The sequence below is a fragment of the Podarcis bocagei genome, assembly GCF_964188305.1.
Source record: "Podarcis bocagei genome assembly, chromosome: 1".
In the NCBI taxonomy this organism is placed as follows: domain Eukaryota; kingdom Metazoa; phylum Chordata; class Lepidosauria; order Squamata; family Lacertidae; genus Podarcis; species Podarcis bocagei.
In genome coordinates, this window is record NC_138125.1 from 31,431,958 (window position 1) to 31,576,136 (window position 144,179).

Genomic DNA, 144,179 nt, shown 5'->3' on the forward strand with positions numbered 1-144,179 from the left:
TTTGGAAGCTGGTTAACTTTGTTAATCATGGAGAAGAAACTGTTCTTTAGTATGTTTAGCATTGTCGTACAGTGGTGCCTCGCAAGACGAAAAGAATCTGTTCTGTGATTCTCTTCGTCTAGTGGTTTTTTTGTCTTGCGAAGCAAGCCCATTGACGGATTAGCAGATTAGCGCTATTAGCGGCTTATCGGTTTATCGGATCAGCTGATAAGCGGCTTAGCGGCTTAGAAAAAGGGGGGGAGGGGAAAAAACCAGCAGGAACTTGCAAGACATTGTCGTCTTGCGAAGCAAGCCCATAGGAGATTCGTTTTGCGAAGCACCTCCAAAACGGAAAACTCTTTCGTCTAGTGAGTTTTCCGTCTTGCGAGGCATTCGTCTTGCGGGGCACCACTGCATTATGATTCCAATGTATTCTGAGGTAGTAAAATATCTCCCCCAAAAGCCATGTGCGCTTAAGGAAGTTTTTACACTGCGCTGTGTTGTAGGGTTTGGAAATCAAACCAGACTGATTTGCCCTGTGCTAAATCTCCTTTGGAGATTTCCTGCTCAACGACTGAGGGGACTAGAGTAACTCCCTACAGACTTAATTATCTGTTCTTCTTTGCAATTTTCAATCTGAGTCTTTGTTGCATCTTGGCAACAGTGTTATGCTCTTGGGCCCATTGGTAGTGGTGTCTGTGGGGAAGATGTTTGTTCCCCACAGGCATGATTCGGTAGGACTTAGCCATGTCGCTGGGTTGGATACTGGAATCCACTTCTAGTTCTGAGGTGGCCATGTTGTAATGGGAACGAACCGGGGCTTCCGAGCAGCTTAGGTTGGGCTCAGAGTAGAATTTCACTTCCAGGCTGGAGGCTGGCATGCCCCTTGAGGCAGAATGTGGTTCGCTCTGGGAGAGAGGGTTGCTGGAAGAGGGCGCTTGGCCAGCAGAATGTTGGCTGCTGGTGGACACTCCTGCCGCCGCCGCCGGGTAATACCATGAGCTCAGAGGGGTGGCTGAGGAACGGGTGGGCGGAGGGCTATCAGGCTCCGGCTGCGCCACTGACTTCTGGCTCGGAGAGATCACCATCGAGCTGTGCGGCGTGGCCACTTCCACGGCACTCCTGAATGTCTGCAGCACACGTTCATTCTTGTTCTTCTCCTTCTTCTTCTGCGACTCCTCCAGCCTGAGCTGACGCCGCTGGTCACGCACCATCTGATTCCGCGTGTCCACCAGGCCTCTGTGAAGCAACAGGGAGGATAGGTAGGGGAGGATTAAAAAAAAAGCAGGGATGAGGGAGCTGAAGAAGAAGAGTTTGGATTTGATAAACCGCTTTATCACTCCCCTTCAGGAGTCTCAAAGCGGCTAACAATCTCCTTTCCCTTCCTCCCCCACAACAAACACTCTGTGAGGTGAGTGGGGCTGAGAGACTTCAGAGAAGTGTGACTGGCCCAAGGTCACCCAGTGGCATTTTGGGATCAAAATCATTTACCTTTCTCTACCGGTACAGTGATTTCCATACATTGCAGGGATGGACAGAAGGTTGTACTGGCAGATAAGCCTTTGGGTCATATGCGAGCATCGGCAAAGATTTCTGACTCCTCCCATTTGTTTATCAATAGCAACAACAAAGTAACACACACACCAATTACACTGCTGAAAGGAAAAAAGCTGTAAAGCAGGGAAGAGGAATTTTAATTGATCCGAGGGCCAGCCTGAGTTGGATACACACCACAATCACAGCTCAATGATCTATTCCACCCAGGCAAAAGTACCGGAGGATGTGGGTCAGGACCCCAGTAAGGGGTGTGGCAAGGGCCAGAGAGGGAAGCCTGGAGAGCTGCTTGAGGTTCCTCATTTCTGATACAGAGGGTGGAATAACCGGAGGTATTTTGTGTGTGTGGAAAGAATGTACAATCAGTTCAGTTTTGGTAAAGGTAAAGAGTAAAGGGACCCCTGACCATTAGGTCCAGTCATGGCTGACTCTGGGGTTGCGGCGCTCATCTCGCTTTATTGGCCGAGGGAGCTGGCGTACAGCTTCCGGGTCATGTGGCCAGCATGACTAAGCCGCTTCTGGCGAACCAGAGCAGTGCACGGAAACGCCATTTACCTTCCCGTCGGAGCGGTACCTATTTATCTACTTGCACTTTGACGTGCTTTTGAGCTGCTAGGTTGGCAGGAGCAGGGACTGAGCAACAGGAGCTCACCCCGTCGCGGGGATTCAAGCCACTGACCTTCTGATTGGCAAATCCTAGGCTCTGTGGTTTAACCCACAGCGCCACCCGTGTCCCTTCAGTTTTGGTACTTGGACCAAATTCCTGGGCTCAGAATTATTTTATTCTAATTGTCTGTCTTTCATAGTGGCTCCAGTTGGTGGACCTCAACCTTCCAGTAAAAAAGAAAGCAGGTCCTGCAAGTCTTCCCGTTTCTGTTATACAGAGGAGCCTTGTGTGAGTGAGCTGCAAGGCTGGGTGGATGCCCAGGCAAAGGGCGCTTCCAGGTGAGAAGTCCACCCACTGGTGCACTCAGCAGTGTAGCAGAACCTTGAAGGCCCTGCCTTAGTACGCAGCATGTAGCATTGCTTTGTCCTGTTGCATGGGTTTCTTCTCTTTTATCGCTTCCTTGAGGGTGCTTTGATCATCACTGTGCTTCAAGTGCTTCTCTTCTGCAGTTACCAAACCTGTCTAGTATTTCTACTAGGATACTGTTTTGCAGTTGGAGGGTTAGTCTGGATGAGTTCACTCCCAGTCCTGTCTATAATTGCAAAGCTAAGGTTTGCTCAGGAGAGTGATGATAGAACCAGCAGGACTGCTGGAGATCATCCTGATGGCACTGGCAAAGTAGTCAACCATGCAACTGTTGCGAAGAATATTTCTATCGATAGATGGGGCCTTCTGGAAGCAGAGAGTCATCTGGTAATCAGGTGTTCACATCCCACCTCCCTGGGAAAAGTGGTATCATTGGTGTGTAAGACTGCAATAGACTGGCAGTCCTGGAAATGAGTGTGAAACAGACACATCATTCGTCCAGGGGACATGTTTATTCAGCATTCTTCTTGATTTGCTTATGTAGCAGCTGGATGATGTGCACTCTTTACTGAACATTTGTTATGATTTGGTTATGGGGTGGTTACATAACAAGGAACATTCATTCTGATTTGCTTGTGGTGTGTCTACACGCCCTCCCTAGAAATGGGAAGGCCTGGGAAAAACCCGGAAAAATGGGGGGGGGTATTTCCCCCCATTTTTTTTCCAAAGCTGTTTTTTCCAGAAAAATTGAAAAAGACCAGTTTGATATAGTTTGAATATTCCACACACACACCCCATTTTCCTGGGGAAAAATCAGCTTTGGAAAAACCTGGACTTTTCCAAATTTTCCCGGGTTTTTCCCAGGCCTTCCCATCTCTAGCCCTCCCATCAATCATTTGTTCATCTGACACTTTTCAATGCATTTCCCTGTCTCTTTCCAAACTGCAAAAAGTCTGTGTGTTGTTTTTAAAGTAGATTTGTTGCACTCAGGCAACAGGGTGTTTTGATGCACTTTAACTGTGCAAACCTAAAATACTAGTATGTACTTGAATCTGGAGGGCACAAACAGAGACCTGACTTTCTGTCCTAGCTGGTGGACACCCCTGCTGCTGCTGCTGCTGCTGCTGCGTAAGAACTCTAACTTGGTTGCCTAAGCTTGCATTCCCCTCTTCCCTCCCCATTTATTTTTCTTTAAGTGTGTCATCTCTTTCAGACTGTAAGCCTGAGGGCAGGGTAGGGACTGTCTCCCTACTGAGCTTCTAAGCAGCTCTGAGACCCCTTTTGGCCAAAGTGAAAGCTTTTAGAGAATGCTTTTACAAGTGCAAACAAACAGGATGCCAGGCACTGTACAGAACAGAGGAATAATCCAGTCTGCTGCACATAACATTTCGTATTAGGATTTTAAAAGAAGTTCGGTTTCCCAGGAGAGTTAGCCAATGCATCAATTTTATTCTGTTCCTGCCCTTCTTTCTCTCCATCTACAGAGGCTGGATAAAGCCTTTAAAGAAAGAACAGGCCTTTGATTGGATCGTCATCCTTGAACCCGGGAAACCAAGAGCCAATTCAGATGTTTGAAATAAGTACAAAATACAGTCCTCCTGGGCTCGCTTTGTTCTCTGCGATTAAGAAGCCAACCTGCAAATGGAACAGCAACTTCTTTTATAACTGTGGAAACTTATTATCTAGTCCTGAAAAAGCATTTTTCATCCTCTAGCCAAAGTCAGCATGCTATTTTGGTGTGTATTTTCTTATATGCCCAAGCTTACGTTGCATTTGCTTCCCCCCAACCCGCTGAATAAAAATATTTTCAATGATTTAAGACTCTTCTTTTGCCTTAGCTTACTCAAAGACTGTGAACTATCAGTGTGCCACATTTCTTATTATAAAACTTGTATAATATCATATTATCATATTCCTGAAGAGGGGCAATGGTGAGATTCAAAGTACCCTGTATTAAGAAAGAAATGGTTGCACAAATTTCATAGAATCACAGAATCATATATCTGTTACAGATCTGCCTTTTTCTGGATTAACTACTGCTATGGAACTTGGTCATTCTGTCAAGAATTACCATATTTTCCCGTGTATAACACGCCCCCGTGTACAAGACGACCCCCATTTTGGGGGGCTCCAAATTAAGAAAATGGGGGGATTGCCCAGAGTTCTTCAGGTTTTTTTGTGTGTGGGGGGGGGGTGCTTGCCAAAAACCACTCACCCAATTGCCACAGCGGCAGCCAATCATCAACAGGCCTTGCCACAGCCACCAATCACCCGCCCACTTGCCGCAGCAGCAGCCAATCGACAGCAGCCCTTGCCACAGCCACCAATCACCCACCCACTTGCCGCAGCAGCAGCCAACCGACAGCAGCCCTTGCCTCAGCCACCAATCACCCACCAAATTGCCACTGACAATCTCCTGCTCGTGGCTGCAACCAATCGCCCGGCCCCTCTCTGCACTATACGTGTATAAGGCAACCCCCAATTTTTAACATTATTTTATAACAATAAAAATCATCTCATACACAGAAAATTATGGTAAATCTCATCTAAAGGCTAGATCTGCACAAGAAGCATTTTGGGCTCCTCTAAAACAGCCTCACTTGAACTCAGTTTACTCACCTTTAACTTTTGACATGGTGACATGGTGACCCTGCTGCTCAACGGTTCTCTGTATCTCTAGCTAAGGGCTCATCCAGATGACCTGTTTATGCAGCATTTCATCCTGATTTGCTTACACAAAGGTGTAAGGTGGTTAGACTATGTTTGGTCTTTATTGCACATTTCCTCTGCTTTGTTTACAGGGTGGTTATATGACAATGAGCATTCATTCTGCATTCATCCTAATACTGTTGTGGAGTGTTTGCACATCTTGTAATGAGCCATTCATTCATTTCAGAGTTTTCCATGTATTTCTCTGTTTCTTTCAAAACTACAAGAAGTCGGTGGTGTGGTTTTTTTAAAAAAGAGGGGAATTTGTTGCACTTTAACAGAGCACTTTAATCCGCTTTATTTGTGCAAACATAACATTATGATAATTCCTCCTGCAAAATACTGAGAAGGGAGGCACTGCAGATCACACAGCCCAGTGTTGCTACTTTGCAAAACAACAGTGCCTTGCAATTCGCAATACAGCTAATCTCCTTTGTCATGCAGTGAAGCAAGAAAAGGATCTCAGTTCTTGAATAAGAGCAAAATTCCTTAGGAAGCCTCAGCTGTTTTGAGAAATTTGTCCAGATCCTGCAGGCATGCCTCAAAATGTGCTGACTGGAGTAATATGAAGCACAGAAAGAAAACCTCCAAATCCCTACTTCTGCCTATCCTGTGTCTAGAAAGCATGGTTCTGAGTATGGGTTTTGCCTTTGCCTCACCACTTCCCACCAGAAACTCACTCTCTAGTGCTAAATCGGAACAAAGTATGGGTTTTTCCAGGGGAAAGTGGTGGGACAAACAGAAGTGTGGATGAGCCCATAGTCATGTAGGAGAGGAAATTTATGCAGGTAAAGCAAGTATTGTACCTGCTAAAATTCACTCTTCTGAAAGAAACAGGAACTCAGTGTGCAAGGAAGGCAGACTGATTGGAACTTTTACGCTTACTCTTCATCCTTAAATCACAGCAATTTGAAGTATCTTAATGTTTTCGCTTTTAGGATACAATTATGCATACTATCTTAATGAATACAAATATTTAGGAGCATAAGTACCTCAGTATCTGCCTTATGCCAAGTCAGACTATTTGTCTACCAAGCTCTGAGGCCTCAGCTATATTGTAAAGTGCAATGTACAAATGTGACACTAGATGGTGATGGTGAGCTATGGCAAATTCAATATATTTTTCAAAACATTTTTTTAAAAAACAACCACCACAGCAGTTTTTTTATGTGTGTCGATTCCATTTGACTGTCAATATGGATATGCTTCCACATCAGAGCTGTATGGCAGAAAAGTGCATGGCTGCTGAAGGGTTGAAGCACAAACAAATCACACAATGGGAGAAGTGTGTGTGTGTTAGTCATCACTTGCTGGACTAATTTTTAAAAGAGCTTGCTTTAGAAACAGCAAAAATGTGTCTCTGTTTCCAGCAGAGATGGGGGAACCAGTTCACTCCCTATGGACTACAACTCCCACCATCTCTGACCATTGACAATGCTGGCTGGGGCTGATGGGAACTGGAGTCCGTCAACACCTGGAGGCTCTTCATCTCCTGATCTAGAAAGCACTAAAACTGCTTCTGCCACACTATAAGTATAAAGCATATTAGATGATGATGTATGAAACGAAAAGGATTTCGCAAAATGGCATGATCCTAGGTGGGAGAATCATGTTGTTTGTCACTAGTAACATGACAGGAATGTCTGACTGGTGACCATGACACACACAGTTCCACATGGGAATGTAAAGATAACAATAGTAATAGTAATAATAATAATAATAATAATAATAATAATAATAATAATAATAATCCTATATACCTGAAGGAGCGTCTCCACCCCCATCTTTCAGCCCGGACACTGAGATCCAGCACCGAGGGCCTTCTGGCGGTTCCCTCATTGCGAGAAGTGAGGTTACAGGGAACCAGACAGAGGGCCTTCTCAGTAGTGGCACCCACCCTGTGGAACGCCCTCCCATCAGATGTCAAAGAAATAAACTATCTGACATTGAAGTCCTCCTCCGAGGGTCTTCTGCTGGTTCCCTCACTGCAAGATGCCAAGTTACAGGGAACCAGACAGAGGGCCTTCTCAGTAGTGGCGCCCACCCTGTGGAACACCCTCCCTTCAGATGTGAAGGAAATAAGCAGCTATCCTATCTTTAAAAGACATCTGAAGGCTGCCTTGTTTAGGGAAGTTTTTAATATTTAACGTTGTACTGTTTTTAACACTTGATTGGAAGCTGCCGAGAGTGGCTGGGGAAACTCAGCCAGATGGCTGGGGTATAAATAATAAATTATTATTATTATTATTATTATTATTATTATTATTATTATTGCACTGCCTGGGGGTTGTACTGTGTTTTCCCTAGAATATTTTAGATTCTGTATTTCTTTCTTTTGGAAATCAGTTGATATTTCAGTATATTTTACGATCTAAAGTCAAGACTTTTGATCATTTCCCCACTTCCATTACCCACAGGACATGTTTCTTAGCTTCCTGACACAACTTATCCTTCCATCTTTCACTGGCTGACCTCACGCCTGGACCTGATCAGCCTTCTTCCTCTTCCACCTCCTCAGGCTTCTTTTCTGGCTCCTCAACTTTATAATTACTAATTTGAAAGGCGAAGGGAAAAAAAACAGTGAGGATTTGTTTTTTGAAAAAAGAAAGTTTGCTGAGAGTTCTATCCAGTGTTGCACAAGCAGAAGTTTGCACAATGGATCTTTCCTTTCCCTTCCACTCTCCCCCCCCCCACCCCATGCTGCTCCCTTTACCCCCTGAAAAGCATCTCAGGAGGCCTGGGGGCCTACCAAACATGGTGAGCTATGTCATATAGGGCTGCAGTGGGAGGGAGAAATTGCCCCAAATTGGAGAACAGAGCCTTGTACAAGCTGCCCTTCACTCATGCAATATGGGATGCATACCTGAATTTTTCTCCCTCATCCCCCAACAGACCTTTGAAAAGAACTTAGCGCTGGGCACAGAACAGCCAAAGAAAGAGTATTTTTGCATGTGCTGCTTTCAAACCCACACTCACACATATCCACCACATCACATGTAGAAATCGGCTTTGGGCACATAATTACCCCATGTGGGGCTACGTGCCGAAGGCTCAGTCCTGCACATGAAACTGAAGGCACATAACCAGCCTGCCAGAGGCTGGGAAGCAATATGCGCTGGCCATTAAGTTGAGAGCTGTCCGAACAATAAACCCGATAGCAGGGTTCTCCAGCTGTTTTTGGACTACAACTCCTATCATCCCTAGCTAGCAGGACCACTGGTCAGGAATGATGGGAACTGTAGTCCAAAAACAGCTAGAGGCCCAAGTTTGGGAAAACCTGGCATATAGCATTATCACTAAAGCAGTTCTATTATTGCTTTAGAAATGAATCTAGGCTCTTAGGAAGTGTTGAGGCCAAAGGCAGTATTTTAACTGTTTTTAATTCTGACATTTAAAATTGTTGTAACCCATCCTAGGACCTGCTACTGAAGGGAAGGTAATAATTTCAACAACAACAACGAGGAGACTGAGTTTACAAAGGAAAGAACAAGGAAGAAGCATACAAGATTGCCCACCCCTTAAAGTTAAAGGTAAAGAGACCCCTGACCATAGATCCAGTCGTGACCGACTCTGGGGTTGCGGCGCTCATCTCGCTTTATTGGCCGAGGGAGTTGGCGTACAGTTTCCGGGTCCTGTGGCCAGCATGACTAAGCCACTTCTGGCGGACCAGAGCAGTGCATGGAAACGCCGTTTACCTTCCCACTGGAGTGGTACCTATTTATCTACTTGCACTTTGTGCTTTCGAACTGCTAGGTCGGCAGGAGCAGGGACCGAGCAATGGGAGCTCACCCTGTCACGGGGATTCGAACCGCCGACCTTCTGATTGGCAAGTCCTAGGCTCTGTGGTTTAACCCACAGCGCCACCTGCATCCCACCCCTTAGAGACCATCAAAGTCCAAGCCTTAGCACCTTTAGGCCTCCCCAGTGGCTGCTCCCAGACTTTGGAATTCCCTCCCTAGAGAAGCTAGACTGGCTCCCTCCTTGTTGTCCAGACAGAGCCTGCTGATTCCTCCTAACTCAAAAGAATGCCATGGAGGTCGGTGGTGTGACCCATTTCCGAGCAGATTTGTAAAAGGGGAACAATTTTGGCAGTCATGCCATAGGAAAATGCAGACCTGTGGCCTGGTTGAGAGATCTATTTGATCTCTTGACGGAAAACCAGAAACCGAGAAGAGAATAGAGTAACAGGCCAAATCTGCCTACCGTTTACTCACCTGTAGTCCACGTACCCCGTCCTGCTTTGGTCTAGCTTGCGCACCAGTTCCACAACCTGTACCCGGTCCAAAGGGATCTTTTTTTGCTTGTGATACAAGAAGAATAACATTATTGAAATGGAGTACAGTTACATATTCCAGAGATGGGGAACCTGTGACCCTTCAGATGCGGATGGACTGCAACTGCCATCACACCTGGCCACTGGCTGTGCAGAGCTGGAGTTCAGTAACATCTGGAGGGACAGAAGTTCCACCCTCCTGATATATTCCTTCCTCTGTTGGGTGGCTGTAAGGTAATAGTGCCCACCTCCCTCTCTCCCCTATCTTATCTGCTGAGAAAGGTACCATGCAACAGACAGACCCTGCTGACTCCTCCTAACTCAACTTCTCTAAACACATCCTGTTTATAATAATACACTTCAAACTGCCTGAAACATAAGTGCCAACTCCCTGGGCCCCTGGGTGCCCGAGCACCCACAAAATTCCCCATGAAGGGGCTGAGAACCCACAAATTTTGGTGCCATGGCCATGCACACTGCATGGCACCCACGGCCCCGGGGGCCAAGCTGGCATCCCTGGCCTGAAACACAAGGTGGAAAACCCTCATGACCCTCGCTCACCACTTCCAATATCTATGCCCATGACCAATTCTGAATTTTAATTTCAGCACCCACCCCTGCCCATTGCCAATCTCACATCTAGACTTTGGCCAATAATGTTTCAGCGCATCCACACTGATTTGTTTGAGTTATGTGCTCAGATGGCTCAATCTCTGCAACTCGTCTCGTTCTCTAAACAGCCACGACCCTGCCAACAAATGTCACTGCTTTTCCTGACTGTTTGATGAGCCAATTGTCTCTCTTCCCATCTGCTTCTCTGTACCAGCAATACTTACGGGGATGAAAATGAAATATTGTAACAATAAAACATAGGGTTTGTGGTAGGTACTTGGAGTAGCTAGAGATGTACCAATGTGAGAAAATGAGTCTTGTTTTCATCTGTCTACACTAAACGTTTAAATTGCTTCCATACTTGCTTGACTGTTTCACTTTCCAACCATGGAAAACATTGGAACTGCAGTTCTGGGAAAGGGCTGAAGTCCTCCCAGCCAATATTGCCGACACCCCAGTGAACTTGCAAGACCCAGGGGTCTTTGAGAGAATCCACAATAATTTAAACCAATCAAATCTCTTTGAAATTCTAGTATAGTCGGCCTCTGGGACATACCAGCATCATGGTTCTTCGAAACTCCGCCACGGGAATCTTCATGTTGCCATATTTGTCCATATTCCTAAAGAAGTCCCAGAGCCTCAACTTGTGTTCATCTAAATAGTTCTAGGAATAGAAAATGGAAGAAACCTACGTGAGACCACAATTCCGATCCCTCTCCCATGGATAGCATTTACTGTTTTTCTTATATATTCAGATTATATCTACAGTGGTGCCTCGCAAGACGAAAAGAATTCGTTCCGCGAGTCTTTTCGTCTTGCGATGTTTTTCGTCTTGCGAAGCACGGCCCGTCGCAACTGCGCCTCTTCAAGCGGCTTTTAAAAAAAGCGAAAGACGTTTTCGTCTTGCAATGCAAGCCCATAGGGAAATTCGTCTAGCGAAGCAACGCAAAAACGGAAAACCCTTTCGTCTAGCGAGTTTTTCGTCTTGCGAGGCATTCGTCTGGCGGGGCACCACTGTACATCTTGGACTTCTGGTGCAGAGGCTACATTTTCTGTTGCTCAAAACCACTAGATAGAACCACTCTTGAAGCGATTCTGCTTATTCTTTTGCTTCCTTCCTGTTTATCTTTAAGCATTTACAATACAAATGTGTTATTGGGTGCTCTTTATTAACTGAAAATATCATTCTTTTGCCAGGATACTTCTATTTCTCTTTCCAGATTGATATCCATTTATTTAAACCTGCCCATTGCAAGAATATTCAAGGCATTAAACATTATTTAGGAAGGTACAGATGGGCCCTAAGATTATTCTTAGTTGATTCTTAGCAGATGATTCTTAGTTGTGGCATTCACTTAAAGAAATACCCTCCCCAGAGACGTTCATCAGGCCAGCTCTATTTTCTCTTTTAAGCAGTTAAGAACAGTGTTGATTTTTATAAATATGTCAGTGCTGAGGAAAAAATTAAGATTATTTTCGTGCTGTTTTATTCTCTTGGATTATTTTATCACCATGGGATTTTTTATTGAAATGTTTGCTATGGATTCAAAAGGCCTGGTAATAAACTGCAAAATCAAAAGATACTGGAAAAGGTCTCTTGCAATTTGATACACTGCAGCTTGCAATTTCATAGAATCATAGAATCATAGAATCATAGAATCATAGAATCATAGAGTTGGAAGAGACCACAAGGGCCATCGAGTCCAACCCCCTGCCAAGCAGGAAACACCATCAGAGCACTCCTGACATATGGTTGTCAAGCCTCTGCTTAAAGACCTCCAAAGTAGGAGACTCCACCACACTCCTTGGCAGCAAATTCCACTGTCGAACAGCTCTTACTGTCAGGAAGTTCTTCCTAATGTTTAGGTGGAATCTTCTTTCTTGTAGTTTGGATCCATTGCTCCGTGTCCGCTTCTCTGGAGCAGCAGAAAACAACCTTTCTCCCTCCTCTATGTGACATCCTTTTATATATTTGAACATGGCTATCATATCACCCCTTAACCTCCTCTTCTCCAGGCTAAACATGCCCAGCTCCCTTAGCCGTTCCTCATAAGGCATCGTTTCTAGGCCTTTGACCATTTTGGTTGCCCTCCTCTGGACACGTTCCAGTTTGTCAGTGTCCTTCTTGAATTGTGGTGCCCAGAACTGGACACAGTACTCCAGGTGTGGTCTGACCAGAGCAGAATACAGTGGCACTATTACTTCCCTTGATCTAGATGCTATACTCCTATTGATGCAGCCCAGAATTGCATTGGCTTTTTTAGCTGCCGCGTCACACTGTTGGCTCATGTCAAGTTTGTGGTCAACCAAGACTCCTAGATCCTTTTCACATGTACTGCTCTCAAGCCAGGTGTCACCCATCTTGTATTTGTGCCTCTCATTTTTTTTGCCCAAGTGCAATACTTTACATTTCTCCCTGTTAAAATTCATTTTGTTTGTTTTTGCCCAGTTCTCTAATCTGTCAAGGTCGTTTTGAAGTGTGATCCTGTCCTCTGGGGTGTTAGCCACCCCTCCCAGTTTGGTGTCATCTGCAAATTTGATCAGGATGCCCTTGAGTCCATCATCCAAGTCGTTGATAAAGATGTTAAATAAGACCGGGCCCAAGACAGAACCCTGTGGCACCCCACTAGTCACTCTTCTCCAGGATGAAGAGGAACCATTGATGAGCACCCTTTGGGTTCGGTCAGTCAGCCAGTTACAAATCCACTGAGTGGTAGCAGAGTCAAGACCGCATTTTACCAGCTTCTTTACAAGAATATCATGGGGCACCTTGTCACCTTTAGCTGCAGTCCATTACACATTTACTTGGGAGCAAGCACTATCGAAGACAATGCAACTAAGTTGTGAGTAATCTAGTCAAATTTTAGGGTGCTTATATTTCAGAATTGTGGAAAGAAGATTTGGGCTGACCTCAGGCCTGGATCTTTGTGTTGCTAGGTGGGGAGACTCTTATATTGGCTCCTGTGAACTTCTGACTCAGCACAACAGTTTATGCCCTCAAAATGTAGGGCAGGGATAGCCAATGTGGTGCCCTCCCAAAGCTGATGGACTCCCATCAGGCTCAGCCAGTGTGGTCAATGATCAGGGATGATGGGAGTTGTAGTCCCTAACACCTGGAGTATGCCACCCTTACGGATTAGGTCAGGTTGGAGAGTAATTGCTTTCTCTCCAGAAGTACTGTAATGTTATTTTCCCATTCAATAGCACCATCTACCGAGACTTGTAGAGAATGCTTGCTTTCGAAAACAGGAGTCGACTAGGAAGCTGGTTTATGTGTAGCATGGCCAGATTATTATTAAAGGACTCTTGTACCTTTAATAATAGTATTTTTATTATTTGCACCCCACCCATCTGACTGGGTTACTGCAGCCACTCTGGGCAGTGAAGGGTTATGTCGACAAGGCATTTTGGTTTTAAACTCTTCTAAACCAAGGCTAGTGTAAGTGTGCTGTTTTCTGACATTTTTCAATATTTTAGTGCTAATTCTCTTTCTTTTTTTTCTTTTCTTTTTTGGAGACAATAAGCCGAATCCTTTTTTGATGCATCTCTGTTGTCTGTTCATTTTTGGGGTGCCCAGCTCTTGAGTACATCCAGGATCCAACATCAAAAATTCCCTAGAACTGAAAGTCAGGTTGCATGTGAGAACTGCAGGCTTGCATGCAAACTACACACTTCATAACACTGCTCCAGAGGAGAGATGAGGGAAGCAAGCTCGGGGTGACAGCAGCTGCAGCTTGCACTCGTGCCAAAAACAAATGAAAAGCCCCATACATTTCCTTTAAAATGTAAAAATTTCCCATGGATGAGCATGTTGGCCCTCCAAAAGAGAACATGTCCGGGATTTACCAGATGTATGCCAACCCTAAGTAACCTCATTTTGATGGGCAGCAAAAGCATGGCTTTTAAGGGGTGTGCTCTCCCCAGTAATGCAGTGTTTCTGTAGCACAAGTGCAGCCTTGAGATAAGTCTGTGGTTTGCAAATAACCGTGGTGGATGCACTGTTTGAAAAGCCTGACTATGCAGCAAGGCCACTAAGAAAGGAATGGGAAACCTGTGGCCTGTCAGTTACTGAACTCCATCTGATGGGAGCCTAATCACTGCTGGAATGCCACGGGTTCTCCACTGCTACCCAAAGAGAAGCAAACTCTCTCTTTGACATGACAAAAATGCGAGAAGAGGACCTCACCTGAATCAGCTTCATTGCATCTGGCCGTGGTGGAATCTTATGGGCAACGTGGCCTCCAACCCCTCCATAGACGACATCTAGTTCAGGCCGTATGTCACAGACTACATCCAGCAACCTGATGAAGCCTTCATTCACCAGCACATTCTAAAGCAGAGCAGATTGGATTTAGAGCAGACAGGCTGGATCCCGTTTCCATATACAGTGGAACCTCGGAAGCCAAATGTCTTGGAAGCCAAACGTTTTGGCTCCCAAACTCCAACAAACCAGAAGTAAATGGTTCCATTTTTGAATGTGCCTCGGAAGCCAAATGGCTTCTCTTTTTTCTTTTTTCTCAATGGGGCTTGCCGACTGCCCCATTGAGCCTCGGTTTTCAAATGTTTCAGAAGCCAAACGGGCTTCCAGAAGGCGTTACGTTTGACAACCGAGGTTCCACTGTAATCGGTTACAATTGGATGACAACCCTGGAGCCTCTCTGGTTGGTTTCAATGTCCAGGGGTTGGCTGAGTGTACCTTGTGCAATCCATCTCAATCAAAATTTGGGGCCCAGGCAAGCCAAAAATTGAATTATATGAATAGAACAAATGCTCTCATTTTGCATAATTGATTCTGCCCCCTTCTAACTTTTTGTTTACTTTGCTATTTACACACACACACACACACACACACACACACACACACACTCTGCTATTTATCCAAAAAAGGCTTGCAGTGTGATTTGCCAATCACTAAAAACAGCCCCTGTCCTCAGGTTTATAATCTAAACAGATGCAACACAAATGGAAAATGGATTGAACCCAGGACAACACCCTGCCACTTCTCATTTGTCACTTTTCCAGGATGACAAAGAACCTTAGTGAGCACTCTTTGGGTTTGGTCAGCCAACCAGTTACAAATCCATCTAACAGTTATCTCATCCAACCAACATTTTACCAACTTTCCCACAAGAATATCATGGGGGACTTGGTTAAATGCCTTACTGAAATCAAGATACACTATGTCCACAGCATTCCCTTGATCCATTAAGTTGGTAATTCTATCAAAAAAGAAATGAGATTTGTCTATCATGACTTGTTTTTGAGAAAGCCATGCTGGGTGTTCGTAATCACTGCATCCTTTTTCTAAGTGCTCACAGACTGACTGTTTAATTATCTGTTCCAAGACCTTTCCTGGTATTGATGTCAAGCTCACTTGTTGGTAGTCACCTGGGTCTTCTTTCCCCTCCTTTTTGAAGATGGGGACATTTACCTGCCTCCAGTCTACAGTGACCTCACCTGTTCTCCAAGAATTCTCAAAGATTATAGACAGGGGCTCTGAGATTACATCCGCAAGCTCCTTTGGTACTTTTGGGTGAAGCTCACCAGGCCCTGGAAATCTGAATTCATTTAAAGTAGCTAGGTGTTCCCTTACTACCTCTTTTCCTATATTGGGCTGCTGCTGCCTCCTTGCCTTGTTTATTCTGTTATCACCAGATTGGGCACTTTCCTCTTGGGTGAAGATAGAGGCAAAGTACCGTAGGTGGTGAGTAGTTCCACCTACTCTCTGTCACCTCCTAGCATTTCTCCGTCTTCTCCATGCAGAGGACCTACTACTTGCTTACTCTTCCTCTTGCTTCAAACAGCTGAATAAACCTTTTAAAATTATTTTTAACCACTCTTGCAAGCCTGAGTTCATTCTGAGCTTTGGCCCACCTGATTGTTTCCCTGCAACTGTTGGCTACTCGTGTATACTCCTCCTTCATGATTTCCCCTTTCTTCCATTTTTTAATAGATGCCCTTCTTAAACCCCAGCTCATCTGTAAGCTCCTTATGCAACCACACCAGTTTCTTCAGATGCCTCACGCTTTTCTCTCTTGCTGGAATTGTCTACATTTGTGCCTAGGCAGGATTTCAGCATTATGAATTATGAGGGCTGCTGAACTCTCCCTTAGTATCCTCTTACCGAAATATTGATTTCTTCCATTTTGGTGCTTGTGTTCTTTCTGACACATGAGACGAGAGCAATGGCGCCTTCTACTGTAATGGGATTGTGGGACATCTATAAGGAAAAGAAATCAGAGATGATCTGAAGATAGGAAATATTTCACTTGCTAGAAAGGAATGCACCATCAGTAGTCCTAAGGTTAAAGAACTGAGTTGAAAGGTCTGGGATGGTTCCAGTTCTGAGATGGATATTGTGTGGCAATATATAAACGCTTTACCTCAGTTCTTGATCTGAGAAATGGGAATTATAGTGACTGGACTAAGAGCAGTGGAACGCACTGCTTATCTATTGCTATCCATGGTGTGCTGACTGGGAGGTGGGAGCAGCAGGGACACATTGGGCTGCCTGAAAATTTTAACAAATCAGTATGTACTGTATTTAAATTTATTGATGTTTTTATAGATGTTTTTGTTGATTTTATTCTTACATTTTGCACTTTGCTATATATTTTTATGAAAGTGCATTCATAAATAAATAAATTGTCCCGATTATATCTACTACATCATAACAGTAAATATAAACAGATCTTTAAAGTGAACAATAATAATTTAGTCAGGGCAAATCCCAATCACTACCATTATAACGTGTGTGGCAGGGGGTGTACGGCTTGGTTCTTCAGCCACACTTTCTGTGGAGGAAGAGAGAATTCAAAAGCAACAGAAGACATTTGGAAGTTTCTCAGATAAGTTGTGAACTCCCTTTGGCATCTTCATCATATGTTTGTCTCTACGTTTCTCACTTAATCAACAATCAGTCACTTAATGTAAGTTATAACATAAGTTTTATCAGTGGCGTAGCGTGGGTTGTCAGCACCCGGGGCAAGGCAAGTAATTTGCGCCCCCTAACCCGTGGATTTGCGCCCCCTAACCCTAACCCCCAGATGTTGCGCCCGGTGCGGCCGGCCCCCCCTGCACCCCCCACGCTACGCCACTGAGTTTTATGTGGCATCTTGCCCTTCTTAATGGTGTGTGATTTATTAATCATGATATTTCTTCTTTACTTTTTCCACGGAGTTTCTCATTTTTTATTTCATGTCCGCCTGATCAGAGAACTGTAGATGTAGACATAGCCTTTCAGCTAACAAACAAAAAAACCCCTTTCAGTTTAGCACGTTCCTCCACTTTGGAATGCCCTTCCTTCAGCTATACCTGAAACATCATCAATTATTTGCTCCCAACATCTTGTAAAGACGTATCTTGCTCTGCTGGCTTTCTCTGATCAATAGGCTGGACTTTGCACCATTTGACTTCTGCTTTTATGATATTGTTCTAGCTTCTTTAAGTTCACTTGTAGGGTTGTTGAACACTTAGAGTTTTTTTAAAAAAATTAAGTGGTTTAGAAATACTCTTGAATAAACAATTTACAAAAACAAAACATCCTTCATATACCATATGCTCCAAACCAGCTCAGAAAATAAAATCCTACCTTCAGGATTCTAAGGGTACCATTAACTTCTAACCCCTTGCACAACTTTAATATCCCTTCGTTGTTGATATGGTTGCTGCTGATGTCCAGCTCATTTAGCACATTGTTGACCTTGAGGGCTTCCCCAAGGGCCAGAGCACCCTCATTCCCAAAACCGTTCCACGAAAGGTTCAGTACCTTCAATGCTCCATTGGCCTCCAGAAAGAGAAAGAGAGAGGAGAAATTAACATTTATTTGTGGTTTCGTGTATATGTTCTTTTTAACCCTGTAAATCACCCTGGAACCAGTTCTGGAGACATAATAGAAATAATAAAAATAGAACTCTTCAGGAGGAGCACAGAGACAAGAAACGCCAAGGGAGCACAAACAGACACCTTCATCTGCCCAGCTGCAACAAACCATGTCTCTCCCATATCACTACCTACAGCCATAGCAGGTGCTGTAACTCCCAAAGGTTTGACTTTACACTCCCCTCCCCCTGCAAGGCACACTCCTCCATTGTCTCCCAAGACAGATGGGTACCAACTGAGGGGCTTACTTCCAAGAAGACATGCTGAGGATAGCACTGTAAAGCTCTCTGATGGTTAAAGTCCAGTTTATTACAATGTGAATGGCTCTTCCATAATTCCTTTAGGATCAGCTGCAAGTCACAAAATCCTGTCTGCTCCTTCAGTGCCAGTTTTCACATAATGGTATCTAACTTGTACCCTTAATAGCACCACCAAACAACAAACTCGATTTCCTCTTGGTGCCTGTCCAAACACCAGTGATTTTATTATTATTTTTAATCCTTTTAGCGGTGCCAGGCAATTGTGCCAGCTTATAACCCACCAGCCAAATTTTTCCTCACAGGGCTAGTTTATATTCCCAGCTCGTGGGTTGTGGTTTTAGTTATGCTTTTTAAAAAAATCACTCCTGTACATTGCTTTGAAATCTTCTAAAATATAAACTGGTGGGGTATAAAAGTGTTTGAAAATAATAAATAATAGTGCCCAATTTGGACTTTGGAATGTGGGTTGACTTGGAGGGGCCTCACCTGGAGTGGGCAGCAAGGTAGGTATGGCATACCCACGGAGTGTCCCGGGGGGGAAAGGAGGGGATCCTGTTTTTTCAAGTGAGACCACAGTGGCCCTTTTGGGTGCCATGATATCACACGCTACCTTGTCCCTCCCAAAAAAAGCTTTTTTGGGGTGAGATAGTGGCACAGGTCACGTAACTTGCCCAGGAGCACGTCCTGAATGTCGCTCATCCCAGTTTTTTATCTGAAAAAGTTGGATGGTGTGGGTGTGGGTATGGTACGGCTTTACCAGGTGCTTTCCCCCCCTTAAAAAAAAATGTTTAAGGGTACTCTCATTTTGACTCAAGTGAATTGCTATTTTATAGTTCAAACCGGGGGAAATAAATACAGTAAATGGACAAAAGTACGAAGAACATGCATTGTCTCGTATTACACAGCTGACAGCTCACAGTGGTTTTCCGACTCGTATTGAAATACTGCCCCTCAATGAGGCCAAACTTTCATCAGTAAAACAACAGACATCCACATTCCACACTGCTTCACACATTAAACGCTCACTTCCGTCTGTGACTCAGGAAACACCGGGAAAAGAAATGAGGCCGCCATCGGAGGTGGTAACAACAAAACTGACCAATCAACGTGCTATTCAACGGAACTGACGATTCACCGTGCTAGAGAATAAACTAATTTTTTTAAAATTTTGAGTTTCTTCTCCCATTAGATTCACAAAATGTTTAGGGGTATGCGTACCCCTGCGTCCCCCCAGGAAAAAAAGCACATGTGCCAACTCCCAATGCATGCCCATTTTGCTGCCACACTGAGCATAAGACAAGCCTGCTGGACTCCAGCACCCTATTCTCACAGCGGTTAAGCAGATGCCCATGCAAACCAGAAAGAGGGACCTGAGTGCAACAGCACTCTCCCCGCCACCCCAACCATCTATGAGATGGGGCAGTAAAAGGTACTTTGAGCAGCAAGGGCACCCTGTTTGCTGCTCTCAATCACCACAGGCCTCTTTCCACCATTGCCTCTTCATCCCCACACGCCGGTCCTGTTCAGGCATTATTCCTGAATTGGTCTCCAGCCTCGCCTTGCTCCCGGGATCCTCTCCCCAGGATCCGCAAAGGCGAGACCCAACGAAGTCTTACCCTGAGGCCTGCACACAGGGCTACAGCCCCCTTCATGCGCAGGTGATTCCAACTCAGGTTCAGAACCTCCAGCGATTCATTGTTGGCTGAGGAGAAAGAAGAAAAGAAAAGAAAAGAAAAGAACTTGCTGAGGATGAAAAAGATTGGGGTGGGTGAAAATAAATGGCTCTTTGGAGGAGAGTCTGTGATGATCCCAGACTCGCATTGACATAATTAGGACGGCCCTGGGATTTTTGGACGTTTCAGGGGTGGGGGGTGGGGGTTCATATTTGGGGGCAGGTCGGTTCTTGCCATTAAATATGAAGTGGCTGAGGCTTTTTCTTTGCTTTTCGCAAGAAAGCCTTCCTGCCCCTTCAAACTTCTGCCTTCCCCACTCCCTGCAAATGCCTCAGCAGCAATGATACAGTCATGACATACAGTTGTATATACTGTACACACACACACACACACATACACTGAAACATCAGTCAAGAGTTTCTAAGGTGATTTCAATTCTGGGACCCAATCGTGCCTCTGCGGAGCTGTGGTGGAAAGAGATCTGAGAAAACAGTTGGATTCCTATACATTCCCAGAAGCTTTCCCTCTTGGTTCATGGAAGTCGCCAATTTGGTGTCCCTCAGATGTTGCTGGATTACAACTCCCACCGTAGGGAGTTGGAATTCAGCAACATGTGGAGGGCACCACATCGCAGCTGCTGGGATGGCGCATCCTTTTTTTAGAAGCAAGCCTTCGTTTCCAAGCCAGATTTTGACGGAGGCATAATCATATCAAGCTATCTATCCACCACCCCCCTTGGCTATCATCATAATGATGGATTTATCTGCCTCTTGCAGGCATCCGCTGGCCTTCATGCTGGATTAATAACATTAACAATGCTGAATTGGTTCTGTGAAAATGCTATTTCTGCTAAGGGGGTAAGCTCCAGACTAATTTCAAGGAAACTCTTATCTGGTTAGAAATCACATATCTGATATTCATTTTAACACCAAAAAAATGTGTGTTGTTTGTGTGTAATGGAAATGCTCTAAAAGTTTGGGGTGTTATTCCCAGGAAGCTTATTTGTCCAATAAGTGAAAAATCAAAATAATGTTGTACAATGGTATCTCGGGTTAAGAACTTAATTCATTCTGGAGGTCCAATCATAACCTGAAACTGTTCTTAACCTGAGGTACTACTTTAGCTAAGGGGCCTCCCACTGCCGCTGCATGATTTCTGTTCTCATCCTGAAGTAAAGTTCTTAACCCGGGGTACTATTTCTGGGTTAGCGGAGTCTGTAACCTGAAGCATCTGTAACCCGAGGTACCACTGTATATCTGATAGAAAGAAGACTAAAGCAAGTTGACAGGGCCACCCTTGGTAACTACTGCTTGAATTTTTCTTGGTAAGGCCAGCCTTCTTTTCCTTCCACAATAGGGAAGGGCAAAGCTACCCACTATTCCAGAAGTAAACTGAATGCCTCAGAGGCACTGACTTGGGCCCCAGGTTATGATGTCACGTTGGGTTGGCAGGTCAGCGACTCTTCTGAGGCCTCAGAAATTACATCCGAGACCTTGCAAGACCTCCAAAAGCAACTTCCGGTTTCCACCAGAAGTCTCATCAGAGGTCTCAGGAGGCCTCAGGTAACTGGAAGTCGCGTCAGAGCCCTGCATTGTGGGCGCTAGACTTGGTGCCTATGGAATGCCTCCTGGCCACAACATGGTCTCAAATCCATGAAATGATGAGGCTGCTTATTTATTTTGCATTTCTGCCTCCAGAGCAGGAGTTAGCAGACTTCAAGTTTGTCAGACACACTCCAAATTTTTTAAAATTAGAACTCAAAGATTTATCAACCTGAGCCAGTTAACAAATGATGCAGAATGCCTCTGAGCACATTATGAGCCGAAAAAATTGTTTTCAGTACAAGAACTGAAGTGAGCTCGCAGTCTTTACACAAGAACCTCCTTCTGATTAGCTTTCTTTGTTTTGGCAGTCTGCCATACATCTAAAGCACTGAAAGCACCTGGCTTCCCCCAAGGAATCCTGGAAACTGTAATTTGTTATGGGTGTTGGGAACTACGGTAGTTTTGCAAGGGTGAAACTAGGATTACACAGTCAAGGGATATTCTAAATTGTCAGGAATCATACTGTATTTGGAAGGCAGAGTACCAACATTAAAATACATGCATGGTATATTAGCTTTCCCAAAGTCTTCTTTAATTATTACATTTTAAACAAATGGTTATGATAAATTTACCAATGCACTGCTTCAGACGGAGCCATTGCACAATAGGCTTCTTGCAGAATAAATGATGAATGGGTTAGTGGATCTGCTGCCTGCTAGGAATGCTTAAGGTGCTAGTTTCCACCTGTGCTATATTTATACATTTGCAAATAACCCAACTGTTACAAAAGCAGCAGAAGACTCCAGCGATCTCTCCATACCCTCTAACATTTCTCCAATGAAAATAGGGACATCCCATTATATAATGATAATTTTACTATTTATACCCCACGCATTTTACTGGGTTGCCCCAGCACTCTGGGCAGCTTCCAACATATGTAAAAACATAACAAAACATTTAAAAAAAACCTTCCCTATACAGAATTGCCTTGGGGGTCGCAAAACCCCATACCCTCCAACATTTCTCCAATGAAAAAAGGGACATCCTCAGGAAAGGCGGGACATTCCGGGATCAAATCAGAAACCGGGACGGCTTCTGTAAATCAGGGACGTCCCTGGAAAATAGGGACACTTGGAGGATCTGTCTCTCCTCCAAAAGGAAACCAAGCAGGTAGTGTTGCCCCTTGGAACTTCTTCCTGCTTGTGGAAGCAGGGAGCACGTAACTCTTTGGTCCCACTGGTAGCCATAAGAAGGTTACCCAGCATCTGTCCCAGCTGCTCTCCTCCCTTGTCAGCAAACTCATTGTGGCTGAGGTCCAGCTCTATCACTCTGTAATTGACCTGTGGAGAGAAATGGTGCACAGACCTATGAGCTCAGTTGCAGCCTTCAGACCAAGCACTGGACTTAGACATCCCATTTGCCTATTTCGTAGTATCTAATGATCATTGTTGGGACGCGGGTGGCACTGTGGGTAAAACCTCAGCACCTAGGACTTGCCGATCGCATGGTCGGCGGTTCGAATCCCCGTGGCGGGGTGAGCTCCCGTCTTTCTGCCCACCTAGCAGTTCGAAAGCACCCTTAAGTGCAAGTAGATAAATAGGTACCGCTTTATAGCGGGAAGGTAAACGGCGTTCCGTGTGCTGCTCTGGTGCCGGTTTGCCAGAGCAGCTTCGTCACGCTGGCCACGTGACCCGGAAGTGTCAGCGGACAGCGCTGGCTCCCGGCCTCTAGAGTGAGATGAGCGCAGAACCCTAGAGTCTGTCAAGACTGGCCTGTACAGGCAGGGGTACCTTTACCTTTACCTTAATGATCATTGCTTGCCGTGCACATAAACACCCATTTGTGGTGTGCATCAACCTAGTCCACCAAGATACTGACAGTGATGACAAAAGAACATAAATAAGAGCCTGATGGATCATGCCACCCATATAGTTCAGCACCCTGTTCTCAGATGCTTGTGGGAAACTCACAAGAAGGATTTGTGCGCAAGAACAATCCCCTCCTGCGGTTTCAAGCAACTGGTATTCTGAAGCATCACTGCAGGTATTTTTATAAGGTGGCATACTCTCAGTGTCTGGTTCAATGCACACCTTACCCCAAAGTTCTGCCTCTGATTGAGATTTCAACATTTCAAATTTCAATACAGTGACCCATAAAGAAACCCAACCCAAAAAAACCCAGAAAGTTCAGCAGCAATAATATTTCACCCAAGAGGCTGTCAACAGGCACAAAGGAATTCATTCCCTGTAGTGGAGCATTGGGGACGGGGAGGATGAAACAAATTGTGCTCAACACAGTGTGCTGCTATTTCTTCCTTTTTACTCACAGTACTGAGCACATTTACTTGAGAAGAACATTCTCAGTATAGCATGAAAGAAAATATTCCCCGTCCTCTTTTCTTCTGGTCTCTTATTCTCCGATTCCCTGATACTCCCTCCCCAGTCCTCCAGTGCATGGAATATAATGGTACCTCTTACCACAGCACCTCCCTGGCAACCCACATTTCCTCTTAGGGCTAAATTAAACATGAGAAGCAGCTCCATTAGGCTCCCTTATGACAATTTTGAAAAGAAAGAAAATCAGGTGACCACTAGGTGGGCGGAGTGAGGGGCTCTTCCCTTCCTGCCATTCGCCTGTTCATACTTTCTACAGACAGCAGTTTTTCTATCTGCAGGGGGAAAGATGTAGGGACTAAATCATTTTCCCCCACCCCACCCACTGCATGAATAAACAAAGTTTGGCGAGAACGATTTTGAGCAGACAAGGCATGAAGTAGCTTCTCTTCCCGCTGCCACAGGTCATTGCCAACCCTCACTTTGAAGGGTGCACCATAACCTTTCATTTACGGCCTTTTGCACAGACTCCCAGTTTCCCCAGCTCACAAGTTACTCACCATTAATGATTCCGAAAAATATGGTGCTGTCTCTTCCCTAAAGTTGTTTCCTGAAGAGGAAAAGAGGATGCTAACAGAGGGCTGTTTCACACAAGTCAATTACCTACATTGACTTCACTTCCATGTAGGAAAATCACATAGACAACACATGCAAAGTACATATATCTTTTGTGCATGACTGAAACAGCTGCATTTGGAGCTGGAGTCCTCCTGTTAAATGTACCATAGGCAGTGCTTTTTCTTTTCTTTTCTAAAAAATGTTTAGGGGTGTGCTTACCCCTGTGTACCCCCAGAAATAAAGCACTGACCATAGCTTTATGTGAACTTGTTGCTCAGTACATCACATGCACAGTTTTCCTTTGTAGAGATTGACTTGTGTTCCCCAGACATGGATTGTGTATTACAAACGTCACAAGTCAAAACAATGCAGAACAAAGCAGAGGTTTAAGATTCTTTCTCTCATTTCCTTCCCTCCTTTCTCCATCCCTATTCATGGTTCCTTCCAAAGGGCTTACAGACTTCCTACTTTGGAATGACTCAGATGTCATGCATGGAGTTCACATTCATGCACACATAATAGAATCAGAACATTAGAAGGTGGAGACAAAAGGGAACTTCTACTGGTATTAACGGCAAAGACCAAAATTCCTCCTCATATACAAATTCTAATATGTACAGGTCAGGACTACAGTCTAATTGAAATGGGGTAAAAGTGGACTAACAGCTAAATACTGCTGAAATGTGGACAGGCCCCTAGAAAATGGTATGGTTGGCTGGCATCATGAATAGGAAGCACTCCACACCAGGGACGCGGACTTATAAAAAATATTGGGGGGGCCCCGGGAAAGCTCATGAATAATAAATAAGCTCATGAATATATGCAAATAAAGTGGCGCCGCCTCCTCGTGAGCGAATAGGGGAGAGCGTGCTGCGCCTATTAATCAGCTCCGGAGCGGAAATTGGGTGGAGCTTTTGCTCGGGAGGGAGGGCAGGAGGCATGCAGCCCGACCCTGTGCATTTTGGGCTGGGGGAGGGGCGGCGGTGGCGCTCTGCTGGAGGGGCGCCGGAGATTATTGGGGGGGCGGAGCCCCCCAAACGGAGTCGGCGCCTATGCTCCACACTGCAACATTTTGTTGCAGGTCCCACTTGACCCTCACTCATTTACAGTGGTACCTCAGGTTAAGTACTTAATTCATTCCGGGGGTCCGTATTTAACCTGAAACTGTTCTTAACCTGAAGCACCACTTTAGCTAATGGGGCCTCCTGCTGCCGCCGCGCCGCAGGAGCACGATTTCTGTTGTCACCCTGAAACAAAGTTCTTAACCTGAAGCACTATTTCTGGGTTAGCTGAGTCTGTAACCTGAAGTGTATGTAACCTGAAGCATATGTAACCTGAGGTACCACTGTATAACAAAAACATGAAAATCTGCAGGTTCACTTCTTCTTCTAGCCCCAGTATAGCCTGATCTGACTGGAAGTAGCCAAGAATTCAGGCACAGGTCTTCCCAGCCTTGTTGTCTAATATCCCTCCCCAGCTTGGTGGTTTTGGACTTCAACATTCACCAGCCCCAGCCAGCATGGTCAGTGGTCAATGGTCAGGGAGGGATGAAAGGAGCTTCAGTCCAGAACATCTGAAAGACTCCAGGTTGAGGAAGGCTACTTTTATGTGTTCCTGTGTACAGTATTCAGAAATATCAGTGTTGCTGCATCATTCCACTTGTGTCTATAGAGGTAGAAATCGTACCTGAAAGCTGAACAGCCCGGATATTTGAAATATTATTGTAGAACATCCTGCAGATAGCTTCAGCTCCTTCTGTGTTGAGATGATTATTGGAAATATTCTGAAATGCATTGGGGGGGGGGAATAAGGCAAGGAAAGAGGACGAACATCTTAAAAGGATGAAGCTGTTCTGAATAAAGAGGTGTTTGAGGAATGTGACCAGCCTACCCCCAACATGGTACTATCCGGATGTCATTACACCACATCTCTGATAAGCCCTTACCACTGGCCACACTCGCTGATTGGCATTGCCATCCAAAACATCTGGAGAGCACCAAGTTGAGGAAAGTGGAGTTGGACCTTTGCAACGATACAAAATGAACTGGTACACACCGCTCAGATTCATGTGAGGATCACAGACGCCAACTCTATGGGGCTGAGGACAGCTTAGCCAGCCCCCGTATGTGGGGATAGAGCTGAGCCCCTCCCCCCAATCTTGCACACAATGAAGATTCCCCCACCCTCCCCCCGCAATGTGGTGCACAACTCGGCACCTCTGGTGAGGATCAAAACTTAGCTGATGTTTCTGTTCTCCAAATGCTGTGATGCGTTTCTCCGCAATTTGAACATCTCAAAATATGCATTTAAATGTATTATTAAATAAAATACAGAGAGAAAGTATAAATATGTATGTCAACGTTAATTGCACCTAAAATGCATATTTAATGTGCATATTTTTCGTCTGAAGCAGGAGAGAGCAGCACTGAAATAATAAGATGTGTGGAGGGAGATCTTAACCTTTACCCTGCTGCACTGGCCCAGGTGAAAATCCGTCCCCACCTGCTGTTTGCACAAGGAGGGGGGTTTTCATTGTTTATGATGCAAGCTTCTCTCCTGGTGCAAGAAGCAGTGAGTATTTGTTGGGGGCAGCACTTTTGGAGAGACCTTGGCAGAAGGGAAAGGTTTATACTCTCCACACTCTGCAGTTCCCTACAATACTATACCCTCCTTCTGGATCCTATTTGCATTTGAAACAACCTGCATGTTGACTGAATTAATTTATTTAAAGTCAAGCGTATTTGGGCCCTGACTTGTTGTATTCACAAACAGGACGGCAAAAAAATGTGAAATTTTCTCCTCCCCTTACAATTTCAGTGCACATCTATGGATAAGCTGCCTGTTTTTAGGATTTGTGTGAATATGGGCCCAGAGTATGATGTTATTCTAGGGGCTAATGCAGAATTCAAAGGATGAACTTACGCATGGAACTCAAAAGACTGTGTGAAGATGCTACTTACGCGCAATACTGATATGGGCAATGATACGTATATTTTAGAAAGCTAAATTTGGCTTTCAAAATAATTTGATGTGGGGCTTAGCTCTGCTGCACATGGCATTTCTGCAGAGGGCCCTGGGATGGTCTCCAGGCTCTCACCACCAGATAAGAAGGTATATCAACAATCTCTTGCTCAGGGACTCCCAAAATCCTGAAGCTGATCATGTTGGGAAACTGTGTACGTGCAGCTACTCACACAGAATCAATTAAGGTTTGGCAGACAGCCAGAAGGCAATATGAAGGAGTAAGTCTGCCTGGTGATAACAGAGACATGGAGATTGCTCCCTGATTGGTCAGGCTCTCTCAAGGGAGTGATAATTAATGGCCTACTAACTGGAATGTGTTAGTTCAATAGTTCAGAGGTTCAGAGTTCTGTGTGTCAGTGTAGGAGTTGTGAGTCGTGTATGAGAGCGCTAGCAAAAGATCCGTGTTCTGTTCCTGTAAATAGTCCACTGTATATAATAAACACCTAACTACAAGTTCCTGGTTCCTGCTTCGACTATCCTGTCTGCAGCCAAGTTGCCAATTGCTTCCGTGGATTCTGCGTTTACTCTGCTAGGTCTGGCTAAGGTCCTGCAACTAGTCAGAAAGTTGTGAAACACCAAATAGGTTTGGCCAATAGATCAATCAACTACTATGATTCTGATGGTTTTCTAGGGTTCCAGAGTCCTTCCTAGCCCTTGTATCCGAGAACATATAATTGAAGGGGTGTGGGCTGAACATGGGACTTCATACATTGAAAACATGTAAGCGATTATTGTGAAATGAGAAGGCCCGTGAACAGTTTCCAGAGATAAACAAGAAAAAGGTTGTAAAACACTTTGCACATCAATAATAGCAATAATAATCAATACCAAAAAAAGAACGAACTCGTCAAGTAAGTGAACTCCCTTCACCCTCCATACAGGGAAAGATTGGGTACCATCTCCTGGATGTAGCAGTTCTCCCGCAGCATCTGCACCAGGTATGTGGCTCCTTCGCCCAGAATCCAGTTATCTTCTAGCTCTAAGTGGGTGATGGTTGTGTTGGACTAAAGAATGCAAAGAGGAATAGAGAACTACAGGAAATCAGCAGAACTGACTGACAGAAAAGGCTTTTTAAAAAGTTCTCTGTTTGCCCAAAATATTAGTTTTTGCCACTCGACATCACAAAACCACAAAGAACTGTAAGCCCGGACAGTTAGCATTAGAGTTAACATTAATTGAATGAATGCAGCTAATGGGCTTTGTTTTTAAAGTTTAAACAGCAGCTAAGCAGAGGAGCAGATTAGGACACCATTGGGATCTTTACTCCTAGATGAAAAATAGCTTGGGGAGAGGGAGAATTTACAAACAGGAGACAGATGAATTATATTGGGATAGGTGTGTGTGTGTGTAGGGGGGATAGTTTCCTGTTTAACCCCGGCTCCCTCGGCCAATAAAGCAAGATGAGTGCCGCAACCCTAGAGTCAGTCACAACTCGACCTAATGGTCAGGGGTCCCTTTACCTTTTTTAATTCTCTGATCAAAATCACACACCCTGAAGGCAGTATTTACCATGGGAGGAAGACAGGCTGTTTGGTTTGTTTGTTTGTTTACATCTTGGTTGTAAATATAACCTCTTAGGTTTACAAAATTAATAATACAGGTACCAACCTTTCCCCTAGCAGGGCTAGTAGGAGCTGGGAAATGTGATTCTGATGGGGAAAACAGTGTGGGACCAAGTTGCAGAGTGTAAACAAAGGACATCAATACAATTGCAATTCTGGTTAAAGCTCCAAATGTGAAGGGGAAATATGGGGACAGGGACGTTGCCACCTACACAGTACAGTTAACCAGATCTAGTGATAAGACAGTGTCCTCTTTCTTCCTACATTTAAGAATAATCTTCTTTCTCCCCTATCAACTTGATGTGAAATAGTGTGGACTATTATTTTGAAGTACTTACAACCAGAGCAATGGCAATGGCTTTCGTTCCCTTGGGTCCAAGCCCATGATGGTTAAGGTTCATGATGGGCTCTTCCATGTTACGAATGAAGTACGAGACAGGAACCACTCCTACCAGCTTGCAAGCCTCTATGTAGAGTTCTGCACCCTTTATGGTTGCAAATGATCGGTCAACATCTGGAAAAGCAAACCAGTCTGATTGGCATAGCATTTCCCCCGTGATCACTACAAAGAAAACAGATGTGTCCTGACCTAGACTTCAGTAGCACAGTTGCTAAGGAAAGGTTTAAATTGATGGCCCCTAAAATATTAGGCAACTGAACACGCCTGAAGTTCTCCCTTGTGCCTTGCAAATGTGCCAAACTCACACTGATTCCAGGAAAGAATCATAAGATCACAAATATCTCTATCCTTCCAGTTATGCCAAGCCTGCACTACAATATGCACTGCATCTATAGTTAAATCAATCCTATTTATGTTCAAGAAATAGCAACCAGGTAAACCAATACAACAAAGAAAATCCATTTGCAGGGTTGATGTAGATACACATTCTTGTACATGGCTGGTCCACAATTTTATTTGATGGTTTCCTGATACAGATGTCTCTGTACATCCACTGGCAGGGCTACTAGTCACATACAAGTAAGTGCAAATAGAACTGGATTGTGGTTCCTGTATAACATTTCGAGACTAAGAACATAAGAAGAGCCTACTGGAGCAGGTCAATGGCTCATCTAGTCCAGCATCCTGTTCTCACAGTGGCTAACCAGCTGTCTATGGGAAACCAGCAAGCAGGATCTGAGCAGAAAAACATTCCCCATTCCCCCTTAGGCTTGCAGCAAATGGAATTCAGAAGCATTACTGCTTTTGACTGTGGAGCAAGAGCTTAGCCATTGTGGCTAGCAACTCGCTTTAGCCTTCAGTTAAATAAGATTGACAAGGCCTACTATTGTCAAATAACTTTGACACTGATATCTGTGGCTGATCCATGTTTTGTTTTACCTTGATGAACTAAAATGAAGGTTATAGAGGCATTCCTCAGTTTAGCAACAGAACCAATACTTTTAAACAGACAACTACTGACATGGGTGTAGCCAAGATTTATGCTGGGGGGGGCAGAATCTCAGTTAGTTAAATATTTTTATTGATTTGCTTGATTTGGGGAGGCAGTTCCCCCTCCCTGGCTATGCCCATGACTACTGAGTGTCCTTGACAAAGTCACTACTTTCTTACAAGGTTATTATGAGGCTGTGGGGGAAGGTTTGGCTGGAAGACAAGATACTAAACAGTCCACCTTCTATCTCAAGGTCTGTGTCAGAATTTTCATCCCTTGACTTCTCTTCTTTGTCAGTGGTGTCAGTAACAGACAGGATCTCTGCAGACGTGCTGCCTTCCGACATCTCGCCATACTCATCTGGAATGAGATTAATTGCACACATTCTGCAATAGGAATACAAGCCCCTTGCTATGCCTATTACACTACACAAGAAGCCCTCGTTGCCCATCAGTGAAGCCATTCATGAACCCAAGCCCCTTAAAAAGCTTTCTCTCTCCTTCCCCATCCATGGATCTTCGTCCTTCTCTCCAGTGTGCATGACACTCACCCAAAAGCTGTCAGAGGTTGATGGTTGCTTTTGCTGTGAGATCCAGAAAAGTCCACCACTAGCTGTCTTGTGATGTTCGCTTGCAATGGATGTGCTGTTGCTCATTTCAAATGAGGTTCTCCTCCTTTCTTGGTGTTTGTCATTTCTCACACCTACAATCACTTACCGTGACTGGGCTCCCCACATTTTGTTGACCACCTAAAATGATGACAACTGCTTTCATCTCTTTCTTGTGTTGCTAACTTGGAAGACACGCCGGCTGTGTTTTGTATCAGGCAGAGAAGGCTTTGGAGGTTGGGGGTGGGGATTGTGCTGTTCTCTAATAAGATGAAATGGTTTGAATGCCACTGTGCACAGGTACTGGAAGCAAGATTTGTAACTAGATGCTATTAGATGTGATTCCACCTCTCTCACCTCCAATTCATAATTTATTTTACAATTAGGCAGAAGCAGCTTTGGAAAACTGCCCCTTAAGACAACTCAAACTGTACAAGGGATTTGTTGCTATACCTCGTCCAGCCAAATGAAGGAAAGGAAAAAAATGTGTTACACTTTATTTAATCTCTTTTTTTGCACAGGGTGTACAACCTCTTCCTTCCACTTATTGGGTTACTGAGCTGCACTTCTGCAACCTTCTTGAGTGTTATTCAATATTTAAGCTTGATACGAATGATCCCCAGTTCAGCCATCCAGGTATCGATATGGGTGGAAAAAAAGAGTGTTAGTTGAGGCCATTGACAGGTGTGTGTTGGGTTTATTGGTTTGTTTTTCTTTCTTTCTTGTTCTTGTATTATGTATTTTGTGTTTCTATCTTGCGTTTTTGAGTTGTGAACTGCCCTGAGGTCTACAGATGGAGGGCAGCATACAAATTTAATAAACAACAATAATAATAAATAACAAAATTGATAACCACAATTCAGAATGAACTGGGCTTCAAAACTATCTTGACTTACAATCAAAGATTCTGGTGGGTGCTGGGAATGGATGAAATAAAATAGTATAGAATAAAGGATCCAAAAAAAGCCATCTAAGGTCAACCCCTTATTTTGAAAAGCGAAATGGGCCACCCAAGCAGGGTTGGCCCAATAATCTTTGCAGCAAAGGATAAGGTAGTGAGCTCCTTCCCCGGTTCCATATTCAGAAGCCAGCTGGATGGGCAGCTGAAGGCTGCTTCAACACTAGGGATGTCCCCTCACTGTACCAGATGGCAGCAGGCAAGTGAAGGGATGCAAGACAAGCCATGTGACAAAACCAAACAGGTAGGAGGCTTAGGTGGAATGACTGAGAAGCTACCACTGCCTCTACATAGCATCTGCTGCCTGAGGCAATTGCTTTACTATGCCAGCCAGATGTTCTTTCCTAATTCTGCCCCCTCCCCCCAGTCCTATCAGTCCAGACAGCCTTTCTGTTGTGGTAGTGTGTAACCCTGTTTGGTGATACTTGTGGTTGGTTCTTCTACCTCAGCCTCACTGTTGTTGCCTGTTTCATCAACCTAAGATTCTTTATAATTCCTGGCACATGTGAGCATCACTTCCTAGTTTCTTTTTGTGAAAAAGATTGCTGTGGGGAAGGAGAGTTGGTTTCTGGACTCACTTAATTCTGAATACTTCAGAGTTTCATCAAGACACCAATGCCCTGCTTTTCATTTTTGGCTCTTATACATACACAGATAATTGTGATTTCTGCTAAAGCTCTAAGGGCTTTCATTTGGTGATTGCTGTTTTAAACAAAACACATACAACACTCTCACCTTCATCCTCCTCAAAGTCAAAGTTCAAAAAGTCCATGGTGTTGTTAAGGAACCAGGCGGTCTGCTTGTGGATTCTTCCCTTTCTTATAGTGTTATATGTAATTTATTGTGCTCTCTATTTCAGATTTTTTCGAAACAGAATCTTTACTGGAGTCACCCAACCATAACAATTTTTTACATCACAGAAACATTTCCATGACCTAAGGTGTCAGCTGGTGATGTGGAATCCCAGATGGGATTGTTTCTGATTAGGAAGACATTTCCTAGTCACTGGGACCGTCTCGAGTGTTGTGCATGCTGTTTGCCTCCTCTTGAGTTCAGGTCACTTTAATTTCATCTCAAGTATTCCATGACCTCATCTAGACATTGTGACTCAAGATATATAGTATCTACTATGGTCACATAGCTCAGACTTGCATCGGGTCTTCTTTGCTGAGCTGGATCAAAATGGATCAGAATTCAGGTGAGAGATTTTGTTTCAGAAAGTAGTGCTGTTGATTGCTTAAGGTAAGGTTACCAGATTTTTTTCAATGGATCTGGGGACACTTTTCAACTTCAATGGATTTTGTATGGGGAATGATGTGTAAATCCGGGGACTGTCCCCGGGAAATGGGGACGTCTGGTAACCTTAGCTTAAGGAGCAGCTAAACCTGTCAAGGTTCTAAGAAATAATGTATGGTTCTGGGTACTAATGCTGCTACTTTTCATAACCCAAGTTCAGCTCCCTCTCTTTAAATCTGGTGATTTTTTTTACAACAGTCAACCTTGGGCAGCCGATTAAGATCAGCATATGGATTTGGCACCCTAAAGCCTATTAAATTAGCCAGATCACAACAATTCATGACACAGGTCAGAATTGTGAGAATTCTTCCCAATCACAACATTTAGACATCTGTATGACACTCCTATCTGACTCCTTCATAAATAGCAGACATCTAAAAGCGAGGTGTAAATTTTTAACCATAATTTTTATTAATATTAGCTTTAAAATATTGCGTAATACAGTGGTACCTCTGATTACGTACTTAATTCGTTCCGGAGGTCCATTCTTAACCTGAAACTGTTCTTAACCTGAAGCACCACTTTAGCTAATGGGGCCTCCTGCTGATGCTGCCGCCGTGCGATTTCTGTTCTCATCCTGAAGCAAAGTTCTTAACCCGAGGTATTAATTCTGGGTTAGCGGAGTCCGTAACCTGAAGCGTATGTAACCTGAAGCATCTGTAACCCGAGGTGCCACTGTATAGGCATGAACGCTGGTAAGGTAGTGCTGAGCAAGAGTCTTCATAATAATAGCGTTTCTTAACGGACAGCAAAAATGGTAAAATCTGTAGCCATCCAAAAGTCGCATACAATACAGAAGGAAACCAAGCTGAATGTGGTAGTGTCATCTTTCCCGCCACAAAGTTGTTGAAAAGATGGTTCGTTGGGATCATTATTATTTATTTATTTGATTTCTTACCTGCCCTTCACCATAAGGTCCTTGGACAGGTTACAGCAATTAATAAATACAATTATTAGGGTGGCTCATAAAAATTATATATTGAATGTCAATGGACAAGGAAAACTGATGTTTAGACATGCTTAAATTTGTATAGGATTGGGCCATTAACACCCACTCTTGCTTTTTATTTTGGGTGCCTGTCAAGTCTCTGTTTTCTTGCTGCAAGTTGTGAGCTGCTTACAATTCTAATTAGCAAACAGAGACTGTTTTCTTGTTTTCAGTGACAGCTGCACTAGTCATAACTGTTAGACAAGAAGAAAGGCTTCTAATTATCACCTAATGTGACCTCTGATTTATTCCATGAGCATGTAAATAAATCCAAGACTGGAAGAGTTATTTTGGGAGTGATCTTGCAGACAAGCAAGGGGTAAATTTAGTAAAACCAACCCACATGGTTCAAGTAAATGACCCAGGCCTTACATGACAGGGAAAGGCAAAAAAGATAATGAAAAAAGAGAGGAATTAATCAGAGCAGCTGGCAGTACTATTATTATTTTTAGGACCTTCTTAAATTAGGTAATTTAAAATAATGGAGTTAAAATCTGATAAACTGTTTTCATTTTCAAAGAAGCTCTAAGCCTTTGGATTGTGAGGGGAAATGGAAGCTGACTTTTAAAGTATGAGACACCAGAAGGAAACTCCTTCCCTTCCAAATTATTTTACTTTTTAAAAAACACTAATAAACAAGTATCATGTTTCTTTAATTTCGGGAGGATGTGATGGCCTCCTGAATGCTTCACAAACCACACAGTCCAGTTTTGGATTCATCAATAATAATTATTAACCTTGATTCTGTGCTGCTAATGCTATTATTAAAATCCTCATAAAGCACATAACCAATTGCACAGGAAAAGGTGAGAAGTCTACCACAAGGATATGCTGAAGTGAGGTTTGTGTGTGTGTGTGATATTCCAGGAGATTCCTAAGGTGTGCACCTGACAGGCTGCTATGCTGATCTGCACAACCACGAAGCAGTGAGATGTGCGCTGAGCGCAGGGCACCTGAATTGCCTCCCAACGCAATTCCGTTGCTTCATTGCAGTACCCACCTCTCCCCGCTTAGAAAATTTGGGAAGCCCCAACGATTTATTTTTTACATCTGTATTGTGCCTTTCCTCTTAAGAAGCCACAGGTAGCTGACATTTGATCATAAGAGTACTAAGGAACGGACCCCAAGGGTCGTCTAGTCCAACCCCCTGCAATGCAGAAATCTCAGCTAAAGCATCCAGGACAAATGGCCATCCAACCTCTGCTTAAAAACCTCAAAGGAAGGAGAGTCCACAACCTGCTGAGGGAGATGGTTCCACTGTCAAATAGACTCCCCTTCCCCTTTCATCCTCACAATAACCCTCTGGGGCATGGGCACAGCCGGGGGGGCGGCAGCTGGCCCCCATAAATCCATCAAAATCAATACAAATCAGGCCCCCAAAACAAAAAATCCTGGCTTCGCCCATGCTCTGAGGTAAAGTTAGGCCTGCAAGAGAGAGTGACCCACTGAAAGTCACCTATTACTATTATTATCAATTGAATTTATATACCGCCCTATACCTGGGGAATCTCAGGGTGGTTCCCATAATAAAATCGAGATATAAAACCACAAAATACAGAAAAAAATAAAAACAACCCAATACCCCCCTCCCCGAAGAAAAGCCTTTTAAAAGGGCATAGAATGTAAATCAGATCAACAAAAGGCCTGGTTATTGGCTGTCTTATTTAGACAAGCTGCCCAGATGTTTAGAAAGCCTGCACGATTTTAAATTTGGCTTCAGTCTATCCTATAGTAGTGTGTTCTTATCTATCCGCATGCTCTTAAATGACGGCTGCAAACTTTTCACGGATAATTTCATTGTTTTGTCTTTATTTTAGCTTTGAGTGTGCCCCCTCCCAGCTACTAAAACCAAACGGGTGTATACATTTTATGAACTAAGATAAATAAATGAACATGGGCTGGGGGGGGGGAGGCTTCCAGAGTTTCCCACAGAAGCGCCTGCTTGGGATATTCCGCATTTAGCCGCAGGCACCGGGGAGATCCAGCAGCGGGATCTGTACAGGTGCTCGGTCCCCCCTCACAGCCTCCGTCAAGCGGGCGGCGGAGGCGGCGCCGCGTCCTCCCGAAGCCTCTCGCGCCAGTCCTTGAGCACCAGCCCCGCTTACTCGGGGAAGCTCCTCCGGGCCCGCCAGCCTTCCCAACGCAAGGAGGGCCTTCAGGCCGCCGCGACGCCCAACGGCTCATCCCGCCCGCGCGCCGCTCCCAATCAGCCCGCTCGAGCCTCGCTGAGGCGGAGTCGGCCTCGCGCGTGGCCCACAGCTGGGAGGGGAGGCGCGGGCGGCATGATCGGGACCGTGCTCTGTTACGTGCTGCTGCCCGTGGCGCGGCTCCTGCGGGCTTTCCGAGGTAAACTCCCCTCCCCGCGCCGCCGTCCCTCCTTTTTTCCCGGCCTCCTCCTGTTTCCCTGCCACCCCTCAAGCCGCCTCAGAAAGAAGAGGCGGCTTCGGCGGCTTCTCACACGACGCGAGGGCTTCTGTCAGCCGAGGCCCAAAGCTGACAGGAATCCCCGCTGCCCCTCCGCGCTTCTTCACCAGGCCTGGCCGGACGACGCTCAGTTGGCGGCCTGGAAGCCTCCCCTTCTCCCCGCCTCAGGGACCCCTTTTTGCGAAGTCCGACCCCCCCTCGAAGGACGTGGTGGTGGTTGTTGTTAACAGTTCTGCCCTTACATTCACGAGGACAACATTATCTGTCGCCGGTGCTTTATTTCAGTATAATAAAATGCTTAACATCAGTGGGGGGCTGTGTTATTTTAAAACCAGGTGGCCACTTTCCCATATGGGCAACCGAGGGGCGGCGGCGGGGGGGGGGGGGAGTAGGACAGGCGTGCCAGTTGTGGGCGGGGCCCGACGCAGAAGTGGGCGGGGCAATGAATGCAAATAGTGCTTTTGTACCGTCGGCTGGTTTCTTCTACCCATGCTGTTTCTCTATCCCGCCGTGAACGGAATGAAAACGCACGCACGCTCAAAGAGGGTGTGTTTTAAGGTGTGCGTGGCTGCACGCGCACGCGTCCGGGGGGGGGGGAAATAACCTAAAAGGCCAGACGAAGAAGACTGTGAATCCCCCACTCCCGCCCCGCGTATCCCTACCAAATGTTGCTGTACGTAAGATGCAGTAATTATGGTTTGGCTGGATGATGGCAGTGGGGAAAGAGATTAAGGAGGCAGGTGGTTTGGAGCGAAGTGTGAGCGGGAGCGTAGGAAGAGTAGGCAAACGCGTGTATTTGTGGTAATCATAATAAATGAAACATATAGGTCTTTTGAACTGTTCAAAACACTTCAGATTTGTGTTGTAATCCTTTTAAGTTAGGTCGCTGTTACACTTAGCGTGAGTGAGTATGTATAGTTTCAGTTTTCTAAGTAGCCTAGCATTACCTTGTCTCCTTGTATGACTAATAACCAGAGTGTTAGGAGCTAGATATGTGCCCAATTTTCATTTTCTATGTGGCTTTGGAAGTACCTTTTTGGGGTATGCTTTTAATACATTCTCTCCCCCTCCCCCTTTTGAAGAAGGGGGGTACAGATGTCCCATTTCAGAATTTTCTAACAATTCAATGCTTTGAACTGTAAATGTATCAATTTTCAGGGCTCCAGCACATTGGAAAGTACTCTTAAGGGTTTGTCTTTCTCTGTGACCCCTGGCCCTAGTTTCTTGCATAATAAAGTTATCATCCTGCATCACACTCTACCCATCATGATAACAAATATTTTGCTACCATGTAATATCAGGTGACTAAAAGACAAATGTGAGGGAACAAGGATTAGCATGCTAACCCAGAGAAGAGGAGTCATCTAATAGCCACGCTAGATCCTATGCAGGAGATCTGTCTAGTTTGTTTGATTGGGATCATGACTTTGGGGGAGATTTTTAAACCTCTTCCCCTGCCCTGTTTTCTTGCTCCCTTCCAGTCTGAAACTACTGTTTCCTAAATACATATACCAGCCAGATAACATAGCTAAAACCTTTACATTCTGTACTACTACATTCTGTTCCAGTTCATGAGGTAATTCAATATCACTTGTTTAACTTTTCTATCTGTTTTAACAATGCCTCCTGATCTGGTAAGAATATTTTGGAAATGAATGTCTGTTAATGGTTACTTCTATTTGCACTCAAATCAATAATAGAAAATCATTGAGATTTTGAGATCAGCCAAAGTGATCAAGGAAGTCTTGATATTGCTAAACCCAAATGTTCAAAATCATGAACCTGCAACAATGTAGGACTGCTTTAGACAGTGGCATGGACTACTTTCCTGCCCACCTTCTCAGGATTGGTAAAAGCAGGTGTGCCCTACTGTGCCAACGTTTTGCTGATGTTTCTGAATTGTCCTCGTATCATAAACTGTTGAGTTCTAATAATTTTGTGGCACCTAATTTTGCTACCCTTTGGAAACGTGTTGTTTTAATCAGCATCTGCTGTTGGCTTATTTTGGCAGATGCTTTCTTTACATGTCGAAAGAACATGCTTCTGGCGAAGAGCACGACCACCCATATAGACGGCCTATCTGCTCCCATCAGTGGGAAGCCTGTCTCAGAGGAGCAGCAAGCCCTGCTGCAGCAGTGGCTGGAGGAAGGTGCTGGTGAGGTCCATGCCAGTGAGAGTGCTTCAAAACCAGAGAAGGTGCCCACGATATCAGAGGCTGAGTGGCTGGAAGGCCCAGAGCTGCTGATGACAAGCTTAAGTGACCTGAATGTATCACCACAATCTGGTGGCCAGGAGCAGCTGCCAAGTGAGGTCCAGATTGAGAGGTCTCCTGCACTACAGGAATTTGTAGAAGTGACAGGAAGTTTACCCGCAGAAGAAAGGGAGGCCTTAGGGGACAATGCTATATGGGCAGCAGTAAGGACACAGGCTGATCCTCAGATGGTTGAAGCTGCTCCTCTGTCTACAGAAGTGTGGATTGAAGACCCTGCAGTGTTAGCCTGGAGTCCTGCCCAGGAGACAGATGTGGGAGCAACAGAGGGAGCAGTGTGGCCTTTTCAGAATGCTGGTCAGTTTCAGCCACTCCCATTAGAGATACCTTATCATGGTGAGTATAATGAATGTATTTTATCTTCTGATTTTGACTCTGCTTTCATAGAGCAAAACTTTCCAATATAATATGACTGTATGATCTTTGCCATGTGTGAGGCTGCAACAGAGCTGAAAAACACCAGTATTATCTTTCCGCAGACTCCTTCAAAGTTTTGCCTTGGAAGCATAGTCCATTGCTAGACTCCTTTCATGTTTGGATATGTTATTACTAGTTTAATGTAGTATGGCCAAAATTACAGCCCAAAAAGCATAGGCAGAAGGTTTTGTGAATAGTTGCCATCAGAATTGCCTGGCAAAGTAGTGAAAGGAGAGTTATTTGAAGTGTATTACTATCTGTGAAACAGATGACGTTTCAGAGTACAGTTGCAAGGAAATGAATCTAGTGCTTGTTTGAAACTTGTGAGCATTGCAGAATCTTTCTTCCTCAATACATTTACCGTATTTTTCGCTCTATAACACGCACCCGACCATAACACGCACATAGTTTTTAGAGGAGGAAAACAAGAAAAAAAATATTCTAAACGAAACAGTGGATGTATGATTTTTGTGGTTCATGCTGTGGCCACAGACATGTGATCTGACGGTGAGTTTGGGGTAGCCCAATGCAAAAATTCTGAGGATCCATGTGGATCCATGCTTTGTAACCACGTTTTAAGTGGGGAGGGAAGGAAAAGCACTCAAGGGACAAGGAACAGGCATGGGGTGGGTGGAGAAGGATGCTGTTAATAATGCAGAAGAGGGGTATAAGGGGAGAAGGCTCCTCTCCTCTCCTGCTTTGCTCCTTTAAAGCAAGCAGGCTCTGCTTTTCTCCCTCCTCCCTGCTCATCCCCGGCTTAGCGAGCTGAAAAACTTTGCTGCTATGTAGCGAGCTGAGTGGGGAGGAGAGAGGGACAGAGAGCCTGCTTGCTTTAAAGGAGCCAACCGGACAGGAGCCACTTACACTCGTGTAAGCGGCTCCTCTCCCACTTTGCTCCTTTAAAGCAAGCAGGCTCTCTGTCCCTCTCCTCCCCCCCCACTCAGCGGCTCTTCTCCCGCTTTGCTGTTTCAAAGCGAGCCACGGAGGAGGGAAGGAAGGGGAACCATGGATCCTCTGCTCACGACTGCAGCAGAACCCCCCCGCCACCCGTAGGCATTCCCTCCATAACACGCACAGACATTTCCCCTTACTTTCTAGGAGGAAAAAAGTGAGTGTTATGGTGCAAAAAATACGGTAAGTCTGGAAGACTAGCTATCTTAGTCTGCTGCTGTAAAAATTCATCTTGTGAAGTAAGCCTATAAAATACCACACTCTATTAATCTTCAAGATGCCACCATGCTAACTTTGTTGCTTTTAAATACATTTATCCATTGGTCGCCTATCCATCTCTGCCAGTGGAGTACTTTTACAATCTGAATAATCTTTCTGAACGATTATATCATAGTTCAAATTCTTCAGGCAATTGGTGAATGATTAATCCTTCATTTCCCACATAGCAGAGGTAACGTAGGGCCAAACTGTAAAGATAGTAAATGTGTCTTTGCATTTAACAAGTACCTTTTAAAGTAAGTAGTAGCTTCTAAAATATTGTAATTATGAGGATCACAGCTAGAGAGGATTTAACTCTTTCATCCCCTGCTTTGGTCCTGGTGAAAATCACTTCTGATTGTATTGTGGGGGAGGCAGATTGGTGCTATTTGCAGTTTTTAAAACCATGCATGTGAAACGTAAGGGTGCATTTAACATCACATTTAATTTGGTCCATAGGGTCAAACTATTTGGGATGCTGGAGATCTGTGATCAGGATCTCCCACTGTATTTTTAAATTAAAAGCACCTGTTTGAACTTTTGGAATGGATTGGGGTTCTGGAAGGGGGTTTAAGCCTTTTCCCTCATGCAGTTTCCTCTGCCTATTCCCTCATCCCCCACTCCCATATTTCTAACATTTGTCTTCCTTTCTTTGTCATTATGCAGAAATTCTGTGGAGAGACTGGGAAGATCTTTCTGCTCAGGCTTGCATCCCAGAGTTGAGCTCAGAGGCGGGGTCTTTATTTGAATTCAGAGTCATGTCGTATAACATTCTGGCCCAGGACCTGATAGAACAGAGCCCTCATCTTTATATGCATTGCCATCCAGACATTATGAACTGGAGCTATCGCTTTACAAATCTCTTACAGGAGATCCAGCACTGGGATCCTGAAGTGAGTGTAACATTTGCATTAGGCACTATATTAGTTAGAGAGGAGAGGGAAATCCTAAGTATATTGCTCTTAGCTAGTGTCTGATAATATGGCCCCCAGAGTCCTCACTTGCAGCAACTGGAATTTGGGTCCTTCTCGCACATAGCTCACGTGACTGTAAACCTGTCTTTTAGTTTGGATTGTCTGTAGATTCCTATCAAGGGTCACTGAGAACTTTCTGGCTTTAGGTAGCACTATTCAGTGGCTGTGAATCTGTAAGCACTTTCACTTTCAGTCTCCCACTCCTTGAACTCTTTGCGCCTCCTCTCCTTATTTTAAGTAATTTTTTGAATATGTAATTGCTTGTAGTCCCAAAGGATTCTGTATTTTCCCACTCTGCCGTAGGGGAAATAGGTATAGGGAAGATATTCAGTCAGAACTAGTTATAGTGAGGGAACTTAATCTGTTGCACTGCCTTGGGAGAGCTGCTGCTAAGTATGTTCTCTGTTGCTTTCCAGATTCTTTGTCTGCAAGAAGTTCAGGAGAATCACTATTGGGAACAGCTGGAACCAACACTTACGATGATGGGTATAAGTAGTTTTTGCAATGGAGACTAGCTCAAGAATACTCCTATGGATTCCCCCAAGCACTGCTTTTTCTACACAGTTTTAGTGGCCACAATTTTTCTGGGATGATTTGCTTTACCCCCTGAATTTGATAGAAGGAATGGTTGTGGGGAAGTTGGAGCTTCTCTGCTATCTTTAATGTCACACAAGGATATCATCATTTAGTAAGAGGCTTGGTCTGTCTCTCCCATGATTTTCGGAGTGGAGTTTTAGCCTAATGCTGGGGATTAAAGTCAACATTCCTTTTAAAATAAAAAATGAGAAGCAGCCATGGGAGGCTGCAGTTAGGAACAGGATGCAGGAGGAGCTGCTTAACTTCTCTCCCTCTTGCTGTCTTCTCACTCAAAATCCTGCTCCTACCTGCAAGCTGTTTTTCCTGTGAGTCAGGATATGGATCCCAGCAACCCTTCTCCCCGCTAGTGGAAAAGCAAGTTGGGGAAACTGATTTTGTGCAGGGAAACATCCAGGCTCAAAAAGGATTAAGCAGTCTTTGACATTCCTTTGCTCAAACTTGGGAGCTCCTGTAGGATCTTTTCAGTTTAACAAGGAAAAATAGTATCAGGAGACAGTTGTATGCATTTCCTCTATAACCTCTAGTTGAGCTTTGTGAATAAAATCATGCCAGGTTTAGAACCGTCTGACTTTTAGGTTGGCCCTTTTTTGTACCAGAGTAGGGAACCTTCACCCCAGACATGGTTCCCTGCCTTCCTGAATCTCCTCCAACTCCTGCAACAGTTGGATGTGTTTGGCTTGGCATGGTTTCACAATAGGAACAGGAGGAACATTTGTTGGCTGGACACTGTAAAAACAGAAGTGTAAGATCTCGATATAATTTAATCTTGCCTACAGAGACTTGCAGCCTAATCCTATGCAGATTTACTTCTAGTTCAGTGAGGCTTATTCCCATGTATGTGTTAGAGTTGCAGCCTTAAGTTCTTGGTTGTTTAAATTGATCTGATGAAGCCTTTTGTTGTTTGGCTAGGCTTCGCCTGCATCTACAAGCGGCGGACAGGCAGGAAGACAGATGGTTGTGCAATCTGCTACAAGCAAAGCAAGTTTCAGTTGATAAGTGCTAGTCCTGTTGAATACTTTCGGCCTGGCTTGGACATCCTTAACAGGGACAATGTGGGTCTGGTATTACTGTTACAACCTTTACTCCCAGAGAGCTTGGGAGACAAATCAGTCAGCCCTTTGTGTGTGGCAAACACTCATGTGTTGTATAATCCCCGTCGGGGCGATATCAAACTGGCTCAGATGGCTCTGCTCCTAGCCGAGGTAGACAAGACTGCAAAAATGGCTGATGGCAATTACTGCCCTATTATCTTATGCGGGGACCTGAACTCTGTGCCTGACTCACCGCTATACAACTTCATTCGGAATGGCCAGTTGTACTACCATGGAATGCCAGCCTGGAAGGTAAGCAGAGAAAGGGGATAGATGGCAACATCTCTTGACTCAGCTTAAAATGTATCGTGCCGTTCCTCTGTAGACTTAGCAGCTTCTGAGATTTTCTACCATGGTACCACCTTTTCTGTGGCTTTGGTCAGTTCACTAAGAGAAATTGAATGAGTTAATTTCTCTTGTGATAAAAAGGCCATTATTGTATTTGGGTCATAGATGCTACAGGAAGAAGTCCGTGCTAGAATCTATGTAAACTTGGGCTATCTGCATGACAACTTCCTGCATTGCTGCTTTAGTATATTAGCACAAAACATGAAGCTGGGGCGGTGGACAAAGCAGGCACAAAAATAGGAAGTTATTGAGAACAAAACTTTTCTACAAGTTAAATTAAATGTTCAAACAGATATTACGATACCTTCAATTTAGAACAGAGAGAAACTACTCCCCCTCAGTCTAGCTGCCCCCAATGTATTTTATTCATTTGAAAATAATAAACTTTGTGAAAAGCAGAAAGTCAAATGGGTGTATTATTCTATACTGAAAATGTGAAATCTGTTATGCAAATGGAACAAACTGCTGGTTTTGCCGAATGGTCAGATGGGAGCAGAATAAACTGAAGCTACCAGCATGTGTGGGCTGCTAGATAAGGGTGTGCATTGGATGCACATTGAAAACTGTCATGCATATACCAGTTTAAAATTACTGGATTCTGAACCTTTTTCTCTCCTTGAGACAACCACACGTTTGCTGTTGTACCCTCATCTGCTATAGGCTAGCTTTCTAGCATTCTTGATTACCTGGGAATAGTCTAGACTGGGTGCTTCCAGACAGAGGCATAGTATTTTAAAAGCGTCCTTAGCAACAGGCTTCATTAACTTGCTGTATTCTTTTTGGAAAGCGTAACTTCAGATTAAATTGGGGTGGTGGGAGATACATGCTGGCATTCTGATGACAGCAGCACTGTACGGGTGCTTCAAAAACTTGCATGCAACAGCACCTTTGATCCCATAATACACACCCTTCATTGGATTTTCTTTCTTTTGACTAAGTGACTAATTCCTTTGCTTGTAAATTCCTAGCGTAGTCACAAAACTGTAGATGTAGGTGCCAGTTTTTAAGCTTGTGTGTGTGGCTGCGCCTACTATAAATTTTGCTGTATTTGAGAAGATGGTGTGTTTCAAAACACTTTTGCGTGTGCTTGTGTTCTGCCCCTGTAGGTGTCTGGACAGGAAGACTTCTGTCAGAACCCACACCAGCGGAAACTGCTGACTCCCCTGTGGCCCAGCTCTCTGGGGATTACAGACAGCTGCCAGTATGTCAGTCTTTGCCAAAGCAAGAAGTCAGGTGAGCTTCATGGTGGAAATGAGGACAAGTGTTGCAGAGACTTGTTCTCTGCCATTAATGTACTGTCTGAAAGTTTCTAGTTTTTTGCACTCTAAAACCGCCAGACTGGCTAAGAGCCTAACCACATATAATGTTACTATTTTATAAGTAATGTTTATTCATAAAAGTGTGTATTCCCGTCGTCCATAATTGTGGGTTAGGGTCCCCCTCCGTCGCTTTAACCAACATTTTGAGTTTTGAAATTGCATTTTGATGGTTGTATGGGTGCAGTGTGGACTTGTACCTCCACCTCATGCAAATAACAACACTAGGTTGTGTGAAAATAATCAAAATCAACTTAAATGCTTCATTTTATTTCCCTCCTTTGATCTGCCTTTCTCCCTGTAGACAGGCGCAAATACAGCCGTGACTTCCTGCTTCAGTTCCGTTATTGTGATGTTGCATGTGAGCGACCTGCAGATCTGATCCTGTTGGAAGGTGTGACGGATGCCACGCCAGGTATCCAAAATTTCCCACCGCTTCATTCTGCAACTATGATACACCTAGTTGGAACAGATCTTTTAATACTGAATGGTTTGGACTCACTAGCAGGGTTTGAGTAAACACTTAGAATTAAGAAAACCAGTATAAAGGTCAAGATGCAATAATGGGGAAATAACAAAGGGTAAGATTTACTGTGAAAATATGGTACAAAAATTATAAGATTATAACAATATTTAATTAGAAGATTATAAAATTATAAAATTAAAGTAGGAAAAAACAGGCAGGAGAAGTAAATAATTAATGAACCAGAAGAGGAAGTTGGGGAGGTAGAGATTTATACATTCTTTTTGTGATAATACTGATTGTGTTGAATATAAAATTGTAAAACTTATTACAAATTATTTTTTAATAATAATAATAATACTGAATGGTTTGAGGCACTGCTGAACATGGGCATAGCCAGGATTTTTGTCGGGGGGCAGGCCTTTTATAAGGGGTCAGAACCTCAGTTTGCTATGTATTTTTATTGAATTTTATTGATTGGGCGGGGGCAGCTGCCCCCCTTGGCTATGCCCATGCTGCTGAAGGTGTTCGTTGGTGGGCTGAAGCATCGCAGCATGCTTCTCTTGGTTCCCTGTGGCTCTTTTGAGGACTTTGTAGCAAACCTTGCATTCCGAAAAGAGTGTCAAATTTGATTAAGTTTCCCACAATCTTTGAAATCTGCCTCATGCAATCTTCTGATTAAAAGATATTTGTGGATTATTCTCATCCTCTCCAGAGGACACCCTCTTGTGGTTTGGTAATGGTAGTCCATTATGTGCCAACAGCAAGTTAAGTCCAAGGATCACAAAACATAAGCATTGAGGCTTGTATTCTTCAAATAGCAATCAGCCTTCCATGCCATGTGGCAAATTTATTTTGAAATTTATTTTGATCCTGTTGGAAATTTATTTATTTTGAAATTTAGGACTGTTACAAAGGCAGCTTGTGTATGTCATGCAGGTTTGCTGTTTTACAAAAAAGTCTACAATTACTCTTGGGCATTCCTAAAGTGGTTCTTTCAATCCTGGGCAAAATCTGTTACTTGAAAGAGCAGCACCTTTACTCATCACCTGAGCCTTGTCTTGGTTTTATCTTGTTCCTGTTTGCGTATGAACTGCTTAATCCAGTTCTGGAGGTGAGAAAGCAGGAGGGGCCCATTTCTAACTGGGGTAGATGTTCTCACCTCCGAATCTCTTTATGCACCAATATATTTCATTGAATGCTGAAACCTTTACCTGTTCCCCACTCTCTCCCATTTTGCCACTTGGCCTTGACAATGTAGATTGTTGAAGCAGCAGTTTGGATGGGTTACTAATTGTGAGTTTAACCCAAAAATTGTACGTTCAGTGGTGTATCTGATCTGGATTTTCTTTGGTGCATTGCAGACCGTCCTGTACATTGGCCTAAGGAGCTCACTGTAGTGAACAACTCTGATCCAGATCTCTGTTACTCAAGGTAACTTGAAGGGGAAGGGTGTTGGGTCCCATGAATGAGACAGTTCCATAGCCAGGATTGTTATCTTGAGAGCATAGTGGAGTCACCTTTGGTTGAAGGGGATTGTATGATCCTTGTCACAAAGCCTATGTTAGAGTCAAGGTTTTCTCCAAGGAAAGGGGGCTGTGTTTGCAAGAGCAAGTTAATCTTCATACTGCAGTTGCTCTCTGGGTCACAGGAGGGAGTTTTTCTTTTCATTTGTTACAATGAAATAAATTGAAACCAACCATGGGTGGGCCAAGTGAGAATCTCTCTTGAAACTCAAATTGAGGTACAGTGGTACATCGGGTTAAGAACTTAATTCGTTCTAGAGGTCTGTTCTTAACCTGAACCTGTTCTTAACGTGAAGCACCACTTTAGCTAATGGGGCCTCCTGCTGCCACTGCGCTGCTGCTGCACAATTTCTGTTCTCATCCTGAAGCAAAGTTCTTAACCCAAGGTAATATTTCTGGGTTAGCAGAGTCTGTAACCTGAAGCATATGTAACCCGAGGTACCACTGTATAAGATTAGATATATGCCAGGATAGTGCAACAGTTATAAAGGCTACACTAGCTTGGTCCCACCTTAGCAAGATTTAGGGCTCTGAGCAGACTCCCCTTGAAAATAGTCATTTATCAAATAGAGTGTTGTAATCAAATTTAAGGGAGTTTCCCTAGGATCAGACAGTAATAGCAAAGCAAATGTCTGTGGAAGGCAGAGTTGAGTAGTTCAATAGTAGTACTTTTAAAGTGCTTTTCTTGCATTAATTGAGTTTCTTCTCCTCTTCCCCATGTTTTGGGGATGGGGAGCTGTTTCTCCTGTACAGGTATCCAGGCAGTATCCAGCATGGCCTCAACCTGACTTCTGCCTACAGCCACTTCCTGCCTGAGAGAGGTTGCCCTGAGATTACAACCATGCCAATGGGTGTCGGGGCCACAGTTGATTACATCTTCTATTCAGCAAAGCCTGTCCAGAGTGATAATGAAGAATGTGAGTGTTACAGAACTTAAATCTCCTGTATGGCTATACTTTGTGTATTTCATCAGAGCTTTTGTGATGGATGGACTGCCTGTCTGTCTCAGCCTCAGCCCTTCAGTGAGCCACTGAGGATGGCAGTTTATGTAGTCATAAAATGCATAACTCCCCCTGTTTTTCATCTGGCTATTACTCTGCAGTGAGTTGCAGTGGTGATCATGTAAGTGCTTTGCTTCTTACGGCTGTTCCTTTAATTGTTATTGGAACAGACTATGGAAAGCCCCTGCCAGTGAGTGTAGACATTACTGAGGCAGACAATTGGTATAAGGCAGCTTCAAAATTGCCATTTTCCTGTTTTCCTGGTTCATATTTTATTGAATGTTGAAAGATTTGGGAATATGAGCTGAATACACATCTAGGATATTGCAGTCAGGGAGGGATGGTGGTAGAATTAGAAAACAAATTGGTTATGATTTTGAGAGGCTGTATAAGTGTGTCTGTGTTAGTGCATTATTTAGTTACTGAAAACAGTGTTTTGTGTGTGTGCCCATGACAGTTGCTAATATCAGTATTTTTACTTTTTGACACTTTCATTGCAGTCTGTCTGTGGTTGAGCTTATGCTTCCGCCACTCCACATGGGGAATGAGTGTGCATGCTCTGTGCTCCTCTTATTGCAACTGTGATTCATTTTCAGGTCGCAGGATGTACCAAGATGGAGCCCTAAAGCTGCTTGGCCACCTCTCCCTCCTCTCTGAAGACATCCTTTGGTCAGCAAATGGCTTGCCAAACCCTTTCTGTTCATCTGATCATCTTTGTCTGCTGGCCAGCTTTGGCCTACAGATCTCTGACTTCTGATCATGTGCCAGATCTCTAGGACTCTCGCAAGAGTTGGTCTGAATGGGAAAATCATGCCGTTGAAGTTTACATTAGCTATCTTTAAAAAAAAAAAAGCAAAAGCTATTTATCTTCCCTACCCTCACCCCATCCCTTTTTGAGATGTCCTTGTTCGTTTCTCCCACACTTCTTTTTTCATGAGGAAATAACCTGAGTTCACCCAGAATACTACAGTGCTTCACTGCCAGTTTATGGCTGCTGCACCAGCTTTTTTTTCTCTTTTAACAAAGTGTATCCCGCCAACAAATTAGCAGATTTCTGTCAGCCTGGCAAGTATGCTTAGCCACCATTGCTTAGAAGTCAGCAGAGCATGTCTTTGTACACCACAAAGACCTTAGCAGGACTAGAGATGATTTGAGCCGGAGTCTAATCTGGGCTTCATTCTTTTTTCTTTTCATTACAAGCAGCAGTTGGCCCATACATTACTGTTTCTGTTGCACCTAGGCCAGAATGCTGATGATGATTTTTGCAAGTGTGCAAAACATAGGGCTTTTTTGAAGTGCTGGTACTGCTCATAACCTCCAAAGGTGGGTGCTTGTTGACTGAAATGTGTTTCTCTTATCTGCTTGGAAGTAGCATCAAATCAACCCGTGTCAACTAACCGTACCCTGTGGAGGTCACCTTGCCAAAATTCAGCTCTCCTGCATGAACATTTGGAAGCCGCCTGCTCATACTGCAACAGACTTTTATCTCTGCTCTAAGAGCCCGCTTGGATTTTATGCTCAGGTTCTTGAGAAGGCTGTTTTCTCTCTCCCATCAACTTGTGACATTTTTGTTGCCTCTGGTGGCACTTCAGGGAAGAAAAAGACTGACTAAATGTGGCAAAAACCCAAATGAGCGCTGCTTTGTTCTTTGTTACAGCTTGTAAGCCACAGTACTGGGTACCTCAACTGGTCCTGGCAGTTGCTGCTCATTTTTTCCTTTATCACCAATGAATTGTGACAGGAGCATGTGGCTGCAGAGTTAAGGCCAGCCTCTAAATAACCCACATCCTTTCCTTGATACATGGAATCCACAGGATCAACTTCAGCTTTGTGTGGGCCATGGCACAAATTTTGTGGGGGGAGGGAACGCATTGGGAGTTGTCAGTATTTTTAATGTTTTCTTAAAATTTGAAAAAATAAAATAAAATTTTATAATTTCAGAAAAGTTGTAAATTCAGTTGGTTGGAATGGCATGGGTGAAACTGAGCAGGATGCTTTGTGAGAGCACTTTGTGTGTAGCCCTCTGGCGAACACAGTGGGAACTGCTGCTGAAGATGCACCCTGCTGTGTGGTGCCTGCAAATCCTGAAATCCACTTTAATATTATGCACACAGAGCCTCTCTGGAGTGATTACCTGAGTATAACAGCTCTTAGGAGCTTTCTGTAGAATTTGGCCAATAGGGCTTTTCATTTTATAGAAATGCAACTTTCTATCTCTTACAGATATGAAAGTAGGCTTGGAAGTATGTGGGCACTGGGCCATGCCTTGTTGAATGCTCAGTAATAGTAGTAGTAGTAGTAGTAGTAGTAGTAGTAGTAGTAGTAATAATAATAATAATAATAATAATAATAATAATAATAATAATAATAATAATAATTTATTTATTCCCCAGCCACTCTGGGCGACTTCCAACAAAATATTAAAAATACAATAAAGCATCAAACATTAAAAACTTCCCTAAACAGGGTTGCTTTCAAATGTCTTCTAAAAGTCAGATAGTTGTTTATTTCCTTGACATCTGATGGGAGGGTATTCCAAAGGGCGGGCACTACTACTGAGAAGGCCCTCTGCCTCAGGTGTCAGAATGGAGTGTGGAAGGCCTTGTAAGACTTCAAGGGTGGGGAGAGGGGTATTCAGCACAGTGTGTCACTCCCTTGTTGCTCTCCTTCCTTTCACAATTTTTCAGAAGCAAAATTAAGCAGGTGCAAACAAAGTTGCTTAATCCATACAAGTTGCAGAGTTTGGGTTACATTTGGTTAAGGTTTTATTGGGGTGCGGTGCGGGTTAAGTATACACATACAGCCCTAGATATGAGTATACTCACCTTAGAAGCAGAAGAGACTTGGTCTGCAATCCTGTGTCCACTTACATGGAAGTAACTTCTAGTGAACTTTCTGGGATTTCTGTGAGAAGGGGCACACGTTGCCCCATTTTTTTTACCCCAGCTGGAGAAAAGTTCTGCCTTCATTTATTTAATCTTCCTGCAAGGAAGTGGTGGTGGTCACTTTTAGGAATGCATGGTGGAAAGGCTTCCTGAAGGGGAGGGTGGGTAAAGAATGTGGAAACTTCTTGGACGTAGAAGTGACTACTTAATTGCAGTGCAAGGAGCCAGAAACTTACAGAGTGATGCTTATTAAGTTCCAAATGTGGGAATGTTAAGATGGCAAGTCTCCATGTTATGTGAGGCATATTGAGTGGCTGTCAAATGTATTATTTTGTTTCCTTTCCCTAATCCATAAAGGCTCCATGTACCTCTTTGATTAGAATACGTGTCATTGCCAAAGCTTATTTGGCTGTTGGCGTGCATGGGAGGGCAAGCAGCCACATCATCACACCAGAAAGTTAGCAGCAGCAGCAACGAAAAGCCGAGTCTTACCTTTACTGGAAAGAACCCTACTTCATGGCAACTTTGGGAATTTACCAGGGCCTCTGGCATTACCTTGTACAGTTCATCATAGCTTTACTCTTCTAGATTCTGGAATAATGAGTATTAACTGCACCCAGCAATGATGATTACAGAAATAAAGAAAATTCCTTTGACCAGGGAGTCCTCCTGGTTGCCAGCCTTCTGATTTAATACACCACCTGGCTATAGTATCCCTATCATGCTAATTATCCCAGAAGTACAATTTTTTTGGCAGTTGGGTAGAATGGGCCCACAGAAAGCAGAGCCTAGTTTACCTTTCATGATAAACACCTTGCAGCACCACTGAACTATGAACATAGGAAGAACCTACTGGATCAGGCCAGTGGCCCATCTGCTCCAGCATCCTGCTCTCACAGTGGCCTGGGGGAAACCTGCAGGCAGCTTTTCTGCACAAGAGTACGCTCCTCTCCTGCAATTCCTAGGATACTGCCTCTGTTGGCATAGCCATCATGGATAGCCTTATCCTCCCATGATTTTGTCCATTCCTCTCTTAACGTCATCCTTATAGGTGGCCATCACTACCTGCAAGGCCACACCCACAGCTTATATTTAAAGCACATAGCTTCCGCCACAGAGTCCTGGAATTTGTAAAGGGGACTGGGAGGTGTAGCTCCATAAGGCTTAAGCGAAAATTGCCAGGATTCTGCAGGGAAGCTATGTGCTTTAAATATGAGATGGAAGAGATTTATGCTGTTTTTATTCCCTTACACGGTGCAAACTGTGGAGAAAATAACTTTGGGAAGAAATACCAGAACTGAGAGGCAAGACCTAAGGAGGTTCTGTGTTATCTACTTAAGATCCAACAAATGGTGTTAGTTTTCCATACCGAGCGCACACAATAGCCACAGAAGAAAGCAAACCATCTGCTTCAGTTATGCGCTGTTATGACAACAGCTCTGAAAACAAAACCTAGCTGCTAAAACCGGGTAAGTCATACTGATTGTGTCAAAGCAAACCCCCAAGGTGCCATGAACATCATCTTATTTCTGACACACCAGGCTCTGCTCAGCTTACAGGGAGTCACAGTTGTCTGAAGCAGGTGGTCAGCACACTATGTCAAGTGGGAAGAGTGGTTTGGTGAGATGCAGGACATCTGCTACTGACATCATGCTTCGTTTTAGGATTCCCCAAGGAGCCCAGCATAGATGACTTTCTGGCCTGTTAAAATGGCTGGAACAGCAGTCAATTAACGAGGCACTAAATCACAAGTTCATTTCATACATCTTAGAGCAGGAAAGTTTATTATTTAGTATTAATTAATTAATTGCCTATACCGCCCTTCATCCGAGGATCACAGGGTAGTTTATAATATAAAAACTCAAAATTACCATTGTAACAAACAAACAATACCCCCTCCATAGTTTAAAAGGCCATTGATTAGAATTATCCAAAGGCCTGTGGAATATTAACTTTTTTTGCCTGGTGCCTAAAGATATGTAATAAGGGCCTTCCTGGGGAGAGCATTCCACAAGCAGAAGACAAGTGTAGACACATAGGTTTGGGTCACAAGAGATATGCAGTGATTTGTTTACTGGCCATCCTTCAAAGGCAGTTGATTTTGATGGAGTGATGCCAGGAGTCCAAAGGTTAGGCAAAGGTTCCCCAGTGTAGAAATCACTTTCCTTCCACTATGCATCATATTCTGCAATAGGCAGCTTGGTGGTGCTTGTTTGGGGGCACAGGCTCTGTTCATCAAGGGGAACAGCAGCTTCTCAGTCGTACAAACTGGTTCCAGACCTGCTCCAGGGTGCCTGCAACATGCAGAGGTTCTCCAACAGGTGCCTTGTGTTTCCTCCAGGTAGAGAGTTTGATCAGAACTGCTTTAAGTCAACCTGTTGTTCCCCTGAACTGAACAAAGTAACCCCACAATTAATTGGTAGTTGTAACCCTGAGCTCATATCACTTGCTTTGATATAGGCTAATTGGCTTGCTTTGATGCTACCCTTATCTGTGAGCTTGGGGTGGTGGGCTCTGAGCCCAGAAAGGGGAACTATCTGTAAGACTTGGACATTTGCCACCTATGCCCTCATCTGGGCAGGTGGAGTAAAGGGAAGTCCTGGCCAGAGTGACGTATGCTGCTCTGTGTAGAATGGAGGTATGAATGTTTGCTTTGGTGTATGGGCAAGCCATCTCCTTGCTGTGATGTCCACCCAACATCTGTAAAGGCAGGGAGATCTGGCAGGCTCAACCGCTGTAAGTCAATACCATTCTTTTAATAAAGCACTAGAACTGGTCATTCTGGCATTTTTTGACATCCTTCTTTGGGACCAGTGTTTCAAAACACTCACACCCATGAGTTTGGTGACAATTGAGGAGTTCTTTCCTAACCTTCTGTCACAGCCCACTTTGCTGTAATTATAAAGCTCAGCAGAGACAGCAAACAGCTTCTTCCTCTCAAGATCACTAAAACTGTTTCCCCCTTGTGCCTTTTTGTTGCAAATATACCCAGTTCTCACCTCTCCCACAGCTGAATTGCTGGTTGCAGCTTTCCTCAGAGTCTGTTCCAGCTTGCCAACTAAAGCATTCTCTCTGTTTACAGCCAGTCTTTTATTTTTAAGAAAACAAAAACAAAAACAGGCAGAGACTGCTACATGGCTTTGCAAAAGAACACTTGTTCCAATTGTGTGTGATGTTTACTTTCTCATTAGTTGCAAGTTTCACGAACAATGCAACCCACCAAACTTAGACTGCTTCTTTATAAGGGTCTACCTGCAGAGAGATCACTATCAGTTCACCTCAAGGACCACATGATGGATGCCAACCTCCTTTACATCTAATCTTGAAACTTGGCTCAACTTCTCCAGCTCTCTGGAGGATGACTAAACATTAAGGCTCATCTCTCAGCCACCAAAGGTTCATTGGCCCCAGTAATGAATGTGATCCCTCCCCACCCCCTTTCATTATGCATTTCTTTTGCAGATAAACTTGGCAGCTAACAAGCTAGGAAAGAAAAAAACAAGGGATAGTTGGAGGACTTTGATGAGAGGACCCACTATTCTAAAGAGGAAGATGTTTCAGACATTTCAACACAGGCAATTGCTAATGGATTAATACGGGCTTTGTTTTCAGTAGAATTTCACTATTTATTACCTAAAATTAGGCTCGATGTGAACTACAAAAAGAACATCCATCTTTAAATATAAATATGATCCAGTCATATTTAAAATCTTTTTCTTCTTAATTGTAGAGACACAAAAGGAGACAGGCAACAAGCATGTTGGATGGTTCCTTAAACAATGCTCCAAAAGTGTTGTTATCTTTTAAATCTGTGAACATTTTCTAACATGATATGTTTGCATTTGGCTCATAAGTGTCTGTACACATTCTGTATTGTAGTAAGACATGTTAAATATTCCATGTGTGAACTCCCACGCCCCCCCACACCCCAATTATGTTAACATACTGTAGATCTCACCTCCTCTTTGGGCCCTACAGCCCCACCCCTTATTGCCTCTTCCTCCGTCCACAACTCACAAATAAAATACTGATCACAGACAACACTCCCTGGCCCTATAGACACCCACAACACACCATCTTCTGAAATGTTTAATTACTTTGCAGCAGCTCACTAGTCAAGAGGAAGACCAGCTCAATCCTGCTACAGAAAGGCAGTTAAGTAAAAAGAGGCTTTTTTCTTTAAGTAAAAACCTGGAAAATATTGTCTGTTGGGGGGGGTGGAAGAGTGGTAAAAGGCAATCAGACTTCCTGGAAAAGATGATGGAAAATCCACAGCCAGAACAGTTCCTATGGAACAAGAGAACTAGGAAACATGATACTGTGGAGCAAGTGCTTTGCACTCTTGAAGCAGGGATGGGGAATTTGCAACCCTCCAGATGTTATTGGGCTGCAACCCCCATTATCCCTGGCCATTGACCATGCTGGCTAGGAATATAGGGAGTCAGAAGACCATCTGGAGGGCATCAGGTTTCCCTTCACTGCTTTAAGCTGCGTCCCTTACATAATACATGAGCCCTTTTGTGCACTGTCCCCTCTCTCAGCTACTGCCGAGTTCACACTGCTCTGAAAGCCAATTGAACCCAAGGAGGCCATAAGCTAATCAACAGGGATGAGTGACGAGCGAGTATCATTTGTCGCAGCAGCATCTCAGATTCACTTGCTGCCTGGGAGGGACATCTCAGCCCTGTTTGCAGAGCAGGCTCCTTTTAAGGTTGTGGCCATACTAGTCCTTCCCACATTTCAGTTTATCATCCTTTATCATCCCAGGGCATGTCTTCTGCATACATACTATCTGCAATGACCATTCCAGATGCAGAGATTTCCCCCCCCCTTTAAATTAAATGCTGAAATTGTCCCGACTGCACCCACAGCCACCAGCCCACCTATCCATCCATGTTTTTTGAGAAAGGGACATAGATGGAGCACTGAGACGTGCTACCACATTTAATTAACAAGGTGGCTTAAGTTTTTTTAAAGGATTTACAGGTGCACTGGCACAAATTTTCTGCTAAAAACATATGTCAGACAGAAGGGCAACACAGGGCTTCAGTCAAGGACAGACATAGAAAACCCCACACTTTTCATTATCTAGAATATGATTGGCAGAGGTGGTGGGCACACGGACGGACCAGAAAAGAGGGCACAAACAGTGATAGATCCACAGGATGTGATGTGGCTGGTACCCCAGTTATATGTTACTATCTGGATTTTTAAAAAGGCTATGGGTATACCTTAAGAATAATCGGTGTGTGATCTTTAAATGACAACAACAAATCAACACCTTGATAAAGAGAACGAGCAAGGGTTGTGTTGCTAAAAGAGAGGGAGCGCAAAACATCCTTTTTTCTTTAAAAGGGAGAAATACTCATGGAGTCAAGTTATATGGATCTGCTCTTTGCATCCACATCACACTCCCACTTTGAAAGGCTATGATGCTCTGCCAATGCACTCGAGACACCAGAATAGCACCAGAAAGTAAAGAGATGGAAAACTGGTCTCCAACCAATCTCTTGAATGCATCACAGTGGCCGAGGGCCACGATTAGGCCAGTTAAGATGCTACCATCCTTCATTTGGCTTCTGCATGCAAGAAATGTCTCCTGAGCTGCCCGCTATGAAGGCTCACTTCCTGGGACACCAAACCGGCCAGCTTCACCTTGCTGCAGGAACTGCAGGAGAGCGCTGTTCTCATCATACAAGGCACTCCATCATTTGAAACAGAAGTACAAGATGGTGGTTTCAGGGCATATGCAAAGACGGTGCTTGCTTTCTCCTCACTCCAACTCGATAAAAATATTAAAATTATCAGAAGGTACAAATTCAAAAATTCTTCCACAGGATTCAGCTTTTTGTTTCCAGACCCTACTTCTCCTTCTCCGAGGCCTCACACCAGCTTGATTATTTCAGAAATAAGGGTGGAAAATATGCCGCTCTAAAGGGATTAAAAGAGGCTCAGTTCCCGTTGGGCTGGCGGACACAAGTGTCTCACCATCAACTCAGCAAAAAAGACGACTTTTCTTACCAATACTGTACAACACTGCAACACTGGCTGGCAGAGTCCACTGCTTGTGCAGTTTGTTTAGCTGCTGGATTACAAAATATATATATAAAGGGGGAGGAAATCACCCCTTTAAAAGTCAGAGAAGCAAACTCCCAGAATGCCCTGTACCCCACAGAATAGTGCTCTGGGAGGTTTAGCATTGCAGGAATACCTCGGAGGAAACCAGCACTTCATGCCCCCTGGGCCCCTTTCCCCACACATTGCGCCCCTGGTGGGCAGACTCGGTCCAAACAAGTGTCCAGAAAGCAATCCTTGAATGGTGAGAAGACTTCTTTATACTCTGATTTGGTAACCGTTGAGATCCGGCATAGCTTTGGGCTCTGTAGGCTTCTTCTCTCCAGATGGTCTAAAGGGTAGGGGAGAGAAAGGGGGAAAGGGAGGAACACAAGTGAAATGGAGTATCGTTGTGCAGAACCTTTTCCAACTGTTAAAGAGAGGGTTGAATATGCACCTCTCAATGCCCCACCCAGCTACTACAGTGATGGGAGGGATTTTCAGCCAACTGGACATACTGAATGTTCAAAGAGTAAGTTCAGGCAGAGGTCCAAGTCTTGGCTTGGCCAGCCACATTTTCACTCCCCAACTATCCATCCGCTTTACCCTTGGGGGACCTCGGGAGAGATGGTGGCAGCTTTGGGGAAGGCTGGAAGTAGTGCCAGCTTCTTGCTAAGCTTCCCCAAGGTGATCTGGCCAAGCCAGAGGGGAGTGGGTGAGGTTGCAGATGGCATGGATTTATTTTCTGCTATGCATATCAGGGAGAGAAGACCTCCTTGACTTAGAAGCAGGTGCAGATGTCTGTTCCAACCCTGTGGGACACTGAAGCTGCCATCCTAACACATGCTTGCTAGGGAAGAAGTGGGGATCCTTTGACATTGCAGATGTTGCTGGACTACAACTCCCATCAGCATCAGCAGGCATGGCCAATAGCCAGGGATGGTGGGAAGTGTAGTTCAGCAACATCTGGAGGACCAAAGATTCCCCACACCTCTGCTGAACATAGTTGGGCTTATGCCTAAATAAACATCTGCACAATTGCTCTGTAGGACTGAGGGCTCCACTCGGGGGCTGCACTTAAAAGTTCAAAGATGGCAAAGAAATAAACGTAACAAAGTTGCTGGTGGTGCTATGATCAACTTCACAACATCCAAACAGATGGAAAGTGAGGTGTTGCTGAAGTAGCAATCAGAGGCTGTATGCACCCAAAAGATGCAAGTAAATTTTTGTGACATGTGCCTCAGATGACAACCAGCTATAAAGTTTCAAAAAGTGTGTACTGCAGATTTGCTTGCATGCTTAAACTACAATAAGTTGTTACAGCTATTGGATTTTAATTAATAGTATGTATATGCTATTGCTGTTTCATAGAAATCATTTTTCTATATGCAATTGCTTTAACTGCTTTTATATAGGCAACTGTTTCAAATACATTTTTATTATATTGCAAATTGCTGTGGAATGTCTCAGGGGAAGTGATTCGTAAGTGAAATGAATAAGAATAAATGAGGAGAGAGATGGGGACAAAAATCCCACATCAGGATTGGTCATCTACATAGAATCAACATCCTTTGTGCTCACCGCCGTTCTGTCCGGCTATTGCGACGATGTGGACTGGACTGGCTTCGCTGTGGGGATGACACATCCTTCTTCCTATCCTTGGTGGGCGATGGTGGCCCTGTTCCTTTGCTGATCTAGGAGGAGGAAAGTGACAATGAGCAGTAGAAGCCATTAGGCTCTTCCCGCAGTAGCCATGTAAATTCACATCCAACAAGTGCAGTAAACATTAAGAGCAAGGAGAAGGAGGTTACAGCGGAGAATGCTAACACTAAGCATCTATGTATAGCTCCTTCTGAAATGTTCAAAGCACATAACCAATATGTCCAATAATCAACCTTCTTCAACTTGCAAATCTCCAGATGTTTGGGACTACAACTCTCATCATCTAGGACTATTGATCACGCTGGCTGGGGCTGATTGGAGCTATAGGCCAAAAGAGGAATGCACCAGGATGCAGAGAGCCTTGGTTTTACATTCATACCTTGGTTTTCAAACAGCTTAGGTCTCAAATGTTTCGGCTCCCGAATGCCGCAAACCCAGAAGTGACTGTTCTGGTTTGCGAACTATTTTTGGAAGCCAAACATCCGACGGGACTTCCGCAGCTTCTGATTGGCTGCAGAGTGAGATTTTAATCAGGGATGGCCCAGCTCATATTCTTGGCCATTTTACTATGCCAACTCTTGGTGTTTCTGCATGCATTTTACTACAGTGTGAGCTGTGTGAGCATCATCTCACATCAACACCTTATCAAGTTAAAACATTTTTTCCTTGCTGTTCCACTAGAAAGTCTCCCTGAGTGGCTTAGGTATGATCAGTAAAACTGGTCTCTGCCCAGAGGCTTACAATCTAAAAAGACACCACACAAAAAGGAGATAGGAAGGAAGGGGAGGAGAGCAAATTACACATCAATTCTTACAGAAATATAGTAGTTATTGTGTAATGACCAACTGGAATATAAAACAGTTCAGGGAGAGGAGGAACCAAAGCCAGCTGCTCTCTCAGCAGAGCTGAGAGAGTAGCCCTGGTTCCGTCTGCTGCAGCCTGATGGAATCCTAGGTACAGAATAAACGAGATACTGCGGCTATCAGTTTGTTAATAAAAACACAATATAAAAATGGAGTAAACAGACAGATCTGAGACCTGGATCAATGGAAAAGCAAACAATTCTCCTCTCCTTTCCATTCCTTAGCCCACTTCTGCCTAGCACTCAAGAGACTCTTAAAGACTTTGCCCTAAAGCATGGCATATAAAATTCATTAACAGGCATCCAAGTAAGAGGATTCAAGGACAGCAAACACGGCGTACTCCACAAATCCCATCAGCAGTGGCGTAGCGTGGGTTGTCAGCACCCGGGGCAAGGCAAGTAATTTGCGCCCCTAACCCGTGGATTTGCGCCCCCTAACCCTAACCTCCAGATATTGCGCCCAGTGCGGCCGGCCCCCCCTGCACCCCCCACGCTACACCACTGCCCATCAGACCTTGTCAGCATAGCCAATGGTCAGGCATGATTGGAGCTGTTGTAGGAGGGGAGGTTATTGGTTTGGTTTGTTCTTTTTCTTATTATGCATTTTGCGTTTTTACCTTGTATTTTTATGCTGTGAACCGCCCCTGAGATCTACGGATGAAGAGCAGTATACAAATTTAATGCATAATGATTATAATGGTCATGATAGTAATTGTCCAACAACCTCTGGAGGGAACCATGTTGGCTACCCCTGAACTAGACAAACTCAACCAAGGGCTTTTGGCCTTAAGGCTTCACCCCAGCAAACAGAACTCAGCGTTAATAAACCGCTCGCAAGTTAACAGCATCTCCCACCCTCTCACCTTCAGCCTCATGTCACGGGAATGCCTCTCGAGCTCCTTGCGGAAGTCCTCACGGCCCAGCTTCTCCACATCCAAGATGGAGTGCTTCCACTCAATCTGCTCCACACTATGTGGGTCATGGGACACACACTGGCCAAGCTTCACCTTTTTTAGGGTGTGCCAACAGCGCCGGTAGGCCTCCTCATAATCAAAGATCAGTTCGCTCAGCGTGCGGAAGGTGGGCGCTTTGTACATGAGATCCTCACGCCGACTAATGCCCAGGGCACCGTAGCGGCCCCCAAAGTTCACTCCCAGCACAATATGGCGGAAGTAGTTCCCTGAGAAGTAGGTTTTGAAGCTGATGGGGAAACGCTCCAGGGTTGGCATGTTGTTGGTGAGGTAACTGTGAATGGTGAAGCATTCAGGAAACAGGTGGTACAACAGAAAGAAGAATATAGTAAGGGCCCTTCCCCACATCTCCAACAATATCTTAGCCACCTTGGTTGATTATGTCCAACTCTTAGGGCTATGCAGATAGGTAGATCTAGATAGCAAACCCCATTGATCTCACCTGAAGATACAAGCTGAACAGACCTGTCTGCTTTGGAGGGACCTTCTCCTCTAAGTGATATCCACATGTAGTCATGCACTTGGGCATAGTCCTGAAGCATCAGTGGACCAAAAAGACTATTTGGTACAAAGCTCATTTGGTTCTTCTTGGTTGAGACACAAGAGAACTCCCTGCCTGAGGAAACTCACCATGCCCTTCCTTGATGTCGGCCTTTTGTCACCTCCTAAATATTTTTTTTTATTATGGCAAGAATTTGTTCCCCCAAATGGAATGCTTGGTAATACCAAATGTATTTTGCTAGCTGGTTTGACAGGACATGACTTGGTGGGCTTCAAATGCTACAGTATTAAAGCCATCCTGTTGAAATTACTGTGCTTGAACTGATATGCACACACACTCCTGAGAGAAAAGGATACATTCCCAGGATCACAGCTTCCAGACACTTGATTGGCAGAGCCTCTTTTGTCATTTCTTTGGCCAGATCCATCAGCCTATGGAACAAGACAACAGGAGGAGCAAGAGAATTAAGGGGGGGGGGAGAGTTAGTCTCAAGCATAACATAGGTAGAGAGAATGGTCTGGGAGAGGACAGAATGGTCTGGTCGCACAAGGACAGAAGGAAAACCCTTTGCTTGATTCAGATTCAGTTCCTCACCACAACCCTCTCCCTCGCTGATGACACACAGTTTCCCTTCAATAATTCAGTGACAATTCATCTTCCTGCGCATATATTTGGATTAATTTCTATTTTGATCAAACCCATGGTGTTCCTCTTTTGTTATTCGATGTCCCAAGGTAGGAGGAACAAGTGCAAGGTGGAACGGAGGTCTGCAAAAAGCCACGCGTAATCAGGAATGTGCAGCTCCAGTGTTCATTAAATGAGTTGAATGTCTTTATATAAGCAAGACATCAACTAATGACAGAGGTTCCGAGATACTATGCTGCATGGAGTTCAGGGATACTGAAGCAGGAAGTATATGGACTGTATAAGGCTTATAAATCCGGAAAATAAAGACAGAACATTGCTCTTTTACAGACTATTATGCATACTTTCCAGGACCTCAGCATCTGGAAGAGTACTGTGCTCTTGTACTGTAGTTTGGGCAAGAAGTCAAAACTCCAAGCAGCTGCATCCAACTTGAGTTCAGGTTTTGTGCTGTGCCTCCCCTGGGAGGGAAGTCATTGAGACACCAGCCAACAAAGAGCTCAGCCTGGGCCTTTTGGCCAGCCTCAGTAGAGTCTTCAGAGAAGGTGAGATCCAACAGGGATGACTTCAGAGTGATAGTACTTACCCAGTCAAAGGCCTGCTTTTCTTGATTTCAAAGAACTGTGTCCCAGTGTGATTGTACCTGGGAACAAGGAATTAAGGGCCACACAGCTTGGAAGAGGTGGCTGAAGGGGAGAAAGTTGCTACAATCACAAAACTCCTAGCTAGCAAAGCATCAACAGCACAAAAACAACAAAAAGAGAAATTGGGTGCTCTGGGACAAACTAGATGTGATGCTAAATGCATAATTAGAAACCATGCCAAGGCTGTTGCTTTTATGACTTAATAGCAAGTCCATAGCTCCCAATTTTCATCAGGGCTGCAGTTGTGCATGGAGAAGCTTAACCCTTCTCCCTCTGGCCACAATACTAATGAAATTCCATCCCCTCTCTGGCCATGCAGCCACAGAAAAGCTCCCACTGGTGCCAGTTGCAGTTATGGGCACCTACACGGTTGGCTTTTAGCATAGCCAAGAGCCTTCAGCAACATGTTAAATCCCTCTTCCTTACCAAAGCTAGGCAGAGGAGAGCAGCACATTATCTCCTGTCCCTGACCTTCCTCAAAGAATTAAATGCAGAGTTCCTCCTTTTGGACTGCACAATGGGCATCAAGTAAAATGCATTTCTCATACCAGAAGCCTGCAATGGATTAACTTCATCTTGCTTACGCAGAGGATGCTAAGATACCAAGGGAACAAACAAAAGGAAGCTAGTTTTAGATGGCAAAACCACAAACAGCAGTTTCCTTTGGGAGGGGGCTGGACTTCTTTCCCCAGTTGGTCTAAAGTGCCAAGCAGGCAGAAATTCTCTTTTGTGGTCAAAGCAGGGAACTTGCCCAGCTTCCCTTTTCATTCCTTGGCAATGTGGCAGAGGTTAAAAGGATACTGAAGCTCCCTGATATAACGCTGTACAGCTTCCAGGCGCTCAGGGATAAGAGTGGACGGCTGGAGCGTAGGCACACTTGGTATGGGAATCTGTGCATAAGAGGGGGAGGGTGGAGGCAAGGTATGAGATCACCAAACAGACATCAACTTACAGACACAGCCCACACCCAGACACAGCACCGAAGGCACATTGAATCATCGTTCCACAGAACCACACAGAATAGCTCATTTTTATTACCGGTCACCTGAGGTTAGTAATGCAGAGCAAGAAAGCAAGAGAGAATTATTCCATTTTCAGATAACCTAAAAGAGAAGTCTGATTATTTCAAGAAATTCTCAAAAAAGGAAAGAGCTGTGATATGCAGGATGAGCTGGGAGGATACCACAAAGTGATTTGGAAAGCAGTTGCAGCAGAAATAAAAAATGTGCATCACAGACTTAAGGAGTGTTATGCCAGCATTAACAATGGTAAGTAGTAGCAGCAAGTAGATGCAGGTGAAATGGACAGGTTATTCCTGTGAATGAGGAACACATTTCACATCTCTTAGGGAACAACAGCGCAGGAGTCCCAGCTAGCAGTATCACGCAGTCACTCTTAGCAGAAGGTGATTAAAATGAGGGGTAGGAATTAGAGCACCTACAGCCACTCCTAGTGCTGTAGCACTCATTACTATTCAAGATGATGAGCCGTGGTCTAAAATCTAAGCATGCTAAACACACAGAGACCAGCCCTTAGGCAGAGCCATTAAAGGTCTATGACTTCAGGTGGGTGCAACATTTAGCAGTTATTAGTTTCTCCAGAAAGGGTGTGCACCGGAGAAAGAGAAAACGGAGAGCTGAAATGTACTTGCCAAGCAAAGTGATAATGCTAGATGGGCTTCCAGAAATGCAGTGCAGGCACTTGGGCATTTTTAAGGTGTAAGAGCTGCACAGGAGAGAACTGCCTGGGAGAGTCCAGATTTTTTTTCTTTTTTTAAATCAACAACACACTTCTTAAGCCAAGGAGCTAAGCTACAGATAGCAAGTGAACGGTGGAGGTACAAAAACCTAAAAACAAACCTCCACATGCAACCTTCCAAATACTAGAAGAGTCGCTAGTCAACCTAATCCATACAGAAGTTGTGCCTTATCTAAATTGCAGCTATGTTAAAAAACAGTACTCTTAGTTGCTTCCTCCTCTGCTGGAAGAAGCAGAAGTTGCTGTTGCTGCTTCTCCCCATCTGCTTTACTTCGAGCGCATATGAAATATTCCCAGTGTAACTGAAACCACTTTAAAGTGCAGAAGAATCTCCTAATACCTATAACTAGTCCTTCACTTAAGCAATTAAACTGATGAGGAATCCAGTATACTCTACACAAACCTGGGCCTGGAGCCCAGACCAGGTTAAGATTTCCTCTTTATCCAGGATCCTAGTCTTCACTTAGTGAAAGGGAGGGAGGGCAGAATGAGAGACAGTAATCTGTCCCTTTTATCTCAGAGCTAACTGATAAGCTGTGTTAATGCTTTGTTGGGACACTGCCCTACTGCTTTCCACTCAAAATATGTCCAAGCAAAAGCTTTAATTGATCCAAGCAACTGCTAAAAGGAAACATAAATCTGTGGCTGCTAGCCCTTTCTGAAGAGCTTTGAAAAGCAGAGTGTCGTGCTTATGGCTACTCAGTGAAGTCAGCAACACAGCCAAGAAGAGACAGTGCTTGTCCACATCAGAGAAAAATGTGGATTTGCACCTGCCTTTCTCCCCTTTAATGTAGGGGTGTCCACATGATGTCCTCCCCTCCCCCCTTTAAATGCATGGTTGTTTGGTCTTAGACATTTTGGATTTTTTTCAAGGATTGAAAGCCTGTTCTTCTTAAGTTTGATCCCTGAGCCAGTTAACATGTTTAGGAATTGTTTCATCGCATTCAGGGGAATATCTGAAAGGAAGCAGAAAAGTTTGCATGTAATAAGATGGTCTCCATGTGGACTGGCAGTGTGCAATCACTGTAGGATACCAACAGAAATAACTGGGCACCTAAGGTAAAGGTAAAGGGACCCCTGACCATTAGGTCCAGTCGTGACCGACTCTGGGGTTGCGGCACTCATCTCACTTTATTGGCCGAGGGGGCCGGCGTACAGCTTCTGGGTCATGTGGCCAGCATGACTAAGCCGCTTCTGGCAAACCAGAGCAGTGCACGGAAACGCCGTTTGCCTTCCCGCCGGAGCGGTACCTATTTACCTACTTGCACTTTGACGGGCTTTTGAACTGCTAGGTTGGCAGGAGCAGGGACCAAGCAACGGGAGCTCACTCCATCACGGGGATTCGAACTGCCGACCTTCTAATCGGCAAGACCTAGGCTCTGTGGTTTAACCCATAGCGCCACCCGCGTCCCTAGCTGGGCACCTAATGCAACATTAAAGTGGTCGAAGTTTAGAGGGGGCCCAACAAAGACAATGCTTTACTGGAGATTCTACATTGTAGAAGATTTGCAAAGCATATATATTTCCTCAGAGGCAGGACACTGAACACCATTGTTAGTTTGCAACCGCTCCTACACAAAATACTCTCGTTGCATTTTGCAATACAGACAAAACCATAAATCTAAGTGTGAATTCCTGGCATTGAACTACTAGACTTGCCAGCCACCCATGTTTGACTCTGAGAACTTGGGGCTGGATCTCATCCAGATATGAAGTCTACAGGAAAAAGTATTACAGAGATGCTTTGGAACTGTGGAGATTTGGCAGGTCTAGTGTGTTCTAGCCTTAAATCACAAAGCATCGAGGGAAAACATTTGGCAATAATATACAATGATAAAGTATTATGTACCTTTAATGTGGTCTTAGGTGGTACATAATATAGCCCAGTACTAACTCTGAGATGCACTTTTCTTCACTTCTTTCATAATGAACAAGTCCTTCTGGATCTTCTATAACCATTGTTCCCAAATCTCCCCTTACGGACCTCTCTATACCTTAATATAATCGATGGGAGGCCCCTTTTTAAAGTGTTCCTTCAAACTCAAGCACAGAGAGTTACTCCATGGATGCAGCCATGACCCTACTTCATCCCAACTGAGGAACACCTCCATGGCACCTACTTAATTGGCCTTTCTGCACATCACAACTTTTTGTTCTCCCACAACTTTTTAACACCCTCCCATTTTAAATTAACATTTTAATATTAATTACATTGAACAATTTATACCTTTTTTTGGCCTTTTACAGCTGGGCTGCTTTTAGCTTTCTGAGATGGTTTTTAGCTTTCTGAGATCAAGACCACTTGATACAAGTGGCTGTGGCTGCTATTAGATTTTGCTCTCTGTGCTCATTATGGATGATATGGTGGCATTTGGATGGTCTTTTATCTATTCTTCTTCTTTATAAACTTGTCCAAAAACTTTCTACACATCACCCAGAGAACTGTGTATTGGATTTTTTATAATAAATAAATTATGGAAAACTACACAACCTTACTAAAGAGCATAAGGAAGGGAAAGACAGCATAGGGGGCATTTGGTGCACTGCAATGCTAGCTGGCTGAGTTGGGTGAGCCAAGGGAGGCAGCAGTCTGGGGAGAGCAAGGACAGATGGAAAGCCAGCACTCTTGAAATGGAGAAGTAGAATGGACTCCACTTAATACTGCTTGCACTTGCTATTAACAGCTGTTTTGTCTGAGGCAAACATGCTAACCATCTGCCATACATGGTAACAGCAGCCAAGGTCCCACTCATGCATGTAGTCCTCAGCATGGAAGCTACTTGAAAATGCAGCCATGTGGCAAACCTTCTGGTTTTGGCACCTTTAACTGCTTGCTACCATTGCAAACCCCTGGATCCCCACTGTGGGTGCACAACAGGGATCCCGTCACATGCTACTGAGGAATCTGCCTAGATCAAGGGTGTGGAGAACGTAGCTGAAGATGTATGGGTAGCTCTCCAGGCGACTGGCAGTTAGGGATGTACAAAGGCATTGCCTCCCATCCTGCTCCATATAAGTCACACGCAGCACTGTTTCCATTCCACTGCAGTTTGCCTTCTGCCAAAAACTGCTACCTAATTTACACAGTAAATTATTCAAGTTATGTTGTCACTGTGTTATTGCGCCTCATTCATTTCAGTGTAAAGGAAACACAATACATATTGTATGTGGATTAAAGGAAACCACAGTCGTGAATATTGATTGTATTCACTGGATTGATTTCTACTTTGGACATGGGATGAATAAGTGAACATTGGCTGTTTCTGTTCCTGTTTCCATTTCAGTTGCAATTCATCAGCATCCCAATTTCCAGTAGACCAGCAAGAGCTTCTGACTGCCAATTGTCTAACACTATGAACATCCTGAAAGCTCTCCTACCTCCAATTTTGTTCTGGTGGGGTGGGGGATGCTTGAGATGGGGTGAATGTTTTTGTGAAAGAACTTGTGCGCCAGATTCTGGTACTGGCCACAAATTCCTGGGCTGAGCATGTGCTTAGAGGTGTCCGGTCCACCCTGAACCCATTATTTGCACCTCAGGATTTGGACTGCAGAATTCTATTAAAAACCCCAACCGCCCAAGCCCACTGGACTAAGGGCTGAGACTGTTAAGGTTTGTGGCATTCACCTTTTGTCTGCCTCCATTAAATGTTACACTACTTGATTTGATACAAGTTGGTACCTACAACTCTTTTGCAACTCTTTTTCCTTAATCTTCCCTATACATTTAGTGTCTAGATCACTTCAGGCACCTTGACCAAGCTCAGACCACGATAAATGTTGACGGCTACTAGTCATTTTTTGCCACAACATAATAAGATGGCTGCTCTGTTCTGGAATTTGGTTTCCTACGTTGGTTCATTTCAGAGACACCTTCAGCACACAGCAAGTAAGAGCAGTCCTTAGTCTGTGGGTGTGTACACACATACAGCTGTAATGTGCATTTGCTGACTTCCCTTCTGCAGATGCATTTTCTGGTCTGTTGCCTTCATACAGTTGCCTTCATACAGTTTGTTGCCTTCATACAGTTGGCATACTGCTCTCTTGGTGTTCTGAAAGCACCTTTTGGTTAGAACGGTTATAAGTAGTCATATGTTTTACAATGCATTCTGAAGCATTTCTTGTGTGGAAGCTGAGAGCGCCTTCTCTGGGAACCTACTATTGGGGAGGGTTTTATGATGTTTTGGGGCTTAACTCGTGTAGTCACTCCTCCACACTTTCATGGAGATTCATCTGAGAAATACCCAACCCATTCGGGACTACCTCAAAGATCATGCTTGAGCCCCACTCCCCCCAATATATATCAGTATACTGATACTTTAATCTTTGGAGACTCACATAGGTTTCACTAATATTTTATTCATTAAAAGGAAGGGCAGAAATAACCTCCAATAAGCGATTGTGCTCTTTAAAAACACAGGTGGAAACAGCAACCAATAACTCTTTCTCCTCTGTACAACTGGAAAGGAGCTGGCTTCCTCCACAGCATTCAAAAATAATAATAATCCCCACAGTTTATCAAAATCCCAAAGCTTTGATCAGCTTAATGTTGCAATGGCTATAAACTTTTCCCACTAAAAGCCGTATTATCTGACGTCTTATGGCTGCAGGTCAACAGATTTGAAGCTTTTCTATTTTGTGCATTGCCCTTTAACAAAATGTAGTATCTATATGTTGCCCTTTAAAAACCACAATGTCTCCAGTGGAATCAAATGGTGTAACAGGGAGCCTGAAGTGCCTTTTTTGCACTCCTCTTTCAATAAATGAAACTGTTGTAATGTTGCGTGCCTGGTGGCAGGACAAAGGGAGACTTTGAGACCTTTTCATATCATACTGTAGGCATTAAGAGTAGTATACTAGCCTCATCCATCCAGTATAAAAATTATGGCAAAACTTTTCCTAATACCGTCTCTTCCTCAAAATGGTTCCTTTTCTAGCCCAAACTAGTTGCAGTATGCCTATTCTGTAGCCCTTTTGCAAGTCAGTTCTCAGCACATAGTTATACAGTCTTGGATGATGATGTGCATGTTATTCAGTTACTTTACCCCAGCAGAGGTCCCAACCTCATATGCTTTCAGCATTAATATTTTAACAAATTTGTTCAAAAGCCGGATAGTGCTATCAGTGGCTACTTGAGTTACCTCAATCACTCATGCACACAAAGGGCACTTCTGGAGCCAATCTGAGCACACTCCTCATCAAAACAGGGAGCATTCCCAAAGATTGTTCCAAGAATTCTGCATTCTCTTGTGCTGCTATGGAAGATCCTGACTCCCTTAACAAACAAGAAGTCGCTAATGTAGACAACACAAAAACATCAAAGACCTGTTGATACCATCTCAGGTATGCAAAGGCAGAACCCCAGCAGTTTGCAGTCTGCAGTTCACCTCCTTCCTCACTATGAATTAGAATCTTGACATTGCCGGGTTTCAATCCCACATTCTCCCCCCCCCTCCATCTTCCTATTTCATTCATTCGCTAGCCTGTAACTCCGAGATTCAGCTCACACCTGCACAAAAGAACTCCCTCTCACCTTGGGCAGGTCACTGGCTCCCCGGATCCTCAGGGCCACCCTTTCTCCCTGGGGGTGGATCTTGGCCACGTGCTTCCACATCCTCTCCCAGGTGGCCTCGTTGACCGGCAGCCCGCCTCGGTTGACGAAGAAAGGGACTCCTCCATCTCGGAGATCTTCCTCCGCATCTTCTTCCTGCTCCTCGTCTCTCTGCGCCACCCCTTCGCTGGCCTCGGACCTCCGATGCGCGGCCGCGCCGCTCCCGCCGCCGTCCACTCTGCCGCTCGACATGCCGGCGGCCGCATCCACCGGCTCGGCGTCCCGCTCGCTTAGGGCGCCGCCGCGCTGCCGGGCCTCTGGCGCTTGCTGGGGCCCGAGCTGGCCGCTGCCGGAGACATGGCAGTTAGCGAGCCGAGGCCCTTGAAGACAGACGAGACAAAGAGGGTGTGGCTCATTCACGCCCGGAGCCCGCAGCGCCCAGGGGAGCCCAGGGCCAAACTCGCTCGCCCGCCCGCCAACCAGAAGGGCGGAGGAGCCCCGAAGCGATGGCACGAAATCGCTCTCTGTTCACATGCAGGGGCGCAGCAACGATGCGGATTTAGGGGTTTGGGGGGGGGGGGGAAGACATGCATACTTTTTCTAAAAAAAATGTCCCTAATTCTTATTCAATCTGAAATGCCTCACTCACCTAGCAGGGCATCGCCAGCCGGTAGAGCAGCAAGTCCACGAAACCATCCCAAGGGAGCCAACGGAGAGACTCGCCGCCCGCCCGGCGGCTGAGAGAAGCCAAACAAAAGGTGGCGGCGGCGGGAGTCAGGCGCAGGCGAGCGGAGGAGCCGCTCTTCTGCCGGCTGCAGAAGGGGAGAGAGGGAGGCGGAGTGGTGCTTCTCCTCCTCCTCCTCCTCCTCCTCCTCCTCCTCCTCCTCTTCCTCACCCTCGCGGGGTCCTTCTGAGGCGCAGCCCAAAGCCGGCCGGCTGCGAGGCAGGTGAGCTCAGCTCCTGACACAATGCCAAGAGCGCGGCTGCGGGGCGAGGCGGGCGCGCGCGGGAGAGAAGCCGGGGAAGGGGCGCGCGCGCGCTCGCTTCCTCTCGGCCAGACCCGCTAGCCGTGTGTGCGGCTGAGCCGGAGGGACAAAGGCCCGCCCGCCCACTCTGAGGCAGCGGCTCTCATTGCCCGCTGGACGACAAGGAGGAGGAGGAGGAGCCGGCGGAGCAGATGCTGCTGCTGCTGCTGCGGCTGCTCCTCCTGCGCGCAAGGGAACCTGCTCGCGCAAAAAATAAAATAAAAGCCGGCCTGGTGGTGGCGGCGCTCAAGAAACGACACCGGGGGGCGGCCGCCGCTGGGTCTCCCTCCCTCCATCCCACCCACCCCTGAAGCCAAACTCGCTCTGCGCATGCGTTTCTTCCTGGCGGCCGCGGCTAGTTAAAGGGACAGTGACACCCCCCCGCCCCAAATCAGGAGGCTGCTGCAAGTTTCGTTGTAGCCAGAGCGGCAGAGGGGAGAAGGAGGGGTGTCTCTCAGCCCAAAGCTCCCTTCATGCCTTCCCTTTCTAAAACTGCATGCAAGACGCGCGCTCTGCTGCGTATTCTTAGCCCCGGATTTTGGGAACGGATTGTTGTTACGGTGGCACTCTGTACATGCTCAGAGGCAATTGTCTTCAGGTTTTACTTCGCTTGCTCCAGGGCGGAGCTCTCTGGCATTGAGGACAGGCTTCTGGATGGGGGCGGGTATTGTTTTTGTTCGTTATTGTTCTGTATAGAATTGTGTTTTTATATTGTAAACTGTCCTGTGATCTTCCAATGAATGAATGAATGAATTATTCTTTTCTGTATCCGCTTAAAACATTTTAGTTCAGGCACGCCTACCCAGACTTGTAGAAATTACATGTGTTTTACCTCCTTTTTAACTAATGTTGGTTTTAAACATCGCTGAAATGTTATAAATACCAGTTTTTATTTGTTTTTATAATCAACAATTGTGATGTTTTATATTTTTGTTAACTGCTTAGAGGGTTTTCTGACAAACAAGCGGTATATAAATTTTGTTAATTGAAATAAAAGATAAGAGCTACACTATTGTACAAATGCATATTAATGCTTGCATTTCAGTTCAGATTCCCAACCAATAACTGAATGGGGTTTTCCCCACCCAGCTGGAAAATGATACACAACTGCATGTGACTAGTGACCATGCTGCAAGGGTGTGTGTGTAGGGAATTCCCTGGTCCACACAAATAAAGCAATCTGAAGTTGGCTTATCACCCCCAGGCATGGAGTTCAGGACTGGCCTTACAAACAGGGGGAAGCTCGGCCTTGTGCAAGGTTCTTCTGGATGGGGAAGGGCTGTAGCTCAGGGACAGACCATCTGCTTTGCACACACGAAGTCCCAGGTTCAACCCCCAACATCTCCAGGAGGTAGGGCTGGGCGAGGCCTCTGCCTGAAACCCTGCAGAACTGCCACTGATGGCGAATGCAAAAATGACTGAGCTAGATGGACCCAATGCTCCAGTGGTGTAGCATGGGTTGCTAGTGCCCGGGGCTGGGTGAGTGAGAGGGAGGGAATCTGATGCAGTACGTAAGTGCATTCAACTGCCTAATGGTGTTGTGTCATCACAGCCACAGAGATAAGAGGAGTTGTTCCCTTGTCTGGAGAGGTTACTTCCTGGTTCACATGGTGAAGCCGTTTTCAATGGAGAAGCATCCATCAGAAGCACACAGCTGCCTTGAGGCAGCATCGGGTGTTGAAATTTTGTACCCCTAACAATTTTGCACCCAAGGCAACCACCCCTCTGCCCCCCCCCACTATGCCACTGCAACTCAGTGTAAGGCATCTTCCTAGAAGCTGTTTTCAAATGGTGGTGTCACTGGCAGAGGAAGAGAAGTGCGGGGGGAGCGCACCGCCCCCGGCAGCGCGATCACAGTGAGGTGCCATCATGGCTGCCCCCTCACCCGCATTCAGTGCCACACCCCTGCGGGTGGCGCACCATGACCCCGGGATGTGCGCCAGCCCCACCTCTGCCTGCTCTCCTACCCCCAGTGCTGGAGCATGAAGCACCGCTACTGGGTGGTGTGTTCATATGAGAAGACACTCTCAGATCTCACCCACAACCCAGATCTATGATTGGTCATTGGCCTTAGGGTGTGATTTGTGGACTTTGCATGTTACACACCGATGGACAGAGAAATGGGATTGATTTATGTTTCTGGGGAAGCCTGTCTCAATACAACAGGTCGTTTAATTCAACTCATGATTTCTTATGTCTGTGTATTCCCTTTCCCCATGTTATATGTAAAGTGAAATTTCTGTGGTAGCCTGAACAGGGTTATGAACACGGATGATTAATATGCATTTCTATATGTTCATATTGTTGATGTAAATGGAAAAGTCAGGATCTGGAAAAGCTGTAGAAAAAAGTAACCAGAGTCAGGGGGCTGAAGGATTTCCCCTGTGAGGAAAGGTTACAATGTTTTTTGGTTTAGAAAATAATATATTTGGGAGAAGACAGAGGTTATTACGTATGTTACGCATTCCTGAGCAAATATGCAATTGTAACAAAATCAGTCACAGATTTGCTTGGGCAGAACAGCTGCTTGTCTCCTCCTCACAAAATGGAGCTACAAGCATCCCAGAGAAGAGACCCTGCTTTGTTATTTAATGGGCAGCAGCGGTTTTTTTAGGCCTGTGAAATAATCTGAGAGTTGCAAATGTCCAAAGGGCATTCTAAAAATTCCTGTACTCTACACAAAAAGTGCTTGTGAGACACTTAAGAAGCAGGGCATGGACTCTTTGCTAATAAAAGTGACGACACAGTTGTCTAAGAGAAAAACCTTTGGATCCCTGGACTCTGACATGATTCTCTTATCTGCTGGTCTACAGGGCCAGCCCTACCATTAGGTACCCAACAGCTTCTTTAGGCAGAGGCAGCTGAATGTGGGTGTCACAAAAGGGCAGCAAATTGTTAAGTTAAATTTAATATTGCATCTTCACAGCCAGGGAGGGAAAGAGGTGCTTGGGGAATTTATTTATTTTGCCTCAGGTGGCAGAAAAATTTGACCAGCCTTGACCCTCAAGAACTACACACCTTCATTTGGTGGCCTTTTAAACTTTGCGGGGGGACGACAACGACGACGACTATTGTTCTGTTTGTTATTATGTTACAGATATTTATGTTTTTATACTGTAAACTGCCCCATGATGATTGGATGAAGGGTGGTATATAAATTTAATAAATAAATATGTAGATTGAGAGAAGGAGCCATTTGCTTGTCCTCAGGCACCATAATGTCTTGGTCAGCTCTGCTGGCCCATTTCCAGCTCTAGGTGCAATTCAAAGAGTTGGTCATTCCCTTTAAAATCCTGAGCAGCTTAGGATCAAGTTTTCTAAAGTTGTGGTTCCTTGCCTTTTTGGTTTGGCGACCCACAAGGCCAAATTTACTTGCTTTGGTGACCCACTGATTTATTGTCACATTAGTTTTGGAGTATAAGTATTCATTGGCAATCAGCTGCATGCATTCAATTGCAAAGTTCGCCTATTTTATAATCATTACTTGAGGCATTCAAGCAAAAATTTACTTAACACTGCTGTTAATGTAAAATTGGTTGAAATATTTACAGTATTTACAAATTTATCCACATTTTTCTTTAACGGGAATGCAAGAACACAAATTACCTGATTACAGGATATTGCTTCATAATCTATACAAATCAATTATAAAAACATACAGATACACAAGCAGTGCTATATATATAATGAGCTAGGGATATTTCAAATAGTTTTATTCACATTAATGTACCTTTAGGCAAGTATCAGTTGGATGGTTGAGCTTGCATTCTGCCAACAAGCAGGTCAATGTGGGGTATGATATGGCCTCAGATCAGTATTGATTCATAGCAGTCATTGCTGGAAAAGTTCCACATTGTGAGATGCCATCCCAATCTCCAAACGGGGCTTAGTTTGTGTTTCCTTCGGGAATGAGGCACAGTGGAGACCATGGTGTCTTTAGGATATATGGTTTATTTACACACATGTACAACCTGAGTCTACCGAGTCTCCAGCAGTTACATCTCAAGAGGGGCTTGCTTTCTATAGAAGCACAACATTGGTTTCAAAGGCAGCTAAACAGCTTCTGTGGGTCTCTTTGAAAAATGGTTTGTCCCAGCTAGCCTGCCAAGACTTCTGCTGGCTCCGCCTTCTCCCCTGCTTTTCAAACCTTTTGCAAAATAGCACAATTTTCTTTCAGCCTATGTCATCCAAGCTGAAACCCTAAACCTTTTCTTTCCCTGTCCACTACTGCACGCTGCTGGAAAAGGAGCCCGACCTCTCCCTGTCTTGCACAGACTTTGCCCGACTGATGGCTTCCCCGATGAGTTGAATAATAGAGTAATAGAGTTGGAAGGGACCCTGAGGATCCTCTAATCCAATCCCCTGCAACACAGGGATATGCAGCTGTCCTTTATGGGGATTGAACCTTTGGCATTATCAGCACCATGCTCTAACCCAGTGTTTCCCAACCTTTTTTGGGCAAAGGCACACTTGTTTGATGAAAAAAATCTCGAGGCACACCACCATTACAGCCCCGTGACGTCAGCGCGCAGCGTCACGCCGGGAGGGGTAAGTTTCAATTTTTTCCCCTCCCCCTTGCCGGGGAACCTCCAAGCTTTGGGGGTGGGGGGGGAGGAGGCAGCAAAGCGAGGCAGGAAGGAGAGCGCGGCTTGGCTGGGTGAGCTTTGGCAGGGGCAGGGAATGAGAGCCGCGAGGCGGGCGCTGCGGACGGAGGCGCTGCCCGCCGAGCTTGCAGGCAGCCAGGCAGGCAGACGGCGAGAGCCCCGCGCTGGGCGGGCTCTCCTCGCCGCCGCCGTCCCGCCTCTCACCGCCCGACTCGCCCGCCTCCCTCCAGGCAACATCTCGCGGCACACTAGTGTGCCACGGAACAGCGGTTGGGAAACACTGCTCTAACCAGCTAAGCTATCCACATACGACATCGCAGGTTGATGACTGGCCATCATTAGCCTTTGTTCGGAAAAACAAGGTTAGCCTGCGTATTTACATTGCTGAATCCAACATCTGTCGGCTCATCTTAATTCTCAAAGCACCAATAAAACCCCAGGGTCCAGGAATCCAGAGTGTTTCAGGGCACCCAGAAACCCGTAACAATATGTATTGCCAAATGACATCAGCCACAGCTACTGCTTCACCAGCAAGTTCAAGATAGTAAGCTAAAATCAGATAAACGTCACTTCCAAAAATGCATCTTTGAGGGTCCTTTCACATGACATGACAGTTCAATGAGTTGTCGTTCTTTTTGCACAGGCAACTGCTGCAATTGAGTTTTGCATCTGCAGAAACTTCTCTGCTTCTTCCGCAGAAAAGCGGTGGACAAGTCTTGACTAAGGAAACTTCAAATCACCCTTGGCTAAACTCTTAACTCACCCTGGTGGGAGATCCGGTGACAGTTCACCACAAGATACTTACCCAGGAAGTTCTTTGGAGTGACAATTACAGCTCTCCTCTGATGTGCAAGCAAGCTGTAAGAGTCACTTAAAACAACTCCCTATATGATAACAATAATAATTTATTATTTATACTCTGCCCATCTGGCTGGGTTTCCCCAGCCACTCTGGGTGGCTCCCAAAAGAACACTAAAAACACAATAAAAGATCAAACATTAAAACCTTCCCTAAACAGGGCTGCCTTCAGATGTCTTTTAAAGATAAGATAGCTGCTTGTTTCCTTGACACCTGGTGGGAGGGCATTCCACATAGTGGGCGCCACTACCAAGAAGGCCTTCTGCCTGGTTCCCTGTAACCTCACTTCTTGCAGTGAGGGAATCACCAGAAGGCCCTCGGCGCTGGACCTCAGTGTCCGGGCAGAACGATGGGGGTGGAGACGCTCCTTCAGGTATACTGGGCCAAGGCTGTTTAGGGCTTTAAAGGTCAGCACCGACACTTTGAATTGTGTTGGGAAATGTACTGGGAGCCAATGTAGGTCTTTCAGGACCTGTGTTATATGGTTATATGAGCACTTTGTGGCCAGCTATCATTCCCAAGTGTTAAAATGTTAGATTTTGCCTTTTTTGATTTTTGGTTACACTTGCACAGGCTTCACAGTACATAGCTTGGGAAGCACTGACCATCTCCTCCACTTCTCTGCATGAAACTAGGGGGATTCATGCAACCTGAGATGTGATGAAGGCAGGGATGCTGCCCTGGTGCTTCTACTAGCTGCGCCTCCCACCAACCGCCCTTTGGAAGTTGTTGCCTAATTCCTGCACTCTGTGATGTGTGTGAGAGAGTTTGCATGTGATTTTTGATTGAGGAGGCCACGGTGCAGGGAATGTTATTGCCAGCTCCAAAAACGACCCTTTGCATGGCAATTAGGTTTGAAATCCACTCCTCGTTGGAGTCAATGGAAGGCACTTTGGTGTTGGTGAGGTTGCAGCAGACGTGAAAGGGAGGGTTAAATATAAGGTTGCCAACTAACCAAAAAATGCCCTCTCCTCCTTTTTTCCTTTTTTTAAAATTTCTTTTTATTGATTTTAATTTGACAAACCAAAAATAAAAACAAACATAAATAAACAACATAAACTAATATAAATTTTCATTACTATCTTTCTTTGTTTACATCATCTTATTAATATCCCCCCTATATACACATGTTGACCTCCCTCTTTCCCGATTTCGGGCTTCTTGCTAAATCTTCCTTTTTGCAGTTTCATTGTTAATAATTTACACGTCACAAGTTTTATGTTACACCTACTGTGATTTTTAAATTTCTGAAATTTCCTTCAATGTATGTTATAATTTTTTTCCAGTCGTCAATAAACTTTGTACCTTTATGGTATCTAATTTTTTGCGTCATTTTTGCTAGTTCCACATATTCAAAGAATTTTATTTGCCATTCTTTAACAGTTGGGATATCTGGGGTCTTCCAATTTTGTGCTATTAATACCCTGGCAGCTACTGTCGCGTATTGATAAAAATGTCTGATCTTTTTTAATCTCATCTCCAATTATTCCTAATAGGAAGGCTTCCGGTTTTTTTGGGAAGGGATATCTAAATATTTTTTAAAATTCATTGTATATAAGTTCCCAAAACTTTTTGATTTCCTCACAGGCCCACCACATATGGTAGAAATTCACTTCTTTAATCTTACACTTCCAGCAGGCTTTATTTCCACTTGTATACATTTTTTCCAATTTCACTGGCGTCATGTACCGTCGGTACATCATTTTCTCCAAATTTTCTCTAAGTGTAGCACAGGCCGTGCCCTCTCCTCTTAATAGGTTTTTATTAGCACCTTCACTAGCATAAATTGGCAATGGAAGCTTTTTATGCCATGGACACAGGTATTATTACCTGCTAATAAGCTGTAAGGTGAGCTATTCTTGGCAGAGGAGGAGAGGCTAGTAAAAAATTGGCAACTTTTGGCATCAGTAGCTAGCTAGCTAGATTGATAGAGGTCACAATAACTAAGCAATAAGCAGTGCTTCTTTAAAAAACACACACGTTTAGGGGTACTCTCATTTTCCTATTCATATTTGAAATGCTGCCCCCCAATGAGGCCAAGCTTAGATTCACAAAATGTTTAGGGGTACCCCTACCCCTGCGTGTCCCCCCCAGAAAAAAACACTGGCAATAAGCAAAAAGAAACAGTTGGCAACCCAGTACAACTAGTGATGAAATGAATTATCATAAGAATTCAAAATCTGACCAACTCCATGCATCAAGATGACCACACACCTGGCAGGATCCTGTATCTTTAACTGCATAAGAGGCAAATACTCAGTGGAAGACTTCAGCACTCCAGGATGTTGACAACTCATCATGAATCACTGGAGCTGGGAGGGGACCACCTCTAACTGTAGACTGCCAATCCTATACATATCTAATCAGATGTAAATTCCAGTGATTTCAAAGGGACTTCCAGTTCTTAAGGTGGTCTAGCACTGCAGCCTTAAATTGTGAATCATCACACAATTTTTTTAACGTTCATACTGTAAACTGTGAAGTCGCAAATTCAAAATCTAAGCTAGAAAATTGTTTCTCTGTTCAGTTATCGTGGTGTTTTTTCCAGCTGTTTAGATGGGACTTCCGTCTGGTGTCATATCACTTGTGATGTGACAGAGATTTCCCATCGAAGAGATTGGTCACAGAGAGCGAAACAGGAATACTGTACATGCTTCTAAGGCAAGCGATCGTGTCTGAGTCATTTGTTCACAAGCTTCCCAGAAGGATAGCTTCATTGCCCGTAATTCTTGAACTGCTTATTGGAAGAACTGCCTTCTGGTTTCTGGATTTTAAGCACATTTAGAAAGCAGTTGCCAAAAATGATTGCCATTTTAAAAAATTAATAAACACCAGGGATGTCCTGATATTCATTCATGGTTTGCCTCTGGGGCCATCTTGTGGCTACTGGAGAGATTTTTAAGTAGGAATCAAGACAAGGTTTGAATGCTGCATTTTCTGGGAGTGGGGGCACATTTCAGTCATGCAACGACTTGATATGAAGATGCATTATTCTAGCCTGTATTGGATCAGTATAGATATTGAATCAGGCCCTGCACCAGACTTCAGGAGACCCCTGGCATGATGTTGCTGATGCCCCCTGCAACACATGCACCCCATTGTGGCTACATATTTTTTCTTCTGGTGCCACTGCTCATGTCTTTCTTGCTGGACCTCCGAGTGCCATTAAAGCAATGTCTGGTTGGCAATGCTGCTCCCACCCCCGGTGGATACCCACCATCTTATTTTACACACAATACAGTCTACAATACAGTCCCAGCCTACAGATCTACGAAATCACCCTTGGCAACAAATCACTTGTACTTGGCCAAATATTATACTTAATAGAGTCAGATCTCTTTGTTAGGTTTTGCCATTCAAGTGGTCCTACCATCATGTAGTGCCTAACCTTACTGGGAGGGATCCCAAGAGGACATCCAGCTGAACCCCAATCCCATAATGTTATAAAGGACTAGAAAAATATCAGACTTCATTTTCAAAACCATACATTTCTTTTAACCTGTTTTTCCCTTTTCACTGTTATAGAGGGCATGACTCAGCTGAAAAGTTCAGAATAATACCATGAAAGTCCACGGTGAGCACTGTGTTAATTATGTACTGTATAGATGACCATGCATAATAGCTGCAGTACATAGTCTCATGAGATGCTTGTTTCACCTTAACTTAATATAGGCGAGCTCCCATCATCCCTTGCAGTCCTGACTGGGGCTCGTGGGAATTAGCTGGAGACACAGAGGCTTTTCTTGCTCTGTGATGGGCCCTAAGCTATGTATTGGGAATCTGCCTGGGAACCTAATGGAGAAACAAAGTTAGTGGGGGTGTTAATGTTGGGAATCAAGCCTTTATCAGGAGAAACTGGCCGTTCTCCAGGCACCCGGCTTGATCTCTGCTTGACCTCCCTGTCTGCATTTCCCGGCAGGATACAGGCTAGGTCGCGATCGGCGATCCTCCTCAGCGTAAGAAGAACACACCACTCTTTCCTGCCCCCCCCCCCGTGGGCAGGGGAAAGAGATAGACAGAAACGTATTTACATGCCTTTATTTCTGTATTTGCAGCGTTACAGAAAACACGTCTGCTCTCTTCAAACTCCAGCAGCCGAGAGACAAACTCCTCCTGTACTTCCTGTACAGCTCATATTACACTCTGAGCTAATTCCGGTGCTTCGCACTGTGAATAGACTGTCCCTCTGTTTCCCACGGAACAGTCCCAACATTCCCATTTATGTTTTGCTTTCAAGCTAGCAGCTCGCTGCCGCATTGCTTCTATATCGTAACAGTTAATTCTGCGAACCTTTCCATCCTGAGCTCAGGTTGTATATATGTGTAAATAAACCATATATCTGAAAGACACCACAGTCTCCACTGACCTTCATTCTAAGGAAACACAATACACAATAGGCACACAATACACAACAGACCCCCTTTTATTCCCGCAGGAATGCTTGCTTGAGCAGAACTCTAACAGAGCTAATGAAATGATCCCCATGATAAACCGTATCTGTTCTTATGAAAACAGTCCCACAGAGACTCATTATGGTTATTGCAGCCAAAAAACTTGTGAGTGCGAGTGTAAGATTTGCAGGATTTATATGGCAGTGGATGATACTTATCTATTTATTTATGTCACACCCACCAGTTCTTCAATAGAAGTCAAGGTGGCATAAACAGGGCTCCCTGGAGATCTCTCACCCAAGCAGTGAGGATAGGAAGCTGCCTTATACCAGGACATCTAGCTCAGAGAGGTAGTGACTGGGCTGCCATTTGTCAATTCAGCCCAGACTGGCAGCAGCCCAGACTCTAGGAATCTGTCCAACCAAGAGCACCCCAGGGGAGGCGCAAAGGAAGAGGATTTTGACCCTGGGGATGAGTGGTGGGAAACCGGCCACACCTCAGAGGAGGAGACGAGCTGGGAAGTGCTAGAAGCAGGGCGCTTGAGGGATAGCAAAGTCACAAGACAGGGTGGAGAGGTTTGCAGTCTGGATGCAGCCGTCAACAGTGATGACAGAGGGGAGGTAGACCATGGGCATATAGCCAGGGGGTGGGTTGGGGCAGCTGCCCCCCCCAAATCAAGTAAATAAATAAAAATACTTAACTAACTGACCAATTACATCACAGATAACTTGGTTCTGCCCCCCTAACAAAAAGCCTGCCCAACCCCAACTAAAAGTTTCAAGGCAAAAAGCCATTGTCGCACAGATGTTGTCAGTCTTGCCTGACTCAGACTTTGGCTTTCAACCATGCGTGATGAGATCACCTGGTGCTGCTTGCCAAGGGATTTCACGAAGAGTTTCTCCCAGTTAGATTCAGCATGTTCCCAAGTTTGGCTGATACATCTTCTCTTTTAGTGTTTTGTTGGAAGCCGCCCCAAGTGGCTGGGGAAACCCAGCCAGATGGGCGGGGTATAAATAAATAAATAAATAAATAAATAAATAAAAATAATAATAATAATAATAATAATAATAATAATAATAATAATAATAATAAAATAACATGCCTTCCAGGGTTCACATCCACACCATACAGTTAAAGCACTCTTAAACCGCTTGAACAGTAATGGCTTCCCACAAAGGATCCTGGGAACCGTAGTTTGTTAAGGGTGCTGGGAATTGTAGTTCTATGGTGGGTCTCCTCACAACCCTCAGCACCCTTAACAAACTGCAGTTCCCAGGATTATTTGGGCAAAGCCTTCATTTCCAATGTGGTATAAGAATGTTTTAAATTTATGGTGTGGATTTGACTGACAATCTCTTCCCACATCTGTCATGAGCCTCTGCTTCTTGGGGTTTTTATGTCACCAGCCTTCATAGGAATGACAATATTAGAGCTCTCTCCATCCTCCCTACCCTATCCAATTATCCCATGGACCAGAGATCTGGCTGGTCTTTCTAATCTTGTTACTTCAAGGCTTCTCTGTTGCAGCAGACAGACTAGTCCTCAAGAACAAACTAAAGCTGGACACTTGGAAATTAAGTCTTTTAGGCATAATATGCACAGTTCTTTCCAGACCTGATATTTAGCACTGAGAACGAATCCATTTTTAATAGAATGCAATTGAATAATAGTTGAATGAATGAATGAATGAATGAATCCCTTACGTTGATCTACCCTTTAACAGTCTGTCCTCCCTCCAGTCTGTCCTTGTGCTACATAACTTGTTAATAAAATAAAATAAAATTGCATTTGTGGTTTTAAGAGAAAAGTCTGTGAAAGGCTTTGGGGGCAGCTCAGTCATCTAGAACACCATTTAACTTTTGAAAGGGAAGAAAGCGACTTGTTCATTCCCCCCTTCAAATATATCTTTAAATAATGTGCTTGCTTAGGCTGTAGCAAAGTGCTTCCATTTAATTAGGTGGAGTTCCAATTTACAAAACAGTTTATTGTTCTTGCTTTGCTGGGTCTGCCTAGCTGGTGGCAGTGGCACAGAGCCTCAGCCCTGCAAGTGCGTTTTGTCATTGATTAGAACAGATTGAATAATATTCGCCAAACAGTCATTGTAATGAATGGGAGTGGATTTGATTCCCACAAATTATTTAATACATCTTATGCCACATTCTCTTGGGCTGTTCTAGGAGCTGCCTGAACTGGCATTAATCAACATTTCCTTTGCCTCCAGTTGTGATTATGTTAACAGCAGGAGATGCCAGTCATCGTGATACCACATCCTGATGAAATTTGAACATTTTAAATAATGTCTTGGCACATATTTGTCAAAGTTGCTGAAGAAATAAAATGGTGGAGCCGTTCTGAAACGTCCATGTTTTGGCAGAATTGCTTCTTGAAATACAGAGGTGGATCTTTCTGAGACAGACAAGAGAGACACAAAGTGGTCCTGCGATAAGACCATCGAAACCTGTAGAACAGTGTTTCCCAACCTTTTTTGGGCAAAGGCACACTTTTTGATGAAAAAAATCTCGAGGCACACCACCATTACAGCCCTGTGATGTCAGCGCGCAGCGTCACTCCGGGAGGGACGCACGAAAGTGTAAGTTTCAATTTTTTCCCCTCCCCCTTGCCGGGGAACCTCCAAGCTTTGGGGGTGGGGGGGAGGAGGCAGCAAAGCGAGGCAGGAAGGAGAGCGCGGCTTGGCTGGGTGAGCTTTGGCAGGGAATGAGAGCCGCGAGGCGGGCGCTGCGGACGGAGGCGCTGCCCGCCGAGCTCGCAGGCAGCCAGGCAGGCAGACGGCGAGAGCCCCGCGCTGGGCGGCCTCTCCTCGCCGCCGCCCCGCCTCTCGCCGCCCGACTCGCCCGCCTCCCTCCAGGCAACATCTCGTGGCACACCAGGCAACATCTCGCGGCACACTAGTGTGCTGCGGAACAGTGGTTGGGAAACACTGCTGTAGAAGATACAAGTTGAGAATCATTCAAGGAGGATTGGAAACCTTTTCTAGTCTATTTGAAAAGTAACTTTTCATATGCAAAGTCCACAGTGGGGTTTGAAGTCTAAGGGGAAAAAAACAGCAGAGCACCGTAAGAAATTTGTTAAAGATGAAACTGGATAGGATGGGATTTTTAAAAATGCAATTGTATGTAATCATAATTATAAACATCGAGGTTGGGTGGGCGGGAAATCATTAGTATTGTAGAACAGGATTATAACTGTTGAGTGACAATGTGTCACTTTGAATCTTGAAATAAAATATTAAGAGCCAAGACGAAAAAGGAAACCTGTAGAAACTGTCTTTTGTTTATATGATGGTTGGAAGTGGTGACGACTTTGGAGGTGATATGAATGGGAAACAATTAGTACCAAATGAGTGAAGGGCAAAAAAGTGAAATAGTTTTGTCACAGATTTGACAGTGGTGGCCACTAACCTGGGCTAACCTCCAGATGCTGTTGAATGACGGCTCCCACCAGTCCCAGTCAGTACAGTATCTCCAATAGCTAGGGATAATGGGAGTTAGGGCTTAGCTAGGCTTGCCATATTTCAAAAAGTGAAAATCTGGACACAAAAGTTGTTGATCTATACTTCCAACATGGGTTGGCATACACCTGGATTTTCCTGGACATTTCAGCGATTTCCTCCTGTGTTTTTGACAGCTAAATCCCAGCTATGTCCAAGAAATTCCAGACATATGGCAGCCCTAGTTTAGAAGCCTTTGGAGGTCCTCAGGTTTGCCACCCCATTTAAAGTATAATGAGCATTGCATGGCATTTAAAAGAACAAGGCTGTGCACAGATGCTTGCATTCTAAAAAAGGAAACAAGTTTAAAAACATCCAGGGGTTAGGCTAGATGACCCTCGGGGATCCCTTCCAGCTCTGCAATTCTATGATTCTTATTTTCTTATTTGTTTTTTCTTTCTTTCAAGGAGCTGGACTCTAGACTAGACACACTTTCACCTGTACCTGATTTATGCTGTAGTAAGGGACGCCGGTGGCGCTGTGGGTTAAACCACAGAGCCTAGGACTTGCTGATCAGAAGGTCGGCGGTTCGAATCCCCGTGATGGGGTGAGCTCCCATTGCTTGGTCCCTGCTCCTGCCAACCTAGCAGCTCGAAAGCATGTCAAACTGCAAGTAGATAAATAGGTACCGCTCTGGTGGGAAGGTAAACAGCGTTTCTGTGTGCTGCTCTGGTTCGCCAGAAGCAGCTTAGTCATGCTGGCCACATGATCCGGAAGCTGTCTGCGGACAAACGCCAGCTCCCTCGGCCAATAAAGCGAGATGAGCGCCGCAACTCCAGAGTCAGTCAAGACTGGACCCAATGGTCAGGAGTCCCTTTACCTTTACCTTTAACAAGATTTTACTTTGCCACCTAGTGGAAAGCCATAGAATTTTCCCTAGCCTAGCTATTTTGCTAGGATTTCGTTTTAAAGAACATCTTCCCTGATCTGTTGCTGTGAATGTGTGAAAGATAGAAATGTATTTAACAACAACAACAACAACAACAACAACACTTGCATTGGCTTTTATACAGTGGTACCTCTGGATGCGAACGGGATCCGTTCCGGAGCCCCATTCGCATCCTGAAGCGAATGCAACCCGCATCTGTGAGTCGCGATTCGCCGCTTCCGCGCATGCGCGTGTTGTCATTTTGAGCGTCTGCACATGCACAAGTGGCAAAACCCAGAAGTAACGTGCACCATTACTTTGGGGTCACCGTAGAGCGCAACCCAAAAATATTCATCCTGAAGCATATTTAACCCGAGGTATGACTGTATTGATTTGTGATTTTGAACTTCTCTCACAGAGGGTCCAGGAAATATCTACAGTGCCAGGCATCTCGATAGTGCTATACAAATAAGCAATTGTATGACTAGCAGTAAAAGTGACAATAAATATCTGAAGAAATTTCATCCCCTTTCTTCTTTATTACAGTAGTATAGGAACCCCCAATTTTCTTCTTAAAGAACACATCCCCCCAGTTTTTCAAATTTTATTTATACTTTTCAAGTTTATACATTTCACTAATTTTACAATCATTTCAACATTTCAGAATTTAACTTCCTTCCCCCTCTTTCTGCAGTTCCTTAAATTTATTTTTAATATCCTCTGCATATCCAAATTAACTTAATTTGCTCATGTATTCATCTACTTTAAATATATACTCTTATAAAACTGCAGGTTATTACAATAATCCTGCCAATGATCTTATAGGTTTACAATTTATCTGTAAATATTCAATAAACCATTTCCAGTAAAAAAAAAAGTTGGTTATCTAGATTTCTTATTCTTCCAGTAAGTTTCTCTATTTCTGCGTATTCCATAAGTTTTTGGGTCTATTCTTCCTTTGCTGGGACTTCTGCTTCTTTCCATTTTTGGGCGAGTGAAATTCTAGCCGCTCTAGTAGCATACACGAATAAGTTTTTATACATTTTAGGTAGTTCTGTCCCTATAGTTCTCAAAAGAAAAGAACAGCTTTTCTTAAAGAACAGATTCAAGCAGGGTTTGCTTTGACTAGTTAGCATTGTTTTCTGCTTCTCACAGAAAATAATTGGCTTCTGAGCGCTCCCCTACATTAGTGTGGGCAGAAGTCAGATCAAGATCTACGGTCAGATATCTGGCTGGTTTGCAGTAAATAGCCAAGGCTTTTTGACTTCCCCCAATTAAATTAGTGACAGGAGTGAGCCAGCAGTAAATCACACCATGCACCCAGCAGCTAGGCGAGGAGGGTGGAGGAAAAACCCACCCATTAGCCAGGTGGGCACCATCACCTACTTGTAGCACTCGCAACATAGCTCATTCTTTTGGGATACTGATGAGGACACATCAGTGGCCAGCTAAGGCCGTTGTCTTAGAAATAAACTTATCTCACCAGTTCAGCAAACTCCTCTGTTAGGTTCTAACCATGCCTAAGTACAGGACCCCAAGAACTGGAAGGAATTCAGGGCATCACCAGAGTGACCTTGTTAAGTATACTTATTTGATTGACACTGAAATGGAGAATGCCTGAATGTGTATTGTTAAATAGCGGATTTTCCCAGCCAGCATACTAAGAGCTCTCTAAGCTCTAACTAGTTGATAATTAACTGTGGTGTACTCTGCTCTTAAACTGAGTGTTTAACTTTAGATCATGTGATGAAAGTATTCAGTTGCAAATTTGTCATTCTGGAAGGGTGGTGGCTGCCTTTCTTTGTTCCCAGGCTCCGTGAGAGAAGGATGTGCAAATGACTCGTTCCAAGGAGCTCAACATCCTTGGGCTAAAATGCAGACTAATGGAGCCCATGTATGAGAGAGGTCTGTTTATCAGCTCTGGTTATAAGTTACTTTATTTCAAAGATTAACCTATGCCTTGGACAGGCATATGTCATGGAATAATTTGAGTGCCTCTTTGATTACTTTTGCACCTTTTCCCCAAGAAGGTCTGTTTAGTAAGCTTGAACATTGTTTTATTCTAAAAGGAGTCAGTTTTTATGCTTCAAACTGCACAATATTAATATCTGCAATAGACTCCCTCCTACCAACAACAATATGCATTTAGAAACACAGGACTGGAAATGTAGTGAATACACAATAAATGGGTGTGTGGACACAGCCTGTATCTCTTTTGCATCTGACTCTGATTGGCTCAATCAACCAGAGCCAAGAGCAAGAGAAATACTGTCTGGTAAAAGCAAATAAGTAGACCTGGCAAGCTTGAAGTCTGCCCACTCTTGCCCTAGACTAGCCAAACTGTCTTTGGAGCTTTCCTTCTGAGAAGAAAAACATGTTTTTTGAAGGAAATTTCATGCCAAGGATGTGTGTGTAAAGGCATCCCATAGAGCAGAAGGGCTGGAAGGTAAGTATTCTATGTGACAAGTGAGGATTAAGGCCTCCAGCATTTCAAAATGGATTCTCTCCGGCAACTCTGTTTTCTAGACTCCAGGCAGACAGAGTTGTGAGAGAGAACTTCATGGGGAGATACATCCGACACCCTGACCTGGGAGTGACAGGAGACATTTGGCTCAAGTAGGAGTGTCCCTCCAAGTCCCACAGTACCTGCTTCTGAGTTAATGACACCTAACCTTGGTCAGTCCCTGGAAGGACACTTTTTGTTCAAAAAAAGAGAAAAGGTACACAGTGATAAGACCATTTCCTTTCTCACAGCGTCTCCTTTAATGTCAGGCCTGAAATATGAAGTCATTAGGGGATATTAAAACAGTGCTGACAAACTAATTAACAAAAGACATTACGCCGGATGGGCTCAATTTATCCTTTTTAATGGTTCTTATAAATGGGCGCCGCCAATTAAAATTAATAAAGATTTACCAGCGATTGCCTGGCATACACTGCTAAGGAGTTCCACTGAAGGTCGAACTTAAAGTCAGTCTCCTCATAGCTGCAAGTTCAGCTTCCCACCCTGTGCCCAGCAGGGCTGCTCTTGGCTCATTTTTTTCCACGTTGTTATCTGTTTCTAGGTGTTTACCTGGTTCTTGTCTTGGTTGCTTTAGAAATCCATCTGTCTCTGTGTTGAAGCAGCCTTCTCACTCCCCAGTTCCTAATGCACGTTTGGATTGGGCACAACTTTCTGTTAGCAGAATGACTGGAATAAAGCAGATGGAGTCCAGGGGGGGAAAAAACCTGATAATACTTTCCTGAGGTAAACGGAACAAGAACAGGATATAACTTGAGGAGAAAGGAACAAAGAGCTTTGTCTTTCCCAGGCTTCCTCCCGCTTAATCTGCATCCAGTGCACTCCCATTGCTGGTTTAGGAAGCGATAAACTCATGATGTTAGCCGCAATCCATATCTAACCTGGCTTTTCTTATGAAATACTGTGTTTCAATGTGCTTCTCCTCCCAAACCACCTTTGATCCGAATTTTGAAAAAGAACAACTTAGCAGGCTTTTAAGATGATAATGTGGACAAGGCCTTAGTTGGGAAAAGTCTATGTAAAAGAAAGAAAAAAACCCTTCAGAATCACACAGCCAATCAGAACTTGAGTCACTTCAGAATGATTGGCCCATTTTGAGTGGTTGCTAGGCAACACTTTCACCCTTTCTTTTGCTGCCTGTCCAAACAGAAGCAGAATTAACCCTTAGGTGACCAACTGGATGATCCCTGCTGTTGCACTTCTGACACCTTCACAGCAAAATTTCAGCCCTTGCAGTTCTGCTGAGAATTTGGTACTCTCTTGATGCTTATCAACCCTGACTCTCGTTTTCCTGCTTTTCCCTGGGGGAATCCACTCTTTATTGCTCAATTGGAGCAAACAGCAATTTGGACTTTCTTCAGATTGATGTTTGCTCTGATTTAGAGCTAAAGTATGGGTTTCCCCTGGGAAAATAGTGAGGCAAGGGGGAAACCACTCAGTCCTGTGCCTAGAAAGCCACTTGGACTCATGCTTTCTAAGCATAGGACATTTACAAGCAGAATTGTGGATGAGCCCAAACTTTGATGTATTTGGAATGCATCAACAGATATTGAAAAGTATCTGCTTTCTGAAAATGCTTTGGAGCATTTCATTTACACTAGGGCAAAGAGGGCTGAATTGCTTGGTTGAATGGGGCACTCTGGGTGCAGGGGCACATTGGTGGAAGATGACAGTTCTGTTTGAAATATCACAGTGGTGCCCATGGGAGACTACAGTGTATATTGCAGGGTTTTTGCCAATTCTGCCAGATGTCATGTTTTACCTTTTGAGATTTTTCCTTTTGAGGTTTTGTGTGTGCTTTTTAAATGGGTTTAAGATTTTGAACAAAGCAAACCTCTGATGAAAATATCCATGTGCTCCTCTCATGCATGTTTTGCCAGAGCCTTGACTCTGTTGACTAGTTCAACAGCTGCTTATCACTTTTCTATTACAATATTTCACTACAAATATGAAAATCAGACTCTGGTTTGTGTAATGAAAGGCCTTTTAGGTCAAGCTCAGAAGAGGGAAATACAAAAGCCCCGGAATTTAGTATTACCGAAGCACTATTCCTATGTGTGTGCAGTGAATGTGCCCAAGGGGAAGTGGAACTGCCGTCACATTCATTTGCCCATCTGCAATGTGCCTATACGTGTACCAAAAGTTCTGTGAACAGGCTGATATGCTGAGTCAAGGACTTTTCAAATAGCATCGCCTTCGACTGCGCTTACGAGCCTACATGTGAACAGTCTGGAGGCATGAATATACAGCCATAATGTAGATCTGCCAGTGAGTGTGTATGCTTAGGGAACAAGGTTTATTGTCATGACGCCTCTTCTCCATACACACATTCACATTACCTGTGGGGTAGGAATATCTGAATGAGGCTTGTGTGGGATTTTGCATTTCTCCCTTTTCACTAGCATGCCTGTTGTGAACAAATTGCTTTGCAACAGTCTCACAAGCACCATGTCTTGTTTATTTTGTGCCTGTGGTAGTATAGATGCTGCAACACAAATCAGTCCTATTGCATCCTCCCTCCCAGCCCCCATCCACAGACCATTTTAGTTCCCTGCTGTTTTGACAACTCTTTCCCTCCTTTTCTTCCCCCCAGCTCCACCACCCCACTAGGAGGCAGATCCCCTTTTGTACTGCCGAGGGGGCAGAGTACACAATTCCTCAGGTACCTTAACAATTGCAATCACATCACCTATGCCACATCTTTTATTTACATGGTAAGCTGAATTAACTGATGCTGGTACTCTTCTAGGTGTTTGCAATACTCAATATTTATGGTTCAGCATAATTTGGTATCTGTATGAAATAATTACAAATGTATTAATTATATACCCTCCAACCTCTGGAGGGAATCAAAATCGGGGCACTCATTTTTTTGGTCAGCCACTCTGGCACGAGCCAACTGACTCCCGTCAGAGCACATGACCAAAAACCAAATATCAGTGTGTCAGAACATAAGGCAGGATATTCAAAGATCCAAACAGAAGCCAGGATGGCTTCTGTAATTCCTGGGTGTCCTGCTTAAAATGGGGCTGTAATTACCAGTCTTGCTCTCTCTCTATAACTGAGATTTCAGAAGCATTTGGGTCTGCCTGATGTAGTTCCATAGTTCCCTCCCTTTCTTTTTGGCTCCCTGCTGGAATGAGAAGAAGTGGCTCAGTCCATTGAACTTTGGAAGTCTCCGGGGAATGGCTTTATTTGAGGCAGGCCTCCTGCTTAGCCTGGGCTGGAACACATTTCCAATGCTAGGACTTTGCAGAAGAGGACCTTGTGGGAGAGGATCAGAGATATGAGAAATAAACAAATTATAATGAAGCTCTTTAAGCCAGGGATAGGGAAACTGAGAGCTGGCAGTCAAATGTGCCCCTCATCCTAGCGATCTGGCCTCCCCAGGCCTGATGAGAAAAGCCTGCTAGATCAGACCAATGGTTTATCTAGCCCAGCCTCCTGTTCTCACAGTGGTCAGCCTATGGAAAAGGCCTGCTAGCAGGAGCTGACTGCAAGAGCACTCTCCCCATTTGAGATTCCCCAGCAACTAGTACATTGCTTCCAGCAGCAGAAGCAGGAAGCCTCTGTAATAACATAATAAGCTGCTGCAATGTAAGCCACACTGAGAGAGAGCAGATGAATATTTTAAAGTAAAAATGAAATATGTAGAATTAGCAGGTGGTGGGAGGTTCAAGCCCTGTCCTGCATGAATGTCCTTCCCTGCAAATGTCCCCTCCCAGTGTTTGCATTTGGGACGCGGGTGGCGCTGTGGTCTAAACCACTGAGCCTAGGGCTTGCCGATCGGAAGGTCGGAGGTTTGAATCCCCACGAAAGGGTGAGCTCCCATTGTTCAGTCCCAGCTCCTGCTAACCTAGCAGTTCGAAAGCACATAAAAGTGCAAGTAGATAAATAGGTACCACTCTGGCAGGAAGGTAAACGGCATTTCGCCAGAAGCGGCTTAGTCATGCTGGCCACATGACCTGGAAAAACTGTCTGTGAACAAACGTCAGCTCCCTTGGCTTAGTAAAGAGATGAGCCCCAGAGTCATTTGCGACTGGACTTAACTGTCAGGGGTCCTTTACCTTTTTAGTGTTTGCATTAGTGTTCCAATGGAAACAAACATGGGCTTCTAGTTTGGGCCTCAAGTGCATGCAAATGCCCCTTCTTTCAAAATATGGCTTTCTACAAAAGCATTCGCTCAAGGCATTCAACGCCACGTTACCAAATTTCTCTCTTTCCCCCCTGTAGCTGTGCTCTGTCGGCTCATGTACATTACATTAATCGAGTCCTCCCTAATTCCTGCATTGTGATAAATCTCCTACTGTCCTATTATTTGGCTAATTGCTGTGGATTATATGGCAGTCAGGTGCTCCTTGGCAGGAAGAGATAAATGGAGGACATTTCCCTTGTTTTGATTTCATTTACTAATTGCTGTGTGGAGAAGTGGTTATGTTAATTCGTCCCCTCTCCCTGTTAGATAACAAGCACTTGTTTTTCACAAGCTGGGGAGGGAGTGGAAGAACAAGAGCCCCGGAAGGATGACATTCATTTTGTGCTCAGAAATTTTCCCGAAGGTAGTGTGTCTTTCCTTTCTCAGCCTGCTGTGGACAGAAGCCTCCCCTCACCTCAGAATGCCAATATAGGCTCAGGGCAGGGCTCAGGTGCCATCCCATGGCACAAAGAGTGGATTGCGATATACAATAGGAGGGATATGGAAGAAAACTGCATTTAGCCAATGACCGAGGTACAGCTTTCCAGGAACAGCACAACCTTCTCAGTTGCCTTGTATCCACACATTAACATGTTCCATCTTAGCTTATTGAAAGCAGGACTGAGCCTGGAAAACCTTAGCAGCCACATTTCCTGTTCTGACATTCCAGCATGGAAAAACACACCATGTAGGAATTAGCTTGCAATGTGCATGCTAGGTAGACTTTAATGGAGATTGTGACATACTGTTATGGGTTTGTGGGGATCAGTCTGGGTGATGCCTATGGATCCCTTTCAAACCTGCAAGCCTGTGCATATGGGGTTAGAATGCATAAGTGGATGCCAGCCAAACCAATTCCTTTATTAAGGTAATGGCCCTAGCCAGTTAAGTACCAATGATTACAGGTACTTGTACCTGTTGCCATAGAGACAAATGGGTGAGCGTTTTCCCACTTGACTGGGCTGGATGCCATGGCATCCTAGGAAGAACAATGGGCATGTATGGGCAAATTTGGGGGCGGAGGTATGCCTGCTGTGTGCTGGACCCAAAACTGTGACTTTGGACTCTCCTGGCAACCTAATGGGGGAGTAAGATCTTTGGGGATTGTAATGCTGTGAGCTCCTCCATCCTATTCTCAGGTTGTATATCTGTGCCAATAAAACCATATATTCTTCTTCATTGACCCTCATTCTAAGGAAACTGAATCCTGGGTAAGTGCCAGTGCCCCTGAGGTCTCTCACCACTGAGAAACTAGCGTCACATGCAACAATCTATTATTGTTGTTTTGTGTTTTGGAGTGTGAGCCATGTTGAGTTTCTTTGAAAATTAGATAAGGATGTGCACTACAAAAATTTAAAGAAAGTAAAACACTAAAATAAATTAATCTCATATGTGACAGACCAAATGAGTGGGGCATGACCTGCTGTGGATGGGGTTACACTCCCTCTAAAGAAGCAGGTGCAGAGCTTGGGGGTACCATTACTGTCATTTGAAGCTCCATCAGCTTTGTTGGTGCAAAACATCAGCTTCACCCCTCTCTGACAGTGGCAGCCTAACTTCTGCTGCCTGGTGACCTCTAGGCTAGATTACCACCGTGGGTTATATGTGGGGCAGCTTCTGAAGGTAGTTTGGAAGCTACAACTGGTGCAGAGTTCAGCGGCCAGATTGATGACTAGGGCAAGATGGTCAGTGCATATAAAACCAATTCTGGCATGACCACACAGGCTGCCAGTTAGTTTCTAGGCTCAATTCAAAATGCTGCTGTGGTCTAAACCACTGAGCCTCTTGGGCTTGCTGATCAGAAGGTCGGCGGGTCGAATCCCTGTGACGGGGTAAGCTCCCATTGCTCAGTCCCAACTCCTGCCGACCTAGCAGTTTGAAAGCACGCCCAAAAGTGCAACTAGATAAATAGGCACTGCTCCGGTGGGAAGGTAAACGGCATTTCCATGCGCTGCTCTGTTTTTGGTGTTCCATTGCACCAGAAGCGGCTTGGTCATGCTGGCCACATGACCCGGAAAAACTGTCTGTGGACAAACGCCGGCTCCCTTGGCCTGTAAAGTGAAATGAATGCCGCAACCCCAGAGTCGTCTACGACTGGACTTAACTGTCAGGGGTCCTTTACCTTTTACCTTTTTTACTTTTCCCAAGCAACCTTCTTAACAGCAATGGATTGATACAAACTGGGAGACTGTGATGAGTTACAAACTCAGTAACATTCTCAAAGACTCAAAGAATTGTAGAGTTGGAAGGGACAACAAGGGTCATCTAGTCCAACCCCCTGCAATGCAGGAATCTTTTGCCCAACCTGGGTCTTGAACCCATAACCCTGAGATGAACAGCCTCACGTTCTACCAACTGAGCTATCCCAGGGGATATGGCTAAACTCTGAGTATGAGTAATATTGGTTACAACCCATTGCTTTATGACTACAATCCCATAACTTTCTCTCTAGTTAGGTAGCACCTCCTTGGCTGATTTTGCTTGGATTGCCCCAGAAGCTTACCTATGATAATACCAAGGACTGTGACCAGTTAGCTTCTGTTTCCCTTTCATTAGTGATCTTCTTGTTTGTGTTTGTGTTTGTGTTTGTGTTTGGGTGTCCTTCCTTCTGATTTCCAATAACCCTTTTCCAAAATAAAAATTCACGTGCTTTGCTTTGTATTCTGTTTTCTTATTTGACGTTTGTAAAATTTAAAAAATTCAAAAATTAGATGTCCCATCTGGAAAAAAAATCCATGCTCATTAGGGCAGTGCCACCCTTATTACAAAACACATAGGCAATACCTTTGCATTTCAGATGGAGCTGTGAGGTTCCCCATGTCTCTGGACGAGGGCCTGGGCTATTTAACTCTTCGCCAAGCAAAGAGCAACCTGTTTCTCAGGGTGACCTTCCAGATCTCCTGATCTTTTAATTAGTAGGAACTGATAACAGGAAGGTGACTGCCACAGATAGTATAAAAGCAATGACACTGAGCCTTGCATAGAGATTGCAAAAGTTTAGACAGCTGAAGTGGTGGTGATGTATATAGGGACAGATCCAGAGTTCCTGTGTATGGGACACTCCTGCTGGAGCACAGGTGGGCGGGAAGCTGATCTTTGCCAGTTCCTCCTCCCCCTTGAAGATCCCTGCCCTACTCCCGAATCTGCACTTAGGGGGTTGAGGCACTTTCTGGTACAACCTGGGAGATGGTGCAAGAGGGCTGTAGTGGGGAGGAAGAATTGTTGAAAATCCTCTCTCCCTTCTTCTGATATGTCTCTGTCCACATTCACACCATACATTTAAAGCACACTGACACAGTTCCCAGAGTGGTTTAACCATCAATCCCTCGTCTCAGGGAACTCTGGGAATTGTATCTCTGGGAGGGGAACAACTCTCAGCAAACGTTAACAAACTACAGCTCCCATAATTCCTTGGGAGAAACCATGGCTGTTTAAAGTGGTGTCATAGTGCTTTAACTGTATAGTGCGAACATGGCGTCTACTGGATCTCAGTCCTTTCCATAAATGGAAGAGGCCCTTCTATTCCCAAAAGGGCATGCTGTGCACCAGATTCTCACATCAGTACAAAACCATTCTGAGCACCATAGGAGCCAACTCCTAGTGGCTGAGGTCCCTTTGCCCCCCCCCCCATTGATGGGCATTGGCATTTGAATGGTGTGCGCACGCAGCATAATAATAATAATAATAATAATAATAATAATAATAATAATAATAATAATTTATTATTTATACCCCGCCCATCTGGCTGGGTTTCCCCAGCCACTCTGGGCGGCTTCCAACTGAATATTAAAAACAGTACAGCATCAGACATTAAAAACTTCCCTAAAGAGGGCTGCCTTCAGTTGTCTTTTAAAAGTAAAATAGTTGTTTATTGCCTTGACATCTGCTGGGAGGGCATTCCACAGGGCAGGTGCCACTACCGAGAAGGCCCTCTGTCTGGTTCCCTGTAACCTTACTTCTCGCAATGAGGGAACCGCCAGAAGGCCCTCAGCGCTGGATCTCAGTGTCCGGGCTGAACAATGGGGGTGGAGACGCTCCTTCAGGTATACAGGACCGAGGCCGTTTAGGGCTTTAAAGGTCAGCACCAACACTTTGAATTGTGCTCGGAAACGTACTGGGAGCCAATGCAGATCTCTCAGAACCGGTGTTATGTGGTCCCAGTGGCCACTCCCAGTCACCAGTCTAGCTGCCACATTCTGGATTAATTGCAGTTTCCCAGTCACCTTCAAAGGTAGCCCCACATAGAGCGCGTTGCAGTAGTCCAAGCGGGAGATAACTAGAGCATGTACCACTCTGGCAAGACAGTCTGTGGGCAGGTAGGGTCTTAGCCTGCATACCAGGTAGAGCTGGTAGACAGCTGCCCTGGACACAGAATTAACCTGTGCCTCCATGGACAGCTGTGAGTCCAAAATGACTCCCAGGCTTCGCACCTGGTCCTTCAGGGGCACAGTTACCCCATTCAGGACCAGGGAATCCCCCACACCTGCCCGCCCCTGTCCCCCCAAAACAGTACTTCTGTCTTGTCAGGATTCAACCTCAATCTGTTAGCTGCCATCCATCCTCCAACTGCCTCCAGGCACTCACACAGGACCTTCACCGTCTTCACTGGTTCTGATTTAAAGGAGAGGTAGAGCTGGGTGTCATCTGCATACTGATGAACACCCAGCCCAAACCCCCTGATGATCTCTCCCAGCGGCTTCATATAGATATTAAAAAGCATGGGGGAGAGGATGGAACCCTGAGGCACCCCACAAGTGAGAGCCCAGGGGTCTGAACACTCATCCCCCACCACCACTTTCTGGACACGGCCCAGGAGGAAGGAGCAGAACCACTGTATGACAGTACCCCCAGCTCCCAGCCCCTCTAGACTGTCCAGAAGGATGTTATGGTCGATGGTGTCAAAGGCCGCTGAGAGATCCATCATGTGATTGATTGTGCAGGGTGGCGCTTACCTGCCACCCGCTCCAATATTTCATTCAAATTGGCACCCCTGATGAGCACAATGACTCTGGTAAAGCAGTGGTTCTCAAACTGGTCTTCAGGTGAGGTGATAGAATGCGCATGAGTGGCCACAGGAAAAGCACATTTTGTACAGGGCAGTGGAATAGGAAGAACTTCCTGACAGTAAGAGCTGTTCGACAGTGGAATTTGCTGCCAAGGAGTGTGGTGGAGTCTCCTTCTTTGGAGGTCTTTAAGCAGAGGCTTGACAACCATATGTCAGGAGTGCTCTGATGGTGTTTCCTGCTTGGCAGGGGGTTGGACTCGATGGCCCTTGTGGTCTCTTCCAACTCTATGATTCTATGATTCTATGATTCTATGAATAAATTAGGGCTTTGTATCTGGCACCTTCCTTATATGGTTTTGTTGAATGCCGACAACACACCTCTTCATCCTGAGATCTATATGGTTAGGACCCACTCCAGTTGTGACTGTAATTTGTTTTAAACGGCTTTTAATGTTGTAAAGGTAAAGGTAAAGGGACCCCTGACCATTAGGTCCAGTCGTGACTGACTCTGGGGTTGCGGCACTCATCTCGCTTTATTGGCCAAGGGTCATGTGGCCAGCATGACTAAGCTGCTTCTGGCGAACCAGAGCAGCGCACGGAAATGCCATTTACCTTCCCACCGGAGCGGTACCTATTTATCTACTTGCACTTTGAGATGCTTTCGAACTGCTAGGTTGGCAGGAGCAGGGACCGAGCAACGGGAGTTCACCCTGTCACGGGGATTCGAACCGCCAACCTTCTGATCGGCAAGTCCTAGGCTCTGTGATTTAACCCACAGTGCCACCTGCTGTTGTATATGGCTGTAATCTGCCCTAGGGCCTTCTAGTGAAGGGGGAACAGAAGAAGGAGAAATAGAAGGAGGAAAAGTTGTTGCTAGTCTCATCTTTAGTGATTTACATCAGTAGCTTTAGATGAGAAAAAGGCTTGGGAAAGGTAGGAGTTCGCTGGAGCAGAGCTGCGGGCACCGCAACCAACAAATGCCCACGTGACCACAACATTGGCCTACAGCCGCTGCTGCTCACTGGCACCAAGGAAGAGGCCATGAGTGCGCTGCGGAGTGCTCCCGTTCCATTCATGAAAAATGGCGAGGCACAACGCATGGAGCTTTTAAAATTGTTTTTATTTATTTTTTAAAAAATCTTGGGTTACTTTAAACAAAAAAACCAAACAACCCCCCCCCCCAACATTTGCCAAATTAAAAAACCCACCCGGACAGAAATTCTAATCCTGAAAAGAGAAGACGTGTCCTGGAAAAAGAGGACATATGGCAACCGCAGTAAGTACAGTCAAATTTATCAAACAGTTCCTTAAAATCAAATGTAAATATAACTTCCCTTTGGGGTCATCCCTTCAGCAGTTACCCACCAGTTCTGGTGGCGAGCCAAATGAAGAAGAGCATCCCCCAGAAGCCAATTGTAGATTTCACTTCTCAAGGTAACAAGGCTTTGTCTTACTCTATTACTGATCTCACAAAGCTGCAGCCACTCACAGCAGCAAAGGTCTGAGCCCATAAGAACGTCAACCAGTTCTCCCTCTGGTCCTGTTGCGTCTCGAGGCTCCAAGACCCACCCCCAAAATAAATACACAGGGACACTTATATTAGTTTAAGTTTTTGGGCAAATTTTGGCTACAACTTTATTGAAATACAATCACGTGAGCAGTATTGGTTTAGGCGTTGACTCCCCACTATAACTGACTCCACCTCTCAGGGTGATCGTCCAATGGGGTAAACCAAACGAGGGAGCTAGGTCGATGAGGACCAACCTAAGCTCACCCCGGGGTTCCTGTGGTCCTGGCATGGCCCTAGCCCCTCAAGCGGACTTCGGACGAGATCCTGGACCCCCAGATTCCTTTAACGGAATACCCAGTTCCTGGAGGGGCAGGTGATGGCCGCACCTCCCCTCCCCACAATCCAACTGAGCCAATGCCTAACCGCCACCTTACAAGTTGTGACGATTTGCTAAGGGGTAGGTGAAAACCAAATGGCTAAAGCCAATCTGCCAAATGGAAAAATTCCTACCCAGCCCCTGTTCCAAAACAGGCGACCCAAACCAAAGCAAGGCCAAGCGACTCTACCTAAACTAGGGAGGGTGGGTGGGTGTTCAACAGTGCAAAGCAAGTGCCCCTCCTTGCGTCACACTGCCATTTTTAAAGCCCCTGGGATCACGCCACCCACTGGCTATTGGCTAAAATCGCCTGGTGTGATCCCAGGGGAATGGCCAGGACTTCTTGCCCCCCCCATTTTAACCCTATCAGGTGAGCTCTTGGGTCCCATGCACAACCAGGACCCTCTGTTATGAGGATCCCATATACTGTCCCTTTAGTGCTGCAGCTCTCCCTGGGTCTGGGTGTCAAGGTTCAGATCTAGTCAAACATTTACTTATTTTCATATCTATATATTTAAGTATTTATTTCAGGGTTGAAGCAGAATGTAATAACTATATGAAACATAAAGTAAGAGGGATGCAATGGGGAATACAACCTCCAGCCACGGAAGAATCTTTGTTGATAAATACTGAGTCTGAATGTGATAAATGATGAAGAATATGGTCGCTCAACGCCAACTGCTCTCGGGAGAAGCTGACAAAAGCAAACATTTAGCCCATAAGACTGCTCACCAGAAAATCATTTAAAAAATGGACTTCACTATGAAATGAAAAATTTTAAATGTAGCATGCAAATAAGTAAATATCCTCAAAGGCCATGAAGGTTGTGGTCATTGATTTTTCGCTCTCGGTGGGACACTGTCTTCCGGGAATACTAAACGGCGTGTCCCAGGCCACATTCAAGAACAAGGAGTTTGCAAAAGCACTTAATCAATCTGAAGATATTGATTGCGTTTCGCAGGGACAAATAAAGGAAAGCTGGTGATGTGGTGTTGCTACATGTTCCTTCCTTGCTCCCTAAAAGATAGACCCATGGGAGATTCAGAGCTGGACCATAAAGAAGGCTGATCGCCAAAGAATTGATGCTGTTGAATTATGGTGCTGGAGGAGACTCTTGAGAGTCCCATGGACTGCAAGAAGATCAAACCTCTCAATTCTTAAGGAAATCAGCCCTGAGTGCTCACTGGAAGGACAGATTGTGAAGCTGAGGCTCCAATACTTTGGCCACCTCATGAGAAGAGAAGACTCCCTGGAAAAGACCCTGATGTTGGGAAAGATGGAGGGCACAAGGAGAAGGGGACAACAGAGGACTAGATGGTTGGATAGTGTTCTCGAAGCTACCAGCATGAGTTTGACCAAACTGCAGGAGGCAGTGGAAGACAGGAGTGCCTGGCATGCTCTGGTCCATGGGGTCACGAAGAGTTGGACATGACTAAACGACTAAACAACAACAACATAAAGTTATGCGACCCACAAGCCAAGGAGATAAGTAGCTATGTAACTTTTAGAAGACATCTGAAGAAAGTTTTTTAATGCTGATTGTTTCATTATTATTTATATATATATATCTTAGAAGCCACCCAGAGTAGCTGGGGAAACCCAGTCAGATGGGTGGGGTATAAATAAGAAAATTATTATTATTATGGAATAGGGTGTCCCTATTTTCGTTGGAGAAATGTTGGACGATATGCACTGGCTGTGGGACTGATGGGACTTGAAAGCAACAAAATCTGACATTTAGAAGCATGTTCCCTCCGACAGCACAGGGAGAACATAGATATTGTGGCTTGTATCCTTCATTAGACGGATGATTAAGAGGGGGGAATTGAATGGTTGCACAGTACTAAAAAAAGTAATATTGCAGTCTGATGCATGCTTACTTGGGAATAACTTCCTTTGAACTCCACCAGTGTCTTACTTCTGAGTACATGTGCCGGTGTCAGTCAGGATGGCAGGGGGAAGGCCTGCATATTGCAAGTACACTAAATATATACACCTCCTCCATAAAAAGTTAAAGGTACCCCTGCCCGTACGGGCCAGTCTTGACAGACTATAGGGTTGTGCGCCCATCTCACTCAAGAGGCCGGGGGCCAGCGCTGTCCGGAGACACTTCCAGGTCACGTGGCCAGCGTGACAAAGCTGCATCTGGGAAGCCAGCGCAGCACACAGAAACGCCGTTTACCTTCCCGCCAGTAAGCGGTCCCTATTTATCTACTTGCACCCGGGGGTGCTTTTGAACTGCTAGGTTGGCAGGCGCTGGGACCGAGCAATGGGAGCGCACCCCGCCGCGGGGATTTGAACCGCCGACCTTTCGATCGGCAAGCCCTAGGCGCTGGGGCTTTTACCCACAGCGCCACCCGCGTCCCTTACTGAACCCAGTGGCAAATACCTCCTCCATAGCACCTACTTATTCATTTGAATTCATTTATGAATTGGTTTCCATAAAACATATGGAAGTGGTTTTATAATAAAAACAAAACATTTGTAAAAAAACAATTCCATATGTAAAAGCAATTTCAAATCCAGTTCAGATTCAGTTTTCTGCTTAAAAGCCTTGTTGAAAAAGGAAGACCATAAAGAGGCACTGAAAATAGAGATGACACCTTTCTGACATGTAATCAAAGTGGGAAGGAGAGGAAAAGTTCCAGAGAGTAGGGGCCATCACACAAAAGGCCAGTTTTCTAGAGAGATGATTTTTTAAAAAATAAATAAAATGCAAAAGGTCTCTCTCGCTATCTCTCTCTGTTATTTTCTTGATGAGAACTGGCTCTTGGTCCTTGCTGAACACTGTGGACTGATACATGCCTGATGTATATACCTATCAGCAGATATTTCTCTAAATCAGGTGGCGTTGGTAGGTGGGAATGAGAAAGTTCTAATGCACATACAGTGGCTAAACTAAAGGCAAAATCATTTGGCACTGGACCTACAGATCTGTCTTAAATGAGTTAATCTAACTCCCCTAAGACATGTATTATTCAAAGGGAACCATCCCTTAACATCAGCTTGAAGCTTGAATCTTGCTTAACCCCTACAGTCAGTGGCATAGCGTGGGATGCCAGCGCCTGGGGCTGCACAGAGGTGGTGGGTGGGAGGGAGGGAAATGAACAGAGAATGTGTGCGCATTCAACTTCCTAATGGCATCCACATCACCCAGGAGATCGCAGCCACAGAGATAAGAAAAGAAGAGTCATTCCATTGTCTGGAGAGGTCACTTCCTGGTTTGCATGGAGAAGCCGTTTTCAATGGAGACCAGCATCAGGAGCCTGCAGCTGTATAGAAGCAGGATTGGGTGTTGAAATTTTGTGCCTTCTAACAATTTTGCGCCTGGGGCAATCACCCCTGTGGCTCCCCATGCTGCACCACTGACTGTAGGGGTAAGGGATGAGGAAGCTGTGGTCCTCCAGATGCTGTTGACCTACAAGTCCTGCCATCCCTGACTATTGGTCATGCCGGCTGGGACTGAGGGGTGTCGGAATCCAACAGCATCTGAAAGGCCATAGGTTCCCTTACCCTGATTTACCTGAACATCTTATACTTCCCCTAAGTGAGATGGTTTGCAAGATCCAATCCCTTATCTTGGGTGGGGGGGGGGAGTGGATAAAATACCGTATTTTTCGCTCTATAAGACTCACTTTTTCCCTCCTAAAAAGTAAGGGGAAATGTGTGTGTGTCTTATGGAGCAAATGCAGGCTGCGCAGCTATCCCAGAAGCCAGAACAGCAAGAGGGATTGCTGCTTTCACTGCGCAGTGATCCCTCTTGCTGTTCTGGCTTCTGAGATTCAGAATATTTCTTTTCTTGTTTTCCTCCTCCAAAAACTAGGTGCGTCTTGTGGTCTGGTGCATCTTATAGAGCGAAAATACGGTACATTCTGATTGCTGCTGTTTTTTTCTTATGTGATTTATGATGCCAAGTGATCAGTAATCAAAGTGGGAGGGTGGGGGATTTGTACTACCTGAGAGGCTGGGATCTCTGCTCTTTGAATTGCATAGAGGATTAATCTAGCTGCCGGAGAGATCAGAAGCTAGAACCCAGTGGCAAATACATCATTTTAAATGGTTTTGTAATGTAGTCCATGTTGGCCGCTAAGTGCTCAGAAGCATGGGGCCTCAAGCTAGGATCACAAGGGAAGCTGATTTGGGCTCATAGTTTTAGGATGTCTTAGGAAGGGAAGGGTGTCCACAACACTTTGCCTTTCAAAATATTGATTTCACAGCCTTGCTTTTCTCATTTATCAAAGTAGTAATATTCTCTGTAAAAGGCCACACATTTCTTGATGGCTCAGAGCAGATCAGTGCCACTCAAAACACAAAAGTGACACTCATGCTTTTGTTGTAGACTGTGTACCTCTCAATGGTGATGGGACTCAAAGCTACAAAGCTTCACCTGTCCATTGTTGCCATCTGTCTGTCTTGAGAGACGATGGAGTGCTCCTCCAGGGGTGTAGTCCCTGGGGCACAAGCCTAGGCAGTGTGTAGGGAGGTCCTGGGCTGCCCACCCCACTCTCAGCCTCACTGATGTGGTCCAAAGGTAAGCAGAGCAATATGTTTGGCACCAGCGTGGCTGCAGGAGATGCTGTACATATGGAGTGGCAAATTATGACCACACCTGTGTGGGATTCTGCTTCTCTTTGGGCTCCTCCAGAAGATCTATGTCTTGCACATCCATCCTGACTTGCTTGCACAAAGCTTGCATGGAGGTTAGATTATATCCAGTCTTTACTGAGCATTCGTTCTGATTAGTTTACAGGGAGATCATATCGTAACGAACATTCATCTTGATTTGCTTGTTATGTCTTCTCATTAGTCATTCATTCATCCCACACTTTCCAAAGCATTTCCCTCAGAAATGTCTGAGCAAGACGGTTTGAGCATATTACACCGATCTTGGCCTGACTGCACTGGATACCAGTTAGTTTCTGAGCCCAATTCAAAGTGTTGGCTTTGACTATAAAACCTTAGACAGCTCAGAACCGCAATACCTCAAGGGCCACCTCTTTCCATAATAACCTATCTGGACCCTGAGATCATCTTCCAAGGCCCTTCTCTGTGTGGCTCCTCCAGGAGAGTTTTGGAGGGGGCAACACAAGAATGGGCCTTTTCTGCAGCAGCTCCCTGTCTGCGGAATGCTCTCCCCAGGGAGGTTCAGTTGGCGCCTTCATTATACAACTTTCAGTGCCAGGCAAAAACGTTCCTCTTTAACCAGTCCTTTGTCTGATTGACATCCAATGCCCTTTTAAAATGTGGTTGGGGGCAGGCGGGGCGACAGCATTGTTTGTGTTTGTGTTTTTATTTTGATTACGGTATGTATTTTGTGTTTTTATACAGTGGTACCTTGGGTTACACACGCTTCAGGTTACATACGCTTCAGGTTACAGACTCTGTTAACCCAGAAATAGTGCTTCAGGTTAGGCACTTTGCTTCAGGATGAGAACAGAAATCGTGCTCTGGCAGCTCAGCAGCAGCAGGAGGCCCCATTAGCTAAAGTGGTACCTCAGGTTAAGAACAGTTTCAGATTAAGGCAGACCTCCAGAACGAATTAAGTACTTAACCTGAGGTACCACTGTATTGTGATTTTATCTTGTGACCCGCCCTGAGACCTGTTGGTATGGGACAGTATACAAATTTTAACAACAACAACGCCCTGAGTATTTCATCAGCCCTGTTACTGAGGTCACTTCCAGAGGAACTGATTATTAAACATTAGCAGCTTCATAGCCAGCATTGCTCAGGAATTCTAAGAAACAGAAATAAAAAACAGTGCAGTTTTTATATCAGTGGTTTTGAAAGGTTCGGTCCACCATCTTGATTCAATATGGCATCCAGTTGTACCCCAAAACAGACAAAAACCTGCTCCTTGAACTCAGGAACCATCATGCAAAATTCGTATAGTTAATAATAATAATAATAATAATAATAATAATAATAATAATAATAATAATAATAAAGACACCTTAAGGAGTGTCTGAATGAATAACGAGCAGAAAACTTTTCAAAATATAAAGTAGATTTTCCCTGATTTGTTTGTACATACGGTACTTTGTGGGGAGGTTAGACAATAGTTGCTACTTATTGAATAATAATAATAATAATAATAATAATAATAATAATAATAATAATAACAATATATTTTATTATTTATACACTGCCTATCTGGCTGGGTTTCCCGAGCCACTATAGGTGGCCTAGAGCACATATAAAAAATTGTAAAACACCAGACATAAAAAATTTCCCAAGGGTTTATTCTGACAGGTTTGTGATGATGGAAGATGATGTTGGGTCAAGTTTTCCCACACTTTCCTGTGCTTTTTCATGTCACTTATTTGGAAAAAGCTGAGATCTGTTTTGACGGGGGGAGTTCCAAATCAACTTGAATTTGTGATTGAGTCCCACCCCAAAATAGCAACAACCTAGAAGTGCCCTGAATCCATATTTTAATGCTTTATCCCTATTATGGCCTGCAAGCTTTACCCTATAGCTCTTAGCTATCCTGATTCTTCATATAGGTCTTCATCATGAAATGGCTTAGAACTGGATCTTCTACGAACTCAGGTTTTAAAACTGCTTTGCTATCTAACTCCTGAAAGGCAGCCTGGGTTATGACCTGAAGGCTAAAACTCAACCTCTGCTGGCTGTCTTTTATGCCTAGTTCTTCCACAGCTCTGTGACCAGAAAAAACAAAATGAGCCACTCTGTAACCCATTGGCCACGTGGGGGCACCAAATGCCTACTTTTTCAGCCTGAGCCAAGTTTCTATAAATCTTCACTTTGGTTAGTCAACAACAGTACTTAATCCTGAATTACTGCCATTCCTTTGTTCCATGCTCACAGTCCTTATTCTCACAGGTTAGACTCCCCACTTCACCATTCAGCGTGCATGAAAAAGGAGGAAGCACTTGCTCTTCATTCATAATAATAATAATAGTGCATTTGTGGTGGATTTATTCTGCTTTATTAGTTGTTCTGCAACACGGCCATATTACTGCTATAGCACAACGAAAGTGGGACAAAAACAAGCCAGAAGAATTGTTGGTGGTACAAAAAGTTTGGGGATTTCAGAAGTAAGTTACAGGACATGCACTGACTGGAAATTAAGCTGTATGCTTGCTTGCCTCAAAACCTTTGCAACTGCAAATAGTCCTGGAAGCATCATGGGCATGAAACATGAATGTGTAATAACAGACCCTCCAAGTGTCCCTGTTTTCCAGGGACGTCCTTGATTTAGAGCAGCAGTCCCAATTTCTGATTTGATCCCAGAATGTCCCACTTTTCCTTAGGATGTCCCTATTTTCACTGGAGAAATGTTGGAGGGTACGGAATTATCTGACCCCTGAGCCGTCTGAAGGCAATCCTGTATAGGGAAGGGGTTTTTTTTAAAAAAAAAAAAGTTTAATGTTTCTCTATATGTTGGAAGCTGCCCAGAGTGTCTGGGGCAATCCAGTAAGATGTGTGGGGTATAAATAGTAAAATTATCATTATGGAATTTGGGACGTCCCTATTTTCATTGGGGAAATGTTGGAGGGCATGTAATAAAATGGAAGTCTGGAGGAACCTGTTTACAGGGAGTATGATGCTATATTTTCTGCTTTCTGGTCTGTATTGGAGAAGATACTCACACCAGACTTCTAATTAATGGACATGTTAGCTATGGAAGCTAGACAATTACAGAGGTAGCTTCAGTACAGAAAATCATTATTTGAGTAACCACTTTATCCCTTACACACAAAGTAGATTGCCACAGTCTGTGTGAGAGTTTCTCCTGCCAGTTCCAAAGATCTCAGAATCCAATCCTTACTAATGGTTTTAGTGTGGCTGCCCCAGTTCTATGGAACTAAATTCCTGTCAAGATATGACAGGGAACTCACTACTGGCACTTTCTGGAAACAACTGAATATATTTTTGTTCTGACAGGCTTTCCCAGCTGGATAGGTCTTTACCATGAATATCCACTTGTTAATGTTTTAGTCTTGTTTTAATTGTATTTGGGTTTTTTGTATTTTTAACTGTTCTTAATTATCTTACATGTAAACTGTCTTCAGGCAGTGGTTTAGAAGGTACTTAATAAATAGTAATAATAAGAATGAGAGAAGCAGGTGGCGCTGTGGTCTAAACCACAGAGCCTAGGGCTTGCCAATCAGAAGGTCGTGGTTTGAATCCCTGCGAAGGGATGAACTCCGATTGCTCGCTCCTTGCTCCTGCCAATCTAGCAGTTCAAAAGCATGTCAAAGTGCAAGTAGATAAATAGGTACCGCTCTGGCAGGAAGGTAAATGGTGTTTCTGTGCGCTGCTCTGGGTCGTCAGAAGCAGCTTAGTCATGCTGGCCACATGACCTGGAAGCTGTACGCCGGCTCCCTCGGCCAATAAAGCGAGATGAGTGCCACAACTTCAGAATCCATTAGTTCCATTTTATATTCAGTTTTTGCAGAAGTTATAACTTCTGCCATATAATGCAACAGTGAGGATGGGCATTGAGGGGAAAACACCATCTAAAGACAATTGAATGCCACTGTTTTTATATCACTTCAGTATGTACAAAAAATCTATATAACATTGTATAATAACAACGAGGGCTGCTTTAAAAAGATGCTTTTTATCTGGTCATAAATGCGGGAGCATGGCCCCTAATGCACCAGCACGTTATGTGAGTTTGTGGAACTCTTAACAGCCAAAAGACTTTACACTGGAGATCAGTGAGCACTATCTTTGGAACTCTCTGATGCACACTGAGGAACCTGGGAAGAGAAACAGGATAATTAGACTGAACACTGGTGTGTGTGTGTGTTACCTTGGTTGTAATTCTGGAGATTGATCTCATTTTTTAAAATGTTCAGTATTCTTGTCTTCTACAAAAATAATAAAAATTATTTATAATGCCTCTCCAAAAATAAATAAGCCAAGCTAATATACCAACTTAAATTAAACAGCAAAAGGTTAATACCCTTCTTCTTCTTCTTTGGCGATCACTCATAGCTTAGTAAGATTGTCTTCCATGAACATGGTCTTAACAGTGAATCCGTAGGTGACTGTGAAGGCCAATTCTGGATCCAGACGTCCTTCCACAGTGGAGACATAGGTTTCCAAGCAGGAGTTGATCATGGTGACGGTTTGCCAAATGTGCCTTCCTCTTAGCACGTTTCTGCCTTTCGTCCTGGGACAGAGCAATGGGAGCTCACCCTGTCATGGGGATTCGAACTGCCGACCTCTCAATCGACAAGCCCTAGGCTCAGTGGTTTAGACCACAGCACCACCCGCGTTGAGCCACCTCTTTCCTCTCATTGGAGAACCAAAAAGTAGCCTCAGCCAATACCTCATCAGGGATTCCAGAGCTTCCTCATTGCTGCTTCTTCCTACCTTACATCAGTGCCGAAGAGAGGATGTACAGGTGAGCATCCTCAGCACTGAGAGAAGGGGTACAATTTGTGCTGTGTGTTCATGCATGTGTGTGTGGTGGCGTATTTGGCCCAGGGCATTTCAACTATACAGGGCACAGTTGTCCCCCATTAGGCTATCAGCAATGCTTTCTTAGCTGCAGCCTTCCATTCCTATAACAAAGGTTGACCAGCCATTGGCTGGGGTCACCGACCTTGTGACTCCTCTCATGCCCTTTGCCCTTCCCCCTTTTAATAATACTAGTCCCAATTTAATGGCTTGTGTGTGTTTTAAAAAGCTTGCTTTGATCTGTTCCTCAGGCTTCTAAATCTTTAGGACTGGAGGCTGTCAGAACAGCGCATAGGTGGAATGGGCAGGCAAAGTGGTTCAAAATGTGCTGTGGGTGCCATGGCCACATCTGATCTGGAAGTACAGCTCCATCATGATTTATTCCCCTTAGCTCTGTAGAGGGACTGTCTTGAGCTGCATCCTGCTTAGTATGTTAGCTGAACACCCAAGTGTCTCTACCTTTCATCCTCAGTGAATCCTCTTGGCTAATCTGGCAGACGCGTCCTTAATGTCTGGCAAATCTAATGCTAGCTTTGCTACTTTATAGCTAATGTACTGGTCAGAAGGGGCACGCCTGTCAATTTTGTGCTGAGGTTTACAGCCTTTTTGAATTATTTCCCCCTCCACACACATATTTGATGGGCGGATAAGGCCACATTCACACCATACCTGTCAACTGTCCTTATTTCCTGGGACATTAATGGAATTACAGAAGCCTTCCAGTGCTGCCTCTGAAGAGGATGAAGGGGTGCTTGCAGCCAGGACTTGTACTTAGCAATGGAACCCTCCTGAAGTGGAACCCTTGTGTTCAGGGAAGGTTGTTCCCTGCCAGAGCGGAGGTGGCAGATGTGTGCAACACTTTTGCCAGCCCCTTTCTGCCACCGTCAAAGCCACTGCTGCTGCCTTGACGGCGTGAGGTGCAGTGCAGGCGAAGGAGGCGAGAGAGGAAGTGAGAGCCAGCAGCTGCCAGGTAGGGGCAGCAGCAGGGGAGATGGCCAGCTGACTTGCCCATCTTTGGGTGCCATGCTTCATTGTGAGTCGGCTGACTCACGTAGCAGCACAGTTCCAGAAGACACACATCCCAATTTTCAGATTAAGGGCACTAATAATAAAGCTGAAATGTGACAAATCAACGCTATACAGTGGTACCTCGGTTTACAAATTTAATCCGTTCCAGAAGTCCATTCTTAAACCAAACCATTCTTAAACTGAGGCGTGCTTTCCCTAATGAGGCCTCCCACTGTCGGTGCCCTTCCATCATTCGGATTCCATTCTTAGACCGAGGTAGAGTTCTCAAACCAAGACACTGTTTCCGATTTTGCGGAGTTTGTAAACCAAATTGTTCTTAAACCGGACTGTTCTTAAACCAAGGTACCACTGTATGTGGTTTTGGTGGTAAGTTTGGAGAGAGGAACCATTCTTGATTCATCCTTGAATGTGCAGAGAAAAGAACCTGGTAATCATGATTCATTATTAGTCAAATAGTTCAGATTTATTATTGCTGTTTCTCCCCCACCAGTGCATGTCTCTTTGCCTGGTCAAAAGGTATGTTTTCAGCTCCTGGACTGAATTTTTATACAGCAGATAATAACACACCCTGAAGGTTCTGCTTTTGATATGGCTTGCATAAATATTTTTCACAAATTCTGCTCGTAATGAAGACATTTTAATGATGCTCCCATGAGTACAGTGAAGCAGACTGTAAGAATGCGGTGAACTCCTCTTATGTGGAGCTTACTGGAGAAGATCTGTTTTATAATCAGACTCAAGAGATGGACAGTCCAAGCAACTGTGGTTATTTCCACTGTCAGCGAAACGTTTCCAAATTTCTGTCCAGTACAAGTCACTTAATATGTGTTTAACTGAGGTTTTAATGACCCACATCAGTCCCACTCCTGAACTTATTTGGGACTAGATCTGGAGCAAGACAGGTTGGTGGTTCCCCAGGAGGGTCAACCCAATTCCCCCATGGATTGGGGCCATAGGGCAGATCGGCTGGGGGCTGTGTACAGTCCTACTAGACAGGAATAAGTTGGTCACAGAGATTCATGCACAGAGAATGTCAGGTGTGGACTCTCATAGGGTGCTTTATTTCGGCCTTCACATGCAGCTGGTTCAGAGGCTGAAGCTGCTGCAGAATGCTGGTGTCAGAGACAGGGCCAGCAGAGAGGACTCCTTGCAGAGCGGGAGGAAGAGGCAGAGGAAAATAGAAACTTGATTCTTTCACACAACGAAACTGAGGTAAGCCCTTCTTGCTCTGGAATGCGGCCTGTAAGTTTTCGCAGCAGCACAGGGATGAAGGAGCAGGAGGCAGGTGGTAGGAGGGAGTTGGATTCAACTCCCGAAGGGGAGAAATTGGCTGCACCTGAGTCTCCAAGAAGTAGGAGGCGGAGAAAGCGATTAGAACAAAGGTGGACCAGCAGGAAGCGGGGGCAGTCCTGGGTATATCTGGCCTTGGGAAGGGCAGGAATCCAGTCGAGTCAACTGACTCCAGTGGTGAGGAATGAGTTGTGGGAAGCTTGGGTTGCTGGAAGCCTGTTGTTGCTAATAAACCTCAACTAGTTAAATTGCCAGTGTGTCGTGTCTTGTATGAGAGAAATGCTAAAGCTGACAGCTGGGGACTGAGTGGAGAGTGATGCTCCTTACTAGCCACATATCACACCAGCTCCGAAGGATCTACACTGGCTGCCAACTAGCCACTGAGTCACTTTTCATGTTCTGCTACTAAATAACTATGAACCAGGTTACCTGAAAAAAACACCTTCCCCTCTGCTGCCTGGTAAGGGCAATATGGTCAGCTAATGGAACCCAGTTGGTTTTGGCATGGACTGAAAATTATTGGCTTGTTGGTAACACATAGGTGGGCTTTTTTAATTATTATTTTTACTGGTGGCACCAGTTTTGTAGAATTCCCTCCCTGCTTAAATACCCCCCCATATAAATAATAAAATAAATGATACCCTGTGGAGTTGATGCTGTAGCAGAGTGTCACCCTCCTTCACAAAGGGGGAGGACATTGCGCAGGCAATGAACATGTTTGCCTGTGAAAGTTGGGGGACCTGCAGGTACGTTCTGCCCTGCTAGACAGAAGATGGATTGGCAAAAGAACTTACCTGAGACACCACAACCTCTTGCCTCACCTGTGCTTAAAACTGGTGAATGTCACAACCCCACCCGCTTACATGGACATTCAGACAATAATGTGCTACTTTACCCCCCCCCCCAAAAGCACACTCTTTCTTTGTCTCCCAAGTAGATGGATGCCAAACATGCAAGGAGGTGTGGTTTCAAAATCAGATCTAATTATGAGGGTGTCTCTCTTTTGGATTAGTTTTTTGTTTGTTTGTTTGTTTACTGATTGGGGGAAAAATGATTCTTTACTCTCTTTCTTCAGTTCTCCACATTTCTGCTTCACTTCATAATTTCTTTTTTAAGTCTTCATGAAATTTCATAAGCATTTCAGTGCAAATTTCTCCTAACGTACACAATTTTGCAAGCAATTTGCCCCAATATGATGCACACTTATAAGTTATTTTCACTAATAAATGCATTGTGTTTTAATAAATACACATTTTTGTACGCATTATTTGGTTGGAGACCTGCACTTCAAAATTTGGAGAAGTGTGAATTTTGATGATTATTGTGGTTTGGTTTGCATATTCTTTTGAAAAGTGTGAATTAGGATGGTTCTCATTAAAGTTTGAATCAAACTGAATTTCCCCTCCATTCTTAGTGAAGTACTCCTGGTGATTTTTTTGTCCCCAAACTGTATACTTCAATTATACCTATAATAGAGCTATCCCCTGAAACAAATTAATGTAGCTTTTGTTAATTGTTAAACTGATGGCCTTTTGGTGACCTGTGCCAGAAATGTCAAATCTGTTTCCCACTTTCTCCTTTAATCAGTGGCCCATAACAAATGAAAGAACCAAATTTCTTGACTGTAGCTCAAAAGGACATTTGAATGATTGAAATCCAATAAGAATGTCTAACCTTTGGTTGACCTCTGATGAAAAGTGCGAGGGTCAGCTTTGGAATATTACCCCTGCCCTCTTATAATGAATGAGGGTATCACATTTTAAGATTGTTGGTCAGTAAGAATTAAATTCCATTATGCTGCATGTGCTATTGAGTTCATTTATGAAATTCAGACAAGAAAAGATGAGAGACTTGCCCAAGTCCACAGAAACATTCAGTGTCAGAGCCAAAGTATAGAACTTTAATTCATAGTCCATTGCTTAGCTAGAAAGGCTTCAAAATGTATTTATCACATTTGTGTCTGATCCTTCCTTTAGTATACATGGAACTATTCTGTTTTAGCTTCACAATAACTCAGTGAGTTAGGTTAGCCTGTGGGACTTGGCACACTCTCTGAGTGTCGTGGTTGAGCAAAGATTTGGACACAGGTTCCAATGGCACAATCCTTTATACCACACTGGTTCACTGGACAGTGTGTGTGTGTGTGTGTGTGTGTGTGTGTGTGTGTGTGTGAGAGAGAGAGAGAGAGAGAGAGAGAGAGAGAGAGAGAGAGAGAGAGTTTAATGTGAGCCTCTGGAAATTTATATATTTCTTAGACATACCCAACAGTTGCTATGCTATACTTTATTATAAGAACACCATATTCAGTATGACCAAAATTAAAAGGTGTTGGAATGTGGATCTATGGCCAGTGAAATCAAATTTTGACATGTATCTTAAAAGCCATCATCTTGATTGGGCCATTTGGAGACATCCTTTTCTAATTTGCTATGATTTATTTAGCAGTATCACAGAAGTATCATTATTCATTAATATTTTGTGCCTTAAGACCTGTTACATGCAGAATTGTGAACACTAGCCCTTTTCTCAATAAAGGTTTGACATCACTTCTGGAGCACACCAGAGTCTGAGTTTTAATGACTCATTGGGTGAAATTAAAGTTCTGAAAATGTGGGAGTCAAAAGTGAGAGATTTTTTAAAGTTGGGTTTGCAGAGGTGCAGATATATATTGTAGGCGGGACTTCCTGTCATGTGATGGCGCATAGTTGTATGAATGGGCAAAGCCCTTTGGTGGCCCAGTAGTGATAAGGATGGTAAATTCACAACTGCAAAGGGTCTGTGCAGGAACGCAACAAAAAGAGAAAGAGAGGAAAAATCCTGAAAGTGACATCCTGCAGTAAGAATATGAGAGGAGCATGCAGAATCAGGCCAAAGGCTCCGTTACCGTATTTTTCACTCTATAAGTGAAAAATTTCCCCTCCTAAAAAGTAAGGGGAAATGTGTGTGCATCTTATGGAGCAAATGCAGATGGGAGGCTCTGCTCAGCACTCCCTTTAAAGAGCTCGCGGAGCACACACACTCCACACACTCTTTAAAGGGAGCGCAGCTCTTGGGGGAGCCTTCAACTGCTGTCCTGGCTTCGCCGCACAAAGCCTGTTGAGGGCAGGGGGAGCCTTCATCCTGCTGCCCTGAAGAGGCTTCGCCCGGCTATCCCAGAAGCCAGATCCCTCTTGCTGTTCTGGCTTCTGGGATTCAGAATATTTTTTTTCTCGTTTTCCTCCTCCAAAAACTAGGTACGTCTTATGGTCTGGTGCGTCTTATAGAGTGAAAAATATGGTAATTCAGCATCCTTTTCCCATGGTGGCCATCCAGATGCCCTTGGGTGTATGAAGAAGGTGGAGAGGAATGAGACAATGAGACAACAGCATTTTATGGATATTATTCAGTATCCTTCACAAAACAGCCTTTCCCAACCTGGCGTCTTCCAGAGGTCTTGGGCTACAACTCCCATAAGTCTCAGCTAGAATGGCAAATGGTCAGGGAGAATGGGATTAGCCTAATCCAAAATAGTTGGAGGGCACCAGGTGGGGAGATACTGGTCTAAAGGCACACGGGGCCACCATTTAACATAGTGGCTAGTAACCTGAGCTAAATAGCTCCCAGTTCAAATTTCATCTTGGTTATGCTGACGTGACCACTCTAGTTAGAAGCTCTGACCTGCAAGCGCTCCAGTTGGAGAATAGCCTTTACCAAAGGTGTAATGGGCTTTGGAGACGCTTGAACTCAGGACAAAAAGGAGAAAGTGCTAAGAGGAAGGCACACTTGGTGAACCCTCACCATGATCAACTCCTGCACAGAAACATATGTCCCCACTGTGGAAGGATGTGTGGATCCAGAATTGGCCTCCACTGTTTAAACCATGTTTATGGAAGACAATGTTACTTGGCTATGAATGATCGCAGAAGAAGTAGAAGAAGAAGATAGAAGCTGAATAAACAATCCAAAATAGCAACAAAAAGTGTTTTGAGTACTAGAAATGCACCATCAAAATGGTAAACATTATTATGACACGACTCTGTGGAGTGCTATACTATTATGGGTTCTTATACAACAGTAATAGCCTGACGAAATTATTCTGGGTGTGTTGGGTGTTTCTTTCTCATGGATAAGGTTGGTTTCCATTGCGCTGATTGTCACATATCATTTGAAAAACTACCACCAACTGCAGCTATTTGTTATCAGCCTCTTTGCCTTTACCACTTCCATTTGTAATTTAAACACCCTAATTTAATAGGTTTGTCTCATTATTTTGATTAATCATATTAACTCATACTAATTAAGAGATGGATTTAGGTAATGACAGAGGTTAATGGGATCAATTTTCACTTTCCCCTGATTTTTCGGGCATGGGGTGCAGGAGCAGAAAGAACTGTGGAAGGGAGGACTAGAATGAAAGAATGGGGGAAATGAAAAGGAGTTGGTGAAAATCACAGTAAGCAATCAGAAATTCTCTGCTAATTGAATGTCTGATTTTATTAATGATGAAATTTATAAAGGTCTTTAAGAAAAGAAAAGAATTTAGCCAGTTCAGCAGTTAAGTGTGAAAATTAACTTACTCAGAGATAAAAGTTAAAATATCCATTTCCCTTTATTTTTCTTCCTTTAAAAGAAAAAACCCTCTTGGTTGACATTTCACCTCATTAAGGTTTTAGTTCTCTTTGCTTTCTGCTCCCAAATGAACAGAAACAGCATCAAAGAATAACATTCTCTGGATTTGTTCTAGAATCTCAGCGCTCAGAAAGGAATAATAATAATAATAATAATAATTTATTATTTGTACCCCGCCCATCTGGCTGGGCCTCCCCAGCCACTCTGGGCGGCTTCCACAGAAACCAAAAAACACTAAAATATCATACATTAAAAGCTTCCCTGAATAGGGCCGCCTTAAGATGTTTTCTGAATGTCAGGTAGTTGTCCATCACCTTGACATCCGATGGGAGGGCATTCCACAGGGTGGGCGCCACCACCGAAAAGGCCCTCTGCCTGGTTCCCTGTAGCTTCGCTTCTCGCAATGAGGGAACCGCCAGAAGGCCCTCGGCGCTGGACCTCAGTGTCCGGGCAGAACGATGGGGGTGGAGACGCTCCTTCAGGTAGGGAAAACATTAAGTTCATAGAGATGTCTTGTTTTGTTTCTTTGTCATTTTTATCTTCTTGGGATTTTAACTGAATCATTGCTGGAGTTTTGCGGAAAATTATTGGACCAACCTGTCAAGTTGTGCAGTAGAGCAGTGATGGGGGACCCATGGCTCTCCAGACGCTGTTGGACTCCAATAAATCATCATCATCATCATCATCATCATCATCATCATCACATTTTTAATCCAGAAGCAAAATGAGTATTTCTTGTACAAATGCAGAACAAACAAATGAAAAGGTTCTTCAGTGGTCCATTGAGACCCCAACAATTTCAAGCAGTTCATGACAACAGCTGTTTGACAACAGCTCTGACCTGATGGACCTCCAGTCTGATCCAGTAGGAAGACTTCTATGTTCCCATGCTAAACGTGTGTGTGTGTGTTTATGTATTTCCTGGCAGCAGTGCGCATCATCCACTTCCCAAACTGGTGTGCATTCATTTTCATAACTTTTTCTTCCATTACAATATTAATGGGACTATCAGTGGCAAAGGACAAGGGAAGCATTTTTAATGTTTATCTGACAGTTGCAAATTTCACTTGAGGTTGTTTACTGGGATCTGATTGTTGGCAAAGAAGAGTAGGAGAGGCAGCAAGATGAATGGGATCACGGCTATATGAGATGTATTTATGGGCCTTCTGAATACCATCTAGGAGTAATAAAAAAAGCCCTCCTCTTACTCCTCCTCTAGACAGTCTTCAGAAGTTTTAAGCTCGGTGAGAAATGAGGGATTGTTTTAATTAACTTCCATCTATTCCAGGTGCCCTGTTCAAAGTGAATCATGTTGCATTTATGTCTCAGTCCATTAAAAATTACACCCGGGCTTCTGAATGCAACGTGTACACCCCATCCTTTCCACTTCTCCCTCATGCATATTTTGCCTAAGAAAGGATTTTGGAGAGGAAAAAGGGATACAGCCTGCTGCATTAATAACATAAGAACGTGAAGTGAGCCTGTTGGATCAAGCCAATGGCCCACTCAGTCTAGCACTTTGTTCTCACAGCAGCCAACCAGACGCCTCTGGGAAGCATGCGAGCTGAACATCAGCACAACAGCCCTATGCCCACCAGAGATTCCCAGCAAGTGTTATTCAGAGGGAAAACAACTGACAGTGGAGGTAGAATGCAGCCTATAATAACACTGGGATCTGTACTTTCACAAATAATAACTCTTTTGGCCCTCAATCATGTTCAGATTCCCATTCTGCCTGGGAGTCCTATAATAGCCAAATACAGGAAGTCCAAAAACAACCCAAGTGCTTTCCCACAGTGGCTCGGGTTCAGGCACCTCGTTGAGGAAGTTCTGCATGGAGATAGTGTTCCCAGCCTCCATAGTCTAGGCCAGGGGTCAGCAAACATTTCCAGCAGGGGGCCGGTCCACTGTCCCTCAGACCTTGTGGCAGGCCGGACTATGTTTTGGAAAAAAATAATGAACGAATTCCTATGCCCCGCAAAGAACCCAGAGATGCATTTTAAATAAAAGCACGCATTCTACTCATGTAAAAACACCAGGCAGGCCCCACAAATAACCCAGAGATGCATTTTAAATAAAAGCACACATTCTACTCATGTAAAAACATGCTGATTCCTGAACTGTCCGCGGGCAGGATTTAGAAGGCGATTGGGCCGGATCTGGCCCCTGGGCCTTAGTTTGCCTACCCATAGTCTAGGCCATTTGGAAGTATCCTTCAGTTTGGGACATATGATGGAAGGACCTCATCTCTTTGCCACCATCACAGCCTCCCCCAACCTGGTGCCCTCCACATGTTCTGGACTACAACTCCCACCAGGGCCATTAGGAAGGGATTGTGAAAGTTGTAGGCACTGTACTACTTCAACATGGTAAGGCTAGTCTAATTTCCCCTCTTCAGTACACATCTTCCCTGGTTTTTCATTTAAAGAGAGGGCAACAGGAATCAAGCTATCCCTGCAGCACTGCTCTCCTCCTCTCTTCCACACTTCGGTAAACCTGGATGAATATCACAGTATCACTTATTTACAAAGGCTAAAATCATGTTGTTGGAGGCATCTATATTTTTGATCATCCAGAGAAGCCCTAAGGCATCCTGATGCTGATACACAGGAGCCTTTTTTTTGGCCAGCAGATCTGTAGAAGATGCTTCTTTCCATGATCTCTTTCTTCCTTAAACTAAGCAAATGTTTGAGCCAGCATGCTGCTTGCTTGAGAGGAAAAGAGACCAGATGTTTTGGACTACAACTCCCATCAGCCCTAACCCCCATCGGGGCCTGATGGGAGTCTGAAATATCTCAAGGGCACCAGGCTGGCAAAGGATGCATTCAGTACTAATAACTGGTGACCAGAGAGAACTTATTCCATGTACATGTCCCTCCATTTATGTTCACTTTAGGATAGTCCCTGGCCCTATGCAGAGAAGCAAATAAGCGCACATGTTTATGGGGGTTTTTTTGTTTTAAACTCCACATTTATGTTTTTTCCACATCACAAAATCTAAGTGAAAAGAAAATGCCATGAGCATTCAAAGCAGCCCAGAGAGAATGTGGATTCCATGCATCACCACCTAGCAACGCCACCTCCGTTAGTCAATTACCAGGACTAATTAGGCTAATTACAGTCAGGTTCCTTCCAGTAGTTAGGTTAATTACACCTAGATGTTCCCTGTGGCCACCCATTCCACAGCAATGAGAGATGGTCCATTGCTGTGTGTCAGTAGCAAAAGCCAGGGTGGGATGGAAGCAAGGCAGGTGGCCAGACATCTCTTTTGCTTTGGTAATGCACAAAAAGGTGCAGTCGGACACCTTTTAGTATACTTCTGAACACTAGATGCTGGGGACAAATAAAAGGAGAAGGGTCATCACTACCTCCATGATCTGCTTCTGAGCTTCTAGAGGCATATGGTTGACAGCTATGGGAGAAAGAATGTTGGGCTCAGAGGGCAGATGCAACCCAGCAGTTCTTCTTTATTAATACATTTATATCCTACCAAGTGAGAAGTGAGAGCTGGACCATAAAGAAGGCTGATCGCCGAATAATTTATGCTTTTGAATCATGGTGCTGGAGGAGACTCTTGAGAGTTCCATGGACTGCAAGGAGATCAAACCTCTCAATTCTTAAGGAAATCAGCCCTGAGTGCTCACTGGAAGGACAGATCGTGAAGCTGAGGCTCCAATACTTTGGCCACCTCATGAGAAGAGAAGACTCCCTGGAAAAGACCCTGATGTTGGGAAAGATGGAGGGCACAAGGAGAAGGGGACAACAGAGGACTAGATGGTTGGATAGTGTTCTCGAAGCTACCAGCATGAGTTTGACCAAACTGCAGGAGGCAGTGGAAGACAGGAATGCCTGGCGTCCTCTGGTCCATGGGGTCACGAAGAGTCAGACATGACTAAACGACTAAACAACAACAACATCCTGCCAAAGGAGCTCAAAGGAGCAGTCATGATTCCTGCCCACATTTTCTCTGTCAAACCCTGTGATGTTAAGCTGAAAGATCATTACTGGCCCACGGCCACACTCCCATTCCCACCACCCTTCTGAGTAATACCCCTCCCCACCTTCTCACTATATAGAAGGATCTGGCAACTTCTGTTTCAGTGTATCTGAAGAAGTGTGCATGCACACGAAAGCTCATACCAAGAACTAACTTAGTTGGTCTTTAAGGTGCTACTGGAAAGAATTTTTTTATTTTGACTATGGCAGACCAACACGGCTACCTATCTGTAACTGGAACCACGGCCACACAGTGAGCTTTGTGAATAAGGGGAGATACCAGTCTGGGTTTCCCTAGTCCTAGTCCCACACTCGAACTCGTACTTCACACTGGGGTGCAGCATAGGAAGTGTTGCTCCACCATAGCACTGAACTGTGCAACCAGTTACACATTCCCCTGAGCTGGCTGGTGCCATTGCCAGCAGCCAAAGTAGAAAAAAAGATTTGATTTTTACTGTATATGGTCCCCTCTCCCCTTCACACTGCTTTGGAAACATTCATCGGGAAGTGGTTTGCGGATCCTTAAATAAACAGACATTTAAGGGTACAGGTATCACGTTCACGCAACAGTAGTCCCCAGCCCTAAGAAGCAAATGTGAACGAAAGAAAAATGAAAGAGAAGCGGAAACAGCTTAAAAACAAATAATCCCCTGAATGGAACTTTCCTGTTCCCAGTTGCTGTCGAACCACTTTGATTTGTTTGTCTTCCAGTTGCACTGATGGGACTGGAGTGGGAAGAAATTTTGGAGCGTGTTGAAGTTTTGGCATAAATCACAGGCTTTCTTCTGCTGCCTCTTTGGTTGGAAAGTAAATGTGCCCCTGTTTCCTGGTGATCATCCAGGTGATAGCCTCTTTGGAATTCCACAGAAGGACCTTCTGTCCATGTGTAACAAATGATGGCTATAAAGGAAAGTGATTGCAGAGCTGATACAGGAGGAGGCATTTGTTTATATTCTTATAGTATGTATCTGATGGAATAGAAATTATCACTTAAAATTGACAAATGGAGAGGTACACTGTGGAGATGCCAGAATTCAGTGAGGGCTAAGCTGGCTGTGAACCTTTTCTTCCCCAGGAGATGTCCAGAAGGAATCAAACTGCCAAGACAGCTTCAGCTTAATGTTAGAGCAGGGCTACCAGGCACCTCGGAGAATAATAATCCTTTCAAGGCCCTGAAAAATTGCAGGCTGGATGATTTGGGAGCTTTTCACCTCAAACGCATTTGGTGCTTAGAAATATGCAAGGAATCATGAGATCCAGAAACTTGCACATGGCATGTGACGAATGCGCACATTTGTGGAATGGATCGTTGCGGGAATGCTGCAATTAAAGCAAAACGAAAGCAGAGGTCAAGTATGAATGTGGCAAAGGAAGTTTGCTGAATTTGTCCTTCAAAATGTGCAGGCTACGTTTTATATAATTGTGTACATCTTGTCTGATAAGCCACCACAGTACATGCTGAGCCAATCCTGTGTTGGCATAGAAACGTCTGTTCCCCAGGGCCTCTTTCTGAAAGGGCTGTGTCAGTCAGTCAACAGCAACCTTCACGTAAGAAACTTTGCTTTGCCCATAAAATTACGGGTTTATAACTCCCCCAGGCCAGCGAGAGGGAGAGAATCTAAACGGCTGTGTAAAAACAGTAATGTACTTATTCGGCAGTCTTTATTGATAGCATATTTTGAGAACCAGGGGGATTTTCAAGGTATGTTTTGAATGGAAACACCCGTGGCTTGTTTAAGTTCAGTTTATGATTGGCTAGGAACTCGGCAACTGTTTCATGTAGTGTCTCGATTTCATGGATGTGATCTTGTTTCTTTCTTTGGGAAGTGGCAGAAAGGATTAGTATGGTCTGGGGGCGGGGAATGGACTTTTGAAGCTTCATTTAGTGGCAACCCCTAGTGGGTGATATCACCTAGTGGATGATATCCAACATTAGTCAAAATCTGAGTAGACTCACTGAAATCAATGGACTCGTGAGCTGTTTGACAAACTCCCATGAGAGGTGGTGGGATCTCCTTCCTTGGAAGTTTTTAAGCAGAGGTTGGATGGCTATCTGTCATGTATGATCTAGTTGAGATTCCTGCATTGCAGGGATTGGACTAGTTGACACTCAGGGTCCCTTCAAAATCTACAGTTCTATGATTCTGTGTCCCACTGGTTTCAGTGAGTCTGCTCCGACTGATGTTGACTATCACTCACTAAAGGTACAAAGATTGGTTTGAGCCCTTTTTATAGCCGATACTTTGTTATCAGAATGTTTTTAGCAAACATGCTGTAAGTGAATCTTTCAAGTCAGGACAAACAGTGGCTAATTAGAAAATGTGATTTAGCACATATGGGGGGCGGGAATTGATCAAAAGTTTTACTTTAAAATTTTGTATTAGAAATGGCATGCTCAGAAGTGTCCTTTCTCTGCTGCGTCACACACTGACTACTATGTACAAAACACAGAATCATAGGATTGCAGGGGGCCTGAAAGTGAGATGAGTGCCACAACCCCATAGTCCCCTTTGACTGGACTTAACCATCCAGGGGTCCTTTACCCTTTACCTTTTACCTTTAGAGTAGGAAGAGACCCTGAGGACCATCAAGTCCAACCCCCTGAAATGCAGGAATATGCAGCTGTCCCATACAGGGATTGAACCCGCAACTTTGCCATTATCAGCATCATGCTCTAACCAACTGAGCTAACCTACTGTGATGCAAGCACAGAAAAGCACAATAACCTCCTAAGTGTGGAAAGGCAATTGAGATTCTGTTTGTACCTTATTGTGGAAGAGCGGGGCCTGGATATCACGAGGAGTTACCACTCTGGAAGCACCCGTATATAGTAAAGGCAATAGCGAAAGGCTGAACTTACGAGTCTGCTCATTGCTCAGTGACAACATCAAAGTTATTGATGTTCTTCATCGCAACATTGATCAATTTCCTGTGGATTGTTTTTATGTCTGCCACTTAGCAATGCAAATAATTAAGCAGTATATAAATGTCTTAAAGAAATAAGTACCGTATTTTTTGCACCATAACACTCACTTTTTTCCTCCTAGAAAGTAAGGGGAAATGTCTGTGCGTGTTATGGAGGGAATGCCTACGGGTGGCATGCCTACGGATTTTCCTCCTCTAAAAACTATGTGCGTGTTATGGTCGGGTGCGTGTTATAGAGCGAAAAATACGGTAACTAATTTAACTGCTGTGGTTTCCCAAATTCTTGGAAATTGTCATTTGGGTGATAGGAATATGCCGCGTGGGACCCTTATCATTCTCTCACCCACAAACTATTGTACCTGGGAGACAATAGTTGATGACTGTTGGAAAATCGTTGCAGGATAAAACTGCACCGGCAAAGCTTTCATTTTACCTCAGATGCTATATTTTGCCTTAGGATTTTAAAATAAATATAAAACGATAGACAGTAAAAAGTAGAATAACCAAAACAATGAAAGACAATTACTAAAGAAATAAAGACTCTCACCGGCTACCATCAGTATATCCTTAGTTGGGGAATTGTGGTCAGTAAACGCACTATCATGAGAGCCTCCATAATCACCACTACCCCTGGAGAGTCCAAAAATACAGCCAGCTGTGTGGATCCATCATATATACAGAAATACAGAAATATCCTGTCCCTCCAAACCGCATCAGTACATAGCATAATTCTGAAGTGATTAGAATCTGCATGACTGCAACCTAGATATAGTTCCTCAGGTGAGCTACGTTGAATTTCTGACTGCGCAAGTTCAACTTTTAGGGCACATGGCACTTGAAAGATCTACAGCCTTCAGCAGATGTGAACAGTCCTGCAAAGAAATGCTTCCATCTAAACTGTCAGCATGAAGTAGGAACCCCATCCAAGAAACAGAAAGATGTATCTGGCCTCTGCTTGATTGTTTTCCTCATTCTCTGAATTCCTCTATGGTAATCGGTCACAAGCAAAAGCCTCAGTAGCTCCGCATTCACTTGCCAGAGGGAGGAAGTTCCATTAATTAACTTTGTGCTCCAGCAGATGACATCAACGTTCCTGCTCTGAAAAAGAAAAGTTCCAGAGCTGCACTCCATTACAGTCCCACCTCCGCTGCACCATTGATTCTTAGTATATCAATAATCCATCTTTTCAACAGAGGCAGTTGTGATTCATTGAATGCTAATACATCATCGGGTAACTTACAAGCGCATGCAACTCAGCCCTAAGAAACCACAATGCATATGATCACACGCAAACCATAGTATACACAACCAGTAATCTGCATATGAAGAAACCCCTTATTTACTTTGCAGAATCAACCTGAAAGAGGGAGGTAGAGAGCCTCTCAATAGTTGAGGGCTCACCTTTGCTCCATCTTAGGAATAAGTGACAGGATAAACAGTAGAATTGCGATTATGCCAAGTGTCCAGAGGTGGACGAACCTGTGACAAAGACACAAATCTTTACGTGATTGACTAATTGCTTTTAATATAGTGAGCCATGTATTCTGCAGGGACAGGAGCCTAGGAGCGCTTCAGGACTATACGTGCAATAGAGAAGTAACGAACAGAGCACAATGGTAGGTCTCCTGTCACCTTTCAGCATTTTGGAAAGAAATACAAAGGGAAACTTGAGCTGCAGTTCTGCGTAAAGTGCTGCCACCAGCTTTATTATAACCTCTTCCTGTCGCATTTTGGCTTTCCTTGAGGCATAGATGTAACAGGAAAGATTTCCTCAATGAACTCAGCACCTGAAACTTTCAACGTCAATGACTGAGAAAACCATTGAAAGTGATACCAATCTACTTAATGCTCTCGTGCTGGAGCAGGGCTGCTGAATGAGCAGCACACGGCCAGGAAAGCTGCCAAAAGCACAGGAAGAACGGACCTATAAACATATAGCTTGTATACTGTTTGTTTATTAGGCAAATTGCCATTTCGTTGGCCTCAGTGCAGTGCATATATATATACCTCTTTCAAAAGGCCCATTAATAAAAACTTATTGAGTCGGATGGTAAAAGCATTAGTTGTTCAGCTTCATCTCAACAGACAAAAGTGTGGGACACTGGACTATATATATACAGTGGTACCCCGCAAGACGAATGCCTCGCAAGACGGAAAACCTGCAAGACGAAAGGGTTTTCTGTTTTGGAGGCGCTTCGCAAGACGAATTTCCCTATGGGCTTGCTTCGCAAGACGAAAGCCCATAGGGAAATCTCCGGGGACCTGTTTTAAATTGCTGGCGGTCGGGAGCAAAGACTTTCGCCCACAGCCGGCCTTCAGAAGAGGTCCTGGACCTCTTCTGAAGGCCGGCGGGGGGGGGGCAAAAGTATTTGCTCCCCCCGCCTGCCTTCCCGGGACAGCGGAGACTTCTCCGCTGCCCCGGGCGATCTTAAAATGCTGGCGGGCGGGAGCGAAGCGTTCGCTGCCGACCCCCAGCATTTTAAAATCTCCCCGGGACAGCAGGGGCTTTTAAAATGCTGGCGGTCGGCAGCAAAGCCCTCCTGTCCCCGGAGCTTGCGGGGCGGGAGGTGGGAAGAAGGGCTTTTCTTCCCACCGCCAGCCTTCAGAAGAGGTCGGGGGACAGACTGTCCCCGGACCTGGTCTGAAGGCAGTTTCCCTAGGAACGCATTAATTGATTTTCAATGCATTCCTATGGGAAACCGTGCTTCGCAAGACGAAAAACTCGCAAGAAGAAAAAACTTGCGGAACGAATTAATTTCGTCTTGCGAGGCACCACTGTATGTATATATATATATATATATATATATATATATATATATATATATATATATTCCTTGACATATTTTCAAATACTCCACCTAGATCTATTCAAAATTAGGGCAATCTAAAAGGGGGAGCACTTTCCACGAACATTCTCAGCAGTGTGAATAAGTCTCCCTCCCCTTTAAGAGTTATTTTTCATTCTTTAAGGATTGTGCTGAAAGACTTAACTCAATCAAAGTGAGGGCAATCTGTGACCTGACTGGCTGGGATAACTCTTGTGATTATGCAGGAAGTGTTACCTTCACTCCTAAATTGCTTCTTTGTCCTCAGTGATATTGTCACATAGCCAAATTTGATTGGCTACATCCTGCTGTAATGTCATCTTGTTCATGACATCATCCCTGATTAGCTGGAATCGGTCTAGGGAGGAGAAAGGAGCTCTAACCAGGACATAAAGTAGTGCAAAAGTTATCCGTATTGAGGGGGAGCAATGACAATGAACAAGGGGTTGCCATTCTCCCTGCAAGGGTTATTTTCAACCCGGAACGTGAAAGCGGAGGCAAAGATTTGACGCAGGACTATTCTAAACAGAGGGTCTTTGGAACATTAAACTAACTGCAGGCAATACGGAATACAGTGAAAGAAAACCTATTCCCTTTGTCAAATGGTTGCCACTGGGAAGATTACTTCCTCTATGCTACCGCTTTGGCTAGCTTTAGTGGGTGTGCTGTTTCCTCTTCGAAGAGGAAAAGAAGCTTTCAGTTCACTTCTTCAGTCAGGTCCATGGCATCACCAGAGGGCAGTTTTTGAAGGCTCTTGCTTTGTCACTTTGGGGCATAGTCATAACAGAACAGATGGGCAAATTTCCCCTTGCTCATTTTGAAAAGCATCCATTTCTCTGGACTATCTCAAAAGATTCTGAGAATAAGCTCAGGAAGTTCAGACTACTGCAAATCATATTCTGGGCCCTGCCTGAACATTGTTCCAGCCTAGGTTGTGGAGCTGGGGCCCCTGACACACCATATCCATTTGCTGCCATTCTAGATGGAAATTAGGAATGAAGGATCACGTGACACTGATTTGCCTCTGCATGCCAGATTCTTGTCTGCCTCAGCATTCCTGTTTCTAGAACTGAGGGCAAAAGCAGCAAACTTTGTAGACTTTCTGAACCTCATGCCAATAATTGAATGCAGACCAATATGGGCAGGACTTTATTGAAGTTCTACAAGCTGGTGCTCACAAGCTGACCACAGCTCACTGCAGCACATAAGAAGAGATCTGCTGGATCAGACCAAAGGCCCATGTAGTCTAGCATCCTTTTCTTTCAGTGGTCAACCAGATGTCTCAATGGGACGACCACAAGCAAGAGGGCCTGATTGCAACAGGGCTCTTTCCATTTGTGATACCCAGCGATGGGCATTTGGAGGCAAAGTGTCTCTCTTTCTGTATTTTCTTCTCATCCATTGTCAGATTTCTTTTAAATCTGGTTTTCCTCCAAGTTTCAGAGTGTGTTAAGTTAATTGCGGATCATTTCTCTTTGTCTCTTTAAAGACTGATCATATACTTTCTATAACCCACCCTTTCTGGGCCCTCTGTTACTCCCCTCTGTGTATTTATCACCATATTGTAGCTGCAGAGCACCTACAATGCAAAGTACCTAGGCCTGCAGCTTTGGCATAAGGCCACCTCACCCCCCCGCCACCCCCCACTGCTACTAAGAACACGCCAAGTGCATCGGGAATCAGCCAAAAGGACAGCAATAAAAATAATAGAGCTGGCACCATCTCTCCCTCCTCCTGCTTTGCCAGGGCTCCCTGAGCAGCATTTATTCATTGTTGTTAACAGGGATGGGGCCTCTTAGTCCCTCTGCAGTGCTTGGGAAATGTTCCCTCTATGTTATGTTAGGCTTTTATCTCACTCGCGAGCCGTTGCCTCCTTCTGTCATGAGTTTCATTGTTAAATCTCTGTGAGCAACCTAGACATTTTCCTCATTATTTCCCCTTTGTGGTGGTGGTGGGGAGAACCTTGGAATCTCACAGATTTTCTGCCCCTCACTCTTTTGCCCAGTAAGGTAAAGGTAAAGGTACCCCTGCCCATACGGGCCAGTCTTGCCAGACTCTAGGGTTGTGCGCTCATCTCACGCTATAGGCCGGGAGCCAGCGCTGTCCGCAGACACTTCCGGGTCACGTGGCCAGCGTGACAAGCTGCATCTGGCGAGCCAGCGCAGCACACGGAACACCGTTTACCTTCCCGCTGGTAAGCGGTCCCTATTTATCTACTTGCACCCGAGGGTGCTTTCGAACTGCTAGGTTGGCAGGCGCTGGGACCGAACGACAGGAGCGCACCCTGCCGCAGGGATTCGAACCGCCGACCATGCGATCGGCAAGTCCTAGGCGCTGAGGTTTTACCCACAGCGCCACCCGCGTCCCCCTTTTGCCCAGTATGAATGAACAAATCCAGCTGTGTAGGAAGGGCTATTTTTTTAAAAAAAGGGGGCCTATATCCCCATAGTACTTGAAGGAGCTCAGTGTTGTGTATGTGGGGGGTTTTCTGCTCCTTCATTATTCCCAGAATAACTGGGCAAGGAAGGTTAGGCTGAGAGATAGTGACTGAAGCTCACCCAATGAGCTTCATGGTTGAACAGGCGTTTGAACATAGCTCTCTGTGGTGCTAGTGCATGACCTACAAATGTTGCAGACTACTGCTCCCAACCTAAGAGCCTGCTGGATCAGGCCAGTAGCCCATCTAGTCCAGCATCCTGTCCTCATGGTGGTCAACCAGATGCCTGTCAGGCTTTGGGGGCTCGGCTTCCTCCCTGCTTAGCCGTAGATAAGCCGTACAAAGAGAAAGCAGTCTCTTACCAGTAACAGAAATGTTTAATGAACGCAGCAAAAGAACAAGCAACCATTCTCAGAGTGCAGGTGTTCTCAATTAAGGTTCCTCCTACTTCCCTCTAGTCACTTCCGTCCTCTCATCTCCTAGCAACCTGATTTCTCAACCACTGAGTCTTTTGCAAAGTTACCTTATCTAATCTCCTAGCCTTGGGACTGAGAGGCTGCACATCTTCCACTTAGAGAGAGTCTGCTAGCTCACTCTCTTCCCGTTCTTCTTCTTGCTGTTCCCCTCCCAGTTCTGCCCAACTGTTGTCTTCTGAACTGTGCCCCTCAGCAAACCATTGTTCCAAATCAACACTACTCCGCTGCTCCTGTGGAGTTTCAGGGTCCTGGCCATGAGCAGGGGGAGGGGGAAGCTCCCACCATTCCTCATCAGAGTTGTACTCTTCAGCCTGGTCTCTGACAATACCTGCGGCAAACATGCAAGCACGATCCAAGCACAACAGCAGTCTCTCCTCCTGTGGCTCCCAGCAGCTATTATTCAGAAGCATTATGGCTGAAGTAGGTCGATGAAGAATGTTGGGGATGCAGCTCATCTTCAGCCCTGCTCTGCCTTGACCAAAGTATCCATTCCTTGACACTTATAACAGTCTTATTTGAGGTTGGTCAATGACATTATTAATCCTTTAAGTGCACAGAAGCTATGGCAGAAAGAGCAGGCACATAGCAAATAATAGTTTTGATTTCCATTTGCAAAACATCAATCATCAACTGCAACATCAGGTGTTGAAATGTGTGACATTTTAGGGCAGCTTTTTCAACATCCAGTTTTCTCAAGGTGTACTGGGGACTTTTGGTGCCTTTTGTAATCATCTGGTTATTTTTGAATGTACAGGTTGACCAGATGGGGAGCAAGCATGCAGGCTGCCAATGATGATGATGATGATGATGATGATGATAAAAATTTATTTATACCCTGCCCTCCCCAGCCAAGACCGGGCTCAGGGTGGCTAACACCAGATATAAAAACAATTGATTGAAATACAGCTTAAAAAACAAGATTAAAATACAACATTGAAACATTAAAATAGTATCCTAACAACAAAAAACCCAGCACCCTATAGCTCCTGAGCTATTTCTGTCCGTCAGATACCTTTTAACAACCTTCCTCCAGAAAATTCCAAAGTTTGCTGCTGTTGTGTCTGCCACTTACATTCAAACATCAAAAGCTGGTTTTAAATAGGCGGGGAATGCACAAAAGCTTGCAGTAGCCACCAGCCATCAAAATACATTAGGCAATGCAATACACTGTTGTTGCTCATCAAGTAGCAGGCTGTAGAAAAGCCTGGAGAGATGAATTCATTTTGCATAATGAAAAATCACATTGTTGACAATACTTTCCAAAATGAGGCACTTCATACATTCAGCTCCAAACCAATGACTGATAAATCACTGGGTGATGGGACACGGAAAGATGTACATGTCATGATTCCAGGGTCAGACATCCCAGGTTCAGCAAATGAGGCTGTGACTTTAGAAGATGTGTCAGAGTGGAAAGAGGCATCAACACTGAATCCGGGTGGCCCCCATTTCCAAGAAGCACTCCACAGCCACAGTCTCCTACGAGTCCATGGCGGCTGAAGCAGGCAAAGTCCCTTTAACAACTATCTGACTTTTAAAAGACATCATCAGATGGGCACAAGATAATGTTGGCAGAATGGGAAAGCTTTTGGAAAACAACTATGAATTTTACGGCGTGTTACAATATTAAAGAGAACATGCTAAAGATGCAGTATAGATGGTATCTTACCCTGTCAAGGCTTTCCAGGATATATAAAAATATCGTGAGTAATGGTTGGAGGTGTGGGGAAAGTAATGGAGACATGTACCACATGTGGTGGACGTGTAGGAAAATAAGAGAATTCTGGGGCCTCGTCTATGATGAGCTGAAAAAAATCTTTGGAACAACATTCTTTAAAAAGCCAGAAGCATTTTTGTTAAGCATTGTTGGTAAAGATATCCTGAAAAACTTAAGAGAAATATTTCTATATGCTACGGCAGTGGCCTGAACACTAGCAGCAAAGAACTGGAAAGGGGGAAATGTTCCGACTATAATGGATTGGCAGAATAAGTTACAAGAATATGTGGAAATGGCGCAATTGAACAACAGCCTAAGGGGCAGTTCAAGACAAGAATTTGCACAAAAATGGGAGAAACACAAGAGATATGTACAAAAATATACCAATGGTTTTTCATCTATGGCAGCATTTGAATGACCTTGGATAAAGAAATATAGGAGAAATAAGATTAATGGTACAAATTGTTGTAATAATATTTTAGAGAATATATAAAGAATAGATTAATAATGGTAGGTACATTCACTATTAGAATAAAAGCATACAACGGGAATTGACAGGAAGTCCAAAGTTTTTATGATATTTTTTGTTAATAACTTTTGTTAATAATCTTTGTTAATAACCACATAAAAGGTAGCATAAACACAGCTGAAGCTTAAGGTTTATAACTACAGTGGTGCCTCGCAAGACGAAATTAATCCGTTCCGCGAGTCTCTTCGTCTAGCGGTTTTTTCGTCTTGCGAAGCAACCCTATTAGCGGCTTAGCGAATTAGCGCTATTAGCAGTTTAGTGGCTATTAAAGGCTTAGTGGCTATTAAAGGCTTAGCGGATTAGCAGCTAAAAGGCTATTAGCGGCTTAGCGGCTTAGAAAAAGGGGGGGAGCGAAAAAAAAGCGGAAGACTTGTAAGACGTTTTCGTCTTGCAAAGCAAGCCCATAGGGAAAATCGTCTTGCGAAGCAGCTCAAAAATGGAAAACCCTTTCGTCTAGCGGGTTTTCCGTCTTGCGAGGCATTCGTCTTGCGGGGCACCACTGTATGTAAGAAAAGACAAGTATATGTTTTTTTTGTGTGTGTGTCTATGATTGAAAACTCAATTTACTCTACGAGATGCACTATATATATGTAATGTATTGTAAGACTATTAATAAAGCTTGTTACATTGGGGGGGGGGAGACTTCTGAAGACATCTGAAGGCAGCCCTGTTTAGGCATGTTTTTAATGTCTGCTGTTTTATTCTGTTTTTAATCAGAATGGCTGGGGAAAACTAGCCGGATGGGTGGGGTATAAATAATAATTTATTATTATTATATATTATTATTATTATTATTATTATTATTATTATTATTATTATTATTCCCAGTGGAGGTGGTTAACCACTCAGAAAGCCCTACTCAGGTCTCAGGCAGGGGTTGTCTGTTGCTGAGGCAATGGTAAATGTAGCTTTACAGTCTGAGCTCTGCATGGAGCTGTCCACGGTGCTCCCTGGAAGGTGCTACCTTGCCTTACTGGAAACTGTTCTTTGCCTCACAGTATACTGAGCTTTGGGACGCGGGTGGCGCTGTGGGTTAAACCACAGAGCCTAGGACGGCGGTTCAAATCCCCACAACAGGGTGAGCTCCCGTTGCTCGGACCCTGCTCCTGCCAACCTAGCAGTTCGAAAGCACGTCAAAGTGCAGGTAGATAAATAGGTTCTGCTGTGGCAGGAAGGTAAACAGCGTTTCCGTGCGCTGCTCTGGTTCGCCAAAAGCGGCTTAGTCATGCTGGCCACATGACCCGGAAGCTGTACGCCGGCTCCCTCGGCCAATAAAGCAAGATGAGTGCCGCAACCCCAGAGTCGGTCACGACGGAACCTAATGGTCAGGGGTCCCTTTACGTTTATATTGAGCTTTGCCTTGGCTGGCCTACTGAAGTCTTGTTTGGAACCCATCACCTGACTGAGACCATCATCTGGGACAGAACAGTATGCGAATGTACGAATCTTCTGTCCCAGAAATGGGAGCAGACTCCAGGAATTTTTATTCCCAAAGCCGCCTCTCGAATTAGCTTCCCTGTCTTGCATCTCCAAACAGGCAATAATATCCACAGAATCTACAGCTCCACCTGCCTAGGCCACCCTACGCAGTGCAATGTTCTCTCTTTCTCCATGGCCTTGTCCACCTTCCTTCTTTCATCACCGCTTCCCTTTTGAATTTAGCCCTGTTCCCGTCATCCGCAGGTAAGCTCCGAAAGGGAGAAGCTAATTGCGCAATAAGTCAAGGTGGGTATCAACCCAACCTCCCCTCCCCCCTCCTGTCCATACAAGATTGATAATGAAACCGATACCTTTCGCCAGCGTAATTTTCATATTTAATGAGCGTGACTCAGAAACTATTACATTAATTAGTCAAATCCCACAAACCGTTAATAGTGCATGGTGTAATTAATATTGTATTCAATTAAAAGCTGACCCATTTCAGGTGCCTTCCCCTGGTTTGGGGGGAGGGGCTCTTTGGAAATGGCGTATGTCACAGTGCCCGGGGCCAATCCTTTCTCTTTCCTAGCAGCGGGTGAGGGAAAGAGATCCATCTTCTCCGTTTTGCTTCTGTGCTTCTTTTCCCCGCAAACATATGCTGGGTTCTTTCCCTCCCCATCTCTGAACGAGGCTGCTCTTGCTGTACAGACAACCTGCTTGCTGTGATTTATGGGGTAGGCCTGTACGGGGCTCACAGACTGGAAAATTTCCAGTTTACACAAGAATTCCCTGAAAAATGAGCTTGGCTAATTTATTTCTTTCATTAACAACTTCTAGCTGTGAGGTAATCTTTCTGGAACCCCCTTCTCCCCCTTCACAAACCAAAGCCCCACTTGCACCACTAACCCACGAGACACACACACACACCCTCAGTACACACTCAAGATGTCTCTCAGGTAGTTATAAACAAAGCAATGGCGGATGAAACTTCCTTTACAAATGATGATGACAGGACAAACTAGGTCCTGAGCACAGTTTCATCTCTGAACATGAGCTTTGTGACCAAGGGATTCAAGCTTTCCTCATAAGCTCCTTATATACCACAAGGAAACACCGATATCCCAGACTTAAACACCACCTCATCCTTGGACAAAATGTGTGGTTTGAGCAAGTCACTTTCTCTCAGCCTAAGGGCTTTTTAAAAAAGCTGAAATTTTTGGGAAGGGGTCCAAAATGTTATGGAAGGGGCAATGTGTCCACAGGCCGTCCTTGGTGGCCTTGGAAGTAGACAGGAATATAAACACCCATATTTTGAGTAACCAGAAAGCAGGAAGGAAACTTGAGAGTTCTTGGTCATAGTGGACTTCACCCACTAATGCCTAAACTTATCAATATTTGCAGCATCTGTTTTTGGATATGTGCACCAGCTTTTATACATAGTTATGCAACCCCCAAGCCAAGGAGATACCGTATTTTTCGCCCTATAGGACGCACCGTCCCATAAGACGCACCTAGTTTTTTGGGGGGGAAATAAAGGGAAAAAAATTTTTTTTCCCCAGGCGCGGGGCTGGGGCAGCCCGAGCTTCCCCCGACCCCAGCCCCCAAACAGGCAGCTCTCTGCAAGCCGTGGGAGCCCAGCGGTGGCTCCCGCTGCTTGAGAAGAGGTCCGCAAAGCCTGGACGTGCTGAGATCAGCGCGCGCAGGCTTCAGGATGCCTGCAACTCTCCCCAAGCAGCGGGAGCGTTCCCGCTGCTTGAGGAGAGATCCGCTAAGCCTGCACGCGCTGAGATCAGCGCGCACAGGCTTCGGGATGCCTGCAACTCTCCCCAATCAGCGGGAACGTTCCCGCTGCTTGAGGAGAGATCCGCGAAGCCCACACGCGCTGAGATCAGCGCGCGCAGGCTTCGGGATGCCTGCAACTCTCCCCAAGCAGCGGGAGCGTTCCCGCTGCTTGCCGAGAGGTCCGCGAAGCCTGGAGAGCGAGAGGGGTCGGTGTGCACCTACCGCTCTCGCTCTCCAGGCTTCAGCGAAAGCCTGCATTCGCCCCATAAGACGCACCCACATTTCCCCTTCATTTTTGGAGGGGAAAAAGTGCGTCTTATAGGGCGAAAAATACAGTAAGTAACTATGCAACTTTTAGAAGACTCCTGAAGGCAGCCCTGTATAGGGAAGTTTTTAATGTTTAATTATGGGGTGGGGGGGTTGAAAAGAATATCTCAAAGAGAGGGGGGAGAAAAAGAAAATAAAATAAAAAGATTGACTTCCTTCGACCACCATACGGTTCCTATATCTCATATCTTGGTTGTCTGTAATCATTTTATACATTGTGGAGAGACAATTTGTTTACCTGTGGAGTTTTTAGTCTAGGCTAAGCCAATCATAATTTTGGGAACCTGCTTTCCTCATATAATTTGCAAAGACATCCCATTCTCTCCTGATTTCTTCACTTGGTTAACTTCTTACTAATTCTGATAGTTTTGCCGCTTTGAGATACTTGCTTAATTTTAATAACCATTCTTCTTTTGTTGGAATTGTGTTGCTTTTCCAGTATTTTGCAATCACAATCCTAGCGGCTGTTATTGCATATGGAAAGACTCTTTTATTATCTTTTGGGCTGTCTGTTGTGAAGATACCTAGTAAGAATAACTCTGGTTTGTTTGTTTTTTAAAGTGCTTCTTACCTTTTTTTTTTTAATTCTTCGTAAATCATGTCCCAGAATACTTTAATTCTGGGACATGTCCACCACATGTGGAATACATTCCCATCCTTATGGTTGCACCTCCAACACTTACTACTGATTTTTTTATTCATTTTCACCAATTTTGATGGGGGTCAAAGCTTTATTATGTTTTTTATATATGTTGGAAGCCTAATAATAATAATAATAATAATAATAATAATAATGGAATAGGACATCCCTATTTTCATCAGAGAAATGTTGGAGGGCATGAAGTGTTGCTGCCCCATCAGAGCTCACCTTGTGCTGCTTTGAATACCACCCTTGGTGATTTCTGGCTGTTCTCCAGGTGCGAATTGCTGACAGACAACTTCAAGGCCCCCTCCTGCTCTCTCCAGTGTGGTGTAGTGGTTAAGAGCAGTGGTGTGCTGGACCCCGGGGGGGGTTACCGAGAGGCGTGGTCAGAGTCCGGTCCTGGGTCGAGGGTCTGGAGACTGTCCACCAAGGGCGAAGCGGGGTCCAAAGCAGGAAGCCGGGCGTGGTCAGGAACTCCGGAAGAACAGGTCTGGGTGCTGGCAGAAACAGGTTTCCAACAACGCTGCTCCCGCAACCTGGGACCGGGTTGACTGGCCTTTATCTTCTCTGAGGCCAGGGGCGGTCCCGGCTCACAGGTGACCCGCCTCTCCTGGCCTTAAGGCGAGCACTCCTCCTGGGAGAAACCAGTTCCCTTCGCCTCTCTGCCCTGAGCCTCTGCAGTTCAGGAGAGGCTGAAGGGTTACTGGACCCAGGGGGAGGCTCACCTTCCCCTGACAGGGCTGGGAGAGGCGCACCTGTAGGCAATGGGTCCTCGATCACCTCCGGAGCCAGAATGGATTATTCTGGTGTCTGCTCCTGAGGATCCGGCACAGGTGCAGGTGCTTTAGATTCAAGGCCCTGGAGGTGGGGACTCCTGTGCAGGCTGGGATTCCTCTGGTTCAGCCTCTGAATCAGACTCCCAGGCCATCACAAGTGGACTCGTAATCTGGTGAACTGGGTTCGTGTCTCCGCTCCTCCACATGCAGCTGCTGGGTGACCTTGGGCCAGTCACACTTCTTTGAAGTCTCTCAGCCTCACTCACCTCACAGAGTGTTTGTTGTGGAGGAGGAAGGGAAAGGAGAATGTTAGCCGCTTTGAGACTCCTTCGGGTAGTGATAAAGTGGGATATCAAATCCAAACTACTACTACTACTACTACTACTACTACTACTACTACTACTACTACTACTCTTCTTCTTCTTCTTCTTCTTCTTCTTCTTCTTCTTCTTCTTCTTCTTCTTCTTCTCCTCCTCCTCCTCCTCCTCCTCCTCCTCCTCCTCCTCTTCTCGTGGTTCTTTATCTTTAAAACAGATTTGGACTTGGCAGCCCTTATAGTAGAGGACTGTACTTTATAAACTAGAAGACATGGCCACCACAAGATGGGAATCCTACCAAGGTTCTCTGGGAAAAAATAACAATTGGATTAGCATGCCACCATCTCAGCTTGCCCAAACCTTCTTTGGCTTGCAGGCGTCAGAGGGCTCACTGCCCAGGCAGCTAGACAATAACTTTATTGTCTCTCTCTAACAAGGACAGAACAGGAACAGGAAACTCCTGACTACCCAGATACAACTAAATCCAGTTGTGCTACTTAGGGATTATACTATATAATAGCAATATCTTCCAGGTGCCCCTGCCATATGAAAATGAGATCTTTACCAATGGAGGCAGGGCTGGATTAAGACTTTTAGAGGCCCTAAGCACTTAAAAGATTTTAGTATCCCCATATGTATCTAACTCAAAATATAAAACAATAATAAACCATAAAATAAATTTTTATTTTTCAAAATGAAAGAAAACCTACAGTAAAATGGAAAATAATGTTTACTTTTGTATACTTCTACTTTATTTATTTTGTATACTTCAACTTTATTTGTTTTCTGCTGCTCCAGAGAAGCGGACACGGAGCAATGGATCCAAACTACAAGAAAGAAGATTCCACCTAAACATTAGGAAGAACTTCCTGACAGTAAGAGCTGTTCGACAGTGGAATTTGCTGCCAAGGAGTGTGGTGGAGTCTCCTACTTTGGAGGTCTTTAAGCAGAGGCTTGACAACCATATGTCAGGAGTGCTCTGATGGTGTTTCCTGCTTGGCAGGGGGTTGGACTCAATGGCCCTTGTGGTCTCTTCCAACTCTATGATTCTATAACTCTATGATTCTATTTATAAGGGACGCGGATGGCACTGTGGGTAAAACCTCAGCGCCTAGGACTTGCTGATTGTATGGTTGGCGGTTCGAATCCCTGCAGCGGGGTGAGCTCCCATCGTTCGGTCCCACCTCCTGCCCACCTAGCAGTTCGAAAGCACCCTTAAGTGCAAGTAGATAAATAGGTACCGCTTTATAGCGGGAAGGTAAATGGCGTTTCCGTGTGCTGCACTGGTGCCGGCTCACCAGAGCAGCTTCGTCACGCTGGCCACGTGACCCAGAAGTGTCTCCAGACAGCGCTGGCCCCTGGCCTCTTAAGCGAGATGGGCGCGCAACCCCAGAGTTGGTCACGACTGGCCCGTACGGGCAGGGGTACCTTTACTTTACCTTTACTTTATTTATATTTGGGGGGAAACTACTACTATTTCTAATTGCAAAGATTTTGATCAGATCCTCAAAACTAATATTATTATACACATCTGCTTCTATGCTTAGTAGAGATAAGCACCCAGCCTGCCTTGCTAAATAGTTGTTCTTAGTTAGGCTTTTTAATATACTTCAACTGAGAAAATGAACCCTTAGCCGAGCAATTTGTGACCATTAATGTTAAAAATCTGGCAATGGAAAATTTCTTTGGTGCCCCCCTTCCCTTGATGCCCTAAGCAGGTGCTAATTTTGCTTAATGGTTGATCCAGCCTTTGCTGGAAGAGTAGGGTTGCCATATTCAAAAAAGTAAAAACCAGGTCACCCAAAAATTGTCGAACTCTTTAAAGGAAAATGCAAAACAAAAACCTGCGATTTTTTGATTGACTTGCCTAAGACCCAGGACAAAGCACCACCTTTCTGCTTGGACGTATGACAGTCTAATGGAAGAGACTCTTTTCAGAAGTGCTGCCCTGGTTGTGGAATGCTGTCCCCAAAGAAGTTTGCCTGGCACCTGCCTTGTTCTCTTGCTGGTAGCATGCCAAGTCCTTTTAAATTATCCCATGCTCTTCCTCTGAAACTGCTTTTATATTTACCATCACCATTTTGATTTATTACTTCACCCTAAGGTCTCGGTGGGGGTCACAACAATTTAAAACACAAAATTAAAACATTTTGATTTTTTTTTTAAGAATTAAACATCCTTAACATTTTAACTTTTGACAACTGAACATTTTAAACAATTTGACATACGTATGTTAAAACATTTAAAACAAAATGCAGCTTCAATTTTTTTTATAATGTATTCTAAATGTTGTTTATGTAGTTATCATGTAGTTATCTGGTAGTTTTAAAACAGTAGCTTTTAAAATACACTTATTCCATTTTAATGTCATATTTTGTATGGATAGTATTTTATTGATTTCGATTTTAGCGATATTATTTATTCAGCTGCTCTGAAAAATATTTTCTGAAAGTGGTTTATCCATCTTGTAAGAAAGAACCGAATAAAGGTACCTCAGTATGACCTAGGCATAATGATTTATTTGTTTATAAATGCATGTGCCTGCCTCTTTTGGTGAAAGAGACCTTTCAGTTGCTCTGCATCAAACAAGGGGTCATTTGAAAGTCCACAGTATGTTGCCATGGATGAGGGGTTTTATTTCACAGAGGATGCTCATTGATCACGAGAACAGATTTTAAAGTTTCCACTCCCTAGAACCTAAGTACTCTGCTGCCCAAGAGAACAATAGCCCCCTCCTGTGTGACATGAATAAGCTGAGCCAATGGCGCTCAAAGGGGTCGTAACTCCCTCCTTGCCATCCTGGGACCACTGTGACTCGAGGCAAAACGAGAGGCAGGGCTTTCGTAATCACAGAGGAGGCAGAGGCGGAGGAAGAAAAAGTCAAAGTAAGGGAATCCAATGTTGGCATCACACCTCCAGTGTTACAGGCAGAACTGAATCACTTGTACCAGTCCAGGTGTTATCTTCAGCTTTGGCAAAAAGAGGTAAACAGCAGCACAAGTCACCATGTACCGTATTTTTTGCACCATAACACTCACTTTTTTCCTCCTAAAAAGTAAGGGGAAATGTCTGTGCGTGTTATGGAGGGAATGCCTACGGGTGGCATGCCTACGGATTTTCCTCCTCTAAAAACTACGTGCATGTTATGGTCGGGTGCGTGTTATAGAGCGAAAAATACGGTAGTTATTTTCTAAGTGTGAGCATGTGGCACGGGGGGGCAGAGCTCAAAGTGGCCCAATATCCCATTATAAATTACATTCAAAACTGTATTGAAAATACACAACAATGAGACCTGTTCAGGGTGCCAGCCAGGCAGGAATACTCCCTTCCAAGACACTCCATTCCAGCCCACTTGTTTTCTACCCTCCCAATAGATTTCCAGCTTTCAGTTGCCTTATTGCAGTGATGGCAGACCTTTTAGAGACCGAGTGCCCAAACTGCAACCCAAAACCCACTTATTGATCGCAAAGTGCCAACATGGCAATTTAACCTGAATACTGAGGTTTTAGTTTAGAAAAATACACACCAATACAGTGGTACCTTTGGTTACAAACACCTTGGGTTACAAACACTTTGGGTTACGGACCTGGAAGTAGTACCTCAGGTTAAGAACTTTACCTCAGGATGAGAACAGAAATCGCACGGCGGCGGCGGCAGCAGGGGGAGGTCCCGTTAGCTAAAATGGTACCTCAGGTTAAGAACGGACCTCCAGAGCGAATTAAGTTCGTAACCAGAGGTACCACTGTACACAGATAGGCCTAAATGGAACATACAAAGAAAATCATCAAACCAAACATGTAGGGGCATATAACTTCTATTGTAGTGCCTACCTTTAAACTCCGCTAATGATATAATCCTGGGGGAAATTCCGTCGGGCTGCTACTGCCTATTGTTCTACAAAAGGAGGGCGACGGTGCATTAGATGCACAGTTACACTGGATGCTAAGCCTGGACTACACTGCTGGGTTATGGTCACATATGCTTATTCAGTTGCTCCCCTGCCAGTATGGGGAAAGGGACACAGGACTACACTAGTGGCCAAAATTGTGGAACCTTCTGGAAAAAGTGTATTTCCAATTAATGAAGGCTTATTGAGTCATTGGGCTGTTTGGGGGTTTGTTTTGAATTTTTGCGTCCTTATTCCCAGCGCCCCCCATATTTTTTCAAACTTCTGCAAATCCCGAGGTTCCACCAAGTCTACTTGCTGATACCTCTTTGTTGTGCTTATGTGGTGCTGCTATAGGTAAGGACTTCTTGCTCCAGAACATTGCTAATGTGTCCAGAATGACCGAATACCTAAAGGCTCACTGTTTAGGGCTTGGTCTTCTGAACCTCAGCTTCGTCTGCCTATCTGCCTGTAATAAGTGTGGGGAATCTTTGACCCTCCAGATGTTGCTGAACCACAACTCTCACCAGCCCTAGCAAGCTCAAGGGCTGTCGCTGATCTTACCTGCCGAATCGGATCTGATTGGATGCTTGGAAAATCCAAAGAGAGATCTTGCTTAACTCAGCTCCAGTTCAGTGGGTAAGATAGGATATTTTGACGGCATCACAACAGAACAAGGAGAAAGCTCTCAGATCCAGGGGAATTAATTGGTACACAATATGATCAAAATATGGGTTAAGCAAAAGGGTGCGTGATCCCCACCATCTCTCCCATATGCCCTCACTTATGCATGCTTACACACACGGTGGAGGCATATTTTCTTTCAGGTATGCAGGTTGCCCTGCCCTTCCTTTCAGCTGGAGCTTAAGTAGATCAGCGTCAAAGGAAAAGCACCCCCCCCCACACACACATTCACCTCCATCAGGGAAGCCCTCTTGAATTATAAGGAGACACCATATGAATGTAAAGTTGTCAGTTTTACAGCTTCTTTCATCAAGAGCGAGAGAAAGCAGGAAGCGAATAAACCAGACTTCCTAAGCCAGGGGTTGGCAACCTAAGGCCCAGGGGCCGGATGTGGCCCAATCGCCTTCTCAGTCCGGCCCACTGATGGTCTGGGATTCAGCGTGGCTTTTACATGAGTAGAATGTATCCTTTTATTTAAAATGCATCTCTGGGCTATTTGTGGGGCATAGTTTTTCGTTCATTCCCCCCCCAAAAAAAATGGTCCGGCCCACCACATAGTCTGAGGGACGGTGGACTGGCCCACGGCTGAAAAAGGTTGCTGACTCCTGTCCTAAGCTCTCAGTGGATGGTTTTCTCAAAAGTATTAAGAGAAAGGGTCTTTTTGTTTTCCTCCTTAATTCAAAGTTTTCAAGAGTTTAAAAAAATACAAGTTGATGAAGCTTGCCTTTTGCAAGAAGAGATATCTATATATTGCAGCATCTGCAAGCATTGGCAGGGGGGGGGGGGCTCAACCTGTTCCCCAAATTAGGCCTGGTGATGCAACTGAAGTCTCAGCATTCCATGGGCTTGGCATTCTGTACAATATCTATGACTTCATTCCCCAGGTTTTGACTGTTAAGTGTAAAGATGTTCCATTTTCAGACTTTTCCAGTAATCAGTACACCTGAAGGCGTGTCTCCACCCCCATCATTCAGCCCGGACACTGAGGTCCAGCTCCAAGGGGTTGCTGGCAGTTCCCTCCCTGTGAGAAGTGAAGCTACAGGGAATCAGGCAGAGGGCCTTCTTGGTAGTGGTGCCCACCTTGTGGAACATCACATCAGATGTCAAGGAAATAAACAACTATCTGACTTTTAGAAGACATCTGAAGGCAGCCCTGTTTAGGGAGGTTTTTAATGTTTGATGTTTATTGTGCTTTTAATTGTGTTGGGAGCCACCCAGAGTGGCTGGGGAAACCCAGCGAGATGAGCAGGGTATAAATAATAAAGTAAATATAATAATAAACCCAGCCAGATGGGTGGGGTATTATTATTATTATTATTATTATTATTATTATTATTATTATTATTATTATTATTATTATTTCTACTACAACGTATACAGCACATTTTTAGCTTTCTGGGTATATTTTAGTTATACTTCTTGTCCTCCTCTTCTGGGGAGAGGCTTCAAAGTGTCTTCCCTTAAGATTTCAGGTTCCAATTCCAATTAAACTTTTTATGGCACTAGCCATTGGCCATGGCATCATTCAGAAGGAGAACAAACAACAACAACAACAACAACAACAACAACAACAACAATCATAAAAATCATTGGGCACAGACATACAATAAAACCACCGTCATGGCTACTAAAATTATTTGTAAGATTTCAGGTTGCATTTGAAGTATACTGAATATGCATGGGATGAATGTGGGGCCTACCATCATAATTCCACTTCCCCTGTGTATTCAGGGTATGGCACTGCACACCACTAAATCTCTGCATAGGGCTAGTCAGTCAGGCCTAGGGTGGCCTGGTGTAAAAGCAGACAGGTCCCCCACAACTTTAATAGCGCTGTAGAAGAGAGACTGAATCAGCCTGTCACACCAAGCCGTACCTGCTGAGATTCTGTATTCTGTATTTAAAGATTAAAGAGCCCCGTCTGCTTTTGCATCTCCTCACCCTTGTCAGGCCTGAGCATCTGTGGCTTCTCCAACCCATGACACAGTTGAAAGAAATAACGGCTGCACTTACTTACTTTGAACCAGTGCCACTTTTTTACCCAAGTAAACCTGGCTAAGATCAAGGTGAGGCAGTGTGAACTTGTTGAATTTTACTCAGCTGGAAATTGGATTGTAACTTGGCCAAGCAGGGCTTTTTTTTTGGAGGGGTGGGTGAGGAAGGGGGCGGGGCATCTTTCTGAATTGTTTTCTCCTTAGCTCAAAGGCCATGATAGTCCAAAGGCCAATTTTAAATTTACATGAAAGTTAATGACTTGGCCCATGCCAATGGATAGCGGCTGGTTTTCTGTCCTGGGGGAAATGGCATCCCCTAAAGGGAAACATTCAGAACTGCAGGGCAGGCCGCATGCATATTCTAAAACCCATCGCACCAAAGAGCCGTTTGCCAGATTAGGTCTTTTCCAGGCCGATGGCAAACCGGTCTGGTTGTGCCTGAGCCTCGTGTGTAGTCCAGGGGGAGAATTCAACGATATTTCACCCAAATGAGAAATGTTATTCTGCAGATTAAACCCACGCAGTGCCTGGTTTTGTCTTTATTTATGCCTTTCTATTTCCTTCTCTGCTGACATGGGTGCACATGCCGGGAAGCACTGAAGGACATAATTGGCGTTGTGAAAAATTATTGGGAAGCCAGGACGTTCCCTTGCAGTGATCCCCCCCTTCTCTTCCCCATCTGTCACCATCTAATGTGACAAAGTTTTTATCGGGCATTGAGGCAGAGGAGATTAAAAGTAAATACTGCAATCAGGAAGCAGCTGGGGGGAAAATGTAACACATTTCACACTAAGCTGAACAGCTCATCAACTTAGCCTTGTATATCTACAGCAGGCAGGCAAAAAGGAGAGGCCATGGGTTTTGGGGAGGCGGGGGTGGAAAGACAGCTTGAAAATGCTCCTCCACACCAGGAAGGCTGGAAGTGGGTTACGTTTATACTATATAAACAGAGATCCCATTCACTTAACAGATGTTTGCTAAAGGGATCAGGCTGAAACCACCCCACCCCCTGCAATTCTCCCCTTTCTTTGATTAAGCAGCACTTTGGCTCCCAGGCTCTGATCCAGATCATGAAGGTACCTTGTTGTGACTGCTGGGAGCAGGGTAGTTGATGCTGAGCACAGTGGTTAATTCCCATGCAGCTGGCTCCAGTAATATTGGAACATTGGGAGGGGGGTGGGGAGTTAGCAATGTTGCTCCTTGGTGATTTCCATGCAAAGTAGCAACTGCATCGCCAGACCTTCCCTTAATTAACTGGTTAAATTTGTATTCTGACCTTCCTGTCAAAGGAGCCCAGGGTGGCAAACAACAAAAGATAAAGCAAGAAACATCTTAAAAACAAGTCCCGTCTAGGTGCGGACTGCGGAAGATCTACGCTTAAAGGTTTGTTGGAAGACGACAGTCTTCAGTAGGCGCCAACAGGACTACAGAGGTGGAACCTGCCTAATATTTAAGGGGAGATCATTCCAAAGGGCAGGTACCACAACACTAAAGGCCTGATTGGCTTTAGTGTTGGCTGGCAGGATGTCTAGAAGGAATGGGAGTCAAAAAATGATTGCCAAGTTTCCCTTGGTGTTGATGGCTGACACCCACCACCATAACTGGCTATAGTGAGATTGTGATTTGGCTAACATTGAGACGGGGAGCGAAGAGGTCAAGGTTAAGGTCTCATTAAGGATCCCCCTACTTCCCAAACCTGTAGTTTAAGGACTGGTTGAGCTCCTTTAAAACCTGATCACATAATAAGGAACAAACTTCAAGCCAAGCTAGAGAGTATGAATTTCAGCAACTGAATGGTATGTACTGGGAATTTCTATGACACAACTGCTCCTAAGCTCAATAAATCAAGCATCTGCATGGATCTGCTAGTTTAAAGCATTTTAAACTGTATGTAATAAAATATATGACATGAAAGAAGTAACATTTTCAATATTTTCAATGAAATGAGTAATCCACATAGAACATAGGACAATGAAAGAAAGAACTAGGAAGTTGGACATTGTATATTAGGTGTAGATGCAACAAGTACTCTTGGCTTTAAAAGGAATGGGACATGTATGTTAAGTGGATAATTACTTGATATCTGGGCATTGCCAAAACATGAAATGGCTTTTCCGAGAGGTACATATGGAAAAGTGCTGAGTGCCAGAAGAATGAAAAATTGCACACTGGTGATAGAGACCATCTGATTTACTGGAATAGGCAGTTAAAGGTGAACTTGTTTTTAATTGAGGAAAAGCAAAAGAGGTTGCTGAGCAAATGGCGTGGGCAACCCTGAATCTCTGCACTGAATCAGGGATGGGGAACCTGTGGTCCTCCGGATGTTATTGGACTACAGCTCCCATCATCTTTGACCAATGGCCATGCTGGCTGGGGATGATGGGACTTGCCATTTGATGGCACCTGGAAAGCCACAGGTTTTCCGCTCCTGCATCCCATGGGTGGGGAATCTCAGGACTTTCTATCTCAGGACTTTGGGACTCTTACCAGGCTGTACCCTTCACCAGCTCTGCTCCACACTCTCCTCATTGACTTTGCCTGGCTGGAATTCATCTTTGAAGTGTGACAAAGCCTATTGCTTGCCTGGAAGAAGGATTATTTGCAGCTTGATCACTTGAGATCATCTGCAGGAGCATAACTGATTGTCCCCAGAGTTGGTGAGGCTCTTTTGACAGCAACAAGAAACGGAGCCTCTCCTGTTACTGGACCAGTCGTGTGGAACTCTCTGCCAACAGAGATTCTGCAGATACCTTCTGTTTTAATCTTTCAGCATCTCTTGAAAGCATTTCTGTTGTTGTTGTTTAGTCATGTCCGACTCT

General features: G+C 44.6%; 3 protein-coding genes across 7 annotated transcripts; 1 reads left to right on the forward strand and 2 right to left on the reverse strand.

The window, feature by feature from the left end:
• Window positions 1-3,935: 3,935 nt before the first annotated feature.
• LRRC74A (leucine rich repeat containing 74A) lies at window positions 3,936-32,982 on the reverse strand. 2 transcript variants are annotated; one of them, XR_014002726.1, is made up of 16 exons: window positions 32,687-32,982; window positions 30,627-30,746; window positions 29,334-29,509; window positions 28,330-28,437; window positions 26,096-26,192; window positions 24,352-24,401; window positions 22,717-22,798; window positions 19,858-19,943; window positions 17,692-17,886; window positions 16,225-16,320; window positions 14,287-14,430; window positions 10,657-10,764; window positions 9,430-9,515; window positions 7,688-7,765; window positions 5,133-5,207; window positions 3,936-4,141 (listed from the first exon to the last, which is right to left on the reverse strand). XR_014002726.1 is itself a non-coding variant. In XM_081173888.1 (15 exons), the coding sequence occupies exons 1-14, from the start codon at window positions 32,721-32,723 to the stop codon at window positions 7,705-7,707; spliced, it is 1,446 nt and encodes a 481-aa protein (XP_081030014.1). In that variant the 5' UTR covers window positions 32,724-32,982; the 3' UTR covers window positions 3,936-4,141; window positions 7,688-7,704. The 2 variants fall into 2 exon arrangements, 1 of the variants encoding a protein (XP_081030014.1); XM_081173888.1 differs by lacking the exon at window positions 5,133-5,207.
• A 48-nt stretch (window positions 32,983-33,030) lies between these two features.
• Window positions 33,031-49,815, forward strand: ANGEL1 (angel homolog 1). 3 transcript variants are annotated; one of them, XM_081173244.1, is made up of 10 exons: window positions 33,031-33,149; window positions 38,671-39,264; window positions 41,221-41,447; window positions 41,945-42,014; window positions 43,035-43,468; window positions 44,671-44,797; window positions 45,185-45,295; window positions 46,708-46,777; window positions 47,623-47,786; window positions 48,467-49,815. In XM_081173244.1, the coding sequence occupies exons 1-10, from the start codon at window positions 33,134-33,136 to the stop codon at window positions 48,625-48,627; spliced, it is 1,974 nt and encodes a 657-aa protein (XP_081029370.1). In that variant the 5' UTR covers window positions 33,031-33,133; the 3' UTR covers window positions 48,628-49,815. The 3 variants fall into 3 exon arrangements, with proteins under 3 accessions (XP_081029370.1, XP_081029372.1, XP_081029371.1); XM_081173246.1 differs by lacking the exon at window positions 33,031-33,149 and adding an exon at window positions 36,137-36,581; XM_081173245.1 differs by lacking the exon at window positions 33,031-33,149 and adding an exon at window positions 37,060-37,332.
• Window positions 49,816-57,067: 7,252 nt separating this feature from the next.
• VASH1 (vasohibin 1) lies at window positions 57,068-70,238 on the reverse strand. Of its 2 annotated transcripts, none has more exons than XM_081174120.1 (8): window positions 70,051-70,238; window positions 69,384-69,781; window positions 62,897-62,985; window positions 62,038-62,094; window positions 61,163-61,237; window positions 60,197-60,578; window positions 58,391-58,503; window positions 57,068-57,161 (listed from the first exon to the last, which is right to left on the reverse strand). In XM_081174120.1, exons 2-8 carry the CDS (start codon window positions 69,651-69,653, stop codon window positions 57,089-57,091), a joined length of 1,059 nt encoding a protein of 352 aa, XP_081030246.1. In that variant the 5' UTR covers window positions 69,654-69,781; window positions 70,051-70,238; the 3' UTR covers window positions 57,068-57,088. The 2 variants fall into 2 exon arrangements, with proteins under 2 accessions (XP_081030246.1, XP_081030245.1); XM_081174119.1 differs by having other exon boundaries at window positions 69,384-69,747; window positions 70,051-70,185.
• Between the last annotated feature and the right edge of the window lie 73,941 nt (window positions 70,239-144,179).

Coding starts and splice junctions, on each gene's coding strand:
- LRRC74A (XM_081173888.1), bottom strand. CDS start 32,723: ATGGACTTTTTGAACTTTGACTTTGAGGAGGATGAAG. Junction 17,887..19,857: donor CCCTGTGTGCAGGCCTCAGG/GTAAGACTTCGT, acceptor CTCTTTCTGGAG/GCCAATGGAGCATTGAAGGT. Junction 7,766..9,429: donor ACGGGGTACGTGGACTACAG/GTGAGTAAACGG, acceptor CTTTCAAATTAG/TAATTATAAAGTTGAGGAGC.
- ANGEL1 (XM_081173246.1), top strand. CDS start 36,518: ATGATCGGGACCGTGCTCTGTTACGTGCTGCTGCCCGTGGCGCGGCTC. Junction 36,582..38,670: donor GCTCCTGCGGGCTTTCCGAG/GTAAACTCCCCT, acceptor TTATTTTGGCAG/ATGCTTTCTTTACATGTCGA. Junction 42,015..43,034: donor ACCAACACTTACGATGATGG/GTATAAGTAGTT, acceptor TTGTTTGGCTAG/GCTTCGCCTGCATCTACAAG.
- VASH1 (XM_081174119.1), bottom strand. CDS start 70,097: ATGGTTTCGTGGACTTGCTGCTCTACCGGCTGGCGATGCCCTGCTAG. Junction 62,095..62,896: donor CGTTATATCAGGGAGCTTCA/GTATCCTTTTAA, acceptor CCTTGTTCCCAG/GTACAATCACACTGGGACAC. Junction 57,162..58,390: donor AATAGCCGGACAGAACGGCG/GTGAGCACAAAG, acceptor CCTACCCTTTAG/ACCATCTGGAGAGAAGAAGC.